Source organism: Notamacropus eugenii, chromosome 6 (assembly GCF_028372415.1).
Source record: "Notamacropus eugenii isolate mMacEug1 chromosome 6, mMacEug1.pri_v2, whole genome shotgun sequence".
In the NCBI taxonomy this organism is placed as follows: Eukaryota; Metazoa; Chordata; class Mammalia; order Diprotodontia; family Macropodidae; genus Notamacropus; species Notamacropus eugenii.
Genome location: NC_092877.1, coordinates 34,596,996 through 34,736,997, shown reverse-complemented (window position 1 = coordinate 34,736,997; position 140,002 = coordinate 34,596,996). Strand labels below are relative to the sequence as shown.

General features: G+C 40.2%; 2 protein-coding genes, 1 long non-coding RNA gene, 1 other non-coding gene and 1 pseudogene across 4 annotated transcripts; 1 reads left to right on the top strand and 4 right to left on the bottom strand.

Moving 5' to 3' along the window:
- Positions 1 to 24,486: 24,486 nt before the first annotated feature.
- On the bottom strand, positions 24,487 to 30,882 carry LOC140510672 (uncharacterized). The gene is made up of 3 exons (XR_011969331.1): positions 30,803 to 30,882; positions 26,214 to 26,328; positions 24,487 to 24,608 (listed from the first exon to the last, which is right to left on the bottom strand). It is a non-coding gene; the product is annotated as an uncharacterized lncRNA (long non-coding RNA).
- A 2,158-nt stretch (positions 30,883 to 33,040) lies between these two features.
- On the top strand, positions 33,041 to 59,918 carry CTR9 (CTR9 homolog, Paf1/RNA polymerase II complex component). Its single transcript, XM_072619438.1, has 24 exons — positions 33,041 to 33,247; positions 34,764 to 34,862; positions 36,071 to 36,310; positions 37,613 to 37,730; positions 38,305 to 38,394; positions 40,278 to 40,426; positions 41,074 to 41,181; positions 42,043 to 42,387; positions 43,307 to 43,396; positions 43,503 to 43,631; positions 43,736 to 43,919; positions 44,426 to 44,514; positions 45,272 to 45,457; positions 45,547 to 45,634; positions 45,851 to 45,999; positions 48,986 to 49,102; positions 49,288 to 49,433; positions 50,450 to 50,521; positions 51,551 to 51,686; positions 51,891 to 52,046; positions 52,577 to 52,731; positions 54,988 to 55,087; positions 56,203 to 56,315; positions 58,841 to 59,918. The coding sequence occupies exons 1-24, from the start codon at positions 33,203 to 33,205 to the stop codon at positions 59,247 to 59,249; spliced, it is 3,513 nt and encodes a 1,170-aa protein (XP_072475539.1). The 5' UTR covers positions 33,041 to 33,202; the 3' UTR covers positions 59,250 to 59,918.
- An 18,868-nt stretch (positions 59,919 to 78,786) lies between these two features.
- Positions 78,787 to 80,131, bottom strand: LOC140512759 (ADP/ATP translocase 3-like; annotated as a pseudogene).
- A 15,182-nt stretch (positions 80,132 to 95,313) lies between these two features.
- Positions 95,314 to 106,961, bottom strand: EIF4G2 (eukaryotic translation initiation factor 4 gamma 2). The gene is made up of 22 exons (XM_072619437.1): positions 106,864 to 106,961; positions 105,497 to 105,561; positions 104,932 to 104,997; positions 104,140 to 104,280; positions 103,462 to 103,564; positions 102,641 to 102,778; positions 102,471 to 102,537; positions 102,213 to 102,364; positions 101,835 to 101,945; positions 101,547 to 101,630; positions 101,358 to 101,456; positions 100,929 to 101,070; positions 100,685 to 100,845; positions 100,187 to 100,300; positions 99,548 to 99,673; positions 99,220 to 99,324; positions 98,909 to 99,124; positions 98,546 to 98,804; positions 97,775 to 97,979; positions 97,421 to 97,632; positions 97,187 to 97,308; positions 95,314 to 96,149 (listed from the first exon to the last, which is right to left on the bottom strand). Exons 8-22 carry the CDS (start codon positions 102,294 to 102,296, stop codon positions 96,084 to 96,086), a joined length of 2,106 nt encoding a protein of 701 aa, XP_072475538.1. The 5' UTR covers positions 102,297 to 102,364; positions 102,471 to 102,537; positions 102,641 to 102,778; positions 103,462 to 103,564; positions 104,140 to 104,280; positions 104,932 to 104,997; positions 105,497 to 105,561; positions 106,864 to 106,961; the 3' UTR covers positions 95,314 to 96,083.
- LOC140512970 (small nucleolar RNA SNORD97) lies at positions 99,993 to 100,137 on the bottom strand. The gene has a single exon (XR_011970017.1). It is a non-coding gene; the product is annotated as a small nucleolar RNA SNORD97 (small nucleolar RNA).
- Positions 106,962 to 140,002: the final 33,041 nt, after the last annotated feature.

Genomic DNA, 140,002 nt, shown 5'->3' with positions numbered 1-140,002 from the left:
TTACAAAAACTTGTAAGTTCCTTGAGGGTAAGAACTGTTCTGTGACCCCACCAGTGGCTTCAAGGGGGACTCCTTTTGGTGTCTTTGTTTTCACTGTACATTCCAGTTCAGCAGTGGTTTCTTAATTCTTTTTTTCTTTTTTTTTCTCTCTTTTCTTTTTTTTAATTAATTTATTTAACTTTTAACATTCATTTTCACAAAATTTTGGGTTCCACATTTTCTCCCCTTTTGTCCCCTCCCCCCACCCCAAAACACCGAGCATTCTAATTGCCCCTGTCTGCCAATCTGCCCTCCCTCCCTCCCCACCCCTTCCCTTTGGAAGGCAAGCAATTCAATATAGGCCAGATTTGTGTAGTTTTGCAAATGACTTCTATAATAGTAGTGTTGTATAAGAACTAATTATATTTCCCTCCATCCTATCCTGTCCCCCATTACTTCTGTTCTCTCTTTTGATCCTGACCCTCCCCATGAGTGTTGACCTCAAATTGCTCCCTCCTCCCCGTGCCCTCCCTTCCATCATCCCCCCCCACCCTGCTTATCCCCTTATCCCCCACTTTCCTGTATTGTAAGATAGGTTTTCATACCAAAATGATTGTGCATTTTATTCCTTCCTTTAGTGGAATGTGATGAGAGTAAACTTCATGTTTTTCTCTCACCTCCCCTCTTTTTCCCTTCACTAAAAAGTCTTTTGCTTGCCTCTTTTATGAGAGATAATTTGCCCCATTCCATTTCTCCCTTTCTCCTCCCAATATACTTCTCTCTCACTGCTTGATTTCATTTTTTTTTTTAAGATATGATCCCCTCATCTTCAGTTCACTCTGTGCACTCTGTCTCTATGTGTGTGTGCGTGTGCGTGTGTATGTGTGTGTGTGTTATCCCACCCTGTACCCAGATGCTGAATAGTTTCAAGAGTTACAAATATTGTCTTTCCATGTAGGAATGTAAACAGTTCAACTCTTGTAAAGTCCCTTATGACTTCTCTTTGCTATTTACTTTTTCATGCTTCTCTTCATTCTTGTGTTTGAAAGTCAAATTTTCTTTTCAGCTCTGGTCTTTTCATCAAGAATGCTTGAAAGTCCTCTATTTCATTGAAAGACCAATTTTTCCCCTGAAGTATTATATTCAGTTTTGCTGGGTAGGTGATTCTTGGTTTTAGTCCTAGTTCCTTTGACTTCTGGAATATCCTATTCCACACCCTTCGATCCCTTAATGTGGAAGCTGTTAGATCTTGTGTTATCCTGATTGTATTTCCACAATACTTGAATTGTTTCTTTCTAGCTGCTTGCAATATTTTCTCCTTGATCTGGGAACTCTGGAATTTGGCCACAATGTTCCTAGGAGTTTCTCTTTTTGGATCTCTTTCAGGTGGTGATTGGTGGATTCCTTGAATATTTATTTTGCCCTCTGGTTCTAGAATCTCAGGGCAGTTTTCCTTGATAATTTTATGAAAGATGATGTCTAGGCTCTTTTTTTGATCATGGCTTTCAGGTAGGCCCATAATTTTTAAATTGTCTCTCCTGGATCTATTCTCCAGGTCAGTTGTTTTTCCAATGAGATATTTCACATTCTCTTCCATTTTTTCATTCTTTTGGTTTTGTTTTGTGATTTCTTGGTTTCTCATAAAGTCATTAGCCTCCATCTGTTCCATTCTAATTTTGAAAGAATTATTTTCTTCAGTGAGTTTTGAATCTCCTTTTCCATCTGGCTAATTCTGCTTTTGAAAGCATTCTTCTCCTCATTGGCTTCTTGAACCTCTTTTGCCAATTGAGTTAGCCTATTTTTCAAGGTGTTATTTTCTTCAGCATTTTTTTGGGTCTCCTTTAGCAGGGAGCTGATCTGCTGTTCATGCTTTGACTGCATGTCTCTCATTTCTCTTCCCAGCTTTTCTCCCACCTCTCTAACTTGATTTTCTATGAGCCCTTCTATGGCCTGAGCCCATTGAGTGGGCTGGGATATAGAGGCCTTGACTTCTGTGTCTTTGCCTGATGGTAAGCATTGTTCTTCCTCATCTGAAAGGAAGGGAGGAAATGCCTGTTCCCCAAGAAAGTAACCTTCTATAGTCTTATTTCTTTTCCCTTTTCTGGGCATTTTCCCAGCCAGTGATTTGACTTCTGAATATTCTCTTCACACCCACTTCGCCTCCGGATCCTCCCAGCCAGCACGTGGGGTTTGAGATTCAAATGCTGCTTGCCAGCCTCAGGGCTTTTGGCGGGGGCAGGGCTGCTATTCAGTGTGTGACTAAGTTCAGGTGCTCAGGTCAGGGCAGGGCCGCCTCACGGGCTCAGTTCCCTCAGGGGGTTTATGCAGAGACCTTCAACAATGGATCCGGGCTCCTGCCTGCTTGGGGAGCCCTGGTCTGCTCCCGTCTCCGCTGTTGCCTCCCGAGGGGGCCTGAGTTATGGGGGCACCCCACTCCCCTCTCAACCCGCCAAAGAGACCCTCTCACCGACCCCTGTCACCTGTGGGTGGAGGGACCCGCGTGGCCGCTGGAGATTCCGTCCCTGAAGCCAGCTCGGATCTTTTCCTCTTGGTGCCGCGGCCGCGGCAGGGCTGTACTCAGCTCCCAGTCCTGGCGCCCATTCCGCGGCATGAAGAACCTTTTGCAAGAGGTTTGCAGGTCTCTCTGGAACAGAAATCTCCCTCGCTCCAATGTTCTGTGGCCTCTGGGTGCAGAATTCGCTGTGAGTTACTTTTTTGTAGATGTTCTATGGATTGTGGGTTCGGAGCTATGTGTATGTGCGTCTTTCTACTCCGCCATCTTCTAATTCTTTTTTTCTTAAACAAAGCTTATTAAAGATTCACCATATTAGGTTGTTTCTTAAGGAGCCTAAGCATTTCTGATGCTTGTATTGATAAGCAGGACAGATAGAATCTTAGCCAGACAGAGTCAGAGCTGGATTGAATCTGAGTGGTTTCTTGATTCTTGATAGGAGCCAAGACATGGGCCAGGTGCTAAGAGGGAGACAAAAAAGTATGGAATCCAATTTGATTCAACAATCATTGATTAAGTACCTACTGCCAGGCCCTATAGTATATGCCAGAATAAACAGAACAAAATGAAATAGTTCCTACCCTAAGAAGCTTGCATTCTTCTCTGGGGTGGGGGGAATGAGGAAAGGGACCATTTCCACTAGATCTGGAAGGAAGGAAGGAAAGAACTGTCTAACATCAAAGCTTCTAATGGGAAACCATTGTCTTCATTAGGAAGGCTGTCAGTTCAGGGGAATGGTTTCTGTTTGGGGAATAATTGATTAAATTCAAAAAGCCCTAGGGAAGGTGATTTTCCACCCTATAAGAATATTGCACAGGAGACTTAAGAGTAGTTTTATCTGGGGCACAGATCAGGAGCTCCCCCTTGTTTCCTCTGCTTGCTCCTCTCCTTCAGTGTTCTGGTCACAGTGATCTCTGCCCCTCTTTTATAAAGACTCCCTCCTCCAGCTCAGGCTCATTGTTTCTCACCCAGTGATCTGTCTCATGCAAGTGCTCGTGACTATCTAGGTCAAGTCCATGAGCTTCAGATGGGGTCTACCCACCACCAGCCTTTCCAGACCTTGTGGTTCTCACCCAGAGAGAAACGAATTTTGTTCCTAATCAGTCGACATTAACATCACTCTCCTCCTGTGATTCTTTTCCAGGCTGAGATTGTTCTGGCTGACTTTGAGAGGAGCCTGTTTCCCATTCAAAGACAATTTCCAAGGAGAACTCAGAGCTCTGTTACCCCTCTCCCACTGAGCTGCCCATCCTGCGGGGCTTTTTAATTGTAGCAATGGTTAAGTAACTCCTTCCAAGCAGATCCTTTCTTAGTCATTCCCTACCTGTGCAAAGGATGGGCACACACACACACACAGAGCATTGCCACACCTTGCACTCTTTCCACAACAGAAAAAGGACAAAATGTAGTTAGTATTAAAAAAAAGCATGCACATTCATGGGGGTTCCTATAAAGTGAGGAAAAGAGACATTTGGAAAAAGAACAGCTATTTGGAAGGCAGCAGCTTTCTCATTGTAGTGGACAGAGAACAAGACAGAGTTTGGAAGAGGTGAATTTATATCTAGCCTCTGTCAGAGCCTGGCTGGGTGACCCTGGGCAAATCACTTAACCTCTTGGTACCTTTTAAGACCTAAGTTTCGGAGAAGGTATGTATCTGTGTTAGTCTATTTGTGTTAGTAAAGGGAGTTTCATCATAGTTCCCTATAGAAATAAAACTATGAGAAGGAAGGAAAAAAGGAAAGAAGGAAGGAAGGAAGGAACACATTGTTTCAGCAGAATTGTACACAGTTGTATTCTCAGGGTTCTCTCCTTTTTCTCAGCCTGTCACAAGTCAGCACATGGTCCACAAACCTCTCACCATGGGAGAACACTCTCCTCCTTGCTCTGCTAGCACGCATGCAGCCACAGCCATGGGTCCATGGTACTAAGAGACTCACTGGAAACAGGCACTCAGGAGTTACTCTTTGGCTATGTAGACTCATTGGATGTGATGGGATTCTGGCCAAGGTCTTAGCTTAGCAACCGTCTTTTTGCCAATTAAAGTGATTAGCAAACTAAAATACCAGCTCCCAGTTTGATAGAAATTTAAGAGCCACAGACCACATTTCTTCCTAATGGTCACAGACAGCATGTTATTATCCCCATTTTCTAGATGAGGAAACAGATAACCAAAGAAGGGGAAATGAACAATTCAAGGCCCCAGATTCAGGGAGTGTTAGATTCAGGATTTTAACTAAGCAATGCCAACTCTGAGCCCAGAACTTTCTGTTCTGCCACATAAAGCAGGAAAGCTTATTATGTAGAGGTTACAGTTTTTATTTCTATAAAAGAAGGGGTTAGTCTAGAGGATGTCAAGTTCCTTTCAGAACTAATTCTGGATTCAATTGTTAGGTCACCTACTGATTCATTTTTGTCTTTGAGCCTCCAGTGCCTGGCACACAGTAGGAATTTAATACATGTTCACTGAATTGGGCAGTGCATCTCTCTGATCCTCTGTGCCTACTCTCCTAACTCATCCATCTCCTTCACAGATAACACCCCTGAGGAGCAGTTGTGTTCTTCAAATGCTTTTGGCTTGAGCCCCCATCGGTTGCATCCTCCCAATCCTAGTCACCAGTGATTACTACTCCAATATCTTTTGCCAGTGCTGGTTAATATCTCTCCAGTATCATTGACAATCACTTAATATCAATTAACTTTTACAAAGGGATACTTACTGAAAAGATATAGCAAGAACCACATTCTAACAGAGGAGGGGGTGGGGAACAATATGAAAATAATTATGTACATACAAGATATATACAGAGAATCCCAAAAGTCTTAGGGAAATTTTAAGATACTAAAGCTTAAATAGTGTGCCATGTAGAATAGCAAGGGGACCAGTGTCACTGGATTACAGTATATGGAGGCGAGTAAGGTATAAAAAAACTAGAAAAGTAGGAAGATGCCAGGTTATGAAGGTTTTAAAGCAGACTTTACATTTTATTCTGGAGATAAAAGGGAATCCCCAAGAGTTTATTGAGTAGGTGGGTGGCAGGGTGAGACCTCCACTTCAAGAAGATTGTTTCAGCAGCTTACTGAGTGATGCCTTATAGTAGAGAGAGACCTGAGGCAGGCTATTGTCATAGTACAAGTGAGAGGTGATGAGAGCCTGAACTACAGTTGTGCTGTGTAACTGGAGAGAATCGGATGTATACAAAAGATATCAGGAAGGTGGAAAGGATAAGACTGGCAACAAAATGGATTTATGTGGTGAGAGTGAGTTGAGGATGACACTGAGGTTGTAAACAGGATTAACTGGGAGAATGGGGGTGTCCTCAACAGTAATAGGGAAGTTGGGAAGAAGGGAGGGTTTGGGAGGAAAGTGATGAGTTCAGTTTTGTACATATTGAATTTGCAATGCTTGTGGGACACTCAGTGTGAGATGTCCAAAAGGCAGTTGGTGATGTGGGACTAAAGCTTAGGAAAAAACCTAAAGCCAAACATATAGACTTGGAAATCATCTTACATAAAAATGATCGTTGAACCCATGGGAGCTGATGAGATTACAAGTAAAATATCTTAGAGGGAAGAAGGGAAGGTGAGATTTAGGATGATGGTTAGCATGGACAGGAGAATCAAGGGAGGGACTCTTTTGTAAGAATGGAGGAGACATGGATATATTCATAGGCAACAAGTAAAGGAACCAGTAGTTATTACTGGGGATAATATAATGTGGAAATGATAGAGGGGGCAATCTGCCAGAGAGGAGAAGAAGGGATGAGATCAAGGTGCATATAGAGGGGTTGACCTTAGCAGGGGAAAGGGCCACCTCTTCATCTGATTAATGTCTGGAGAAGATGAAAGAGTGATGTGAGATGAAGAGAAGAGGGATTTCTGGGAAATGCCCTAAATTTTTTGTGAAGAGAGATGAAATTTGAGGTGAGGTCCTTAGCTGAGAGGATAGGGAGAGAGGATGCTTTGGAAGGTCTGAGAAGAGACATAATCTGCAGTGGACTCTGTCAGCACCGTTCCATGATTTCCTCCAGCTCCCTTCAAAAGCAAATGAATATGAGGGAAGGAGACAGATGGCAGGAGTAACTCATGGTTGGGCCTTGATGAGATGTGATCTGCAATAGAGGTAGGCGATACGGGATCCAAGGTCAGACGATGGCGTAAAGTTGAATAGGTTCACCAAAGGGTTGGGATAGAAGATGGTAGAGAACAGTTGAGAGGTGATGGTCTGGGAAAGACCTGAGGAATTGAAGGAAGGGAGGTCATAGTGAAGACAAAAAGCAGAGTTAGGGGTCATAGGGCATAAGGAGAGATGGAATGATAAAAGATTATGAACAGATAAAGTGAATTTTGGAGTTAATGAACATGGAATTGGAATAGTTTTGGATGATGGCAAGATTTGAGTATAACCTTCCCCATACATGCCTGAGGTGGAGTAGAGGAGTAGGTCATAGGTAGTGAATAGACTGGAGAAGTGAGAAGTAAGAGCATTTGAAGGAACATTAATATGTATGTTGAAGTCTCTTAGTATGAAGGAAGGAGTTGGAGATGGGGAGGTAAAGAGAAAGATTGTAGGGCAGGCATTTAACTCATTGAGGAAGGAAGGAGAATGTCCTAGGGGTTGACAGATAACCACAACTCTGATTTAGATTGAATGATAAATTTGGATAGTATGAACCTCAAAAGAAAAGTGGATGCTGAAGGATGCTTTTAGAGGTAGAATATGAATGTGGCACAAGGAGCCAAGGAGTATTCTAACTCCTCTACAACATGGGAGGCAGTATAATATGGTGGGGAAAGTATTGAACTTGAATTAAGAGAGCCTGGATTCAAATCCTGGTTCTATCACTTAGAGCTGACCTTGGGCAAGACACTTAACTTCTGTATGTCTCAGTTTCCCCATCTGTAAAATGAGGAGGTTGGACTAGAAGATTACCTCTCAGATACCTTCCATCTATAAATACACGAGTAATAAAAATAACAGCCTTATATGATGCAGCTGATACACATTAAGTGTTTTACAATAAAAAAGTACTGTGTAATTGAAACTATTATTTTTGTCTGGACCTGTGCTTTTATCAATGTAGTAAAACTCCCTCCACCAGCACAGATCTGTCCCAGCCTCTCCCCAATCTATTCTGCAAATTATAATCTTAGAGGGAAGCCCAGGGACACCAAAAGATTCAGGCTGTGGCCAGGGGTCACCCAAGCAGTAACTCGGATCCTGTCTTCTTGGTTCTGAGATCAGTTTGATCCCCAAGCGACCCCTGGAGTTGGGCTGTACACATACTGTTGTACCCATTTTACAGCTAGGTAAACTGAGACTCAGAGACATGATTTGCTCAAGGCCAGTGTCAGAACTGGGATTCAAACCCAGGTCTTCTAGCTCCAAGTCCAGCACTCTCTTGGTTATGCCAAGTCTCCTTTTATGGGCATGTAGTCACCAGAAAAACCTACGTGGTCCCTACTATTCACACTGGTTTCTGTCTGTTTCCCAGAGTTCTTGGGTCAGGCTGCCCCAACTTGTCAAAATTTTGCTTTTGGTCATCCAGATAGGCTGTTATCTACCCTACTTGACTCCAATTTTCTGTGAAAATTCAGACACAGAGGATCCAATATGTAGAATGAGGGCAGCTTGCTTCATTTGACTCCAGCAAAACAAAGATAATGATAAAAATAGCTCACATTTAGAAAGATTTCCAAAGTGATTTCCTCCAAACAGCCTGGTTGGGAAGGGGTGGAGAAGGGGCAATTAATGTTCTCCATTTGGAAATAGTCTCAAAGAAGGGAAATGACCTGCCTGGGGTCCCACAGCCCAGAAGGGTAGGTGATGTCTTCCTCGAAGGGGTCCACCCCTTGCTTTCTCTTGATACCTAGAGGGTCCCAGTGAAGAACTCTGGCTGTCTGCCTGTAAATCCTTGCCCTCTCCAGGTAAACAGCCCATATTTTTTTCCTATAGTTCATTTTCTTGACAATAACATTTTATACTCCTGTTCTTTTTCAAAATTCCTCCTTGTTTATATTTTGAAGCCAATTCACATCCACCATAATAGCTAATAGCTGGCATTCATGTAGTGCTTTAAGGTTTGTGAAGCATTTTACAAATACTTCATTTTATCATCCCAACAGCCCTGTGAGGTAGATGCTACTATTATTTCCATTTTACAGATGAGGTAGGCAGAGATTAAATGACTTATCCGTAGCCATACAGTTAGCAAAGTGTCTGAGCCTGGATTTGAAGTCAAGTCTTCCTAACTCCAGGTCCAGCGCTCTATGCAGTACACCACCTAGCAACTTCCTACCACTTGCCTGTCCATCCACACAAGAAAAATCAAATGGATAAAGAATGTCTTGTACTCAAATTATGTATTGTCTATACATCTGGATAGATAATTTATAGAGTTTGTCTATCGGTAGGAATATGTGGGGACAATTTGGGCCCTAGAATTGAACTTCAGGAGGAGAGCAGGCTAGATTGCTTTGGGAAATTGTGAAACCCTATCATGGACTCCAAGATTCCTATGAAAGCCAACATTGTCTCTTCAAATGCTGACATTCCAATTGTGCTGCTAGATAACAACAAGACGTTTCTGAAGAAATCTAAAAATGGATATTATATGCTACTCTGGCTCTTTCTCTGCAATAATTTGGGGCTTATAAAATAATAACCCTAGGAGGTAGGTAAAAACCTCTGATAATAAATAAAGTAAATTACACTGGTCTATTTGAATTTATTTGCTGAGTATTTAATTTAATGGATGGCATAGCTATTAATAGCACAACTCTTCTTTCCCCTTTATCCCTTATAAATTGGAAAGACAATTTTTTTTTCAGCACTAGTAGTATATTGGTAGCTCTCAGGACAGCATTTTTAAACCTTTATTTTAGGCAAGTTGAGTAATAGACAATTATGTCAGAAGATCCTAGTACATGGTACAATGGAAAGAATTTTACCAGGAAAAAACATTGGCCCTGGAGTCAGAGGATATGGGTTTGAATCCAACCTGGGATAATTCTTGTCAGTATGACATTGGGCAAGTCATGTCTGTGGATCTTAGCTTTCTCATTGATAAAATAAGACCAGTAGATTTTTCAGGCCTTTGAGATCCCTTCTACTGATACTGGCTATCTGGTAAAGCCTATGGACCGCCTACTCAGAATGATGTTTTTAAATGCATTAGATAAAATTCATAGGACTACAAAGGAAAGCAAGAACAGTGTACCAGGGAACCAGGTGGCACAATGGATAGAGCAGCTGAGTCTGGATTCAGAAAGTTCTGAGTTCAAATTTGACTTCAGACACTTACTACCTGTGTGACCTTGGGCAAGTCACTTAACTTCTGTCTGCCTCAGATTCCTTAACTGTAAAATGGAGATCATAATAGCACCTACTTCTTGGGAAGATTGTGAGGATTAAATGAGATAATTGTAAAGCCTTTAGCACAGGGTTTGGCACTTAGTAGGTACTATAGAAATGTTAGCTATTACTATTAATTATAATTATCAAAATATTGGGAAAAAACAAGCCCTAGACTAAGAGCCTCTGAACTATGATGTGATAGATTGATTGTGGGGATTGTTGCAATAGTGTGGGGAGGCAGGGTGGGTAATAGAAAGAGCATCAGGCTATGCCTGGCATCCAGCCCTCGTTCTTCCTCTGCTAACCCTGGCCAAGTCATCTCCTTTCTGGACCTAAATTTCCTCTTCTCAACAATGAAGGGGGTGAGATCTCCAAGATTCCTCTTAGCACTGAAAGTCCTTCTTAAATACTAAGGTTCATTGGCCATGTCCACAAGGCAAGGGTGGAAAACATCACTCAACAGCAGGTCTCCTCTTTGTCCTGAGTCAAGAGCACAAGCCAAAAAGTAGACAAAGGCCTTTGTCATGCTACCCATGAGCTTGAACCCAAAAGTTCTATATAGGATGCCTGCCCCATCTGTTTCCCCCAAATTGCAAAATCCAGAAGCAGCCTGAGGTTCTGGATACAAATGTGAATCGACATCACTCAAAGAAAACCAAGTCTCCCTCTTTTTATAATGAAAGATGCTTGGTTGGAGACTCCATTCAGAAGAGGAGGGTCAATTGCCACTGTGTAGACTCTCAGATCTGAAAGAGTAGATAGGACATCTGATGTCACCTAGTTCAATCTTCTCATTTTGCAGATGAGGAAACTGAGGCCTAGAGAGGTTCAGTAACTCCTTCAAGGTCACACAGGTAGTAAGTTCAAACCCAGGGTTACTGAGTCCATTGCCAACATTCTTTCTTTGATAGGAAGTTGCCTTCCAACCACCTCTCTTTTATAGAGCCCAGGGAAGGGAAGAGACTTTGTCTAAGGTCACTGATTAATGATGAAGCAAGGTCTAGAACCAAGATGGAGCCTGGAGCTCCTTCTACTCTTTCATAGTCAAGCTGGTATGCTGGGAAAAGAACTATATTTTGAGCATCCCAGCTCTTTCATTTAACGCTGAGTTCTTTGTCCTTAAGCAAGTACCCTTCCATTTCTGAGCCTTAGTTTCCTCATCAATAAAATGGTGATCATCCCCATCCTATGTTTCCCATCAAGTTGGACCAAATGAGATGGTGGTTGTAATCAATAATCAATCAATCAACATTTGTTAAGTGCCTAATATATGTCTGGTATTGTGTTAAATGATGGGGATACCAAAAAGAGTATAAGACTTGCCTCTAGGAGTTTACAATCTAATGGCAAGAACTTCGGAAAGCACTATATTTTAAAGAAAAGAACTACTTCTGGAGTTAGATGAAATGGGTTCAAATGCCCCCACTAATCTACCTACCTTTGTGACCTAAGGCTAATCCCTTAACCTTCATGGCATCACTCTCCTCAATGGGCCTCTGAGGACCCTTTCAAGTTTTGAGACAAGGAACCATGTAAACAGGTTCATGAAGTCACAAGCAGAGCTCTAACCCAGGTAGGTCAACTGGGATTTGACTCAATCTCGCAAAATTTAGAGGGTGGCAACAGCTGTCACAATCCTCAGTAGAGCAGAAACAATAAAACTCAATGTCAAATTAGTAAGACTAATTAAGGTAAAATCAGAATTGGGATGAGCTTCTCTTCTAACTGGTCTTCTTCACTACCCACCTTCCTCCTCAGCAGTAACTGAGTACCCTGAGATATCCATTTCTCTTCCACCCACTCCAACTTTACCCTCCTTCCCTATTCCATCCTCAGGGCTTACCATCCCCTGCCAATAATCCCCATTTGGTTCATGGCATTTGTTCCCATTTCTCATACTTGCTCCAGGGTCAAAAATTCCTCATTACTTCTTATGACAATCACCAGTAGCCTAGTGCGGTTACCAGCCCTCCATGGTAAGAGTGCTCCTACTTGTGTGCTGTTCTCGATGTCTTCTCAACGTCTTTTCTAAAAAGAAAATCATGAAGACAGCTGGAGATCACAAACACACTTTCTTGGCCTCTGAATGGACAACATTGGTTCATGGCTTTCATTTCCAACTCAACGCTGCCCTCTATAGGCCTTGAGGATCTGCCTGATGAACAGTTAATTCAGCCTCATCTCAATCTATCAGCAAGCATGCTAACTATGTGGGCACTGTGTTAGGCGCCAGGGGTACAAAGACAAAGATGAAAGTCCTCAAGGAGCTTAAATTCTACTTCTCTGTTTCAGAGGAGATGAGTAGAAGTTATAGAGAGGTAGATTCAGGCTCAGTGGAGAGAAAAGCTTCCCTGGACCTAGATGAACAAACACAAAATGTGCATGTAAAGTAAATACAAAGTCATCTGGCTAGAGGCACTAGCATCTGGGGGGCTCAGGTTTGAGCTGAGTTTGAAGGAAGTAAGAGATTCTGAGGGGCAGAAATGAGGAAGAAGAGCAGTCCAGGTAGAGAGCACAGCCTGAGCAAAGGCATGGAGAAGGGAGATAGAACATCATGTAAGAGGAACAGCAAGTAAGTCCATTTGTCTGGAGTGTAGAGTACATGTACAAAAGTGTGCAATAAGCCAGGAGTTTCTTGTGAGCCATCTGTACTTTATTTAGAGGTAGTAGGGAGCCAAGGGAGCTTCTGGAAGAAGAGAGTGACAAGGTCTTCTTCTGCTCACACTTGCTATGACTGGGTTTCAGAGCTGCAAGAGTGGTAAGGCAGGGGTACACTACTGAATGCCCCTTCCCTCCCCCCACCAGCACAATAGTCATGGAAAGAGAGGTAAATACTCCTTGATCCCCACTGTCATTCCCAGACTTCCCCTACTTCTTTCACTCAACAGCCTTTCTTCTAAATTATGGTAACCTTTATATTCTGGCCCCCAAACTCCCTTAAGCCCCATGACCTGCTTCTTCGTTCCCCTTTAGCCACAGGGATGGTACCACACATGGGATCCTGCCATTACCAGTAAATGTTCTGTTTCCCTAATTAGAAACTGAAAATCCCCTGAGATTAACCTCCTATTACTGTACCTTATCCCAGGCTTCAACTCTCATAAACCTGTCTTTACTCACACTGAGGCATCCATTCTCTCTCCCCCTGCAGTATTTTTCCAGGCCATTAATCTTACTCTGACTTCACTTATCTCACTTTCCGACATCAACCCAGTTGTTGGCCATTTCAACTCTACACTGTCTTCTGCTCTTGAATCTCCTGCCCCATTTCCCTACTGGAGTTCTTCTCTTGCCAAACCTTGATCCCAGATTACTCCCATCATCTCTATTCAATAACTCCTGAATGGAGCTGGAGGAAATCTCATAATTGTGCTAACTAGGTACATTACAAATGCATCTTAGGGTCCCTGCACTGGGCCCTCACCACAGCAATGCAGTCCTTTTATTCCTCCCTAACTGATTCCACGACTCCCCACAGAAGCTATTCTTTACCTCTTATCTCCTCAACTCCCTACATCTCTGCTTCCTCCTCTCTCATCTTCCCTAGAAAATGGAGACCATTCCACTTGGGCTCCCTCTCCTCCCATTCTCTTCATCTCAAAACCCTTTGACGTCACCACTCTTTCCCCCTAGTCTTTGAGAGAGATCCGGCCCTTCTCCTTGTCAAGATCAATCGATCTACATGTGCATTTGACCCCATTAAACAAAACAATAACTGCTCTTTCCAAAGTTACTGGTTCTCTGTCCCTGTCGCTGTTGTGTGTGTGTGTGTGTGTGTGTGTGTGTGTGTGTGTGTAGTGAGTGAGGGGAGTGTTAAAATTTATAGCAAATGGAGAGAGGCCTGGTATATTAGAGGGAAGGGGATAAGGGAATAAGCATTTATATAGCACTTACTATGCACTAGGAACTAACCCTACCAGGAAATAGTCTTTATTTGATTCTCGCAACAACCCCGGGAGCTAGGTGCTGTTATTTTTTCTTTTTTACAGTTGAAGAAGCTAAGGCAAACAGAGGTTAAGTGACTTGCTCAGAATCCCACAGCTAGTATGTGTCTGAGGAAGGATTTGAACTCAGGTCTTCCTGACTCCAGGCCCAGCACTCTATCCACTGTAGCACCCAGTTACTGAGACCTGGTGTACACACAATCCACATAGTTGAAGAAGATGGAGCTTGAATCAGACCTTGGGGAGAGGGGAGTAAATATCTCAATCACATGAGAAGGGGGAAGGGTGTTGCCAATTCCCAGCTCGGAGGTCACGTTAGAGGCTTACTTTTTGAGTTGGATGATGTCCATGAATTCAGACTTAAGGGAAGCTTCCCCATCAGCCTGGGCAACTACATCCTTACCTCTGGCCCTTGACACAGTGCCCCCGTAAATGATCCTGATAGAAGGGGCTGTAGGATCTCAGATGCAGGTGGGCCTGGTGCTCATACAATAGCCCAGACAGGTTCATAGGCCAGGAGGACTGTGCTCCAGTCCTTCACATTATTTGCAATGGTCTTAGTCTGTTCAAAAGTAATCTTCTCAGTGATTCCAGCTTCCCTCTCATCCAGCTTTTCACCCATACAGGCAATCACCTCCACCTTCTGATTCCCCAAAGATATGTTTTCTCTCAGAGTCTCCCAGAATCTCCCAGCTGTCCCCACAGTCCTAATCATGGCAGGGTTGATCTCCCCAGTAAATGTTCTCATGGCCAGTTTGTAAAAACACTAAACAGCTCTACCCCAGTGTTTCTACTCTCTCTTCCAAAGTATCTGGCATTTAATTACTCTGTATTTTCCATTTGTTCTCTTTATGTTCACTCTGTATATGCTTATATATGTGTACAATACATACATGTATGTATGTGTATATAATGTATATGTGTGTACTTCTTGCCTCCCCCATCAGAATGTAAGCACTTTGTAAGTGAGTATCATTTCATTCTTTGTGCTTATATCCCCAGTATCCAGCATAATGACTGGCATATATTAGGGGCTTAGTAAAGGCTTGTTGATTGACAGCAAACTTAAGAAAATCACATAACCTCTCGATTTCTCACTCTTCTTTGCCTCAGTTTCTGAGATAAAGCCTCAGTTTCCTCTTCTGAAAAGTAAAACTAGTGCTCCTGCCCCATTTTTTCATATGGCAGTTAGGAGGTCAGTTTTATGAACTGTAAAAAGCCTTTGTAAACCACTCAAAGATGTGCCAAATCATTGTTATCCTGAAGACTGAAAGTTGTTTAGTGACCTCTTTGCCCATAGTAGACCTTGCAGGGAAAGAGTCCCCTATCCTGGAGTGCTCCTTGCTGATTTCGATTCTCTTTCAACATCTAGCTCTTACACCCAGAGCCTCAGACTACAATTTACTCAGTCAGTGGGTACATATTAAGGGCCTACTATGTATAATCCTAGAAGCATCATAGGAAATGGAATGCAGGTCTGTCCTTGAACTCAAGAAGACTTGAGTTCAAGCACTGAATCTGACAGGCATATACTGACTAGTTAACTTCTCAGTGTCCCAGGAAGTTCCAAGGAGACACTTATTCTTTCCATACTGCAGGGGTTAGGAGCCTGAGGCCTCCATGATCTGGAAAATCTGAGTAAAAATTTGTGGCCCTTCCTTTGTCTCAGGGAAGAAGTTTGGATTTTTTTCTTTTTCTTTTATGGGGGTATTTATGGTATTTACATAAAATGTGGGTTAAGTGTTTCATCACAGGCTTTGTATTATCTGCTGGCTTTCACATGTCATTTGTGACTTTGGCAAAAATCCTAAAAATCTCCCATTTAATTTTTTATGCCAACCTGCAATATACTGGGGAAAGTCATGATGTAGAAGGGATAACTATATAAAGTGCATAGCAGGCATTTCCTCACCTGGTTCTTCCTTCCATTGATGAAATAGCAGAACCAACCCAACAACCCCAATTGGGGTAATGCTCTGCACTGGTTACTGTGGGATACAAATAAAAATTAATGCGCTGTGTTGGAAAGGTAGGTGCTGATTATGTGTTAGGCACTGCACTGGGCAAAAATGCAATGCAAAAGTCCTTGCCCTGGAGGAGGTAGCATCCTATAAAAGGAAACAGCATGAACATATTTAAGCATATACACAATTAACACAAGATGATATTTTTTTGGTGGGGAGAAACTAGCCAAGGGGAAGATGGGGAAAGGCTTCAGGTAGAAAGTAGAATTTGAACTAAGCTTTGAAGGACATTCAGGAATGGAAAAGTTCAAGGTAAAAAAAGAGGACACTCTAGGTAGGTGTGGGAGACAGCCTGTGCAAAGGGAAGATGATGGGAGATAGCCTATCATGTGAGAAGAACAGCCAAGTCAGTTTACCTAGATAAATGAGATTGTAGGAAGTTTAAGAAGGGAACTAGGAGCCAGGTGGCAAAGAGCTTTGCACCCCAAACAGACTGACATGCCCAATTTCCATTGGGTCTCTCTTTCTAGAGCCTCTCTGCTCTAGGTTTCACCCTTATTCTGCCACTGAGAACACTGACCCCTCACCCTATTAATGAGAATGCCAATTTTCTTCATCAATAAGCTGACCCATAACCAGAAACTATTAACAATGTGGCCACAGTCCCAAATCTGTAAAGGCCAGTATTCTTTTCCTCTACAGATCTGTGCTAATGGTGGCCCTTCAAATGCTTGGTGGACTAAACCCTACTAAATTAATGCATACTCGGGAGAGATTTAATAGGAATTATCTAGCACATGGATTATCAGGGACATTTCAAGTCCAGGACAAACATCCAAGTTCATCAAAATTGAATTCTTCATGAAGAAAATAGAATTCTTAGCAATAATTCTTTAAAAATGACACCATAAGTTTTGGCGTGCTCATTTTTGTTTCTTTTCACATGGCAGTCACTTCCCTTCACCTCAACAATAGAATCTTCCCTTCTAACAAAGAAATATAGCTAAGCAAAACAAACCAGCATGTTGGCCAGATACGTCTGACAGGAAATGCATCTTTCCACACTGACAGTCCCCTACCTCTCTGCTGAGAGGTACACAGCAAGTTCCATCATCAGTCCTTTGAAGATATGATGGACCATAGTTTTTGATCGCAGTTTTCATGGCTTTCACGTTATTGTGGTTGTTGTGTAAATTGGTTTTCCTGGTTTTGCTAACTTAATTCTGAATCTAGTGATTGTGTGCCCAAAGGTGAGTGTCAGATGCAGGTACATGGGGACTTTTAAAAAAGAATAGAGGAGAGAGGAGATACTGGTGACCCGTTTGCCTTTGGGGTGCCTTTGTCTCTCTCATTGTTTTGGCAGGTGACCAAACAGTTTGCAACCCGTGGGGAAATGCCCTAGGACTGACTATAATACAGAGACAATAGTACAAATTAAAATGTACACATCAGAATGAGCTAGTGTAGATTCTCAGTCTCTTGGAAGTGAGGCCAATACCCATCTATTTATGCAGCCACTTGTGCCATCTGGCAGAAACAGTGGCATATCACATTTCTGTATCCCATTGACAGTCTGGACACTGATCTCCTGTGGAGGTTTGCCATGAGTGAAAATACCCTATGCAAATACTTCTAGCTGGCTCCCTATTGACAGCAACTGGGTAGATCTGAACTTCCAGCCTTTAGGACCCACTTGTATCTGGAGGGTTGATATGGGGATTGAAGGAGAACTGGAAGAGACAGGGAATGTGTACTCACTGGGCGCCATGTTATTAACTTGCTGATTTACTTTTATTCTGATTAAAGATTGGATACAAGGATGTGATGGGTATATATAAAAACCTTGACAGACACACAGTAGGGATTGGACAAAAGGGAAAAGAATTTCCCTAAATGGAATGGGGGGCTATATGTATTGATCTGGTTGGGTAATTGTCCCTCACCAGCTCATAAAAATGAGAACAATGGCATCACCTATTAAAAAAGGTGGATCCAAGGGGTAGGTAACAGCTCTCAGAGAGACAAAAATCAGTGCCAAGAATTTAGTATTCACTCCAGAATGCTCTCCGGTGATGTGTGGTACATAAGACTGGTTGGGCTGAGCATTTTGACCACACTACTCTGGCTATGACTTCAGAAGAGTACTAAGCACTGTTTAGAGTGAATGCATAATGCATTTATTATGTGTTTACCAGGCACAAGGTATCTTGATAAGCACTGAGGATACAAATAGGGAAGTAAGCTAGTCCCTTCTCTCAAGGAGCTCACCTTCTAATGCAGTGTCCTAGCCATCCTCAAATGAATAACCTCTTTAGAACTGGCTGTTGAACATTTCAGACATCTTCCAAACTCAAGCACATTTGGTGAAAGGGAAATTTGTGCACAACAAGAGATTATTCTGGAAACAAATGTTTTTAGATGGTTTTCTAGTTTTCTTATTCACTGAGCAATTGTTATTCATATTCTCATGGAATAAATGAATAGCTTTAATAGCAAGGTTGAAAAGCAAGTATAATATCCTTCTAGGGGGCAGATTCTACATTTCCCACAAGGATTCTAGCATTTATAGTTTCCGATTATGAGAGATGGGAGCCCTCTGAGGTTCAAGTCAAAACTACAAATCCCAGAATTATCATAGGGAAAGTGGTTTGTCCCTAAGAATGTAGTTATACAGAATGATGTGGTTGATATAAAATTAATTCCTTGAACCATAGCTCCTTGTAGCCCCCTTAAATCATACCTCCCTAGCTCTAATCCACGGAACCCCCTAACTGCACACATACCTTGTCAACAGAGGTACCTCTTGAACCAATTTCTAATTAGAATTTAGTCTAATGAGGGCTAGTTTAGTCCTGAAGATTCTCCATATTTGTTATTCTCTGTGACTTGTGAATTTGGTCTTGCCCATCCTTGTCATTCATTATTATGTCTCAATGAGACAATCCAACCTCCACATTTGTACCTATCCAGCTCAGCCCCACCTGTTCTGAGCTTTTCTGCTCCTCTTCCCTCTCCTTCCATCATGCCCTCTGGAACCCTTGCTAATCATTTCTTTAATAAAACACTCTACAATTCTGCCAGGAACCCAACCCAAGCTTGGATTATCATCCCTCTCTTATTAACCTTTTTTTGAAAATCAAGGTTTGCCCTTGTTGAGTGATAGCTGTCACATCACCTCCCAATGTCTAAAAGTTCCCATGTCACTGAGGGTAGATCAGCAATTACATATGCCAGTTGTTTCTCCACCCCAGGATGTAACTTGTCTGGTCCTGATGACTTGAATTAGCCATATTTGTTCTACCCTTTTTAAGCCAACAACCCTTAGAAGAAAAATCAAAAGTGAAATGAATCAAGCAGCTACGACTTCCCTTTATCACCATTATCATAATTTCCTCCATCTTGAGAATAAGACAAACTCTCAGAATAAAAAAGGTTTTAGGTTTTTGTTTTTTGTTGTTTTCTGTTTGGAATATAGCAGGGATGATTGAGGGAATCCCTTGTTAATTTGGTAGGACTTCTACCCAATGAGATTAAAGGATGTAGACCTTTGATAGACTAGAATCCCTTCCATGAGGCCAGACAAGTGCACTTGACACCACTTTCTGAGGGACCTACATCTTAAAGAGAGTTAAAGGGGGCTTTTCTGAATGATTCCAGGTGGCTGTAGCTGTCTTCTGATGATTTGTTGAATGAGGCCCAGGAGGATGAATTATTGGGGGAACCTTTCCCTCTGCAACCTAGAAGAGGTTCAAGGAGAAATGACTCCATTGTATCTTTTGAGTGCCTCTCCAGTTCTTTCTGTCCCTTGTGCTTCCAGAGAGAGGATGCTGAGGAAAAGAGAAAGGGATTTTTCCTCTCCAGCCTGGCAGAAAGTGATGACAGATCCATCCAATCATTCCAGGAGATGAGCACAAAACTCCTAGACTTCCCAATCATTGACTCCTTCTTCTGTCTTTCTGATCCCTTCTCTTAGTTTAGATTAGTGTCTATAATACTTGAGAAATGGATGTTTCTGGCCTTGGAGGATACCTCATGAACTATATTGTGTTCAGAATATCCTGAGGTCCAGAGTTAAATACCCATCACCTAGAAGGTCAGTGAGAAGAGGATCCTGCAGCTGAAAGCCCACAGAAAGCCATGTGTGGTGAAAGGGCAGGAGACTTGTACCTAATCAATCCTGTAGGATACTTCTTGTAAGTTGCTCATACAGTAGAGCTCCAAGGTAAATGTAAAAAGGGGAAAGAAAAGCTTATTTCTTTCCTTCTTCAACACAGTCTTCTGAGTCTTGGGCCCAGCATCACAGACTGAAGAAAGGGAGTCAAATTCATGTTGGCCTTGGCCTCTGGAACAGTAAACTGTGGGACAGTGGATAGAGTAGATAGAGTGGCAGGCCTGAATTCAGGAGGACTGACCTCAGACACTTAATAGTTTTATGACACCAGGGAGTCATTTTGCCATTTGCCTCAGTTTCCTTATCTGTAAAGTGAGCTGAAGAAGGAAATGGCAAACCACTCTAGTATCTTTGCCAAGAAAATCCTAAATGGGGTCACGGAGAGTCAGACCCGCCTGAACAACAACAACAGAATGCTTTTTATGGATCCACTTGACTTCATTCTCAAATGCCAGAAAGCGCATGCCAGCCCTCTGCAGGGTCTGGAATACACACATATTTTTCCTCTACAGAAGCATTCTTCTTAGAATGACTTCTCCTGCAAGTCATTTGGTAAATATTGTAAGTTTCCCCCAAGGCAGCTTTGGGCTGTGAAGTACAGGATGTTAATCCCATCCACATTGACTTTAATAGACAACACTCCCATAAGTGGAAGTTGTGGAGCCTGCCTCATATCAGCATGGTTTATAAATCTCCTGCAGAGGAGACAAAGCAGTCTGTGGGCACTCACTAGCTACCTAACTTCCTGACTGAGTCACTGAGAGGAAGAAGCCTGTCACAGGGCCTTGCACACAGTAGGTGCATAATAAATGCTTGTCGACTTGCATGAGAAACCATACTTTATCAATACTGTTAAATGCTTCTGTGGTCCCTGCCCTCTAATAATAATGATGAGGATGCTTTAAGGTTTGCAAAGTATTTTATAAATATTATTTCATTTTATGCTCAAAACAGTTCAGGGAGGCAGGTGCTATTGTCAGCTCAACTTCGTTCTTCTCTTCAGTTGTTTCTATCTTGTCGTGCCCCCATTCAGGGTTTTCTTGGCAAAGATATTGGACTGATTTGCCATTTCCTTCTCCAGCTCATTTTTTATAGATGAGGAAACTGAGGCAAACAGAGTTAGGGGACTTGCCTTAGGGTTACACAGCTAGTAAGGGTCTGAGGCCAGATTTGACTTCAGGAAGACGAATCTTCCTGATTCCAAGCCCTGTGCTCTGTCTACTGCACCACCTAGCTGTCCCATCCCTGTTTTACAAATGAGGAAACTGAGGTATATAGATGAAGTGACTTGCCCATCATCACACAGCTAGGAAGTATCTCAAGCTGGATTTGAACTTAGATCTTCTTGACCTAGCACTCTATGTATTGCTCTAGGAGAACAGAATCTAACAACAGAAAAGGCAAACAGTCTGAGCTTATAAGTTCAGAAAGCTCTGACTCATTGGCTTTAATTATCAACCTGGGCTATCCCTGCCTTCCTGCTGACTCAGAAAGGTTTGGAGCATGAAGAAGGACCTGTAGGGCTTCTGTAGATCCGTCTTTAAAGCAAAGCAAAGCCTAAGGCATGTACTTCCACAAGATCGTATTTGTTCAAACCTTTAAATCTTATTCCTGGACTTTTCCACTTGGTTTTGGTGCCCTTGCCCCATTGCTGGCTTTTAGATTGAAATGGGAACACAACCAGTCTCAAAATTTAGGGACATATGGACATTTCATTAAGACAGAGCCAACCCCCTAGGACCTCTATTTTCCCAAATAAGAGAGAGGCTGCATTGTTTTAGCACCATCAAACAGAAGGAGGGCTGCTGATTCAAACAGTAACTGAAATGATACAATATGATAAAGTATAAGCCTGGAGAGTTTGAGGACCTGGGTTCTTTTCCTATAACACCAATCAGGTCTATCTTGGGAGGGATGGGGGGGGCGGGGAAGCATAGATCCATCTCAGGGGTGTCCTTGACCTCAAGGGTAACAGTTTTTTTCCAGCAAGAAATTTTGCTACAAAATTATCTATGGTTCCATATTTGACCAAGCACAGTAGATGCTTTTAGCACAAGTAGGCAAGGGGTACATTTAAAAGCATCACTAAAAATGCAATAAAGTATTCAACAGATGGTTTGTGAATACTTAGAAAAGAATGTGATGATCATTAGCAGTTTGCTTCTGGGTTCACTGCAAAATGTCAGACCAAACTGCTTCTTTTTCTGATTTATCCTATTGACATACTGAATTCTGATTTCAATAAGGCATCTGACAGACTTTTATAATATGAGGACTGGAGAGTTATTGTGAGTTGAACCTTTGTCACACATATTTCTTACACATGTGCCTCACTACTGCTATGGTCTAAGTTTAAGCTTACTCCTCCCATGGATGCTGTGTATATTTGTGGGAAGGAGTGAACCAGGTTTTAGAACATTTTGTATTAACTGTCTTTACCATGTTATCTGAGCATAGTGGTAGTTCCTCTCTGGGGACCCAAACTGCTAATTGAACAGAAGTTGGGAAATGCTGCTCTTTCTTCCTCCTTCCTTCCTTCCTTCCTTCTTCCTTCTTTCCTTCCTTCCTTCCTTCCTTTTCTCTCTCTCTCTCTGTCTCTCTTCCCCCTTCTTCTTCTCCTCCTCCTCCCCTCCTCCCCTTCCTTCTTCTTCCATCACCAAATGTAGTCATCCTCCTTACATGTGGCTACTCCGTTCATAAGAGTATAATTTTTGGTTGCTTATATTTTGTATAACACTTTAGGGTTTGGGGCCTAGATTTTTAAAAAGATGATTTCTATTTTTGTTTCTTTTTCAGAAAGCCAGGAAATTTTACTTTTTATCCTGTGCATTTTTCATGATTTTGGAATTTTTTTCAAATTTTTTTCAAATTTTTGAAATTTTCATGATTTCTTGAAATATAGCTCTAGAAAAACAGTCTTTAAAGAAGCAAACCCAAATCACTCAGGCTCTTACTGAATGGCTAATAATAGACCCCAACTCAAGTAGGCCTCTGTAGCTCATTGTTTATATTTTGATGGCTTAAAATGACTGTAAATAGCAATTGTTTTCTGTTCTGGCCAGAAACTCTAAGGGTCCTCTCCTCCCAGACTGATAGTTTTGTGACAATAAATTGGGTCATCTTTTGTCTCAATTCTTACGTAGCTCTAAGGCACTGAATGAGCATTACCTCAGACAAGCTGAGATCTGGGAAAGACCTAATTTAGAAGGTCACCCACTGCATCCTGGGTCATTGCCATTATCTTGACTTATGTTTCCACAGAGAGAGAGTAATAGGCCTGAAAGTCAGGGTAGACCTGAGTTCAAATCCAACCTCGATATTTACCAACTGTGTGACTCTGGGAAAACTATTTAACCTATGCCTGCCTTAACTTCCTCAAATATAAAACAGGGATTATACCTCCTAGGGCTATTGTGAGGATCAAATGAGATAATAACTGTAATGTGCCAGATTCATAGCAGATATTATATAAATGTTAGCTATTATTATCATTATCTCTGCTTCTTAGAATCTCTGGTTTCATTCAAGCTCCCCTTAGGTTTTTCCCTGATTTTTCAAGTTGTTAATATCTCTCCTCCTCTTAAAAAATTATATTTACTTTACATATACATTTGCTTTCTGTTAATTATTTCCTATTTGTTCTGCATACAGCTTGCTTGTTTGCATATTGTCTCCTCCATCGGGCAGGGACTGTCTTTTGACTCTTTTTGTAGCTCTACTGCTTAGCACAGTGCCTATTTATTGATTGGCAAATTGATTGTGTAAATTGTCCCCCTCTTCCTCCTAATCACCATAGAATGTGAGCTCCTTAAGGTTTTTCACCTTTAAATTGATCCTCAGTACCTATCAGAGCGCTTGAAATATATATCTAGATGATTAATGTGAATTCAAATAATGTAAATTTAATTTAGTGCAAAATTTAAAACAATACCAGGTAACGTCTAATGTGAGCCAAAATCTGATAAATGCCATTTTGTGAACTAGTAAGGGGTTTTAACATGCTGCTACTGATGATATCAGTCCTCACTTGCACATTGTCCAGTGTGGATGTGACAGATGTGTTGCTACATGCCCAATTACTAACAGTTGTGTTACCATTTTTTTTAAGAGCCTGAACAAAATGGACGAAAGGAAGAGTACTTCAGATGGACATACTACCTTTGGGGGCCGGGGGGGGAGAAGGAGAGAGAGAGAGAGAGAGAGAGAGAGAGAGAGAGAGAGAGAGAGAGAGAGAGAGAGAGAGAGAGAGAGGAGATCATTAACAGATTAGGACAAAAATTTCCGCCGGCGTGTCTATGATGTGGAATATTACAAAACATGCAGACAAAATAAAAGAAAGAAAAGACAAAGTTGCATCAGCTTTTTGTGATTTGCAAACCACCACAAAGAAACAAAGTATTACAGTAACAGAAAGAGGTGCCTTTCAATGGTAAGGACTGAAGATTGCAGTAAAAAATGCATTCCTCTTGGCAGAACATCCATTTGGACTATGTCAAATTTATTTAAGACAGGGAAAGAAAACGGAAATGAAGTAGATAGCGAAGAAACTTTGACTACAAGCATTAGTTCAAAATGAAGTTTAATTTGGTAATGTTAAAATTGCAGAAGAGGTCCATGCAGAGGGTGTAGCAGCTAGATATCCTGATGTTTTCAAGAAAATCAAAGACATTGGATGGTGGATACCCTGATCAGAAAATTTTAATGTGAAAAAGGATATATTTTTAGAACATAAATTTCTAAGAAATAAAAAACTCAACCTGGATTTAAAGAATCCAAGGATCACCTACCACTTTCATTGAAAGGTAATGCTGAACAGAATATTAAATTAATATTAAATTAAACAGAATATTAAAATTAAATTGATCTGAAAGGTGACAACCATGTATTGCTTCCAGTTCTTTCATGGTCAAATAAGAAATCTGAGGTTACTAAAGCTATTTTCAAATACTGATCTTCAAGTTATTTTAGCTCAGCTATCAGAACATATTGCAAGGACAACAATACGCTGTTAAAAATTTTACTCATTTTAAATAATGTCCTAAGTTATCCAGCCAAACTTGGTTCACTGCGTGAGAATGTAAGCATACAAATTTGCAAAGATGTAGATAAAGATCTCTGTACCTACCAGAGTATGTGTAAAGATTTAAAGAGAAGACAGCTCAGTTTATGTTCTTAAAAATATTTTAAATAACAATAATAACATTTTTGTTATGTTGCAGGCTTATCTTTAGGTATAATATTTAGTAATTTTTTAATATTTAAAATTTTGCTTTTGGTAATTGTTACTTTGTAATAAATTTGAATTAGAAATAGACTTTTCTTATACTTGGCTGTTACTTTAATAAAAGATAAAAAACTGATTTAAAAAATTTTTTCATTGCAGATTTCTATTGGGAAACTACTGTAATTTACATATAATTATAATCAACTACTGTATTTTACATGTAATTATAACTTCAAATAGTTCAAATTCAAGTAATGGGACTGACCACTTAACAAGATTCATTATTTGCACTAATGGGAATCTAGCTGTGGTTGCTATTTAATAAATGCTTATTGAATGAATAAATGAATGATGCAATCAGGAGACTTCATAGCCACTTAAACAACCATATGTTTACTGCTGATTGATTGATGTGAACCTAGAAGACAATTTCTAGTTTCACGTTTCAGGGCTCTGTCCTTGACCTATCCCACACAGTATTTTTAGCAATAACTTGGTTGAAGAGGAGGGAGTGGGGGAGCATACCTACAAAACTCACAAATGACACAAAGATAGAAGTTATTAAGCGATAGGAATCTAAAATAATTTAGCAGATCAGAATGTGGAGTTGGATTTGTAAGATGAAATTTAATATAATAAATATAGTCATATCTCTTGGTTCAAAAAATCAGCTTCAAGAGCAAAAAATGGGGAGAGTCATGGCTAAATCACAGAGACTCAGAGATGAAATGAACCCAGCAGATCTGTGTGTGAACAAGAATTCCCTTCTACAACATTCCACAATATCCTGCCAAATGGTCATGCTGCCTTCTGACCCCCAATGAGGAATCTCATTACCTCCATTACACTTTTAAGTAGTTCTAAATGTTAGGAATTTTCCTCTTCCATTACACCAAAATTTGTCTCTTTGCAACTTCTTGCAATAGTCTCAGCCCCCTAGTCAACATCTGAAAAATCTTTTTTTTATAAGTAAAAGATGAAGGTGTCAGTTATGGTGGCGAAGAATTAGAGGGGAGAGTGAGCACCTGGAAGAACACAGAAGGCATCTTCAGTAGAGGTACTTACAGGATGTTAGTCTGATGAAAGGGAATGATATCAGTCTTTCCTCTGGCAACAGGGGAAGAACAAGTCCCGGCACAGATATGGCTGGAGAGAGGAGTTGCCAGGTCCAGATTTGCCTCTGTAATGAAAAAAGAGATAGTTCAAAAAACAAACAAATAAATAAATAATTCATCTGGAACAACAAAAGGGCAAGAGTATCAAGGGAATCAATGAAAAAAGTGTCAAGGAAGGTGGCCCAACAGTACCAGATGTCAAACTGTGCTACAACTCAGCAATCATCAAAACAGTCTGGTACTGGCTAAGAAGTAGAGTGGTGGATCAATGGACTAGATTAGAAACACAATACACAGTAGTAAATGATCATAGTAATCTAGCCCAAAGATCCAATCTTTTTGGGGTGAGAACTCATCATTTGACAAAGATTGTTGGGAAAACTAGAAAGCAACTTTGGCAGAAACATATCACATCATATATCAACATAAAGTCAAAATAGATAAATGATTTAGACATAATGGGGAGCATAAGATATAAATTAGGGGAGCATGAAAAAATGTCAGATCTATGGATAAGGGAAGAGTTTATAACCAAACAAGAGATAGAGAGGATTACAAGAAGTAAAATAGATCATTTTGATTACATGAAATTAAAAAGCTTTTTACATGAAAATTAAAAACAATTAAAAATATTTCATTTTACATGAAATTAAAAATGAAAAGTCAAAATTAAAAGGATAACAGGACACCGAGGGAAAAAAGTTTACCACAATTTTCTCTGATAAAGGCTTCATCTCACTGAGCCAAATTTATAAAAATAAGAGCCTTGGAGCAACTAAGTGGTACAGTGGATAAAGCACTGGCCTTGGAGTCAGGAGGACCTGAGTTCAAATTCAACCTCGGACATCTGCTAGCTATGTAACCCTGGGCAAGTCACTTATTCCTGATTGCCCCCCCCCCAAGAAAATTAGAGCCATTCCCCAGCTAATAAATGATCAAAGGATATGTGTAGACAGTTTTCATAAGAAGGAATGAAAGCTATCAATAGTCAAATGAAAAAATACTCTAAAAATCATTAATGATTAGAGAAATGCAAATTAAAATAACTCTACCTCAAACCTATCAAATTGGCCAACATTACACAAAAGGAAAATGGCATATGCTGACAGGGATGTGGAAAATTGGGACACTGATATACTAATATGTTGATGGAGTTTGTGAACTGCTCCAGCCATTCTGGAGAAAAATTTGGAGCTAAGCCCAAAGGGCTATAAATTGTCCTTATCCTTTGACTCAGCAATACCGCTACTAGGTCTGTATCCCAAAGAGATTAAAGAATAAAGGACTTATTTGTACAAAAATATTTATATCAGTTCTTTTTGTGATGGCAAGGATTGGAAGTCAAGGGCATGCCCATCAATTGGGGAATGACTGAACAAGTTGTAGTATATAGCTGGGATGGAATACTATTGTGTTATAAGAAATGATAAGCAGGATGGCTTTAGGAAAACCTGGAAAGACTTATATAACCTCATGCAAAGTGAAGTGAGCAGAACTAGGAGACCATTGTACATGATAATAATAATGTAAAGATAATCAACTGTGAAAGATTTAGCTACTCTGATCAAGACGATAACCCAAGACAATTCCAAAGGGCCCATGATTAAAGAGGCAATCCACTTCTAGAGAGAGAAGTGATAAACTCTGCAGGCAAAGTGAAACACTTTTTTCACTTTATTTTTATTGTTTTATTTTTTTTGCAACATGGCTAATATGGAAATATGTTTTGCATGACCTCATATGTATAATTGAAATCAAATTTTTTTTTCCTTTTCAAAGGAGGGAGGATGGGTAGAAGGAAGGGAGAGAATTTGGAACTCAAAATTTTTTAAAATGAGTGGTAAAATTTTTTAATATCTAATTGGGAAGGATTTAATGAAATGAATAGAAATAACTTTTTAAAAAAGAGAAAAGCTAGCTCAGCAGAGACGGTCATACGTGTACATGCAACTCAGGAACAAGGGCCACAAATTCCATTATACTAAATAATAGAACAAGGAATTCAGGGGTAGGAAGCTAGTATTTAATCAGAGCAGCAGGTCAGTGGGCTCACTGAGAATCAGCTTTTTCCAATTCTTTCCTGGTGCCAGGAAATGAAGGCAAATCTCCTGAAGATAGACAGCATCAGAGACCCTAGTGTTTCTGGTGATGTTTTAGATCAACCATCTTGGTTCTAGGAAAGGAGATATATTATTAACCCAGCAGAGTAAGACAGGGTGGTGAAACCAAGGGAACTCCTCCACGGAGGAGTTTGTGGATTTCCTGGAGTTTGTCCACAGGGCTGTAACACTGGGGAGGGGGGGAGGTTGGGGGGGGGGGAGAGAAACTGTCTTCTGAGATCCAGGGAAGCAAAATTCTCCGGTGGGAACTCTGTTTAAATTGTTGGTCTGTGAGTAGTCAAAATAAGCCAGGGACACTACCCAGGTTTGTGATGTGACTGATACGTTTAACTTGGGCTAAATGACCTAGTGGAGATCTGTCCTGAGAGTAAGGAAGACCTGGGTTTGAATTCTGTCTCTGATCTATCCTGGCTGTGTGAGTTTAGCCAAGCCACTTAACTCAGTTCCTTCCCCCCAATCTTTCCCTACTCTCACATTCCCTAGCCACGCCGTTCCCCCGCCCCAAGAATATAAGTGCTTCTGACTTTCTGGACTTCAATAATATGTGCCCCAACCCTTTCAGCAACTCTTTGTGTATTGTCTTCCCTCTTTAGAACGTAAGCCGTTTGAGGACAGTTCATTTCATTCTTTACCCTCTGTGCCTAGCCCCAGACCTTTTGCAGGGCAGACCTTGAATGCAAGCTTCTTGACTCAGACTGATCAGCAGGTAAGGAAGGTTATGAGCAAAGGTGGCCACCTCTGATAGGCTGAGTTGTGATCATTTGTAAGGAAAAGAATTAAGATGAGTCAATAGAGTAATGTGCTAACCAGAAAGACTGGCATCACCTTAGGCTGTGTAAATAGAAGGATGGCATACAGATTGGGGGAAGCAACAGGTCTGACCTAATCTGGGCTAATCAAACTGCATCTGAAGAGCTGTGCTGGACTCCAGGCATCACGTTTTAGGAGGAACACTGACAAGCTGAAAGTCTGTATGAAGGAGGGTGACTAGGAGGGTGAGAATGAAATGACATCATAGAAGGAAACCATATCAGTTGAGGGGAATGGTGGTGGTGGTGGTGGTGGTGGTGGCATGTGTAGTCTATAGAGAAGATTTAAGGGAGGCAGGATAGCTGTCTTCAAATATTTCAAGAGTAGTCAGTCAATAAACATTGACTAAGCGCTGGGGAGTCATGTCAAAAAGGAATTCAGAATTATCCTATATTGCTCCAGAGAACAGAACCTGGATCAATGGGTATAAGGTTGCAGGTTTTGAATCAATTTTCTAAAAAAGCAGGATAAATTAGAACTTTCCAGCTACCTCACAAGGCAGTGAAATCTGTCACTGAATGTGTTCAGGCAGAGGCTGAATGACCTCCTCTCTAATATTCCTGGAAGAGTACACTAGCATGATGGGAGGCTGACTAGATGACCTCCGCTTTCCCTGCCAAGCAATTACCAAGCATTTATTAAGCACTGATTACATGCCATGCACTGTGCTATACTAGGGATGCAAAGACAAAGAATGAAACAATCCCTGATCTCAAAGGGTTAACGTTCTAACTTTAAGATTCCATTCTTTAGCTCCTTTGTGGAAGTGCTTTGTCACTAAAACAGAGCAAAGAGAATGCTTTCTCCAAAACTTCAAAAGTTCTCCCTTTACTCTACTGCAAAATGAAGTAAATTATTTTATAAGTAGGTTATTTGGATACCGGTAAATAATTTTTCCAAAAAAGGAGATGAATTAAAAGTCAACAACATTAGTGTCCTGAACCCAATGTCTTTTATTTACTATTAACCTTTGTAAACATCCAAAGCTGGCCAGATGACTACTCTTTGGTGTACTTGTGTCAATACGAGGGATACTTAGCATCCCATTCAGAGATGGTCCTAAAACTGGATGTTAGTAAATCAGTGGGAAATTAAGTAAATTATATTCTAGAGTATGAACCACTAAATTGTTCACAAGGAAACTAAAGAGCCAACTTGGTTACCTATGCTAATGAACAGACAGGTTCTTAGGATAATATGAAAAAAGTTTACATAGCAATTATTATGCAATTGTTAAAATATAAAAAGATCCCTCCAAATGACTTATAAAAAATCCATTATGCATCCCATGCACATTCTCCTCTGCCCCAGCAGTTTTTAAACCACAATGGTGTGTGTGTGTGTGTGTGTGTGTGTGTGTGTGTGTGTGTGTGTGTGTGTGTGTGTAATATAGACAGAGATGGAGTAAGAATTAAACAAAAAGATTTTCAAAACATTTTAAGATCCACTTCATAAACAAAAATCTCTTAGTATACAAACCTAAGAAGTCCAACTAAAACAAACTTTTTTTAGCTTCAAATCTTGGTAGCTCAGAAGTTTTTTTTTTCTTAACATTTAGAAAAACTTCTTATCCTACTTTATGGGATGAATGTATCAAACAGTAACCAACCATCTGAAGTTTTTAATGTCTGTCTTGTCATATCTTCTAAATATCTTCATAAACACTGAACTAGAAACTTCTTACCTGTATAAAATAAAAACAATGCAAAATATATTTTCCAATTTATATGGGGAAGGAACAGATTCTAGTGACTTGTTCAAACTCTGCTATCACTACTAAGAGAAGTGGCTGCCTGTTGTGAGATATTTTACACTTTTACAACTTTTTTACTTTTGCATCATGGAATCCAGAATCATAGAATTACAGAATTGGAAAGGACATCATTGACCATTTAGTTCAACTCCTATTTGAAACAGAATTCCCTCTGATTCTTTCTTTTGTTTAGACGAAGAAGTAGCCCCCTTCTGGTCAAGACCTACTCCTCTACTTTAATCCATCATCCTCTTATCTGTCACATCTGGGAACTTGTCCCTTTCAATTGTCCTCCCTCACTCATCTTTAATTTTTCCTTATCTTTTTTTCCCCTACTACACACACTTTTTAATTGTCTCTAATCTTTCTTTCTTGTTACCCACAAATTAGAAACAGATTCCCCCATTTTCAAAAAAGTACCAGACCCTGCCATTCCCTCAAGCCTCGCCTCTTCTTTCAAAGCCTAATATATATATCATCTTTTCTCCTCCACTCTTCAATCCCTTATATTCTGGTTTCAGAGTTTATCACTTAACTAAAACCATTCTCTCTTAAGACACTAAATCCAATGCTCTTTTCCTCAGTCCTCTTCCTTCTTGAGTTCTGTATGGTGTTTGGCACTGCTGACTGCCTCCTCTTCCAGGATACTCTCTCCTTGGTTCCTCTACTTGTCTGAGCATTCCTCAGTTTCCTTTCTTTGACTATCATCCAAATCCCACAAGTCACTAAACCATGAGTATCCCTGAAGATTTGGTCTTGGGCTTTCTTTTCTCTTTATGCTCTTTCTCTTAGGGATTCGATTGACTTTCACAGGTTCAATAATCATCTTTATGCAAATAATTCCCAGATCCACAAATCCAATCCTGATCTCTCTCTTGAGCTCTAATCTATCATCATCATCCATTTATCTGCATTTGAACAGGCTCTCCCCCATGCCTGGAATTCATACCTTCCTTACCTCTACCTCTCAGAATCCCAAGCTTCCTTCAAGACTCATTTCAGGTGTTATTTCCTACTAGAAGCCTTTCCAGATGCCTGAGCTTTCTCCCTCTTATGTGATAAATTGTAACCACTCCGTAGATATGGAAGCAATATGGTGGGATGGAGAGAGAAAGAGAGGGAGAAAGAGAGAGACACAGACAGAGAGCAAGAGAGAGAGACACAGAGAGAGAGAGAGAGAGAGAGAGAGAGAGAGAGAGAGAGAGAGAGAGAGACCTATTAATTGAAGAAAACGTCATTGAATTTTAATAAAAGACAGCCTTGTTAACACCACTAATGAAGACCTTCCTTCAAGCTCCGCTTCTGACGGTAGTAACCGTGGCAATTCTCTGAGATGATAAATGATGGGGAATTTCCACACTGGGAGATCCCCACACCAACGAAATTAACCAAGGTCCTAGGGACAGCGAGTGGCAGAGCAGAGCCTTGAACCCGGGTCCTGTGACTCCAAATCCAGGATTCTTCCCAAGACCTTCCTTTCACTCAGGTTGACACAGGGGAAGTTTCGCAGAGTGACGTAACTCCTGTGCCACTTTTCTCACACGGCTTATGACGCAGTTCCTTTTCACAGTGACGTAACACCTGTGCCACTTTTCTCACACGGTTTATGACGCAAGTTCCTTTTCACAGTGACGTAACTCCTGTGCCACTTTTCTCACACGGCTTATGACGCAAGTTCCTTTTCACAGTGACGTAACACCTGTGCCACTTTCCTCACATCAATTATGACGTAAGTTCCTTCACACAATTTTTTTCGTGCGCCATGTAGAACACACTCCCTTGGAAGGATGCCCCCGAAGCTGTTAGACTGTGCGTACCCCCGTACCCGCCTCGAGGAACTCAGGCCCAGTCTTGCCGGGGTGTCATTAGTTAGTGTCATGAGTGGATCAGGCGCCGAACTTGAACTCCAAGCCTGACAGGCGCTCTTTGGCGCCGGTGACCTTGGGAGATCCCTCCCCCTCCCCTCCCCGGCCTCAGTGTCCTCGTCTGTAAAGGCGGGGGGCGGGGACGAGGTAAGGTGCAGGCCTCCTCCAGCTGCTCCCGCCCCGCCCCCTCGCGCGCGCGAGTTCTTCCGGTTCACAAGGGTCGGGAGCCGGAAGTGCTTGGCCCCGGCGGCGGCGGCGGTGGCGGTGGCGGCGGCGGCTCGTCGTGTTCGCGGCCGGAGGGGAGTGGAAGGGAAGCGCTTGACGCCGCCGGAGCTGGGCGCCGGGGAGGAGCAGGAGCCGGCCCCTCCAGCGTCGGGTTCCCGGCCTCACCATGTCGCGAGGCTCCATTGAGATTCCCCTCCGGGACACTGACGAGGTGAGCGGAGCCGGGGCCAGGAGGTGCCCCCGCCCAGCAGGGGGTGGGGCGGGGCGGGGCAGCGGGGACCCCCCCCCCCCCAGCCTCTTCGCACTCCCCCTACCCCAGTCCCACGCCCCGAGCCCCGACTCCCACGTCCGGGGCTGACCCGCCCCCGGGCCCGGGTTCGAGCCGATCCGGGGTCGCCTGGAGTTGGGGGGGGTTCGAGGATACACAGAGCTGACACCCCCTCCCTCTCCCCTTCGGTCTGCAGCCCCTCTGCCCCGGCCCGGCCCGGGGAGCCCTCCTGCTAACTTCGTTGGGACCCTTCCCTGTCACCCCCCCCCCCATGGACCCCATCGGGCGCCCGCTCCTTCCCGGGCTCCCGGCCCTAGAGCCGGAGGGGATCTTGACAGGGGGGAAACTGAGGCAGGCGGAGCTGAGCGAAGGAGCCCCGTGTGGGACAGCGGCCGGGGTGGCCGGCGTCCGGTCCGGAGCCGCGGCTTGGGAAGGACCCCCGGGGTCCTCCTCCGGCCTCAGCGGAGGGACGTCCCAGGGCGCGAGAAGCCGGGCTCCCGCGGCTTCCACAGGCCGAGTTTCTCTCCTCTTTGTGAGGCGAGGGTTCTGGGGAGGTCCCGCCGCTGCCTTCACCCGAGTTTAGGGTTCCGCGCCCGTGCCGCTTCTCCATCTCCAGTCGCCCGAAGGGGACTTAGAGCCGCTTGGGGTTGGTTGTGCCCGCGTCCGGGTGCTCCCCGGCTCCGGGCGGCACCGCTTGGGCCCGCCTGCCAAGCCGGCCACTCTGCAGAAGATGTGGTTGGCTCGGTGCTTGCTCTAGATCAGTTCTCCGCCGAAGTCCTGCTCCCGGGCTGGTGTGGAGGGGTTCTGGGCTCTCGAAGGCTGTAGCAGCTCGGTGCCACCTGGGGGTGGGGGCGCCTGTGTCTTGGGGCTAGCCTAGCTAGCAAAGGTCTCCTCACGAGCAGATCAGCCACGGTGATGGGATGGTGGTTTTGGCCGCAGGAAGTCCGAAGGCTTGCTGCCGAAGTCGCACAAGAGGCTTGCCATCTGGGTCTGCCCAGTGAAGTCACAGGTTGTGGAAGTGTTAAAGTCCATCCAGCTTGGGGCCATGTGCCTTAGCACTCAGTCAGGCGGCCTCCTTGGTCTCTGAGTACTGAGGCGAAGCAGCATCTGTTGTATAGAGTGTGTGGAGACCTCGGTGGCGTTTTGTAACTAAAGTGGTCCTGCCTTATCCAGCAGTGCCAACTTTTTTTGTGCTGATACTTGTGAATATATTTCTTGTGCATGCCAAAAGCATTTCTCTCACATTGAATGGTATTAGTATTTTTGAGCTGGGCATTTGTCTCAGTAGAAAATGAACGTGATTTTTTTCTTTTTTGTTACATAAATATGCGTATATACACGTATATATGTGTGTGTATACATATGTATGTATACACACACTGATAAATAAAATTGTGCTTTGGGAAAAATAACTGCACAAGGATGAGAATAATGAGTAACTAGTGTTTTTGTATTTTAGGTCATTGAACTTGACTTCGATCAGTTACCGGAGGGGGATGAAGTTATCAGTATTCTGAAACAGGAACATACTCAGCTGCACATATGGATCGCCTTAGCAGTTAGTATTTATTTAAGTAAATGTTTTTCATTTGCTGACTAGGAAAATAAATTCATAGTTTGTATCTTTTTAAGATGCTACGTGTATCTAATTTCTACTCAGGCAAACTCTAATTCCTTTGTAGAGTCATATTGTGTCCGAAGAAGTTCACTCTCTTGTCATCTGTAGAACAATTCTGACATATTAAATGTATAAGATTTCATCATTTTTAAAGAAAAGTTATTTAAAATAATCCATATAAGTTCTAAGCATGAGGTTTTTTTATTTTATTAAAGTGAAAACTGGTATCAGCTAAAGACTGTCCCTCCCAAGTTTCTAGGAAATATAGACAATTGAAGCAATTGCCTGTACAAATGCAGTAAATGTTTCTTAAATGCCTGTTATGTGCCAGGCTTTTTGCTAGGAGGTTAGGATGTAAAGGCAAACCCAAGATCATTTCTCCTTGTCCTGCTTATATTCTCTTGAATGGTGCCACATAGAAAGAGTTATTTTAGAGAGGGAGAGAGTTTCAACCATCATCTCTATGCACAGGATTCCTGTTTTATAATACAACATTAATCTCTATCTTGAACTCCAATCCCATGGCACCATCTGCCTTCAATCTCCTGTTAGTATCTCAAATACATATTCAAAATAGAGCTAACCTTCCACAATAAACTGGCCCCATTTCCAAATGTTCCCGTTTCTCTTTCCAGTCTTCCAGGTATAATCTTTGACTTTTCCCTCAATCCCATGTCCAGTCACTTGCCAAATGTATTATGTTTCACCTCCATAAAACTAAGAAGTTTTGCCACTCTTTTTTTCCATTCATATAATTGCTACTTTTATCAGGGTTTTATCCTCTCTTGCCTAGACCATTGAGATAGATTCCTAATTGATCTCCTAGCTTCTAATATCTCTCTTTTCCAATCTGTCTTCTATATACTTGCTAAATTAATATTCATGAAAAAGATCAACCCACATCACTACAGTGTTCAAAATCTGGCTTCAGCCTACTTCTCCAGATATATTTCATGCTACTACTCCCCTCCACACACTCTTGAGGTGCAGTCCAATGAAGTTACTAGCTGTGTCCCAAATTTGACATTCCATCTCCTTGGCACATTTGCACAGACTGTGCTGACATGTTTGTATCTCTAATCCCTAGTTTCCTTAAGGGGTCAGCTCACTTGCCATATTCTATCTGATTTTTCTTTTTTACTTTCTAGCTGGAATATTACAAACAAGGAAAAACAGAAGATTTTGTGAAGTTGTTGGAAGCAGCTCGAATTGATGGTAACCTGGATTATAGAGACCATGAAAAAGACCAGATGACTTGCTTAGATACATTGGCAGCTTACTATGTTCAGCAGGCCAGGAAGGAAAAAAATAAGGACAACAAGAAGGAGCTCATCACCCAGGCAACCTTGTTGTATACAATGGCTGACAAAATCATCATGTATGATCAGGTAAAAAAAGAAAGCTTTCCATGGCTGTGGCTTCAACAGATAACTGCTGGGTTTGATTTACATCAAGGCTGCATGTTGTTGTTTAATGACATAAACTCATTTTTCTTAAGGAAATGAGTGTTGATTTAACAAAAGTAAGAGAGGTTTCTGATGAAAAGCATCTTTGTTGTTTTGTAAAATCTTTGGTAAAGTGACTATAGTGAATCTGGACTCTCTTTGAATGGTTGGTGCCCCCCTTCCCTGGTACAGATCACACAGCACCTTCTCACCATGTGCAGTTCTCATTCCTGTTTTTCCCCAAATCCTCCAGTAGAGTTGTCCAGCACACTGCATACCTCCTACAGGCCTCTTAATATTCTGGAGGCACTCTGCAGGCCTCCATCTGCCTGTCTCTTATTCCTTACTGTCTCTGTGACCAGCCTACCTTGCTTTCTGGAAGGCATGTCCTCGACATTTTCCAGATTCCAGTCACTATTGGTAATACAGGTTCATAGGGTCATAAATGTAGAACCAAAAGGAAACTCAAAGGTTATCTGGTCCAACTCCTTCAGTTAAAAGATGAGGAAATTGAGCCCCTGAGAAATGGAGTGATTTGGCCAAAGTCAGTAATTTGCAAGATTGGATTTGTACTTGGGTGCTGTGAATCCCACCTTGAGTACTTTTCACCCTATACCTTGCTCCACCCTGCACCTTGCTCTACCCTGCACCTTGCTCTATGCGGCCTTTTGCATCCATCATTCAACTTTCCATTGCTTTTTGGATTGATTTCAGGTTGATTCTCCTGCAGTGGAAATGATGTAGTGTCCATCATCTGGAGAATATTGGTGTTAAAAAGATGGCATTTATAGTAGGGGGTGGCTTGGGTTAGTTTAAAGTGCCACTTATACTTTTAATTACAATTCAGTCCATTGTCATCCTCCTGTTCACTTCTGATTCATTTTTATGAAGAAGTTAGTTGCATGAATATAACAGGTAAAAATTCTCCTGTATAACACACATTTTGAATGGGCAGTTCAAGCATCATCATATTTCTTTCAGTGGGGGATCATAGGTTCCAGATAGAAATTGGAAACTTGGAGTGTTTTTTTGTCATCAGAATTTTGGTGAAAAAGAGACATTTTAGTACAGTTTTTTTAGATTATAGTTAAGAACTGTCCATCAGCTACTTAGATGTTACAGTTAAGGGGATTTACCTCCATTTATCACATTTTACCTGCCTTTTTCATTTTCACAAGTCCTTTGGAAATAAATACTGGCCATCTGCCACAGGAGAAATCTAATTTAGTGCTTCTTTTTATCCAGAACCATTTATTGGGAAGAGCCTGCTTCTGTCTGTTGGAAGGTGACAAAATGGACCAGGCTGATGCACAGTTTCATTTTGTACTCAATCAGTCTCCAAATAATATACCAGCCCTTCTTGGTAAGCTATCTTTTGTAGACATCTTAGGAGTCTTATTTCTTCCCCTGTGTCAGGATACAGCTCTCATTAATTGAAAGTCAAACCCCGACCCTTCAGCAAAGGGGAGAGAATTTTGTTTTAGTAAAGACGAAGTTTATTCCCCGAAGAGTGCCTTAGCAAGTACAATTGGAGAAAATCTCTGATGAAGAGAAAACATATCCTTCAGGTTAGAGATTTAGGAGATTCAGTTATTTTGACAAGAATTTTTTCATTGCTGAAATTAATAGAAATTAATCACTTTATGAATTAAGAACAATACATTCCTGAGCACTGAATGTTTAATGAACAGTGATCCCTCTTCATGTGGACAATATATCAAACTGGTTCAGAGAATCATTTTAAAGAGAATGATAGTGCTGTTCTGTTTATAGGCGTAAATTATTCCTGCTGCTGTAATAATTGGGGTTAATTGCTGATCCTAAAAGTACATTGCTTTTTGTGTGTATTTTTTTGGTACTGAAATCTTGTACTTACCTTATGTTCTTTAAACTAGCAATACCTACTGACTTCACTTTTTCTTTTTAAATCATGACAGGTAAAGCTTGTATTTCATTCAACAAGAAAGATTACAGAGGGGCTCTTGCATACTATAAAAAAGCACTGCGCACCAACCCAGGATGTCCGGGTAAGGGAAGAGTGAGACTCAGTAGTCAAGACAGACTGAAAGTGTGAGCCAGCTTAAAATATTGATGGTTGTGGAATGCTTTTTAACTCTGAGGTTAGAAGAGAAGAATGTATGTCAGATAGAATGGAGATGACAGTGAGAATTTAAAAAAAACTTCAATTGATTGCCCCTTTAAGTCATAGAATCATTAGAATTGAAAATGAGTCCCTTCCACAACATTCCCAACAGTTTAAGAACTCCATTGATGAGACTACTTTCCAAGGTAGCCTGTTCACTTTCAGATATCTCTAATTACTGGTAAATGTTGCCTTATATTGAATTAAATTATGCCTCTCTCTGGCTTCTACCTTGGTTCTTCCCTCCTGAGCCAAGCAGAGCAAGTCTAATAACTTCTTCCTGGTGTGAACCTTTGGGATATCTGAGGATAGTCATCATGTCCCTCCTAACCTATGTTGTGTTTCATACCAATACGCTGAGGTTCTGCAGATCCCATGTGGCATGATTTCAGCCCAGGTGGCTTCCTTGGGGCATGTTTTTTCTTGGTAATGTCCTCCCTTAAATGTCATTCCCAGAACTGAACCCAGTGATCTGAGTATGGTCTGACCAGGGTGGAGGACAGTGGGACTTTGTTGATATCCCTTTCCTATTCCCCACCCCCAAAAAATAACCCAGAACCCAACTAGATTGTATATTTTGTATTTACTAAATGTATTCATGTTCCTCCTGATAAAATGTCAGCTTGAATACAAGGACTGTTTGGTTTTCATCTTTGTGTCCCCAGAGCCTAGCACAGTGCCTGACACTTAGATATTTAATAAGTGTTTTAATAATTAAATAAAATATTTAATAAGTTGATTGATTCAGTGAGATACTTTGCTGAAATCCAGGTATACTCTATCTACCTCTTTTGCCTGTTCTCTCAGCCTCATAAACCTACCAAAAAAGAAGTAGGACTAATTATGACAATGTCCCTCTAAATTCTTAGTGTTAGGCTGCATTTAGGGAAGTAAATATCATCATCAGTTGCTAAATCAAAAATATTTGTTAAGTATTTACTGTGTGCTAGGTACTATGATTGTACCCTCTAGCCAGAGATAGATTTCATTGCTTGAGTGTTTCACTGCACTGCTTTTTAGCCACTTTCTTATATATCAGCAAGAAAACTGTCAGAAAGCATTGTGTCTCAAGAGTGTCTGTCATTCTTGCTGCCATCTATTTAAAGAGAGAGGTTTTGGCCACAGGTGTCTGGTGCTCTTTCTAATGACACCATTGTATCACCTAAAGGCTTTTCTCCTGTACTCTGGAAGAGTCTGCCAACAAGCCTAGCTGTGGCTTACTTGTAGCTCTGACTCTTCACTGCCTACACTGAACCTTTTCTTTAAATGAGTGCCCTTTCATTCTTTCAGACAAGCAAGTAGTGATCAGTATGTATGTGATAGCAAACCATCTTTGGCTAGGCTGTTGTGTTATAGAAGATGCAGATCTGTGAAAGGAATAAAAATGTGTGGACAGGACTTTCTTGTTGATCACAGGGCTTTTCAGTTTCAAGGGAACCTCTTGCTCTTTCTGTCTGAAAATTGTCACTCAGAAGGACAGTCCAACAGTGATGTTGGGAGATGTATAACACACCAGTGTTAGGTATTTTGCATTTTTGTGGGAAGGTTTATATCATTTAATACATGGGAAAAGAACTCTCAGGGAGGATGTGATTTGACATATTGAATAAACAAATGTAACAGGAGTAGCAGGACTCTTGATAATGGAGTTTTACTGTAGTTAAAGTATGGAAGGGTTGGACTTTGATTTTCGTTTGACAGAAGTAATGGAACGTTAAAAATGCCTTCATGTAATGGGTTGAATGACTTGATTTTTTTTTTTTTTAGCTGAAGTCCGCCTAGGAATGGGACATTGCTTCGTGAAACTGAACAAATTGGAGAAAGCTCGTCTGGCATTCAGCAGGGCCCTGGAGCTCAACTCCAAGTGTGTGGGAGCATTAGTTGGATTGGCTGTTCTAGAGCTCAATAATAAAGAGGTATGTGAATAAGAAGACAATCCGAGTATTAATTGACTTGCTTATCAATAGAGAAATCCTCGAAGAATCAGTTTAGGTAAAAAGAAGAGTCCAAAATATAGATTGGAAAAAGGAACCATATTTTCCTGCATAAAAAGGTTCTTTTTTCTCTGCAGAATATAATGATGATATCGTCTTACAAATCATCTAGAAAATGGTTTGTGAAATGGACTTGCTTAAGGAAGAGGAGCAGTTCAGCCCTTCAATTCAGATGTGACAAACTGTGGTGAAAAGAGCCTTTATGGCTAAAAATAGAAGTCAAAACAGAATGTATTGGAGTATTTTCTGTTGCTTGCCATATTGAGTTAGTGCTAATTTTAAATTTTTTGTGTTAAATGATATTCATATACCCAAAATTAGAATATGGGGGAATATTCCTAAAATGCAAATGACAGTAAAGTTGTGCTTGCATCTGATTAATTATTGAGAGACATAGGTACCTTAAGTTAAATATTCGGACAAGTAAAAGTAAGAGCTAAACTGTTTAACTGAGTTTGGCTTTGTGTAATGTTCATAGCTTTAAAAGTTTGAAAAAATATATTTTAGAAAAAATGCTCTCTGAATATTATTCATTCATACTCTCAAGCTAAACCCTGTCTTTTATTTAGGCGGATTCTATCAAAAATGGCGTCCAGCTTCTTTCCCGAGCTTATACAATTGATCCTAGCAATCCTATGGTACTGAACCACTTGGCAAATCACTTTTTCTTCAAAAAGGTTTGAGAAATCTTTTATCTTTAATTCTTGATTTTGCTTCAAAACGTGATGTTTCACCTTCTTTTACACTAATGGAAAGTTAATCTGAGGCCAGTAGGTATAGGTTGGGACCTGAGTTTTGCTATTGAGCCCTCACTTGATTGACATGGTCTGGGCTATCTTTGTGTTTGACGTGCTGTCTCCATGGAATTGGAATAGCAGTGGAGCCAGAGTAAACAGAGAGGTGGCCTCAAACCCTGGATCAGACACTTTCTAGCTGTGTGCCCCAAGACAAGCCTCTCAGACTCTCTGACCTTCAGCTCCTTATCTGGAAATGGGAGACCACAGAATTTGTGTTCCTCACCTCTGAGGGGTGTTGTGAAAAGAAAATCTTGCAGACCTTAAAGCAGCATATAAGTTGAGCTATTATTATAGGAAGTGTGATGCATGTGCCTCTTTATAGTGACAAATATGTGGAAGGCATTCTGTACTTGTATAAATGGTGGCAGCTTTGATGCAGTCCCTGTACAGTAAAATTTGAGCCTTTTAATGTGTAGGAAGTGGTTTCTTATTTCTGTGAGTATAAAATTCTAACTGGTAGCTTTTAATAGATAAAATCAGGAATTAAGAATGTATTTCTTTTTCCAGCACCCCTCAATAGTAAAGGATTACTAAGTGCATGACATCTTTTTCATGGCATAGTTTTATTGAACAAGGATAATGGGGAAAACTCAATCAAAACTCTGAGATGGCTTAGTACTAGTGATAATTCTGTTTTAGTTACCTAATTGTTGTATTACTGTGGAAAAGTTTTCTCTAACATCATCTTTTATGGTGGAAGTGTTTTGATGTTTTATCCTTCTTGTGCTCTTCTGTTTTCAGGATTACAGCAAAGTCCAGCACTTGGCCCTCCATGCCTTCCATAACACAGAGGTGGAAGCTATGCAGGCGGAGAGCTGTTATCAGCTGGCTAGGTCCTTCCACGTTCAGGAAGACTACGACCAAGCTTTCCAGTACTACTATCAGGCCACCCAGTTTGCCTCATCCTCCTTCGTATTACCCTTTTTTGGTTTGGGCCAGATGTACATTTACCGAGGGGACAAGGAGAATGCGTCTCAGTGCTTTGAGAAAGTCTTGAAAGCCTATCCCAACAATTATGAAACGATGAAAATTCTTGGCTCTCTCTATGCTGCCTCGGAAGATCAAGACAAACGAGACATTGCCAAGGTACATCTAGAAATGATCTCCAAATGGATGTCTTTTGGTCAGTAAACATGAAATATGAGAAGAGGCAAAGGATAATCCCTGTCCTCAAGGAGTGCACAGGCTAATGGAAGAGACAGCAAGCAAACAGATGTGTACAATAAGCTGTCGATAGGATAAATAGGAAATAATTAAAAGAGGGAAGGCACTACAATTGAGGGGTTGCAAAATTCTACTGTAGAAGGTGGGATTTCATTGAAGTATTCCATGGGAAGTCATCTCTGACATCGTATGTTACCACTAGAAAAAAGCTAACAGAGTTTAGTATTTCAGAAAAGTGGTTATTTTATTTCTACACTACCCTCTCTACTGACAAGATCACACATACCCTCTTCATCTGAAAAAATGGTGTTCATGACTTGCTGTAACCAAAATAAATTCATCCCCTGGTGGCCACCTTCTGGGGAAGTGCTTCATTTCACTTTTGAGGGGCAGTAGATCCCTGGAACTAATCTTCTGACTTGGCTTAGGATCCCCAAAGTTTGTGCTCCAGTGGTCTTAGTCCTTTACAAACTCAGGCCTACTTTCATGCCTCAAGAATAAGACTTCAGGGGAGAATCATCTTAATATAATAATAATATACTGTTTTGTGGTTGACCAGGGGCTTTATGGCTCAGATAACTAGTTTTCACATTTGCTTGGGCTCAAATGTTGAGTGACATGTGCAGGACCAGACAGTGAAGCCATAGCAGAGCTGGTATCCAGCCCACTTCCTGACTGCTAGTCTATGGTCTTTCTCTTCTTTGGTTTCTTCTAAACATTAATGATTTAATTTTTATCACTTTGATAAGCACCCTTTTGGATGCTTTAATGCTGCATTCGTAGTGACTTCTCTTGGTGACTTGTGGATGTTACACTGATCCCAGCATCTCCTCTCTCTCAGGGCCACTTGAAGAAAGTCACAGAGCAGTATCCAGATGATGTTGAGGCCTGGATTGAACTGGCACAAATCCTAGAACAGACCGACATACAGGTACGTGGTGTAGAATTCCCTTTTAGCTGCCCACTCTGATGTAAACTCCGTAAGGCGTTGCTCATCTTCATGAATTAGGCCTGTCTTTGTCTTTGTGGGCTTACAGGGTGCCCTGTCCGCGTATGGAACAGCAACACGTATCCTACAAGAAAAGGTACAGGCCGATGTCCCACCAGAGATTCTGAATAATGTGGGTGCCCTCCATTTTAGGCTCGGAAATTTAGGGGAAGCAAAGGTGAGAAAATAGGATGTCTGTATCCTTGTGGGGTGTATAGTTTTTTTTTAAAATCAGTTCTGACCTAACGTTTTTTTTGAAAGTTGTGTTTCTATTTTTAACAGAAATATTTTTTGGCATCTTTGGATCGTGCCAAGGCAGAAGCTGAGCATGATGAACATTACTATAATGCCATCTCAGTTACAACGTCGTACAATCTGGCCAGGCTTTATGAGGCAATGTGTGAATTCCATGAAGCAGAAAAGCTGTACAAAAATATATTACGAGAACATCCTAATTATGTTGACTGTAAGAATTTTAAGTTACTTTAAAAAAAAAATCCTGCAAGTCATTCAGTTATTCATTCAACATACATTTATTTCACAAACATGCAAAAATGAGAAGAAATGTTGAAACTTGTTAAATCAACAGATATTTATTAGATGCCCACTACGTACTTAGTACAACATTAGCTATAGAATATAGAAAAGACACGATCTCTGTCTTTACAAAACTAAACTCTTTGTTGGGTAGATTTGAACATGGCCTTGGGAATGAGTAGGGTTGAAGAAGAAGAAGGAGATGTTCTCGATGAGGGGGAATGGCCAGAAGAGAAGTATGGCTGAAGGAAGGTGGGGAGGGGTGTGGGTGGATAGGCATGATGCCTGTGGGAAGAAGGCAGAACTTTCTTGAAATGGGGTGAATATTGGGAGAAATTTGGGTGGTAGGCAAGATTTGGGCCTTGAACAGTGGAACTTCAGATTGATTAAGATGTGGTTTTGCAGAGCTGGTCTTTTAGCATACGTTTCTTTCAGGCTATTTGCGCTTGGGAGCAATGGCTAGAGATAAAGGAAACTTTTATGAGGCTTCAGATTGGTTTAAAGAAGCTCTTCAGATCAATCAGGTTGGTAATCCTTTTTTGAGAAATGAAAACTTTTACTTAATTGTCTAATGAATGTACTTCCTTTTAAAGACTGATCTATCGATCCCAGGTCTATTGTTTCTTAGTTTTTATTTCTTTTAAACGGACAATGGTGCTAAAGAAATGTAGCTTGCATTATTGTATACTAGTTTTATGGACTTTTGGGGAACATAGACTCGTAAAATGTCAAGAGTTGGAGGGGACCAAAAAGGTCATTTAGTCCAACCTCCTGTTTTATGCATTAATTCCCCTTTATTGCACACCTAGCAAGTGGTGATCTATTAATCAGTGTTTGAGACCCAGTATTATGTATGTACAGCTATATTCCATCTGCTCTTATCCTCGGTCTTCTCTCTCAACTACTACCTGTCCGTAAAAGTAAGGTAACCCACACTCAACCTTTTCATATGACTTGAGATGAAATTCATCACTGTCTGTAGGGTGCATTCATTTACATACTTTGTTTTTGTAATGCCTCATCCTTCAAATTCTTGAAGTTTTATTCCCAGTCCATTGGACTTTCTATTATACCACAATTGGAGAGTTAGCATGGTACAATGGAAGTCCTGAATCTTGTCCTAGCTCTTCCACTGGCCTACCTTAAGGAAATGCCTTTCCCTGTTGTTGTCTCTTCTGTAAAATGAGGTAGGTGGGGTTAAACCAGGTGATAGCTAGAGTCCTTTCTATTTCTTAACTCTCTGGGACCTGAATATTTATAGTCTTTTAACATGTGTTTCAGGATCATCCAGATGCTTGGTCTCTGATTGGCAATCTTCATTTGGCCAAGCAAGAGTGGGGTCCAGGTCAGAAGAAATTTGAAAGAATATTAAAGCAACCATCCACTCAAAATGACACCTATTCTATGCTGGCTCTTGGCAATGTTTGGCTACAAACTTTGCATCAACCCACCAGAGACCGAGAGAAGGTAATGTCTTTTATTTACTGAAGGTAGTATTTGGCTGTCTCTGAGTCTGCCTAGTGTCTCTAACTAACGGAGTTATTTCTCTTCATCAGGAAAAGCGACATCAGGATCGTGCGCTAGCCATCTACAAGCAAGTCCTCAGAAACGATCCTAAGAACCTCTATGCTGCCAATGGCATAGGTAGTGTAAGGCTTGTATATTTGCACTAGTTTGAAATTTAGGATTCGGAGACGAGTGATGGTGAATCTTAGTGCAACACTGAGGTTATTACCCTGAATTTCTCTATAAATACAATTATTCTGAAATATGATTTGCTATTTTTGTTTGTCCTAATTTCCTAATGGGCGCTGTCAGCTTAAATAAAAAAATGTCTTTGTATGTTTCACTTCTCTGTAGGTGCTGTGCTGGCCCACAAAGGATATTTCCGTGAGGCTCGTGATGTATTTGCCCAAGTAAGAGAGGCAACCGCAGATATCAGTGATGTGTGGCTAAACTTAGCACACATCTATGTGGAGCAGAAGCAGTATATCAGTGCTGTTCAGATGGTAATGTACAGATCTTTTCCTTGCATCATCTAAAAGTAATAGAAAATTGGGAATAAAAATACTGTTCTAAGACAAGTTTTACTGATGGACGGAAACTCTTACTTTCTTAACCACTTCTGCCCTCTAGTGGAGCTAAAAACCATTCTTTCTAATGGTGTCCATTCAAAAATTTAAGTCAGAGCCTATTATGAACAAATGTAATGGGGACATCTAGGACTGTAGTTCAAAGTTGTTATAATTATGTTTGTAGTATGCATTAGCTCGAGGCAAGATAATGAAATACCTGAACTCCTGTAAGTTAGGAAATGCTCTAAATCTGATAGAGGAACATATACACCTTAAAATTGTAAAATTCTAAGGTGAAAGGCTAGAGAGTATTTAGTCCAGTGTAGCAGACAGATGGTCACTTAACCCTTTTCTTTAATTCCTCCAGTGAAGGAAAACTCATGAGTCAACTTATTCCACTTTTGGATTTTTTTAAAGTTTTTAAAATAATTTTTATTATTATCATTTGTTTCTATATCACCTATATTTTAGAAGAATAAAGAATGTGTTCAGCAAAACTAACCAACATATTGAGAAAACCTGCCATTGTGTGCAGTATCCTCACATGTTCCATGCTGGGAGGCAGCGCCCTCTCATGTCTCTTCTTTAGGCCAGTTAGACTCTGTAGCCTCTTGTCATGATTATTTTGTTTTCCTTTCCCTTAACATCATTTCAGTGTTTTCTTTGTTCTGCTTCCTTCACTTTGCATCAGTTCATCCGTCAGGAGTGGGGACCTGTGGCCTTGGGATTTGTTCTGTCAAGTTTGGATTCGGTCAGAGAGCCACCTATGAGGACCTAGAGGGCCACCTGTGGCCTTGAGACTGCAGATTCCCCACCCCTGGGGAGTCCCCACCCTTGGGACTCTAAGTCTTTCCATACTTCTCTGTAATCATCACATTCCTGCAGAGCGCTACAGTTGGTTTAGCTGTTTCCCGGTTGATGGGCATCTACTTTTTCGGTTCTATGCTAGTACAAAAAAATGATGTTATAGATATTTGGGGTCACATGGGGCCTTTTTTCTTGTCATCAACCTCTTTTGGATATATACCTAAGCAGTGGAATTTCTAGGTATGGACAGTTTAGAGTCTATCATGATATCTGTCAAATTTAGTCTATCACAATCCCTCAAAGATAGATTGGTCATGTCCCTTTGCACATAGTAGAAGTTAGTATTTGCTGAATTGAACTGAATGTTCTCATAGTTTCCACTCAGACAGTTCTTTGTGGGGTAAGCATCAGATCCAGAATACACATTCCTCTTTTTTCACTCTTCCACTTTTTCAAGATGAAATTATCATTAAAGCAAGTTCTAAAATCGGTCTGCTCTTAGCAGAGAGAATGTGCCACCATACATGCAGGTGTTTGAAGTCACCCATCACTGCTAAAGCATGTTCCTGTTTAAGGTTTATGATCTCTTTAGTAAATTCTTCATCTTTCTCCTCTTTTAGTCTCGCTAGTCTACAAGATACTGCAGATACAGTGTCCTTGATCTTTACGTCAGTGCTTTCCTGCCTTAGTTCCCAAATTTTCTCATATGAGTATATCTTCTTAATATAGAACACTGTCTGTACAATACATGAGGAAGAGCCTAGTCGTGGGGCTCATCCCACCAAGTCTTAGTGATCTTTATGGGGTCAAAATTTCCTCCATCAGTTAACATCTCTTTCTCTCCTTGCTTATTTCTTATTCTTGGTACATTTGTGTTTAAACATCTCAGGCTGGGGGTTTTAAGTAACTGTCTTGCTTCCTTGGATTTTGTTACCTCAGAATTTCTGAGTAGCTCTTTTTCCAGTCTCCTTACACTGTAGCTCTTCTTTATAGTATCCAGTTTTGTGGATATATGTAGTGGTTTTCTCCATCCCTCTTCTATTCAGTTTAAGCTCTTTTGATTCCATTTGCAAGTTCCCAGGCAAATACATTCTAATATTGGCCCTTAGATGTATTACCTCCCTGACCAAGATCCTGTTGGTCTCTTATTAAATACCTACTGTGTGCTGGGCACTTTTGATAGAGTTTTACCTTGTGGTCTAGAAATCCAAATGCCATTCTCAGAGCTCATCTTTTTAACTGCCTGGCCTCTTCCCTCTCTGTGCATGGTTTACTTGTTTATAAAATGGAGCTGGTAATAACATTTTTATTTAGCACATATAGTTGTCGTTGAGACTCAGATGAGTTAATGACTGTAATGTGTTTTATGAACCATTAAACACTATGTAAATGTTAGCTGCTGCCATTTTATGCAGTGAGACTTAGGTAAACAGGGACCAGAAAAGGCATTTATTGTACATTTGTTGTAGAGATTGAGTTTAACTCCAGTTGCCATCTGCCAGGTCGTGAAAATAGGCTTATTGTACAGAGCCTTACTGCAGTAGTAAGATTTGGTGTTTTTGGCATTCTCCTATAAAAAAATCCCAAGAAAGTTCTTACGTGAGATACTGTAGTTGTCTTGATTTCTCTTGGTCATCTTTGGTTGCAAGTGGGCCCCTTCTTTCTTGCTGTTTGGTCAGGCCCCCAGCCATCGCTAGTAGGGCTGAGCCAGGGCAGGGTTGAAAATAGAGACTGTGTGTTTGGGGCTGGGAAGAAAAATATGGGAGGGCATGTTGTTGTTCAGATTGTATGTTGTTGTCACCTAGCCCTCCAAAGTCATAACTTTTTGCCTGCCGTTGCTACAGACAGTTCAGAGTTGCTTGTGGCCCAAATTATAGGGCAACCCGGCTTTCTCAAATACATTTTTGAATGGTACAGCTTTGTGTTACCAAAGTGCATCCTGAGGAAAGTTAAAACAAAAACGCAACTGAGATAAATTGCAGAAACTGTAGAACCTTTTGAAAAGGCCTTGTCCTTTTGGTGAACAGAGCTTTAATTGCATGGACTCATGTTGTCAAACAGGAATGGTCTTGTAATTTCTGTTGTATTTCAAGTACTTTCTCTTTCTTTATAGTATGAAAACTGCCTCCGAAAGTTCTACAAACACCAGAACACAGAGGTGGTGCTGTATTTGGCCCGTGCCCTTTTCAAGTGTGGCAAACTGCAGGAATGCAAGCAGACTTTGCTCAAGGTAAAAAGTATGTCTAATCCCAGACAGATTGGATGCTTGGGGTAGCCTGAGATTGCTCCATCAAACCTTTTTGTTCATGTTTGTGTATCTCTGAGAACTACCTGGATACAGACGATAGACCAAGATTCATCTCTCAGCTGGCTCAGCTCATGGAGCCTGTTTCCTTTTGTTTTGTGTGAATGCAGGCTAGACATGTGGCACCCAGTGACACCGTCCTCATGTTCAACGTGGCTCTGGTACTTCAGAGGCTAGCTACGTCTGTCCTTAAGGATGAGAAGAGTAATCTTAAGGAGGTGCTTAATGCGGTTAAGGAACTGGAACTTGCCCACAGGTGAAGAAGGAGCTTTTAGAAATGTCATTTAGAATACTGTATTTCTTTATTCATTCAATAAATATTTTTTAAGTGTACAAGGAACTGAGAAGAGGCATCAAGAGAGACACCTGTAAAGATGAAGGAAATAGGTTTCCTACCCTTAGGCTGCTTCAGATATAATTGTAGTCGTCTACACACCTGGAGTTCGCCAAGTTTGCTTAAGTTAATTTCTTGACTACAGAATAAGGAAACAATATTGCTAGGAATACCTTATGTAATGGACATGATGTAATTCCACCAGTGTTTGACCTAGGCAGACTATTTTTACATGAACCCTTGTTTGACTTGTCGAAGTATTTATTCTTCTTCAGTACTTAAAAAAAAAATCCACAATCCCATTTGTGTGGTTACCTCCTTCATGGACACAGAGGACTTCTTGTTAGAGGAATTTAAAGCAAGTAGAGAAACCTTTTACCTCCAACATATCTTGTGTTTATATTTTGATTTTTTAAAAACTCCTTGAGGGCAGAAAACCTTTTTTAAAATAATTTTTTCTGTTTTCCACATGTGCCTAGAAGACAGTAAATACCCACTGAGTGGTTCTTAGGACGCCCTGGCTTAATTTGAGGTTAATTTTTCATTTAACCAACGACAACATTAAATATAAATTTCCTTATTTTGATGAACTTTGCTATGTTAAAATATTCTTGATTATTACTGATAACTTTACTCATTGATTATAATTATAAAGTGTATTTTGTGTGCTTTTTAAAATGTTTTTGATCTCATTTTACTTTTGATATGATAGCATGTTTTTGTAGAGGTAGGGTCATGGTCAGAGTCATGCACAAAAGCTAACACATAGGTCTTTGAAAGGTTTTTAAATTGTAAAGCAAATTTAAAATTCTAAAATGATTTGTTTCTTTAGACATTGAATAATTTTTTAAATAACATATAAGATTAAATAACATATAAGATAAGTAAGTTCTTTCAACTTACTATTAAATATCCTTTTCCCTCCATCTTCAAACTAGGTATTTTAGTTATTTGAGTAAAGTAGGAGACAAAATGAGATTTGACTTGGCCCTCGCTGCTACAGAAGCCAGGTAAGAAGTCTTCATGTTGCTAAAATATGACGTTGTTGGTGCCAGTAATCTTTGTCAGGTGTGTCCATTGTTTTATCCCATTAGTGATTGCCTGGAAAATGTAACAAAAGAATCAAAGGTTAATTCTTCTAGACTAGCCCAAGATGGGCCTAAAGTGATGGCTATAGTATTGTGGGAAGAGTCTTGGATGGGCTGGGCCTTGGGACAACTGGGTTCTGTCCCTACTTGTTCTGTAGCTCACTGCCTGTGTGTGTGATGGAGGAGTCCTTGACTCTCTCTCTGGGCACTAATTTCTTCATCTGTAAAAGCAGGCAGGTGCTCGGCTTTGTATGTGCTCATGTTTGTGCGTGGGATGTTTTGCCAAATAGAATATAAGTTTCTCCAAGGCAGAGACTGCTTTTCTTCTTTTCCTTGTCTCTACATCATGGCCAGTATTCTGCCTGTGTCATCACAGGTGCTTAATAAATGTTTGTGGCTGGGTTGATTCTGAGGTTCTTTTCCAATATGTCACTCTACGCCTCTGCGATGTTCTGCCTTCTGAAAGTCTCAGCTGTCCAGACCAGGGAGGCTCTCTTGAAGTCTGGTGTTCTCTTGAGGAAGTTACAAAACTGATTGTGGACAAATGCTGTTCATGGAAAGATGGCCTTAGGCCAGTCATAGAGCAGCCTTTCTGGGTGTCCATGAGGTGAGGAAGTTGGGCAATAGATGATCTTCAAGGTTCCTTCTACCTCTAAACTCCATGAACTCTGAATTTCAGTAAAGGATTTAGTGTGTGGTGTTTGCTGTGTCCCCAGAATCAAATGCATATCCCAAGTCCAAGTCACAGTGTATGAGTCTGAGTTTGACATCTTTTCCTCTTCTCAGATGGAAAATATTTCTTCGTATTGCCTTAAACTAGAATATGTTTTTGATTAAATAACTTTTTATTTATGTGAATTAAGGCTTGACATAAATATGAAATTATGCTTCTTTGGGCTTATTTGCATTATGAAGATCAGCCCCACCACCTGTGTTCTCTAAATGTTCCAGGCAGTGCTCTGATTTACTGAGCCAGGCTCAGTACCACGTGGCCCGGGCACGTAAACAGGATGAAGAGGAAAGGGAGCTACGGGCGAAGCAGGAGCAGGAGAAAGAATTGTTACGGCAGAAACTGCTCAAGGAACAGGTTCTGTTGGCTTGTTTGCTGTGGGATGTGGCGGCATGGTGTGGTGGAGGGGGGTTCTGGGGACACCGAGAACAACTGTCCTGCCCAAGGTGGTGGTGCTTTGGGGAAACCCTACAGATTTAGCATCTGTACAACCAGGGCCCTTGGGCATATATACATGGGGCATATTGACCAACTTTCTCCCTTGTTCTTTGTATTTCTCAGGAAGAGAAGCGTCTTCGAGAGAAAGAAGAGCAGAAGAAGCTCCTGGAGCAGCGAGCCCAGTATGTTGAGAAGACCAAGAACATCCTCATGTTCACAGGAGAAGCTGAGGGAACAAAAGAAAAAAAGAGAGGTGGTGGCGGCGGAGGTGGGGGCAGGGTGCGTACTCCTCTGCGTGATGATGGAAACAGTCTGATAAGCCCAACTCACAATTAAAAAGATCTGATGATATTCTTTCACTACAGAATTTTTAAAAATTGGACCTGGTTCAGACACCTTTCCCTGGGTACTTATTAAATGGTATTTAATGGATAAATGGAGTGGAAGGATGAAATAAGCTTATATTAAGTGCCTACTGTGTGCCAGGCACTAAGAGCTTTATAAATATGATCTCATTTGATTCTCACAAAACCCATGGGAAGTAATATGATTTATTAATCCTGTTTTACAATTTAGGAAATTGGGGTAAACAGGTTAAGTGATTTGCCCAGGATCAACGCAGTTAGTGTCGGAGGCTAGCGTTGAACTAAGGTCTTCCTGAAGCAAGCCTGGAGTTCTGTCCATTTTTCCATATTGCTCAATAGAGCAGTAAAAATAGCTCTGATAGGGTAAATATTTATAGATCCCTTTTACTCAAGCGTGGTCCACTTACCCAGGAGTAATTGGTTTTGGTTTCCTTTGGGTTTCAGCGTTCTAAGAAGGGAGGTGAGTTTGATGAATTTGTCAATGATGACACTGATGAAGACATGCCTGTGTCCAAGAAGAAGAAGAAAAGGAAAGGCAGTGGCAGCGAACAAGAAGGGGAAGAGGAGGAGGGCGAGAGGAAGAAGAAAAAGCGGAGGAGGTAATTAGTCTTGAAGGAGCCCTCAACTGGTTTTCTTAGGAGCCTCAAAACAGTGTTTGGAACAATTTAGTTCTTCTCGCTTCTGACACATAGTTTGTACTTGAATAGTTGGAAGGGCTGTGGTGACGCCCCTGGTGTGGTTTGTCCTTCTCCTAATGCACATCAGCCTGTCCACCTCTGCTTCAGCTAAGCTCTCTTCTGAGCCTTACAATACATACAGTAGATCAAAGAGCAAACTCCATTTGAAAGTAGGCACAATCTCGTTAAACTTTGTAAATTAGGTGCTATTATTACCCTCATTGAACAGATGAGGAAACTGATGCTGAGAGAAGTTAAGTGACTTGCCCAGAGTCACAGAGCTGAGGAGTGTCTGAGGCAGGATTTCAACTCATGTCTTCCTGATTCCAAGTCTGGCACTTTACATATCCCTGCCTCCTACTTACTCTGAATTGTCGTGGACTGCAGGATTTATCCTCTTGTGTCCGTTTTTCTGGTGGTCTCACTTCATCCTTAACTAGACTAGTACTCAAATAATGAATGAATTCATGAATGTATGAAAAAGCCTCTATTAAGCACTAATGCTGTGCCAAGCACTGTGCTAAACTCTGGGGATACAAACAGAAAATCAGGATAGTTTGATTGGAGGAAACACATATAAGACAATGGAGCTGCCAGGTAAGTGGAAAGAAGTACTCAGGATATAGCAGAGGGACAGATGGCAAGGCCAAGGGTCCTTGTCCGTAGGTCAAATGACAGTGCTAGGGTCTGAAGGTCTGATGGTAAGACCTGGTGCTCCTCCATCTTCATAGAAGGATTAGAGTCTTGTCTTGTGAGGAATCAAGCTCCCAGATGGATTCTGAAGGAGGGTGGAGGTGGGGGAGAAGCAGGGTTCTTCTCTTCTTACTTCTCTCTCCTCAGTTCCCCCCTACTCCTATACTTATGCCACCCCAACCTCCATCTTCCTTTTGCATAGCCATAATAAAGATTATAAATTGTGGCTTTCAGAGTATGGCTAGCTCTGATAGATGGAGGAACATTTGCTTTTCTCTGATTGTTAGTGAGCGTAAACAATTCCTATGGTTCTTGATAGTATTTGTATTTGATTGTATTTTTTCTTCATTATAGAAAAACATAGAAATTACATGAAGAAAATGAGATAGGAAAATAACCAAGGTAGCCATGGAATATAGCTCTAAGTCAAGGAAAAAAACTGGTAGTAGACAGTGTGGGATAGAGCTAACCAGAACAGTGCCTTAAGTTTAATTCCATACCTACAAATGTGGAGTCTTCTTACAGAAATCTATGAACTTCCCTAGTGCCATCAGCCCTTCCTTCCGTAGAACCCAGAAGCACCTGTCCCAGCTCATGTTCTGTTGGCATCACAGCCTTTAGGAACTCATGGTGCTCTCCATATCACAGGGAGGGCTTAGAGCAGGATTTCGGTACAGCTTATAGTGCTGATGTCTAGAATATTGGGAAATCCTAGTCACTATTTGATCTTCTGAGACATTTCAGTTCTTTTTTTTTTTAACTTCTCTTTCTTTAAGACAAATATTCTTAACCTGGGGGCTATGAACTTGTTTTATAAAATTTGAATAGCTGTATTTCAACATAATTGGTTACTTTTGTAATTCTATATACTTAAAAACATTTTTCTGAGAAAGTAATTCATAGGCTTCACAAGAGACCATGACAAAAACTGTTAAGGATCCCTGCTCAAACTATGGCTTTGTTTATAGCAAAGATACTGTGATATTGAAATACCTCAAACTGTAACAGAACTTATAACATCTCTGTGTTTTATCCGTCCATTCATGTTTGTTGTGCCTAAGGTTGCAACATGGACCTTTTATTTGTAATCATTAAAAGTATTTGGAAAATGAGTAACAATGAGCTACTCTTTCCAGCTTTGAGGAAGTTATTTTTGAGTGAAGAGCCTTGATAATGGTCCTCCAATTGCCCCCCCTTAGGTGGCTGCCTATCACAGACTTGTGTACATTAGATTAGCAGGAGAGGATTGATGTGAACACATCTTTCTTGAGTGCATAATCTTTGCTGTCTTGTGCCGTGTATGTAGAGGAAGGCTCTATGAGGAGTAGAAAGCCTGGTCTCTGTCCTTGAGGACTTTACAGTTTAGGTAGGGACACAAACTGTATGTGTTCATGTAAAAGTATATAACAGTATCTGTGGCTAGGGTAGTATTCCAACAGGCATGAGTGTTCCTGAAGTATGTTCTTTGTCTCTGTCTTTATTAAGACCACCCAAGGGAGATGATGGATCTGATGAGGAAGAAGCCGAAAATGGCCCCAGGCCGAAAAAGCAGCGTCGCGTACCTAGAGCAGAGAAGAAGAAGGCTGTGAGTGCATTCTGTGGGGTTTCCACACCTTGCTTATCTGTATTCTTCACTTCTGGGGGGAGGATGATTGAGGCGGGGCGGGTGCTTTCATTTGGTCTGTGGCGCTCCCAGATGAGGCGCTGTCTGCGCAGTGCAGACCCACAAGCTCTGGTGGATGTCTCAGGTTAGACAGCTGTCATCTTCTGGATCCTGAAGCCAGCTCCTGCTCTCCACCGTGACACTTGTTTTATTCAGTATCATATAAATAAGATAGATAAGGCAGGTGCCCTCAAGATCCCTACAGTTTGGTGGGAAATAAGATGTTCACAAATCAAGTAAAAGACTGGACTGTGAGCGTAAGAAAGGAGAATACAGAACGCAGTGAACTTGAGAGAGGCGAGAGAGGGGACTCTAGGAGGGCTCTAGGAGGAGGGGCATTTGGGTTGTGCCTTGCAGAGGGTAGTTAGGATGGCAGTAGTTAGAGGGGGACAGTGCTCCAGTGCTGAAACTAAGAAGCTCTTACTACGTACTGGGCACCGGGCTGTGCACTTTATCATTATTACCTCATTTGATGCGTATAACAATCCTGGGAGGTGGATGCTAATATTACCCCATTTTATAGATGAGGAAATCGAGGTGAACAGAGGTTAAATGACTTGCCCAGGGTCACAGCCAGTAAGCATCTGGGGTCAGGTGTTGAACTCAGGTGTTGAAGCCCCCGACTTCAGGCCCTGCTCCCTGTCCACTGCTCCCTCTAGCTGTCTAAAAGTGGGTTCAAAGGTGTGGTGTTGGGTAGAGCAGTAAATTACAGAAGATAGTGAGGTCAAGACTTGCCTTGTTTGATTGGTTCATGGAAGACATAATGAGCGCGGTAGTAAGAGATAAGGTTGACAGATGTTTGGAGGTCCTAGGTGTCATGAGTTTGGGTTGTACTCGGTAGACAGTGTAGGCTTCAGGAATTGTGGGAGGCAGAGGACGAGTATCATGTTGTTTACCCTGAGAAAAACTCACTCAAGTAATAAGACTGTGGGGCACAAATGGTGGTGTTTTATTTAAATTTATTCCATTACTCTCTGATTCTGTATTAAAATTACTTAGGATTAAATTTTTCACTAGTTGTGTGATTTTTTTTTTAGCCTAAGCCGGAACGGTTGCCTCCTTCAATGAAGGGAAAAATAAAATCAAAAGCCATAATCTCATCAAGTGATGATTCTTCAGATGAAGATAAACTTAAAATTGCCGATGAGGGGTAGGTATTTTTTATCTTTTGCAAATTATTCTGCAATGTGTATGGGTGAAAATAATGGTTAACTAAGCCAGTTTGCTTGAAAAAGCTTTGTGTTCTTGTACTGGGAGGAAATGGAGTTTAGAGAACATAGGATGAGGTCTGAGTGCCTTCACTAATACAGAGTGTCCCCTGTGTTTTTCCTCCTCCCTCCCTGCCTCTATTTTCCAGCCGCAGGAGGAGAATAGTGGGCTCTGGGTGTTCGTGGGATGGAGAATTGTGAATAGGGAAGGGGAGTTTTGTACTAGGGGATTTCTCCCTTTAGAATACTAGACTAAGATGAACAGAATACTTGGAAGACTTGAGCCTCAGACTACCAGATTATAACAGCATAAAAGTTGTCCCCCTCATTCAGACCAGTGGACTCAGCCCAGTCGACAGGCATCAAAGGATGTGTTGCCGAAGGAGATAGTTATCTTCTCTGATTTCAGCCTTGAGGATGTGGGGATGCCCTGAAACATCCCAGTTCTCTTTGTTCCCCATAACTGAATTCCTCTATGCTTTTTTTGCATCTCCGTATTTTCAGTATTTGAGTGCTCTGAGTATAATGACTCACATGTGAAATACTGTGAAATCTTTTCTTGGACTTTAATTTTTTTCATACAGACTTTCTCATTCAAACGTGGTGAACAAGTCTCCGTTCACTTTCTCTACTATTTGTGTGACTTCAGCAGTAGACCCCAGGTTGCATTCTTTCCCATCCAGAATCTTTTCCATTTTTTAGAGGTCACCATCACTCTTCTTGATAATTAAGTGTTCATTACAACCTTCCCTCCAAAAGGTTATCAAGCCTCTACTTGAGCATTTCTTTTGACAAGAAGCACAAGACTGCGCCAGGCAACTCATTCCATTCTGGGACACGATTGGATGTTAGAAAGTCCTTCCTGATATGGAGTTGCCGCAGGACCATGTTCTCACCTTTAAGAAAACAATCCCTTTGCCTCTTCTTTCTGACAGTCCTTTAAATATTTGAAGACTGCAGTCGTGGCTTTTCCTCTTCCTCCCTCCCCTGTAGAAAACATTGTTTTTCCAGGCAAATCCCATGTATCTACTTCAACCATTTCTTATTTGAGGTGCTCACTGTCCTTGTTAGCCTCATCTAGGCATAAACCAGTTTGTAAATGTCCTTTCCAAAGTGTAACACTTTGAACTGAACAGTGTGGCCCCTTTCTAATTCTGGACAGTGTGCAGGCCCATTGATGCAACCTAAGATCACTGCAGTTTTTGGCAGCCATGACACGTGGTTGATTCATATTGAACTCAAATCACTTGAGTCTTAAAAACAGGAGCTGCTCTCAAATCATGTCTTTTCCCTTCCTGTTTTTTGTGCAGTTGATTTTTTTGAACCAAAGCATAAGATGTCACATCTGTCCCAGGTCAGTTTCATTTTGTTAGATTCTGCCCATGGTTCTAACCTTTCCAGAACTATAGTGTTCTTCATTGCAATATCTTATCCATGGTTTTCATAAGTATATATATGATCTGTGCTTTCATCCAAAGTGTTTTTTGCATGTCTTGTCTTGTTAGGATTTCTAATCTTCCTCTCCCTCTATTATATCACTATTCCAATAATTCTTAATTTTATCCAATTGTTGACTGTTTTTACCAGTGGTGGCATGGTCTTCAGGAAATTTGCTATGAGTTCAAGGTCCTTTTCTTAAGTATATGACTCACCCTGTACTCTCTGCTCTGCCACTTACTTACTGGTTCAAAGAGCCTGATGTACTCAAAATAAACAGAAGGTGCAGTTCATAGTTTGGGTGAAACATCAGGGAAGGTGAAGCAAGGGTGTAGCTGAATGCTGGAGCTGTATTTCCTGGGGCTTCTTGGAGATCTGCAGCTTTTCCTGGTAGCTGCGATAGGAGGACTGTGGAGTTAAGAGGGATTCTGTCTGTAGTGCTGACCTTTGCTCTCTGCCCAGTATTCACTAGCTAGCAGGTGTCCATTGCGCTCCTTCCTGTTCTGTGGGTTGGTTGGCTCACCCTTATTATGTGCCTCTTCTCACATTTCATCTTTCAATGGGATAGGATTCTCCCTGATCTCTTGTGCACATGAAGAGGCCCTGATTCCCAGGGTAGGAGTTCTCCATCTCCCACTGGAACATATTTGGCAGAGCAACAAGCCCTCTAGAAAACTTTCTTCTTGGAAGAATTTTCCAAATCTTTGAAAACCAGAACCAGATAACGTTGCTATAGTTTAGGTATTTAACATTCTCCAGGCTACTTGGATGCCAAGTGAGTTGTGGGGTTTTGCCTTAACTTCTGTAAAATTTCCTAAGAACGCCATTTTACATTTTTTTTCTCCACTTCATAACTTTGTTTGGTATTAGGAAGTTCTAGATTTTGATGAAAAGCCCCAGGTTCCCCAGTGAAAGAGAGAATCCCCTTTGGGTTTGTTTGCTTTTCATTTCTTTAAACTCCTCCCAGTACTGTGCTTGCTGATTCCCCAGAGCCAGAGCCCTCAGCATAACTGGTGCTTTTGTTTGTCAGACATGCCAGGAACAGCAATAGTGATTCAGATGATGGTGATCTACACAAGAAACGTGTGATGTCTGAGAGTGATTCTGATGAGAACCCAAATCAGTCTGGGAGTGAAGCGGGCAGCCCCCGGAGATCCAGCATACAGCAGTCGGAGGAGGATTCTGACAGTGACCGATCAGCTCCAAAGAGGCGACGCTCAGTGTCTGAACAGTCTGACAATGAGTCCGTTCAGTCAGGAAGGAGCCACTCCGCAGGTTCTGACAATGAGTCCCGGCCAGCTTCACCAAGTGCTGATTCAGACCGGGAGTCGGAGAGAGCCTCTGATAATGAGGCTTCCGCAAGGGGGTCTGGAAATGACTCGGAACCAGAGGCTTCCAACAATGAGGCCTCAGAACGGGGTTCTGATGATAGCGATTAGATTTTAGTTTGTAAATAAGCTAAATTTCTGGAAGGAAACCTTTTTTTTAATATATGAAAGCTGTGAAATGCTTGAAATGTTTAGTAAAACTTGTGAAATTTTTCTGAAGGCAACTTTTTTCTATCAAATTATATATTACTAAGCCCTGAGAGACATTTTGTTGTGCCAGAGACCAATATTTGAGTTTCTTGTGCAAATGAAGTCTACTCTCCAATGTGGAACAGAGCCACCTGTCATATGTGAAAATTACACTTAAAAATAAAACCAGACAGTCCTTTTTGGAGTAGTTTGGCTACAATTTTGGTCTATGTCCCAGGTCCTCTATGTGTTTAACTGCATTAAATAAATGATTTTTTAATAAAAGATGCAAGGAAATATCTATTTCCTTTATTACCTTTCCATTAATATCTTGGTCTTGGGAAGTAGGTCATGACTTTACTTTCCAGTTAAACACATAATTTGTAATTACACCAAAATGCAAGCAATAGAAGCAGGTATCCCCCTCCCCCCCCCCAAAAAAAAAAACCAAACCAAAACATTCTGCAGAGAAGTAAATTACAGGCATGGCATTTAATTCCTCAGGAGAAAGAAATGTGTGAAAAGACCCCTTGTTAGTCAAATATAAAGCTCTGCCTAAGCAAACCATTTAATAAAATTCTGTTGGTACAAGCTTTTGTGGATAACCTCATTTGCTTTGTTAAGGAAGTGGGAATCAGAATACCCTGCCTGCGGGGTTGATTGATCAACTGAGCAGGGAAGGTGTGACTAGACAATAGTTTATGGGAAAAATAACTGGGGCTTTAAGGAGGCTGCAGGTTCACTGTGAGTCAGAAGTTATAGCCGCCAAAAGCTGACACCATATTTAGCTGCATTAAGAGTGAGGAGGGAGGTAGCCATCCTCCTACACTCTGCCCTGACCAGACCACATCTGGGGTTTTGTGTTTGGTTCTGGGAAGGTCATTGATAAGCTAGAGGTCAGTCAGAATTGGTGAAAGACTCGGAGGTCATGCTTAGCCTGGAGAAGAGAAGAGTTGGGGGAGACATAAAAGACCTTCAAGTATTTATCATGTGGAAGATGGACTGAAATTGTGCCATTTAGAGGACAGAGCCAGAAGTAACTGGCAGAAGTTGTAGAGAGGCAAATTTGGGCTCAGGTTAGGAAAAGCTGGACAGTCAGAGCCATCTGTAAGTGGAACAGGTTTTCCTAGGAATAGTAACGGTTTTCCTAGGAATAGTAACGCTTTCCCTTCCCCCCCACCTTGAAGTTTTCAGTCAAATTTAGTCTGGCGAGGATGACCACTCAGAATTCTTAGAGGGCTTTCTTGGCCAGGTATGGGTTAGACATGAGGGTTTCTGGGAATCCTTCCTGTTCTTGAGCTTTATCTTCTGTAAAAGGAAGAGATTAAGCTTGACCTCCAACATCCTTTCCAGCTCTAAATCTATGTGTAGTCACTAGAGGACCAGTCTTGGAGTTAAGAAGACCTCTTAATTCAGGTTCTGCCTCCAACACAAGCTGTGTGACTATGGACTTGTTATTCACTTTCCCAACTCAAGACCAAGGGTTGCATGAATTTCGTATACTCAAAGAGGGAGAATTTCTGTACTGATGAAATCCCAGGCCTGGGCCAATATAGATAGGTAGATAGATAGACAGACAGACAGATAGATATGGACATACAGAGATATATAGGTATGATATATAGATATATATATAGCACAAATGTTCAGGGACTACATAACATGTTCCTATATACATAACATGTTTCTACAATGTAGATACATTTCTGTATTTGTATGTGTGAGCTGATGCTAAATCTTCTCAGATTCAGTTCCAGTCTTCCCCAGGACTGCAGTCCTGTATTTCCAAATGCCTGTTGGGCAACTCCACTGGGGATGTCCTTGGAACTCAACATGAACCCAAATGACTAAATCATTTTCCCTCTCAAACCTCCCTTCTCATGTCTAGAAAACTTCCCTGTTTCACTTGGTGGCAGTACCATAGTCCCATGTTACCCAGCCTAAAAACCAATAATTTTCTCTAACCCTACCCTACCCCCCATGTCCCTCAAGTCCTAACACCCTTTACATTCAATCATCCTCTGGAATCTTAGCATTGATGAGAATTCTAAAAACCTGAACATTATTTTTCTTGATAATGTTGCATTGAATAAAATTGTTCTAGTTCTGCTGACTTTAACCTGCATTAATTCATAGATATAGTCCCAGTTTCTTCTGAAATTGTTTGTCTTCTCTTATAGTGCAGTAATATGACATTACCATCAAATACCCTAATTTGTCCATCCATTTCCCAATCGGTGAGCACCCCTTTAGTTTCCATTTTTTTTGCTACTACAAAAGAATTGCTAATAAATATTTTTGCATATATGGGGTTTTGCACATCAGGTTTTTTCATCTCTTTCATAGCTGGATCAAATTCTATGCAAACTTTAATAACTTTGGGAGCTTAATTCCAAATTGCTTTTCAGAATATATGCACCAATTCACAACTCCACTAACAGTGCATTAGTGTGCCCATTTTCTCTCAGCCTCTCCATTTATAATTTTCCCCTTGTCCTCTTTGCCAGTCTGATGGATGTGAAATGAAAACTCATAGATGATGTAATAGGCATTTCTCTAATTAGTAATGATTTGGAACATTTTTATGTGATTATTAAAAACTTGGATTTCTGCTTTTGAAAATGGACTGTTCATATCCTTTGATAATTTATATATTGGGGCATGATCCTCAATTTGAAGTTTGAATAAGTTTCTTTTATATTTTGGAACTGAAGTTCTCTGGGTCTCAATTTCCTCATCTATAAAAGTGAGGGGGTAGATTAGATGAATTCCAAGTTCTCTTCTAACTCTAGAAAGTGTTCTTATGATTCTCAAAGTTTCCTTCCAATCCTAATTCTCTATGAATTTGATGAAATCCTACAAGGAAAACATAATTGTGGAGATAGGGGGTGGGGGGAGAGTGGGGGAAGGGAGAAGAATCTTTGCAGCAAGTATCTCTGATAAAAGTAATTTCCAAAATATATAAGAAACTTATTCAAATTTCAAATTGAGGGCAACCCTGGGTTGTAAGAACTGTCAGGAGCCCTTTGCTTTGCTCTATGGAAGTTTATTATGTCTCTACCTAGGAGAGAAGCTATAGGGGTATATTTATGGTGGATTTATTTATTTCTTATCTAAAACCACCTACTAGGTTGGGCATATTCCAAGCCCTTTCTTTTCTCTCTCAGTGATCTATTTGTTGCTTCATGTAGGGATGCTGATGGTGGGGGTATGTGAGTGTGGGGATGGGGATGTGTGTAATTCTTGCCCGAAGGGTTTCCACTCTTTTTTGCCCTTGAACTGTGACCTAGAAGTAGATATAGGCAATGGAGTTACCAAACAGTGTCTGGTCCAAAGTCCAGTGCTAGCACAGGGGATACTCTGTAGTCTCTTTCAAACGAGTTGCCAGGTTCCCTTACTCTCCCTGGCTTAGAAACTCCCTAAGCTGCTGCTACTTCTGTCTCCACCACCCAGTCTCATCACTGATGTTTCATTCATGAGGGCTCTAGGCTGAGACCCCACGTCATAGGTCTCTCTTTCTAATCTCCTTTGTTGTTTTGGGCTGGAAGAATGTTTCACTTTGGTCTTTTGTTGGCTCTGCCACACCAGAATTCAATTTGAGGCATTATTTTAAAGTTGTATGGAGGGGAATATTGGGAGAACTTGGTAGAGTGCTTCTCTACTCCATTTTGACTCTATCCCCAGAAGAAAACCCTAAGAGACACCCCTAAGATACCCCAAGAAACAATCCTAACCTCATCCTGTGACTAGTAATCCAGTGCTAGGCACCACACAGGACTGCCTTGTGAGCAATATCTAGGGAAGGATTAAATTGGTTATTTAATTGGTTCAAATTGGAAATTTTGGCTGCAAAAGGAAATACACACACACATACACACACACACACATACATACACACATATTTAATTGGTAATAGAAATCTATCTTACCCAGTAGGAAAATAGAAAGGGAAGAGGATAAGAGAAAGGGGAAGTGATAAAAGGGAGAACAGATTAAGGGAGGCAGTGATCAGAAGCAAAAAAGACTTTAGAGGAGGGATAGGATAAAAAGAGAGAGAAGGATAAACAGAAGAAAATAGAATGAAGAGAAATACACACTTAGTTATCATAACTGTGTATGTGAATGGAATGAATTCACCCATAAAAGGAAGTGACTAGCAGGATGGAATAGAAACCAAAATCCAACAATATATTGGTTTTTTTAAAACAAGAAACACACTTGAAACAAGATGCACACACACACACACAGTTAAAGTAGGGAGTTGTAGCAGAATCTATTATGTTTCATCCGTAGTAAAAAAAAAAAAAAAAAAAAAAAAAGCAGGGTTAGCAATCATGATCTCAGATAAAGCAAAAGCAAAAGCAGACCTAATTTAAAAGGCTGAACAGAAAAATTACATTTTGCTAAAAGGAACCACAGACAATGAAGTAATACCAATACCAAATAGGTATGTATTAAATGATACAGCATCTAAATTCTTAAAGGAAAAGTTAAATTTCAGGAGGAAATAAACAGTAAAACTATATTAGGAGGGGACTTCCACCTTCCCCTCTCAGAGCTAGATAAATTTAACCTTAAAATAAATAAGAAAAAAGTTAAGGAGTTAAATAGAAAACTTAGAAAAATTAGATATAATAGACCTCTGGGGAAAAAAAAACTGAATGGGAATAGAAAGGAATCTACCTTTTCTCAACTGTAACTGGCACCTTCACAAAAACTGATCATATATTAAGGCATTAAAAACTCAACAACCAAATACAGAAAAGCAGAAATATTAAATGCACCTTCTTCAAACACATAATGTAATAAAAAATACATCTAATAAAGGACTGTGGAAGCATAGATTAAAAGTTAGTTGGAAAGTAAAGAATAAGTGGGTCAGAGAACAAATCATAGAAACAATAATTTCATTAAAGAGAATAACAATGAGACAACATTCCAAAATTTGTAGGATGCAATCAAAGCAGTACTTAGGTTAAAAATGTATATTTCTAAGTGTGTACATCAGTAGGAGAGAGAAAAAGCGCATCAATAAATTAGGCATGCATCTAAAAAAAAACTAAAAAAAGAATAAATTTAAAATCCCTGATTAAACACCAAAATGGAAATCCTGAAAATCAAAGGAGAGATTAATAGAAATGAAAGCTTTAAAAAATTGAACTAGTTGAAACAACAACAACCTAGAAGCTGATTTTAGGAAGAAACCAACAAAATAGATAAACCTTTGGTTAATTTAATTTAAAAAAGAAAAACAAAAACCAAATTATTAGCATAAAAAAGAGTACATGCATCAACAATGAAGATGAAATTAAAGCAATTATCAGGAGTTATATGCCAGTAAAACTGACAACCTAAGTAAAATGGATAAATATTTACAAAAATATAAACTGCCCAGATTAACAGAAGAGGAAATAGGCTCCTTAAATAAGCCTATCTTAGAAAAAGAAATTGAACAAGCCATGGATGAGGTTCCTGAGGAAAAAGTCCTCAGAATCAGATGGATTCACATTGAACTCTACTAAACACTTAATGAACAATTAATTCCAGCACTGTATAAACTCTTTGAACAAATAGGTAAAGAGTTCCTACAAAATTCCTTTTATGCCACAAATATAGTTTTGATACCTTAACTAGGAAGAGCAAAAGTAGATAAAAAAAACTATAGACCAAGTACCTTAATGAATACTGATGCAAAAATTTTAAATTAAATATTAGCAAAGAGATTAAAACAATGTATCACAAAAATCATAGACTATGACCAGGTGGGATTTATACGAGGAATACAGGGCTGGGTTCAATATTAGGTTCAATATTAGAAAATTTATCAGCATAATTGACCATATCAAAAACAACAACAAAAATTGTGAGATTATATCAGTAGATGCAGAAAAAAGCCTTTGACAAAATATAACACCCATTCCTATTAAAAACACTAGAAAAGATAGGAATTAGTGGAACCTTGCTTAAAATGATAAACGTATCTATCTAAAACCAAAAGCAAGCATTATCTGTAACGGGGATAAACTTGAAGCCTTTCCAACAAGATTAGGAGTAAAGCAAAGATATCCATCATCACCACTACTATTCAATATTGAACTAGAAATGCTAGCTATAGTAATAAGACAAGAAAAAATAGAAAGAATAAAAATAGGTAATGAGAAAACAAAATTATCACTCTTTGTTGATGATATGATGGTATACTTAGAACCAAAAAGCCTAGTTGAAACATTTAACTGCTTCAGCAAATTTGCCAGACATAAAATAAACTCACATAAATCACCAGCATTTCTATATATTACTAACAAAGTCCAGCAAGAAAACCTAGAGAGAAATGCCATTAAAAATAACTACAGGCAATTTAAAATACTTGGGAGTCTTCCTGCCAAGACAAACCCAGGGATTATATGAACGTAATTACAAAACACTTCACACAAATAAAGACAGAGAAATATTAATTGCTAAATCAATATAATTAAAATGACAATAAATTTAAAATGTTCTTATTTATTCAGTACCATACCAATCAAACTAACAAAAATTATTTTATAGAGCTAGAAAAAGTAATAACAAAATTCATCTGGAAGAACAAAAGGTCAAGAATACAAAGGGAATCAATGAAAAAAATGTTAAGGAAGGTGGCCTAACAATTCCAGATTTCAAACTATATTGCAAAGTGGTAAACATCAAAACAATCTGGTATTGGCTAAAAAATACAGTGATGTATCAGGAGAATAGATTAGATAGACAATATATGAGCAAAGAACTGTGGTAATCTATTGTTTGATAAACTTTGGGGGTAAGAACTCAATATTTGACAAAAATTTCTGGGAAAACTGGAAAGCTGTTTGGAAGATAGTAGGTATAAACTACTATTTTACCTCATATACCAAGATAAGCTCAAAATGGATACATGATTTAGACACAAAGGGTGATATCATAAGTAAATTAGGAGAGTTTACCTGTTAGATCTATGGATAAGAGAAGCATTTATGACCAAACAAAGGATAGAGGAAATTGTGGCAAGCAAAGTAGATAATTTAGATTATGTGATGTTAAGAAGCTTTTGCACAAACAAAACTAATGCAGCCAAAATTAGAAGGAAAACAGGAAACCAGGAAAAAATTTTGTAATTAGTTTCTCTGATAAAGTTCTCATTTTGCAAATATATGGAAGTGAGCCAAATTTATAAAAACAATAGCTATTTCCCAGTTGACTAATGGTCAAAGGATGTGAACAAGCAGTTTTCAGAAGAAGAAATCAACGTTATCAAGAGTCACATGAAAAAACTGCTCTAGATCACTGCTGATTAGAAAAATGAAAACTAAAACAACTCTGAGGTACCACCTCACACCTATCAGATTGACTAGCATGACACAAAAGGAAACTGACAAAAGCTGGAGGGAATGTGAAAAATTTTGGACACTAATATACTGTGGGTGAAGTTGTGAACCAACCATTCTGCAGAACAATTTGAAGCTATGCCCAAAGGGCTATAAAACTGACCCTTAACCTTTGACCCAGCAATACCACTGTGACATCTGTATCCCAAAGAGATAAAAAAGAAAAAGGGAAAAGGACCTAGTTGTGCAAAAATATTTATAGCAGCTCTTTTTGTGGTGGCAAACAACTGGAAATCAAGGACCATCAGCTTGAGAATGGCTGAACAAGTTATAGTATATGATTGTGGTAGATACTATTATGCTATAAGAAATGATGAGTAGGCTGGTTTCAGAACAACCTGGGAAGACTTATATGAAATGATGCAAAGTCAAATGAGCAGTATCAGGAGAAAATTGTATAGAATAAGAGCAATATTGTAAAGATGATTTACTGTGAAAGACTTATCTAAACAGTGATCCCTGACAATTCGAAAAGACCCATTTAATGGTGGTATTAAAGATGCCACCCAACTCCAGAGAGAGAACTGAGGAATTCTGGATGTAGAATAAAGTTTACTTGAAAAAAAGTTTTAAAAATATTTTTGTTATTTAATTTTCTTTGTGTTTTCTTTTGCAACATGGCTAATATGGAAATGTTTTGCATGACCACATGTATAATCAAAATCAAAGTGATTGTCTCCTCAAAAAGTGGGGAGAGAATTTGGAACTCAAAAGTTTAAAAAAAATTGTTAATTTTTTTTACATTTAACTAAAAAATATCTAATTAAATAAATAAAAATTAATTTTCAGAAATGTATTGTTCCCCAAATAATAATTTGCCTGTATTACTATATTACTGGACAATTAGCAGTTCTGGAGACAAAAAGTATTTTGTATGTTTTGATGGACCTTAAATCAATTTGATTCAATGAGGAAATCAGTAAATACAGGATATGTACAAAATAAATATTGAGTGGGGATCATGGGGTATTAACAGTTGGGACAATCAGAAAGGACTCTTGTAGGAGAAGGCATGAGAAGAGACTTGAAGAAAAATAGAGACAGAAGTAAAGAGAGCAGATTCTAAGGGAGAATAATATGTAATCAATCTGTTTTACAAAAGGGCAGCAAGATTATGGACTTTAAATGACAAGGAGAAGGGCATGCATTTTATTTTAGAGGCAATAGGGAGCTACAACAAGCTTCTTGAGGAGGGAAATGCCATGGTCATACCTGGGCATTAGCCATATCAGTTTGGCAGCTTTGTAGAAGAACTGGAGGTGAATGAGATTGGGTGTGAGGAAACCAGTTAAGGCACAGATGTAATAGAAGATTGCAGAAGTGATGGGTGCCCCAATTTAGGAGGCTATGGTATAAGTGGAAAGAACAAATATGAAAGATGTTGAAGAGGTAGAATCTACGAGACTTGGCAGTGCATTGAGTATGGGAGTAGGGGAAAGAGAAAGCATGTATGAGAATGAAAAGTTAAGGATAACTCCTAGGCTATGAAGGATGGTGACAGTCTCAACAATAATATGGAGGTTAAGAGATGGATTGGCCTTAGGAGGAATGGAAGTGGGTTCTGTTTTTGACATGTTGAATGGGAGATGCCTTGGAGACATCCAAGTGAAGGTGTCCTGTAGGCATTTGGAGATGTGCCATTGGAACTTAGGAGAAAGAAAAGAATATACATGTAAGTAAATGTAGGAGTTATGTGTCTAGTGATGAAAGTTGATCCCACGAGAGCTGAAGAGATCACCAAGAGAAAAAGAGGGTGTAGGACAGAGGTCTGGTTGGAGAGGAGAGAAGGAAAGGCAGAAAAGAAGATAATCCTACAAAAGAGACTAAAAAAATCTGTCTGACAGGTGAGAGGAGAACTAGGAAAGGCAAATATCATGAAAACCCAGGGAAGAAAAAAAATCCATACAGGGAGAGTAGACAATGTTAATAATTTATATAACATTTTACATATGTTATCTCACTAGATCCTCATAATGATCCAGTAAAGTAGGTGAGTGGGCTTGCCCCATTATAGATGAAGTGATTTGTGGGTAGGGGGAAGAGCACACAGCCAGTCAGTGTCTAAAGTAGGGTTTGTAGTCAGGTCTTCCTGAACCCAGCTCTCTATCCAATCTCTGCCAACCTAGCTGCAATCCTTCCACACACTAGATCAGGAAGGATTGAGTACTAAGAAAAAAACCACTGGATTTTTCAGTAAAGAGATCATTGTAGAGAATATAGAAAGGGGTACAACATATGATTGGAAAAGTGGGAAGAAAATAGATTGTAAACAGGCTTAAATTGCCAAATCGAGCATTGTATATGCAGAGACATCAACCAGACCAAACAGAAGGCTATTAGAATAGCTTAGGAGCAAGTTGTTGATCGTCTAAATCAGGGTTTAATCTAAACTGTGAGAGTGGAGAGAAGGGGACATAAAGGAGAAATGTTATGAATTGCAGTGCTTCTTAAACTACAGCCCACAGTTTAAGAAGCACTGAAGGGGTCATGAGTGGAAAAAGTTTAAGAAGCACTGGACAACTCTTGGATATGTGGGGTGAGGGTGAATGAGGAGTGGAGTAGAGGATGAAATCGAGGTTCCTGGGAGTGTCCTTGACAGCAATATAGATACACAGTAGAACCTCGGTTTATGAATTTGATTTGTTCTGAGATTCTGTTCATCATACGATTTATTCGTATTGCAAAGCAAATTTTCCCATAGGAAATAATGTAAAGTTGTATGATCGGCACCACATCCCCAAGAATATTCATATAAAAATAATTATTTATAATTTTAAGTAAGCTTTTGGTCCCTAATGCACCTGAAATACAATAGCAATTAGTACACAATATAAACTGAAAATAAAATAAATTAACCTATACTTTACCTTTGAGAAGAATTGTGACTGGCGTGAGGGAGATGAGAGGGAGGAGGAGGAGAAGGAAGAAGGGTTATCGCTTGAAAGGAGAATCTCCTTCTTTGAGAACATCGAGGATTTCAACGTCAGGAATGTTCTCTCTTATGCTCCTTTTACTAAAAGTAAGACTAACACTGCTGCCTTCACTTATTTTTCGTTTCTTAGAATCGCTTTCATGTTTTGACTCACTGATTTTTTTTCTTTAACATTTACTTCTGACTAGGAATCTAACACACACTTGTTTTTGATGATTTTTACGATGGCATGGAAATGTGATGTTGAATTATTGTTCAAAAATATTTGTGGCTCTCATTGCTACAGCCTTATTTGGGTGAAGTTTTTCAAAAAAATTTTAACGTTCATACTGCAAATTTTTGTTTATCCTGCAAGACAAATTTTGTGAAAAATATTTCCTCATCCAGCAAAGCATACATAAACCAGGTTACTCGTAAACTGAGGTTCTACTATACACACATACATACATGTGTGTATGTGTGCATATATAATATATTTAATATATAATATGATATAGTATATGTACCCATGCAGTTTCATGGCACTTAACAGTGCCTATATGCAGTAGGTACTATGTAAATGCTTATTCTCTTCCTTCCCTTTCCCTACTCAGCAACCACCCTCAGATTTAGAGTAAGAGATGCTGGGTAAGAGATCTGCTTCTGCCACCTACTAGATGTGTGACATTAAGTCAATCACTTAACCTTTCTGGACCTCGGTTGCCTCACCTGTAAATGGAGGGGGTTGGACTCCATGATCTCTATGGCACCTTCTCCCTCTAAATCTATGTTCCTAACTAGAGATGCCCAAAATGTGGCTTTGTTTTCCTTGCAAAGTGGAAATTGTTCCCTCTCTGTCTTAGATACCTAATGGTACCCAGTTGTCATGGTTACTATAGTTTAGAGATTGAAAACAGGCTTGCTTAAAACCCAGGATTCTTGCTATTTGTTCCCCAAGGGGTCCTTCATCAATTGCATTCAATTCAGCAACAGTCAATCAGTGGGAATGCTGGGATAAGAACCTAGGAGTCCTGAGATCAGATCCAGAATCAGATCAGATTCCATTCTTCCAAAGCTACTGCTCCTTCTTTATTAATGTAATGGAGTTGAGCCATCTCCAGTTGTCCTGATCTGTATCTGGCCACTGCACCCAGATGGCTCTGGAGGAGAAAGTGAGGTTGGTGATTTTGCACAGCCCTGCCTCACTTAAATCCAATTCATTTGCAAGTCATAGTATCATCTTCCTGATGTCTTGGTCCTCTTCGAGAACGAAGGACAAACCACACACAAATGCAGGGAAAGATTGGGGACAAGTCAGGGGAAGAGGATCCCTACTAAGAAAACATATGATGTCATTTCTGTGGCTTGATAAGTTTGATTACTCACCATAGCCAAAGGTGATGATTCATAAGTCCACTTGTGTTTCTAGCCCCAGGCATGTATGGAGGCTGTGTTTACTCTGAGCTCAGAATCCCCTTGCATCATTTCATTCACAGAGGGACATCCGAGGAGACTCTCCTCCCCATCCCTGCCTCATCCCACCTCATCCAAGCCCCATCCAACAACTGTCATTTTCAGTGTTCATGAGCCTTGCAAAGACAAAAACAAGAAGACCAAGCTGAGGGTCTGAGGGGAGAAGCTTCAGTGGTCAGACTGAGCTGAAAGAGGAAGCCACTCAGCCCCTGGCATCCATGCCCAGATCTGGAGCCCATGGGAGCCATCATAGGCTCAAGCTCAAAGATGGCTTCACCAGTCATGGGTGCCTGCAGCACTTACAACTTGATGTAAATCCTTCATCTATAGCAGCTGGGCATGACCTTTAAAAAATATTTTGATAGTTGTATTTCAATATAATCTGTTTCCTTTGAAATCTTTAGTATTTTATTTTATACATTTCAAAACAGGATTATAAGAAGGGGTCCATACACTCTAAAGGTCTATGACCTCCCAAAAGATTAAGATTTCCCATATAGGCTCTGGACTTCGTCAAGACCCAAATCCCAGGGAGAGGAGCTTGTTTGGGGTAGGAGTCAGTAGGTAAACTGTTCAAGACCAAACCAAAGCAAGGCTTATACCAAAGAAATCAGTTTTGACCAATCCTGCCCCCTTCTCCTTTCCCCCTATAGGTCATGTGACTAGAGTGTCTGTTGAGTAATCCTTATTCGTTGGGTGGACCTGGTAAAGTTTCTTCCTTTCCTTGGGTCTGTTTCCTCCTCTGTAATCTGGAGTTGGATTCGATGACCTCCAAGTCTCTTCTGGTTTTGATGATTTATATCTCAGGGTTACTGTTCTGGACCTACAGTCCTGGACTGGATCATAGATTAGCGTGGGAGCTCCTTGAGGGCAAGGACTGTCCTACTCTTCTATTTGTGTCCCCAGTACTTAGCAAAGTGCTTTGTACATAGTAAACACCTAATAAATGCTTCATTAATCCATAGACTTAGTTATAAGTGACCTTAGAGATCATTCAGTAATCCCCTCAGCCTAAAAATGAGGAAAGAAGGAAGGGAGGAAGGAAGATAGAAAGGAAGGAAGGAAGGAAGGAAGGAAGGAAGGAAGGAAGGAAGGAAGGAAGGAAGGAAGGAAGGAAGGAAGGAAGGAAAGAAGGAGGGAAAGAAAAAAGGAGGGAAGAAAAGGAAGGAGGGAAGGAATCATTTATTAAGCCTTTACTGTGTTAAGTGCTGTGCTTAAGGCATTGTGCTACGTGCTGAGGATACAAATACAAGCAGAAGGACAGACAACCTGACCCTCAAGGACCTCACCTTCTGATGTAGGAAGACAACACACAAAAAAGGCTGAAATGTTGGAGTTGGAGGGATGAAGGTACCTGGTATAGGGGTATAATTTTGAAATTCCAGTGCTCTGGAACAGGCCCAGAAAGGAAATGAAGATGGACTGCCCTGGGTATCTCCACAAAATGGGGACTCCTGGAGGAAGTTACCAATAGGAGAAGAGGGGCAGACCTTGCAGAGGATAGTCTAGGGTGAGAAAGCTATCTTACCAAAAAGATAATAGGATGGTCCAGGGTTAGGAGGCCCTAGATGCTAAGGGATATTCCAGGATGAGCCAGCAGTAGAGGAGGTAGAGTTTTTAAGTCTAGAACATCAGAAAGAGATCTTAAAAGACCATCGAGTCAAATCCCCTCAAGAAACTGAGGCCCAGTGTTAGGTTAAGTGATCCAAAGTCACATAACTAACAAGTAGCCAAGGTGAGGTTTGAACCCTTTGACACCAAAACCATTGCCTTCTCTACTGTACAATAATAATAATGTAGGTAAAATTCACAGAGTATTTTAGCTGTGAGGTAAGTGGTATGGTAATCCCCATTTTATAGAAGAGGAAACTGAGGCAGAAAGACATTAGGTGATTTTCCTAGTCACACAGTTGCTCAGCATTCTACATATTATTATTTTTCTCTTTTCTTTTTTTTAAATTTTCTTTATTTATTTTTCTTGATGTTCTACAATCACTACCATAAAACTTAGATTTTTAACCCCCACACCTACCCCCCCCACCCTCCTCCCTCCCCAAGATGGCATATAGGATCTACATTACTTTCCTATTGAATACGTTTTCACTATAGTCATGCTATGTAGATGAACTAAAATAAATGGAAGAAATCATATAACAAATCAAAACACACACACACACAAACATGATCTGCTACATTCTGCGAATGAATTCCATAGTTCTTTCTCTGAGTGTGGAAGGCATTTTACCTTAGAAAACCATTGGGAATTTTTTTTTTTAAGTTCTTGTGTTATTATGAAGTTCCAAGTCTACCAGAAAAAAACTCTCACACACTGTGGTCGTTGCTGTGCACAAAGTTCTCCTGGTTCTGCTCCTTTCACTCAGCATCAGATCACATAAGTCCTTCCAGGCCTCTCTGAAGTCTTCCTGTTCATCATTTCTTATGGCACAATAGTACTCCATTACATTCATATACCATAATGTATTCGGCCATTCCCCAATTGATGGGCATCCCCTTGATTTCCAGTTTTTGGCAACTACAAAGAGAGCTGCTATAAATATTTTTGTACATGTGGGACCCTTCCCCGTTTTTATGATCTCTTTGGGATTCTACAAATTATCTTTTACAGCATAATATTACACCACCTTCACATACTACAATCTGCTTAGCCATTCCTTACTGATGGCCCCTACTTCGTTTCCATTTTTGTTTTGTTTGGTGCTTTTGCTACAACAAAGAGTGTTGCTATGAATGTTCTGGTGTCTATGAGATCCTTCTTTCTGTATCCAACCTCCTTCGAGTGGTGTGATTGCCTGTCACAGCCGACACTGACATAAATATTTCTTGAGCTGAATGGAGTCTATAAATCATGGCTAATCAGGTTTGTACTCTCTGCCCATCTCCCAGGGCTGCTGTGAGGAAAGCTCATTGGAAACTTTCAATCACTAGGGAAATGGTGGCTTTGTTCCTGTAAGGAGGCTAAGGGGCCCCAGTGCCTAGGGGCCTGCCATAGTTGGGACCCCAGTGAAGATGAAACTTTGGGGTTCTTAGACATACACACACAGAATAAGATGGGCTTTTTCCTTCCTGTGTTGGCAGCCCCTGGGCCATGGCCCAGAATCAAAGCCAGCCTAAGGACACATTCATCTTCAAATCGTCCAGCCCTCCCGTTGCCAACATAAACAGAGGATAAATATAGCAGCCCAGAGAGGGGCTTTGTTTCCCTTACAAGGTGGAAAATATTCCTGGTCCATCTGAGCTACCCAGTGGTACTTAGTTGTCATGGTTACTCCTGACAGAGATGAAAAGAAGCACTTTTCTGGGAGCCCAGGGATCCTGCTGTTTGCAACTGAATTGGAGCGTTTATTAAGCACCTGCTGTGTGTTAGTAATGGAGTATTAGAAACAACCTGGAAATGGGAAATGTTTCACCTGAACCGGGACCTAGAAGGGGACTCTGTCCTCCTCCAGGAATTCTTTTGTCTCTCAGAAACTATAGTGGAGATTTTTCACTCCCCATTCCCAAAGCTCTTTCATTTACAGTTTCTCCTTTGACCTGTCAGAAAGGTAGGACAAGGGATAGGATAACAAATTCTAAGTGGGAAGGAGCCTCAGACAACATTTAGTCCAATCACCTCCTTTGACAGAGGAAGAAACTGAAGCCCAGAGGGAAATGACTTGCCCAGAGTCATACAAGTAACTAGCTGCAGAGACTACCAGCGGTGGAAGTGAAAACTTCAAATCTGTTGCCTTTTCCTCTGGACCACATTATTTTACCACCACTCCCCCCTTAAAAAAAAATAAGGAAACCAGAGAGGATAAATTAATTTACCCACAGTCACACAGCTAGTAAGCACAAGAGCTGGGAATCAAACCCAGGTCTTGTGATTCCTCCATCAGCTCTTTTTCTGCTACAGCCCCAGCCTCTCCTATTACCAGTAACTAAGAGGAAGAATTATTAGTCAACATCTGGGAATTCCTCATGCCCTCAATCTATCAATGTTCCTGGCAATGTCCTGCCAACCCACAATGCTGAGCAATCTGGAGCCTCCAGTTTCTCCAGCCCTGAGTCTAGGCTGCTGAGCTTGGATGGAAAATGTCACAAAATGCTGCTGACTGTTCACTGGAATTGCATGGCACACAACCTCAGCAGGAGCCCTCGCTGACTCTTTGCAATCCTATTCCACTCTTGGTTGTCGTCATTCCGTCGTTTCGGTCATGTTTGACTCTTCATGACCCCATTTGGGGTTTTCTTGGCAAAGATACTGACTGGAGTGGTTTGCCATTTCATTCTCCAGCTTATTTTATAAATGGGGAAACGGAGGCAAAGTGACTTGCCAGGGTCACACAGCTAGTAAGTGTCTGAAATTGGATTTGAACTCAAGTCTTCCTGACTCCAGACTCAGTGCTCTATCCATGGCACCATCTAGCTGCTCCCCCCAAATATATAACTGTTGTTCAGGCATGTCCCATTCTATGTGACCCCATGGACTTTTATTCATGGGGTTTTCTTGGTGAAGATACTGGAATAATTTGTCATTTCCCTCTCCATCGTGCTCCCATTTTTTAGATGAGGAGCTGAGGCAAAGATGGACCACCTAGATGCCCCATACCCTTGGCTGACTCCCACCTTATTGTCCACAAAATCCACTTCAAGTTTTCTCCTCTCTCTTCCCCCCTCAGTGTCCCTACCCTCCACCGACAATAAATAACTGAATCATAATAGCATTCATTTAGCTCTCTGAGGTTTGCAAAGTGCCTTACCTGTATTGTCTTATTGGACCCTCACCACAGCCCTAGGCGGCAGGTGCTTTTATTATCACCACCCTCCACCCCCATTTTACAGATTAGGTAACTGAGGCTGAGAGAGTTTCATTGGTTTGTTCAAAGTCACGCAGCTGGTAGGTGCCTGGGGTAGTGTTTGAATCTGATTTTGACCAGCTTCCTACCCACTGCACCACTTGGCTGCCAGCTTCTTTGCTTACAAGATAGAGGCCATTTAATATGAATTGACTCAGCAGCTCTCCTAGACCCTTCAAAATTTTTCAGCCTCTTCATCCATTTGTTCCATTTTTTCACTAAGAAAACCTATTCCCTTGATCTCCATCCTTCCTCCTGTCTCTTCCCACCTCAGTCGTCTTATCTGCCAACAAACATTGAGAACCAAGGAGATCTCTAAGGGAAAGAGTGTAGGGAAAGAAGAGAAGAAGCCTTGTGGGAAACCCCCAGTAGAGGGTTATGAAATGGATTATGTTCCTTCATTTTTTCAAAATTTTACTTTTAGTTCCAAATTCTCTCTCTCCTGAACTCATTGAGAAGGCAAGAAAAATAAAATCCCATTACAAATATAAATGTGTCATGCAAGACCCATTTCCACATTACCAATGTTCCAGGAAGGAAGGAAGCAAGAAAAAATAAAAAAGAAGAAAACTTGCTTCAATCCACACCAGCTCTCTGTCTGGAGGTGGATAGCATCTTCACAAGTCCTTTGGAACTGTGATGGGTCATCGTGTTGATTAGTTACTGTCTTTCACAGTTGATTATCCTTACAGTGTTGCTATTACTGTGTCAACTGTCCTTTTAATTTTGCTCCTTTCCATTTATATCAGTTCATACTGGTCTTCACGGTTTTTCTGGAACTATCTCCATCATTTCTGATAGCACAATAAGCATTCTATCACATCCCTATACTTGTTTGGCCATTCCCCAACTGGTAGGCATGCCCTCAGTTTCCAATTCTTTGCCACCACAAAAAGCACTGTCATATAATATTTTTTGTGCATTTGGGTCCTTTTCCTCTTTCTTTAATCTCTTTTGGGTATAGACCTAGTAGTGGCATTGCATTTTGGGTATAGTTCCAAATTGCTTTCCAGAATGGTTGGACTAGTTCACAACTCTACCAACAATGCATTAATAGACTTCATTTCCTACATCCCCTTCAGCATTTATAATTTTCCTTTTCTGTTATCTTAGCTAATCTGATGGGGGAGAATGGCTTTAATTTGTATTTCTCTAATTATTAGTGGTTTAGAGAATTTTTTCATATGGCTATTGATAGCTTGGATCTCTCCTTTGAAAAGTGCCTATCCATATCCTTTGATCATTTATCCACTGGGGAATAACTCCTATAAATATGATTCAGTTCTCTCTATATTTTAGAAATGAGATCTTTAGCAGGGAAACTTGCAAAGATATTTTCGCAGTTTCCTAATTTTCTTTTAATTTTAGTTGCATTGATCTTGTTTGTATAAAACCTTTTTAATTTTATGTAATCAAAATTATCTATTTTATCTCATGTGAACCTCTTTATTGCTTGTTTGGTTATGAACTCTTTTCTTATCCAAGGATCTGACAGGTAATTTCTTCTGTGCTCCACTAATTTATGCTACCTTTGCATATAATTCATGTGCCCATTTTGAACTTATTATGTTGTGTGAGAAGTTGGTCTATGCCTCATTTCTGCCATTAGATTATAAATTCCTTGAGGGCAGGGGCTGTCTCTTGCCTCTTTTTCTCTCCTTAGCTCTTAGTACAATGCCTGGCACAGAGTAGACACTAAATAAATATTGAATGATTGGTTGGTTAGTTGCCAGATTACTTTCCAGTTCTCCCAACCATTTTAGTCAAATCTTGAGTTCTTTCCCAATAACTGAGATTTTTGGATTTATCAAACGCTAGGTTACTATGTTTATTTGCTTCTGTCCATTGGATACCTAATCCATTCCACTGATCAGCCTCTCTACTTCTTACCCCGTACCAAATTGTTTTGATGATTACAGCTTTGTAGCATAGTTTGAGATCTGTTACTTATGATATGAATTATAAGTCAGCAAAATAAACTGAGAAGGAATGTCAGACATACAGGAGGAGAACCAAGAAAAGTGTCATGGAGGCCAAGGAAGGCAATATAGACTTACAAGGAAGGAGAAGGATGTACTCTGTGAGGATCTAAAGAGAAGTCAAGGAAGATGAGGACTGAGAAAAAAACATGAGATTTAGCAATTAAAGTATCATTGGTAACTTGGAAAGAGCAGTGTTAGTCAAATGGGGGTGAAAGCCAGATTATCAAGGATTAAGAAGTGAGTGAATGATGAAGCACTGGAGGTTACCATGTTTAGTAGCCAGGGAAGAAGAACTGGGAAGACAGATGGTGGGGCTGACCCAGTGTTGAATATTGACAGAGTATAAACAGCAGAACAAGTGAGTCAGAGATTCAAGGGTGGAGCCAGTGCATAGCTGATCTGTCTAATTATAGGATCAAGACTGAGGGGATGAAACTGAGGTCAGAACCATGGTGTGCCCTGTAAAGGGACTGAGGGATTGGCATTCATGGTGACATGTACACTTGATAAGAAAATACAAGTATTGATAAATAAGTGTGAGCAAATGAGTAAAGGACAAGAATGTTGTACACAAGTTTGAGGAAGGTGAGAACAGTATAATTGGAGAAAACTAGGCAGAGGAGGCACTTCAGTTAAACTCTGAAGGGAAGTAAAGATGCTCAGAGGTAGAGATGAACGTGTGGGAATGGGCTTGTGCTGATTGAATGGCTGATCATCAGACCACTCTTCAGTTTTTCCAACAGTTTTTGTCACATAATGGGTTTTTTCCCCCAATAGCTGGGAATCTTTGGGTTTATCAACAGCTGAGTTACTGTTCTCCTTTGCTTTTATTTTTCTTAGAGTCTTCTGTGCATTTATTGTTTAACAGCAGAATGCCCAACACAGATCATCATAACTGCCAAATAGTCAGCTGTGCAAAATAGTATATATAGTGCTTAAGTACAAATGGGAGACATGATTTTTTAAAATAAATACTTAAACACAAATTTATGGTCCTACAAAAGAGCATTTAAACTAGATGGTCTAAGTTGATCTGCCTCCTTGGACTCACAGAAACTGTTATTTTCCCAAAACCAATAATCAATATACTGAATCATCATCAGTTCCACTGTGTGCATAATGGATCACAATAAATGAGTCCCTTTTTCTAAGAGCTTTTTCTGGCTCCCCTACAAACATGACCTGGCCTGGATAAAAAGACAACAGGAATTTCTTGAAAGTCAATAGTCCAAAATGCTAAGTATGATTAAGTATTCTACATAATCTATATCCACTGGTTCCTTAGTTAGGAAGTATTTAGATTACTTTCTTCAATTCATCATACAGGACAAGCACGAAAGCTCCACCCATGCCCCTAAGAGCATTGGACCAGGCACCCTTGAAGACAGCTTTGCCACCCTCTTCTTTAGCAATCTTCTTCCAGCAGTCAATTGTCCCAGTGTACATGATATCAGCTCCTTTGCACCCAGACTGCATCACCATTTGCCACCTTACTCTATCAAAGGGATAAGAGACCACACCTACTACAGCAGTCACTGTTTGCGAAATCATCCAGCTAGCTTATCACAATATGAGCGTTCTTGGGATCTGGGAGCATACCTTTTGCTGTATCATAGATGCCAAAGTAAGCTGCTATATAGATAATGATACCCTGCACTGAGACATTGAAACCTTGATACAAGCCACGGATTCCATCAGACTTGGTGATTTTCACAAGGAAGTCTCCCAGGCCTTTGAATTCCCTCTCAGTGCCAAATTTCCCACATCAGCTGCCAAACGGGTTCTCGCAAAATCCAAGGGGTAGACAAAGCAGATATAAGTGGCTTCAGCTGCACCAGCAGAGGCCAGATTGCCAGCAAAATACCTCCAAAACTGTGTGTGCTTGTTCACTCCTCCCCAAAACACCTGCTTATACTTATCCTCAAAGGCAAAGTTAAGGGCCTGAGTGGGGAAATATCTGATGACATTTGCTAAGTTACCCCACCAGAAGGAAAGCACCCCTTGTTCCTTAGGAATTTGGACTATACAATCCACAATGCCTTTGTACTGCTTATCTGCTGCACCTGCAGTAGTAGCTTTACTCTCTCCATGGGGGCCACCGTGGTCTTGGAAATAGCAGCCGCCATGCCACCAGCCAGGAAGTCCTTGGTGAAGGGGATGGCCTGTTCCATCGTGGTTACCAAGGGGGAAGGTGTTGGAGTTGGAGAAAGAAAGCTGGGTGAGAGAGGGCCGAAAGCTGGGGAAGTCGCTGCCACCTGCACACAGCCCCTTGCTACAGCTCGGACCAAAAGGCTCTCATTTGCTTTTGTGTGTGGTTGTTGTTCAGTGGTTTCAGTCATTTCTGACTCTTCATGACCTGATTTGAGGTTTTATTGGCAAAGATACTGTAGTATTTACCAGTTCATTTTACAGATAAAGAAACTGAGGCAAATAGGGTTGAGTGACTTGCCCAAGGTCATACAGCTAGTTGGTGTCTATGTTCAGATTTGAACTCAGGAAGATGAGGTTTCCTGACTCTGGGCCAGGCACTCTATCCACTGAACCTCTGCACTGCCCATCTTGCTACTGTTTTTTGTATACCTAATGTCCTTCTCTGCTCTCCATCTCTATTTCTTACCCAGTACCTAATTATTTTGACGATTACAGATTTGTGGCTATCATCTGATACTTGAAATCTGTTACTTGTGATATGGAGTATGAACCAGCAAAAGACACTGAGAAGACTGAGAAGGAAAAGCTTGTGCTGATGTATGGAGGATAAGGAGTAGATGTAGAAGCATAGTTTCTTGATTGGTGAATCCATTCTTAGGACAACCATTTTAGGAAAGATCCCAGTCATACTTCACCTCACAGATGTTTAGTTTGTCCCTCCTGACTCTTTCTCCTTCTTATCTGCTGTATTGCCACTCTGGAGAACCCTCTACTCTGAGGCTCTCCTCTCCTGATGGGTGACTCCATTCCTGGACCACCATTTTGGAAAGACTCAGTACTGAGTAGTGCCTGGAATATATTAAGAGCTTAATAAATGCTGTATCTGTTTGAGAGGAATGAAGTAGAGGAAAAGATAGAAGGACAGGAACTGGTGAGCAGAGAAGGAGATTTCAGAATTCAAGACCACAGAATTAGAATGGTTTTAGAGCATGGTTTGAGGTTTAAGGTGGAACCGCTCCTGTGGGTGGAGGAGGTTCAGTGGAAATGTAGGTTATGGGACTTGACGAGGATGATTAACTGGGAGGCCAAGGAATTTTAAGAGGTATCATTATGAATATTGAAATTCCAAAGAATGAGGGCAACTATGAGCCAGGTACTGAACCCACAGAGTAAGGAGAGGGTATCCTGGGGGATGACAAGTGGCGTTGGCAAAAATCCAGACAGATCACTGTACCCTGGGTATTTTGAGGTATCCTAAATGAGGTTATCCCCCATTTTCCTGTCTCTTGGCTTTTGTTCACCCCATTCCTTATACTTGGACTACTTTCTGTTTCTGTCTCCATCTTTTGAAATCCTTTTCACTCATCAGGATTCAGTTCAAATGCTACCCCTCTTCCTTGAGACAGTGTTGGGTTGTGGAAAACTCCAACTTGGCAGTCAAAAGACCTGGGTTCCTATCTCATTTCTTGTACTGTGTGACCTCAAGCAAGTCATTTTAGTTGGTGAACCTCCATTTCTTCATCTGTAAAATGGAAGTGTTGGACCAGATAGCCTTAAAAAATTCTTCAAGCTCTGGATCTACGACTCCATGCTTTGGTTAGAAGCTTAGCACTGTGATAAAATCTTTCCCAATGCATTTGTTATTCTGGGTTGTCTTCTCTGCCCTAGTAGAGTATGAGTGTTTTTCTCCCCAGGTCTTCCAGGACTTAGCAGTAGCTGCTGCTTTTAAAAAAATGCTTATTTAATTGAACCAATGTCAGCCTAGTTGGGCACGATCCCTTCACTACTGATAGGAGCAAAAGCTTCAAGTTGACTGTAAACACTGGTATTTCAGGGACACAGTAGATCCAAATCCCCAATTCTTTAACTCTGCTAGCACATGGGGAGCTCCCAATGGTATATAGATACATTTCCTGTCCTAGGAACCCAAAGCATTGACTCCAAAGAGAATTTATTTGAGATCACTGGTTGACTGCTCCTTGCTAGATGGGGGCCTTGGTTTCCTCATCTGTAAAATGATGAGATTGTAGTAGATGACTTCAGAGGCAGTTAGTTGTCCCAGTGTCTAGAGAGCTGGACTTAAGAGTCAGGAAGACCTGAGTTTAAATCCAGCCTCAGACACTTACTAGCCATGTCTCCCTGGGAAAGTCACTCAACTTCTGCCTGCCCCTTTCCTCAATATTCAGATAGTAATAACACTAGTGCCCACTTCCCAGGCTTTTTGTAAGGATCAGAAGAGACAATACTTGTAAAACACTTAGCATAGTGCCCAATACATAGTAGGCATTTAACACATTTCCTCCTTCTTCGCTCATATGGTAGAAACTCAAGGCTCTTCATCATCCCGGTAGCTCTCCATTCTTTGCATGCTTCAATATCTTTTCTCATCTGTAGTATCCAGAACTGATCACAAACCCTACATATGGTTTGGTAGAGACAGAGAGAGCTATAGGGTTATTACTGTTCAAGTACTGAACATCACACTTGTCATACTGCAGCCCAGAATTCAAAAGGGCCGCGGATGTAGTAGGCATTGTCTGACTGGAGAGGCTCCTCACCAGTAGACTGCCACTAGGAGATGATTTCTTTGGCAGTAGAAATGCTTGATACAAAGAAAAACACAAGATGTCCCTTGGTTCCGTGCAGCCCATTTTTGCTTCTATACTGACAGAGGCAGAGTGCTGAAAAAAGGGATTTGGGTGCAAAGAATCTGTTTTTGATGTTCTACATCTTGGTACACTACATGTGAAATTTTAGTCCAATGACTAACGAGTGAAATCTACTGTTAGGGGGATGATCATATCAGTCTTCTCATTTTCACTTTAAGCAAGACCTAAAGATGAAAGGGAATTAGAGCCAATAGGATGGTTCATAGAGTCTCTTTGCAGAGGAGTAAAAAGGATTTGGCAGAGTTGGTTTTTTATCACATAGCCAAAGGTAATGAGAAACATTCCTTCATGGAATATTTGGTCACCATGTCACAAACATCAGGCTCATGGGAAATATTTTCAAAAAGGCCACCATGAAAATAGTGATGTGGAAAAGGAAGCAGAAAAAATCCTAAGCAGAATTAGATGTTACACTAAAATTAAATCAGCTTATACTGTGATACGCAGGGACTTAATTGCAAAGGTAGGAATAAGTTGGGATAATAAAAGTCTTGGAAAAAATTGAGCAAAATTAAGGAATGAGACTAAGGACTTATAGATTATATTGAAACTTCATACCAAAGAATTGGAAGGGGACAGACATTGTGAGCACCAAATAATAACTTTCATTTTCTGTGACCTTAACAGACAGGAAATAAATTGTTACCATGTGGGTCATTCCTGAATCAGCTGTGAGTGTACAGTTGAATCATCAACTTGTGAAAGGGCAGAACTCATATACAATGTTAGGAAACATAAGAACCATGATGTCAGAATTAGACAACTCCAACCTCACCAATTAATGAATTAATGCTGGAAAATAGGATATGGGTGGAATAAAGGACAATGTCAACGGACTGCGAGTTCCCTTGAGGACAGGGTCTGTCTTTTCCGTTTTTGTATCCCTAGCTCTTAGCACAGTGCCTGGAATGTAGTAGGTGCTTAATAAATACTTATTGAATGATTAATCACAATTTTATTTGAAATTTAATCATGAAAATTAATTGCCTTAACAAGGAGACCAAAAGGGGCTAAAAACCAGGTTAGTCAGTCAGCAATTGACTTTCCTACCAAAGAGAGAAATCTGAAAATTAAGGGCAACACTGGGTTAGACAATAAATTTGCTTGTGAAATCTTATGGAGAAGAATGAAGGAAGATTTTGAGTGTCATTGCCTCACAAAAGAGAGAGAAGACCTGGAGTGGGGGAGTGATGGTGGAGGATAAAGTTAACTTTAATAAAAGCTTGACTAAAGCTTCAATTAATCAGGGTCATGCTAGATTTACTTAATTTAAAAACAAACAGATTTTAATGATGACTGTTTTTATATTGCAGTAATTTCTTTTAAATTTCTTTTAAAAAAATTAACAATGTACAAACTAAACAAATTCCTCCCTTTTCCATGTTAAAAAAAATGTACTGCTGTGTATCTTTACACAGATAACTGACGAAGGACTAAGCACTTGGTGAGAGTGGAATTGGTGAAGTGGGAGGCTGTCTTTCTGGTCTCTTGGGCAACAGTTAGCTATATGCTATTTAGTCCCAAAGGGACTGAGAGTCCAGGTAACTTTTCTGTCTTATTTTAAATTTGTCCCTGTTACTACTGCTACTACCCCCCCAAATCTGTCCACCTCCCCCAAAAATCTGGAAAAATTAAACCCTCCCTCAACATGCATACATGTGTGCACATGTGTATTGCATACATATCTATATGTATGAAGCCACAAATACATGCATGTGTATGTAGTTGGGTGAAACAAATCCACATTAGCCTTGTCAGAAAATGTTGTGTCTTTCTGCCTTTTAAGCTCATTATCTCTCCATTAGGAGATGAGTGGCATGTTTTATCTTCATTCTTTTGAACTGAAGGTTTTTCATTGTACTGATCAGAATTCTAATTCTTTCAAAGTAGTTTTTCTCTGCTATTATTGTTGTGTACACCATTCTAGTACTATTTTCTCTGTTCTGTCAGTTCACTGAGTTCTGCCCAGTTTCCTTTAAAATTGTCCATTTCTTTTTTTAAAAAATTTTTGTTTTGAGTTCCAAATTCTCTCCTTCTGTGGAACCTCTTCTGTGCCCACTGAGAAAGCGAGAAATACGATACCCACTATACATGTGAAGTAATATAAAATATCCATATTACCCATACTGCAAGAAGGAAAGAAAGAATAAACAATAAAAATGGAGGAAAATGCTTCAATCTGCACTCAGTTCAGTTCTCTCTCTATAGGAGGATAATGTTTTTCATCATGAGTCCTTTGGAATTATCGTGGATCATTGTATTAATCAGAGTAGGTAAGTCTTTCACAATTGATTGCCATTACATATTGCTGATACACGTACAATGCTCTTCTGGTTCTGTTCACTCCACTTTTGATCAGCTCATATAAATCTTCCTAGGTTTTTCTGAAACCATCCGCCTTGTCATTTCTTATATCACAATATATTCCATCACAATCATAGGCCACAACTTGTTCAGCCATTCCCCAAGTGATGAATATGCCCTCAGTTTCCAATATTTTGTCACTACAAAAGAACTGCTATGAATATATATAATACATACATATATATATACATACATATATACTTACGTACATATGTGTATGTATATTACAGATAGGTCCTTTTTCTTTTCCTTTGATCTTTTTTGGGATACAGACCTAGTACTGGTATTGCTGTGTCAAAAGGTAGGCACAGTTTTGTAGCCCTTTGGGTGTTCTCCAGAATGGTTGTACTAGTCCACAACTCCACCAACTATTTTTCTGCATCCCATCCAGTAGTTGTCATTTTCCTTTTATGTCATGTTACCTAATCTGGTAAGTATGAGATGGTATTTCAGAGTTGTTTTAATTTGCATTTCTCAGATAATTAGGTGATTAGGAGCATTTTATATGACTATTAATATCTTTGATTTCTTCTGAAAACTGCCTGTTCATATTTTTGACTATCTATTGGGGAATATATCTTTTTTTTTTTTTAAATTTGACTCAGTTTCCTATACATTTGAAAAATAAGATTTTTTTATTAGAGAAACTTACTGTAAACAACTCCCCTGCCCTGCCCAGTTTCCTACTTTCCTTCTAATTTTTGCTGCATTTTGTTTATGCAAAACCTTTTAAATTGAATACATTCGAAATTACCTATTTTATCTCCTGTGATCTTTCTATCCCTTGTTTAGTCACAAGCACTTCCCTTATCCATATATCTGACATGTAGTTTTTTCCATGCTCCCCTAATTTCCATACTATATCACCCTTTATGTCTAAATCATGTACCCATTTTGACCTTATCTTAGCATAGTGTGAGATGTTGATCTATGCCTAGTTTCTGCCAGACTGCTTTCCACTTTCCCAAGCAGCTTCTGTCAAATAGTGAATTCTTAACCCAATTGCTTGGTTCTTTAGATATATTAAACAATAAGTTATTATGGTCATTTACTTCTGTCTATTGATTATCTAATCAATTCCATTGATCATCTAATCAGTTTCATTGATCAGACATTGTATTTCTTATTCAGCACTAGATTGTTTAGATGTTAACTGCTTTGTAGTATGGTTTGTGACCCAGTACTGGTAGATTGTCTTCTTGTACTTTTTCATTGATTCCCTTGATATTCTTGACCTTTTGTTCCTCTAGTTGAATTTTGTTATTTTTTTCTAGTTCTAGAAAAAAAATTATTTGGTAGTTAAATGTGATGCTGAATAAGTAAATTAATTTAGAGAGTATTAACTTTTTTTATTATATTGGCTTAGTCTACACATGAACAATTAATATTTCTCCTGTTGTTTAGATTTGTTTTTATTTATGTAAAAAGTATTTCATAATGATGTTAAAATAGTTCTAGGGTTTTGTCTTGGCAGGTAGATTACCAAGTATTATATATTGTCTGCAGTTGCTTTATTTTTTATTTTTTAATTTTAATTAGTTAATTAATTTTTAGTTTTCAACAGACACTTCCATAAGATTTTGAATTCCAAATTTTCTCCCCATCTCTCCCCACCCCCAACCCAGTGTGGATTCTGAGTACCACTTCTCCCAATCTCTCCTCCCTTCTCTTATCCCCATCCTCTCTATTTTCTTGTAGGGCAAGATAGATTTCTATACCCCATTGCCTGTATATCTTATTTCCCAATTGCATGCAAAAACAATTCTTTCCTAAAACTTTGAGTTCCAACTTCTCTCCCTTCCTCCCTCCCCACCCATCCCCCCTGAGAAGGCAAGCAATTCAATACAGGTTATACATATGTAGTTATGCAAAACACTTCCATAGCAGTCATATTATGAAAGTTTAACTATATTTCCCTCTATCCTGTCCTGTCCCCCATTTATTCTATTCTCTCTTTTGACCTTATCCCTCCTCAAGTGTTTACTTCTAATTACTGCCTCTTCCCATTTGCCCTCCCTTCTATTATACCCCCACCCCCTGCTCATCTCCTTTCCCCCTACTTTCCTGTAGGGTAAGATAGATTTTCATACCAAATTGAGTGTGCATATTATTCCTCCCCTAAGCCAAATGTGATGAGAGTAAAGTTCACTCTTTCCCTCTCACCTCCCTCCTCTTCCCTCCATTGAAAAAGCTTTTTCTTGCCTCTTTTCTGTGAGATAATTTGCCCCATTCTATTTTTCCCTTTCTCCTCTCAATATATTCCTCTTTCATCCCTTAATTTTATTTTTTTTAGAGATATCATCCCTACCTATTCAACTCACCCTGTGCCTTCTGTCTATATGTATATAGTCTCTCCAACTACCCTAATACTGAGAAAAGTCTCAAGAGTTACAAATATCTTTCTATGTAGGAATGTAAATAGTTCAACTTTGGCAAGTCCCTTATGATTTCTCTTTCCTGTTTACTTTTTCATGCTTCTCTTGATTTTTGTGTTTGAGAGTCAAATTTTCTATTCAGCTCTGGTCTTTTCATCAAGAATTCCAGAAAGTCCTCAATTTCATTCAATGACCATTCTTTCCCCTGAAGTATTATACTCAGTTTTGCTAGGTAGGTGATTCTTGGTTTTAATCTTAGCTTCTTTGACCTCTGGAATATCATATTCCAAGCCTTGCAATCCCTTAATGTAGAAGCCTGCTAGGTCTTGTGTTTTCCTGATTGTATTTCCACAGTATTCAAATTGTTTCTTTCTGGCTGCTTGCAATATTCTCTCCTTGACCTGGGAACTCTGGAATTTGGCTACAATATTAAAACTACTATAAAACTATAATATTAAAACTAGGAGTTTTCTGTTTAGGGTCTCTTTCAGGAGGTGGTCAGTGAATTCTTTCCATTTCTATTTTACCCTCTGGTTCTACAATATCTTCTTGAAAGATGATGTCGAGGCTCTTTTTTTGATTATGGCTTTCAGGTAGTCCAATAATTTTAAAATTATCTCTCTTGGATCTATTCCAGGTCCGTTGTTTTTTCAATGAGATTTTTCATATTGTCTGCTACTTTTTCTTTCCTTTGGCTTTGTTTTATAATTTCTTGATTTCTCATAAATCATTAGCTTCTCTTTGCTCCATTCTAATCTTTAAGGAATTATTTTCTTCAGGGAGCTTTTAGACCTCCTTTTCCATCTGGCCAATTCTGCTTTTTAGGGCATTCCCCTCTTCATTGGCTTTTAGATCTCTTTTGCCATTTGAGTTAGTCTGTTTTTTAGTGTTATTTTTTTCAGTTTTTTGGGTCTCCTTTAGCAAAAGTTGACTTGTTTTTCATGACTCTCGTGCATCATTCTCATTTCTCTTCCCAATTTTTGCTCCACTTCTCTTACTTGGTTTTCAAAATCCTTTTTGAGAGCTTCCATGACCTGAGACCAATTCATATTTTCTTGGAGGCTTTGGATGGAGGAACTTTGACTTTATTGTCTTCCATTTGTATACTTTAGTCTTCCTTTTCACAAAAGTAAGATTCTATAGTCTGATTATTTTTTCAGTTTTTGCTCATTTCCCCAGCTATTTACTTTATTTTTGAGCTGTTTGTCAAAGTAGTTCCCTGCTTCCAGTGGAGGTGGCGGTTGTACTGTCAGCTACTTGATGCCTCCATAATCCGTGAACCTAGAGCTCTAGAAACATCCTCTGCCTCTCCCTCTGGCCCTGCTGTGGCTTCTATGGGCTCCTCTGCTGTGGGCTCCTCTTCCATGGGCTTCCTCCCCTCACCCCCTCCACTGCCCTCAGGCTTGGGCCTGACCACTCTACTCTCTCACACAGTTCCCATAGGTTTTTTCCAATGACCTTTTAATTTGTTCTTGGCATTTTGGTGTCATGAAGTCTGGAAACTGCCACAGGTGCCCAAGATTTAGTTCCCCAGGGTGTCTTGGGCGGGAGATTCGCTTCATTCTGTGGGTTCTGCAGCTCCAGAATTTGTTCAAAATCATTTTTTACAGATATTTGGCTGGGCTTGGGGAAAGAGTGCTAGCAAGTCTGTGCTGGGCTCCACCCCCTGCAGTTATTTTAAATGGAATTTTTCTTTCTATGGCTCCCTGTTGGGTTTTGTTGTTAATATATAGAAATATTGGTGATTTGTGTAGATTTTTTGTATCCTACAACTTTGACAAAGTTGTTAATTGTTTTGACTAGTTTACTTAGTTAATTCTATTCAGTTCTCTAAGTATACCATCATATTTTCTGCAAAGAGTGATAATTTTGTTTCTTGTTCTTTGTTTTCTATTCTCATTCCTTTGTTTTTCTTGTCATTATCAAAGAGATGATCTTTGTGATGTATTGTTATCTCCTTTCTATTTACTTAAAATTTTTCCATCAATATTCATTAAAGAATTTAGCCTATGTTTTTTTCTCTCTGTTTTTACTCTCCCTAGTTTAGGTATCAAAATCATATTTGTGTCATAGAAGGAATTTGGTAAGATTCTTTATTTTTTTCCAATAGTTTATATAGTATTGGAATTAATCATTTTTTAAATGCTTGGTTGAATTCACTTGTAAATCTGTCAGGTCCTGGAGTTTTTCTTAGGGAGCCCATTTGTGGTTTCTTCTATTTCTTTTTCTAAAATAGGAATATTTAAGTATTCTGTTTCCTCTTCTGTTAGCCTGGCAATTTATGTTTTTGTAAACATACATTTATTTAATTTATATTGTTAGTCTTATTAGCATGTAATTGGGCACAATATCTCCTAATAATTACTCTAACTTCATCTTCATGGTTGTACTTTTATCCTTTTCATTCTTAATATTGGTAATTTGGTTTTCTTCTTTCTTTTTTAAAAATCAAATTAACCAGTGGTTTATCTATCTTATATTTTCATAAAGCCACTGCCTAGCTTTGTTTATTAGTTCAAAGGATTTTTCCACTTTCAATTTTATCAGTCTCTCCTTTGGTTTTTCAGAATTTCTATTTTGATGTTTAATTAGAGATTTTAAATTTGTTATCCTACTTTTTTTTTAGTTGAATGCCTGATTTATTGATCTGCTCTTTCCCTCTTTTATTGATGTGAAAGTTTAGAGATAAAATTTTCCCCCAAGTACTGCTTTGGCTGAATCCCACAAGTTTTTGTATGTTGTCTCATTGTTGGCATTATCTTTAATGAAATCAGCATTTCTAAAGTTTGTTATTTGACCCATTCATTCCTTAGGATTAAATTATTTAGTTTCTGATTAATTTTTTATATATTCTTCCAAGGCCTTTTATTGTGTTATGGTCTGAAAAAGGTACATTTGTTATTCTCGCTTTTTTGTATTTGTTTGTGAGGTTTTTATATTTAATAGATAATCAGTTTTTGTGAAGATGCCATGTATAGTTGAAAAAAAAATGTATGCTTCTTTCTTTTCCATTCAGCTTTCTCCAGAGGCTATCATATCTAACTTTTTAAAAATTCCATTAATCTCCTTAACTTCTTTGTTATTTTGTGGTTAGACTTATCTAGTTCTGAGGGGAGTAAATTGAGGTTCTCCAATGTTATAGTTTTCTATCTATTTCCTCTTGTAATTCATTTAACTTTTCTTTTAAGAATTTGGATGTTATCCTATTTGGTGCACATTTATTTAACATTGATGTTACTTCCTTTAAGCAAAATAGTTTTCCTGATTATTTCTTTTAATTAGGTCTATTCCTGCTTTGCTTTGTTTGAGATCATGACTAGTGGTTTTTGTTCATCCTTCATTTTTGAAGAGGACCAGTGAAACTATGGGATAACATCTTGATTTGTGTGTGAATTGGAGTTAAGTGATGCATTGTACAGTGATAACTGAGAATTGTACAATGATCAACCTCCTTCTCTCTTCCAGAGTCATCAAAGCCCAATGGCAAGACAAAAGTCAACATGACTGGCAATGGCTCAGAATACAGTGGATGACTTTGGTGTCTTTGACATCTGACCAAACTCTGAGCCCTTTCTTTCATCATCATTGGAAAAAAATTATTCTTATCTACCCATTCCTCCCAGGGGAAGTTCTCACATGCCAGGGATAGACATCCCCTAACTCACTGATAGATTTGAGGCCTTTTGGTTATCCTCAACCTGGTATAGCCAATCTCCTAAGAGTTTACTGGGGTGTGGCCATTGTGCATGCTACAATGGAGCCACAGGTTAGAGTTGGGTGAGAAGTGGACACCAAAGGTGAATAAACAGCTCTTACAATGGCTCAGCAAATTCCCAAACTAGAGGTGCTAGTCCTCCTAGATATCCCGTACACTCCGGTAGTGGTATAACCGATACATAAGTGGCATATCTGGGTTAAAGGGTCTATGTACTTTTTAGTAACTTTTGGACCATAGTTCCAAATTGCCCTTTAGAATGGCTGAACTCATTCATAGCTCCATCAGTAGTGCAAGAATCTACTTGCCCTCTCCAATATCTGTCATTTTCCTCTTTTGTCATCTTTGTCAATCTGAGGGGCATGAAGCAGAACCTTAAAATTGCTTTAATTTATATTTTTCTGAACTGTTACTGATTAGGAGTATTTTTTCATATGGCAATTGATAGTTTAGCTTTCTTCCTTTGAAAACTTTCTCTTCATATATTTTAACTATCTAGTGGGGAATGGCTCTTAATCTCATTAATTTGAATCACTTCTTTACATAGCCTGAAAATAAGACCCTTATCAGAAAAATATAAGACAAAGATTTTTTCCCCCAATCATCTGTTTCTCTCATTTCTAAAACACATTAGATTTCCTTGCACAAACCATTTTTAATTTTTATATAATCAACATTGTTCATTTTTACTTTCTGTGATCTTCTCTTACTTATGAACTCCTCTCTCTCTGGAGTGCTTCCTCCCTGCTCTGTGGCTATTTCAGTGCTGGGCTCCTGCTATAAGCTTTAGGGACTGAGGTGGATTTTTTTGCCTAGGGCATTTCTCTTACAGCTGGGCTTGGGGACTTACCCTCTAGAATCCTGACTAAAAATCTCAGAGGCTTCTTCTTGAGCTGGACTCTTATAGCCATGGGCTTTGTGCATGCCTCAGGCTCTGCTGGATTCACATCGCTCATGCTCAGTAGATCTATCCAGAGCCTCCCAGGGTTACCTGTGACCCCACTGACCCCAGTTTGTCTGTCTCAGGGTTTCTGGATTTAGGGTCCCTCTAAGGATTCTTGAGCTAAGTGAGAAAGACTGGTAGTACATTTCTAAACCTTGCTAATGTGTTTGTTGGTGATCTAGGTTTCTGGTACTTGATTTTCTCACTACTAGGTTCATTTAGTGTTATTCAAAAGAAATAGCACTGGGTGGGTAGGAAGGGAAGGAGTATGTAGTTTCCCAGCCATAGGTTTTATTATTACTGGTTCCTTCCTTGAATTTTGTCTTGTGAACTTGAGGACTACTCTTTGTACTTTACTCTACTTGCTAGAGTAGTGTACAAATTATGTGGGCCAAGCAACAATGTTGATATGACTTCATTTTATGACAGCAATGACTCTAGGCTGACAATGTCTGATCACGACTAGATGAAACCAAAGTGAACCAATTTTCCCACTTTTCATAAGTTGTCAGTTGAGTGGCAGATTTCATGCCATATATGCATGTATATTTCACTGTGCTTTTGTTTTTAAACATCAGATACTACTCCAAGGAAAAGCAAAAAGCTTGTAGCTCTGACTGTAAGAGATACTGCAGTGGTTATTGGTGTGGCCAAATTAAGATGGTTCTGGTCTACAATGAAAAAGGCTCAGTTGTAAATGTGGTGAAAATGAAAGACACCAAGTGACGCATTATTGCGAAACATCTCAATTCTTCAAAACCTTCAGAGGGAGTAGGTAGCTAGAGGGGGTGTTATTGGTCTACAGGGTTCTTGAAGTTAGAAGAACAGTGACACATTACTGTTAAATCCACCCCCCAAAAGTGTTTGGAGGATTTTTTATTTTAAAACTAACCATTTGCTTTGGTAGGGAAAAAAAGACTGTCATCTTTGGTCTGTTTCCTGTTCCTTTTACAAGGTGTTATCTCATGCATATATCAAAAAAACACCTCATCTAGTGGGCCTAGAAGTCTTTTCTCCATTGAGAGTATGAGCTCTTGATTTCACACTGATAGTTTAAGAAGCAAAATTGCTCCAGAATTATATAAATTCTTAAGTAGAAATGAAATACTAAAGCATGACCTCACATCATGCAGATTCAAGAGATGGAAATAAACATGCATTGGCAGCCCGGAAAATCATTTTAGACCCCATTGAAAATCTGTAGGTTATTAACAAGTTCATCAAGTACATGTTATAGTCAAAGTGTTGTAGTGTAATAACGAATTGAACAATTCATCTTAGAAAGTCAAAGCCAAATTTTATGCAATGATTGCAGTTTAAGGACCTAGATTTAAGGTTTGTCTCAAGTAATTCATTACTGTAGCTTGGAGGGCCATTCATTGATAATTTCCCTCCTCTTAAGATTCGGAGCCAATAATTTACCACCCTTTCCAATCCTAGCTGGTCCTTTAAGCTGTAGGCCTGAGATCCAAATGTCACTCATGAACTTAACTAAATTTGCCTCTTCTGAATCTCTTGCCTTTGAAAGCAACGATAAAAGCTTAGTGACCCCCCCTCCTCCTTTTTTAATCTTTGTCTCTTAACAAATTACTGTCAAAACTGTCTGGATCAGGACTCTTAATCTGGGGGTGCTTATAATTTGAGAACTTTTCCAACAATTTTCTTGTAATCCTGTATTTTATGCATTTTTGAGAGGGACTTTAAGAATTCCTGATCTAAATGGTCTCCTGGGGGGAGTTAGGGTTAGTTTATGTTAAAACATGGCATATTTTATGTATTCCCAATCTTTCTCTTTCCCCCATACCCTCTGTAAAAACATAAAACTCCCTTTCTAACACAATTTATATCCTTCTCTCCCCAACCTCTCTAGCTGCCCCAGTGATTTTTGATCTCACTATTGTCAACTCAACAGCTGGCTCAGCAGTTCCGTTTTTCACTGACTTTCACTGTCCATCTCATCCGAGGTGGAGAGATATTATTCATTTCTTAGTTTTAAGTGCTTGATGGTCACTTCTCTCATTTCTTATCAGGCGCCTCTCGTCTTTTTACCTTCTTAAAAAAAGCCAAGTGGCAGGGTGAGAAAACCAAGAATAAGCAGCAAAGGGTCAAACTTGTTTATTTTCCAAGAGCCTGTATATTGGATACAGGTTGTATTTCCACAATGGCCAAGTAACATCACCCCTATGCAGAGATTCAACAAACTTTTTGGGGATTCTCATTATTGTTGGGGCCTCAGGTAAACTGTGGGTCTATGCAGTTTCATTTGTTTCCAACCTCACTGGCCACAACTTTTAATGTCTTATCAAGCTTCCTCAATTATCCTTCCATAGATAACATTTATTGAAATCAGAAAAACAGATTTTCCAGAATCATTGCTACAAAAGTATTCGGGATTATTTATGTCCACAATTAGAAGTCTTGCCAAAATTTTCCTCTCTAAATCCAAAGCTCTCCTAGTCACTCTCACAATTTCTTCATCTCAAGTCCTTCCATTCTTCCCATTATCTCAGGCCAAAAATAGAGATTTGCATTTGCAGCTTTCTAACTCCTACTCCAAGGATGAGTCAGAATTAAATGGTGATCACTTTGGCCAACACCTATGTGCAACTGATAAGACCAGAGACAAGTCTGAACCTCATTCAGTATCCAAATTACTTTATAAGTTCACCACCAGTGTGTTAGCCCCTGCAAACATCTGGAAGACACACTACTGTACTGCCACACTACCCATCAAACCTTTGATCCTATGATACACTCCACTCCATTCTCTGCCTGATGAACTAAATAACTTCATTTAAGAGTAATTCAGTCTTTAAAGTACAACAGTAACCTGTTATTGCTGGACAAAGCCAAAACTGGAGGTCAACGTACTACTACCTTGAATGCACAGAAAACTTTTAAAACAATTTCAAGAAGATTTCCTAGAGATATCAATATATCTGCTTGTCAACAAAATGATGGAGGCAGAAGAGTGGCCATCTGGAATGGAATGAAGTGGAAAGACCACTTACTAGGACTAGGACCCAGGATCTTAAGATTCAAGAGGTCATTCTCTAAAATATTTGAAGATCGTCCTCAGATTGAGGCATATTACAATTCTCCAGAGTAATTTAAGAGAAATTCAAAATATACACATACACATCCCCCTCAAGTATCACAATGTTTATTGATAGATACAAGTATATAAAATCAGGGCATGAACATGACTTGATAAATTAAGTAGACTTAATTTCAATACTATAATAAGAGGGACCAATTCAAATTCTCACCATTTTTTTTGTTTCACACCCACAAAAAACCACTTCTCTTCAAGGGCATTAACGATCTCTCAAAACTGATCAGTTTTGTGCAAGTAAACCATGTTTCTTTTAAAAAGACTTATGCACTTGCCCAGGCTCAAGGATATTAAAATCTAGCACATAAAGCCCATTACTAGAGGTAGAAATACAGGCAATATACTATTACGGCAACAACCATCGATTACAGTTAAGAATCCTCTGTAACAACCAAATGGATAATCAAATATTGCAACGACTCAAGTATTACACTGAGCAAAGTGCATCTCTACAGTATTCAGTGTTGCTATTCAGTTTTCTAACTTAAAACAGCCTATGATAACTGGCAGCCAAGAAGGTCCTTGCAACAGACTGCCTCTGCTTGAGAACTCAGGATGTAATTATTGCATGCTGCTAATACACTATCTAAACATTAAGGATACTCTAAGATATTTGATGGTAGACTATGATTAAGACGTTACACTACAAAAAACCTTAGGCAGAAGAACATCCTATTGACATGCTTCTGCTTTAGATATTGTGAAAACATGACAGCGGAATGAATTTTCGCAGTGGTTAGGTCAAACGCAGTTACATCCTAGCAACAGTATGTTTGCACAATTTTAAGGCTTTGGCTGGTCTTTAGTCAGCTTCTTCCTCTGATTCTTCTTCTTCAGCAGTTTCCAGCCAGGTGAGCCATTGGTTGACCTGTAAAATTAGATGAACAGTCTTTAATATTCTGAACCAAGTAATCTTGCTTTTCTGGAATAGATCTCCATCAATACAAAACCCTATTTCACTTTTACTGTTGGGTGGGATGAATTTTATTTTCCCAGAACCACATCCATGAGTATCAGACTCCAAGGAAACCTTGGATGACCTATGCCAAAGACCCACAATTAGGCCCAGATGGAATTGTTACCTTAGGTAAGAACACCTGGGATTAGAAACCAGGTTTCGTCTAAACCCTAGACCATTTTATAAATTAAGTCATCTCAAATGTAATTATTAAAGAGACCTGTTGCTCAGCTGGCAAGAAGTTACTGTGATGCTCTAATCAGTCTGAGGAAAAAAAGACATTTTCTTTGGATCTGCTTATGACTATATTAAACTCTAAGGTTAGTTTCTATGGCGTATGGGAAAGAACATTAAGCCTGGTCTTTTAAAAACTAGGTTGAATCCCTAAAGCAGGCTGAATTCCTTTAGACAAGTCACTTACACTTCAACTTTAATTCTTCATTTATATGCAAGGGAATATTAATGAACAATATTTAGTTCCCAAGTTCTAATGATTCTGTTTCCTATTATGTCACTTGCGAGTAAATCAATGAACAAATATGTGCTAAAACCCAAGTTGAGCTGTGTAGGGAGAATTTCCCAACCTGCAGGTGGCTTCACCTGAAAGCCTATTTCTAATGCAAATTAGTGGTAGGCTAGGTGGACAAATCTGCTAAGTAATTCTTTTCATACTATGGGTGGCAAATTTCCAAACCCTATTCTTCTCTGTGAGCCACTTTTTATTTTAAAGAATGGTGCCAAGGTCTTATTCTCAATGAGTTTACTTTGCTGTATTCCCCTAACCCCTAATTATCTTAAAAGACACTGATGAATCTAGCACCAGTGATGCTGAACAGATGTAGATAAACAGTATGACGTACAAGAACCATTTAATACAATACTTAGTTTTTAAAAGCTCATGTATAAATTTAGGTCAGATAATATTATCAGTTTAAGTGCAAATTTACCTGGAATAAAGCCTTGCCCTTCCCTGGAAACTCTTGTGTTATATCCTCTTTCCATGCCAGGAAAGCTTCCTCTTCAATTATTTCCATATCATAGAAATGAACAAAGAAGCGCAGTAACATGCCTACAAGGAAAATCAAAACCCACCATTATCAAGTACTGTTTAAGAACTAAGCCACCAAGATTTATGGTATTAAAACACACATGGGCCTCTACTAAGTGAAATACTGTCTTACCTTTTGGAAAGTTGTTATTGTAGCAGTGCACCTGAAGAGCGTACAGGGCACTAACTTGTAGGTCGACATGATCATGAAGGAACTTCTGCATTACTGGCTTGAAAGAGAGAAGCAGCTGTTTTTCCTGCTCCAACTGCTCTTTGGAAGGAGCAGATGAAGAATCTGTTTCCTCATTGGGTGGGCTTACTTCACTAGAGATATACTGCAAGAAGCTAGACAAAAAAACAAAACAAAACAAATCAGACCTGAAAGCTACTGGTTTTCAGTTAACTTTCAAGAGGTTAGAAACATTCCTATGATCACATGCCTTCAATTTTCTCAGCTTGAGTTTAAAGTTAATTTAGAACACCTTACCTAGTCATTAAAATGTTCACAAATCCCTTGTCTACATGAAGTTTGGGAGAAATGTTGTCTTTAATCCATTTATATATGGTTTGAGGGGATGGATCCAACTTTATTTGCTTCAACAGTTCCTTCTCCAATTTGAGAAGTGGGAACAAGAAACTAAGTCCCTTTCCCTCCAATATCTCCAACATTCGATCCTTATTCTGATCGATTTCTGCAAGTAAAAAAAAGGTCAAGTCCCACTGAGTATAAAGTTTACTAATTTCAAACATTAAGTAAGGTTTAACTACAGAAACACAAACATTGCACCCCAAGAGCAGTAACTTCACAGCAAATAGACTAGTATTTATTTCTTGACCTTTTTGCGAACTGCAATTTATGGAAGGAAAAAAAAGGTAATTAACTGACAACATACTTGGACCATTTTTATTTATAACAAGTACAATGTATCATAGGTAATAGGCACTTCAATGGTTTGTTCAATAGAGCTAGGGACCAGAGAAGGTGATTTCCCTGATATATGGCAACTCCCAGCTAAGGAAACTTCCTTTTACCAGTAAAGCCCAAGCTCCTTCTCTGCAAATGTCTTAGAAAATTTCCTAGAGCATGAAGAGGCTAAGTGACTGCTCAGGGTCAACAGAGAGGTTGAGGCCAGCTCTCTACCTATTTAGCAACTGTGCTACAATTGCCTCTTGAGGACCTGAAGATAAAATGTAACTGCTTTCCAATCCCTACATAAAAAGAACTGACTCAATAAAAGCAAAACCAATGCCTTCTTACCTGGAAGCATTTTCTGCATATTGACTTTGCTTTGCTGGAAAAGCTCTGTTAACCATTCACGATCTTGTAACTTAGCCAATTGTTGAAGGCAAAGTAAGAAGAGAGGGAAGTGGGTGCCGCTTTCCAGTGGTTGAGCTAGCTCTGAAATGCTCACCAACTCTGAAATGATAGCCCGGGCTGCAAACTGCGCTAAATAGGATTTCACCAAAGGGATGTCTACCTCGAGTTTTGGGCACTGATCCAATACGTTCTGGAAAGCCTGGTGGAAAAAAAAACCCGAAAAACTCCCATGAGCTTCAGTTCAATAGTTTAAGATGATCAGGCAGTTAGGTTATTTCAACAGAAGAAGCAACGTTCTCATACCTGCATAAAGTTGTCACTAGTGGCTATTCCTTCCTGTTTCAGTAAACTGATCAAAGCACTTGCTTTTTCTTTGTCTTCATCAGTCCTGTCTAGTGATTGGATGATTACTTTGCTTAACATCTCTGGGAGAAAGTGTTTGGGGGCCCTCATTTCCCGTACCCCATTGACAGCATCATTTGCATTCCCACTATTCAGATACTCTGTCACCACAGCTTCCTGTAAGGGAGAAAAGAGCCAGTACTTGAGTGCCTTTCCTAGATGTGTGCCATAACATAAGGAAGATTTCCAGAACTAATTTAAGGATAACTCACAGTTAGTTTGAGTAGTTCTTCTTTTGATGGTGGAGGCTTTTTACTGATCTTGGCAGGCTTTTCTTGAATAAGTGGTGGATTAGTTTTGAGGCCAAGCTGAGGAGTCTAAAAATAGCAATGAAATAATCTTTAAAACAACATCATGTTCTATACAGTGATCTTTTGTTTAGTCCTATGTTCTTGTTGAGAAGTTAGTCCTCATGACTCTATCACTAAAAGAACGGGCATTTGCTCTCTAAAGTAACACAATAGGGAAGTATGGCAGAAGAGGAGCAGACAGGAGGTCCCAAAGTAATCACAGACAGGAACTCCTAAGTCAGTTCCTTACCTGTCCCAGAGGTGGTGTTTGAGTGCGTGGTGGTTGTGCACTGGGAGGAATCATAGTTATCTGGGGCTGAAGCTTTGGCACTTGATTTTTATTCATTAGGAAAGATTGAGCAGGCCTCAGACTAATCTGTAATGAAATACGAATTATCCTTACAACATCATTAGACTTTAAGAAAAATCACCTAGAAATCTTTTCAGTTACTTCTGTTCCCCACATCAGGTATAGCAGAATCTAGTGTTTTAAGTTTACTAGCATGCAAACTTAAAAGGTGGGACTGACATTTATAAATAAATCTATTATGTATTCTTTTCTAAGGGTCACAACTATAATACATTATCTCCTCAGTTCAGCTAGGCCTAGGTTAAAAGACAGCTTACCTACAAGAACAATATATACCATATCTAATATTTCCCTTCCACTAATAGTTAAGGAAATAAAGGTAGAGTTGCCCTCATATCTCATAATCTTGTTCATAGGACGCTGGACATCCAAAGAAAGAAGAGGAGAAAAGAAAAGTATAGAAAAAAAGAGGTAAAGAACTCCAGCATTAAGTCCTCATAATAACGCGTCTTTCTATAATCATTGGGCAATATATTTTGAATCCACAAACTATGGTTATGAGTAACACAGGTAAAGTACCTCATCTGCATTAAGCTGTCCTTTCTTAGAAAACCGAGGTGGCATATCCTTCGACTGTCCTTGCAGCTGGGATAAGAGTCCCTGACTCTGGTTATGGTAGAGCTGGCTTAGCCCCTATTTCAGAAGGAAAGAAATAAAGTCTAGATAAAGGAGTCCACAAATTATGGTAATAAAGAATCAGAGAACAGTCAAGTCATGAAGAAAGCCTAGCTGGATATGCCCAAAGAAAGTGAATGATGGAGAATAAAAAAAAAAAAGTACCATCTAGCCTAACTGGTACTTAAAAATGAAACCAGCTGTTCCCAGATCTACTAATTGGCACAATCTAAGTGAAAAGGTAACAGTTTCACTAGTTTTAAGAGGTTTGGGCATTTTCCCAATTTTTATTAGAAATTTAAGTTTTTTCAGATGTTTCTCATACAGTAGATGCAGTACGGTTTGTTTTAAAGGAAATTTGTATTCTAACTTCATGTGAAATACTTTAAAATGCTTTCTTACCTGGCTTTTCATAAACTTGCCTCCCATCTCTCCAAACTGGGATTGTGTAGGAGGCATGATATGACCCCCATGGCCATTGAAGAGTTGATTTGATCGATGACGTCCCATGGTGGGTGAAAATCTATCCTGAATAACTCCTGGACCAGTACCAATTCCGCTACCTTAAAAAACATTAACAATAAGGATTATACATTTCTAAAAACTTTTCTACTGTTAAATTAACTTTTTCACTTGTTTCAGTTACCTGGCATTTGTCCAAACATATCAGCAAGTCCTCCAAGTGGGTCCCTGTCGAGTTTCATCCTGGGTGGCATAAACGGTCCCTCCAGGAAAAAGTCACTTCTCATCCCTTGAGCCATAGGAGCAGGAATAAAAACTCCTAGATCCTTCAAAACAACAAAAAAGGTTTTGATTGGACTATAATGACCATTTGTGCAATTACAGAAGCCAAAAACAGTTAAAGCCAGTATGACCACGAATTTCTTTAAGTCTGAGTTAATATCTGTCATTATTCTCTGCTCTGTTCATCCTTAATATAAGAAATGAGAAAATACAAAATGACGTTCAATGCACTAAACTCATTACCAAACACTAAATCATGAAATGCTCTATATTTATAGAGTTGTTAAGTCCCCACTATGTCTCAAACATTACAAAAAAAATCATCCCTTACTTTTACTGCATCTTGACGGATTTGATTGATCGTCTTTGGTCCATTGTCAAGAAAAGCTTTGCGAGGAACCCAATTGTGTTCTCGCAACTCCACAGTATCCTTAAAAAAATAAAAAAGTTATTTTACAACATTTTTATTTGGCAAGAATAAAAATCAGAGTAACGGAGTTATTTATAGACACACTCTTACCTGCAGCAGGAAACGAATCCTTGCTGGCAATTCCTTACTTAGCATTAAGGAACACATTCGGGCAAAATACTGATCCATTAAGGACTGCACAAAAGAGACAAAAATATAATAAGTAGGATACAATTTAAGATAAAACAGCACGTGATATAGACACATACAAATTCATACTAAAAATTATAACCAAAGTCATTGTTTAAATATACTGGAATGGCCTATGTCATCATAACCAATGATCTGTTTTATACAAAGGATAAAAGAGAAGAATGCTGTAAGACTGAATGATAATACCTTGGCTCTTTCATGGTCTAACCTAGGCCCCACGGTCCTCATTATCTGACAGAGGCACTCCAAATCCTCTCCCATATCTTTGAGTTGTACTCTCTTCTTCTTTTCCAAAAGCTGTAATGTACCAAAAACAAGAGAATGGGTTAAATTTCTTTTAGCCATCATTAACACAATACCAGCTCCATATACTGCGAAAAATACAATGAGGGCATTTCCAGCTTCCAAAAACAGCCACACTGGTATAGTGGTTAGCTAAAAATATTTTAGTAGCTTATCTCACACCAAGTGGTACAGGGTACTAAAATGGTTCCCTCTCCTCTATTTAAGGTTACATCATTAATTTAAGCTTTCAAAGGAGAAAAACCCCCACTAAATACTTACTGTTTTGATGCACTTATGAAGGATAGATTCATGAATAAGATCAAGCTTGCCAAGTTCTCCAATGAATTTGATGTTCCCCAACATCTTGATCTTAGCAATGGCTCTCTGTTCCTCCTCCTCAGGAAGGAGGGGGTTGTCACGTTTGTCATAGACTAGAAAGTACCAAAACCATGCTTCAGTGCTCAAGTTTATTAACAAAAGCTACTAGGGGATATAAAGGGATACAGGCCAGGGAAGAGAAAAAATAATAAATCTTACTATCAACATTTCTGGTTCGGTTTTCAAATTCATCTTGTAGTTTGGAAATTAGGAGGCGTCTGAATGTCTATTGAAAAGAGACACTAATGAAATATTCCAAAAGCAAACGAGTAGCAAATATAAATGTGCAAACTATTTGGCAAGCAGAAAAGAAAGAAAAATGAACAAACCCTTACTGTGCTTTGCTTCTGTCCTGGTTGACCCTCAGCTGCTGGGCCATCAAAGTTTGGTGCATCTTCTGCCAGTCGCAGACATAGTTGAGCATACAGTGAGCTATACTTTGGCTCTTCAAGGGCTTTGTCCACAATCTACAAGTAGAAGTTTATTCCTTTAATAAAGGTTATTTGTTTGATATTGTACTTTATTATACAGCTCAACAAAAAAATGGGGATTAAAAAAGAAAAGATCCTCAAGAATTCTCCTAATCACCGTAGACTGTATCTTCCATTTGTATAACTACACCAAGTGTTTTTGAAAGAAATTACTACCTATTTGACTGGAAAAGACACCACCTGCCTTGGCTGCTATGGATACCTGTCTCTTCACACAACTAGTAGCGGGGAAAAGATGTAGGTACTTGTTAAAACTTCAGGGACCCAAAGCTCAGGAGTCACCTCCTTCATGAAATTTTCCTTCCTGCATTCCAATAGTACCTGTTTACTCCCTCTTCAAATGTTCCAGAATATGCCCTCTGCTGTACCCTTTAGCCTCTGAACCCTGTACTCATTGATGGAAGAGTCTCTCTTGCTGCTTCCCTGCCCCTTCTCTACAAATTCAAGTTATTGAAGGTTTGGAGCATTTTGCAAGTCACACAATTTTAAGTATTTAATCTAGTTATTTTCAAGACTACTCCTATCATTACAAATTAAAAACATTATTGACCTAAATTCAGGTGTTTTAAGAATAAAATAAAAAATTCATTAAAATTTAAGATATTAGATAATTTAAGAGAGGAAGGAAAAAAGTTTTTACACCCATAGTTTTAACTTACCAGCAGTATGACCCCTTTTAAGATGAGTTTAGACTCTACACCCACATTGAGGAGCTCAAGGCATAGCTTGTCAAACTTTTCAGGAGTAAGCTTATTTAGTATGCTGGGGAAAAACAAACAAACATTAAATGTTTCTTCTTGGCATTAGTCCAAATACCAGAATATTTTCTGTATGTTTTCCTTAGTTTATGTTATGAGCCTGTAAGAAGTAGCTATATTTTCTTATCTAGCAAAAATTTTTCATGCACAACTCAAAACTACCAAGATTGTTGGGTCTTTATTGTAAATTTTAGATCAAACAGTGACATTTTATAACTAAGCTTTACGTATACATGTACAGAATCCTTACTGCCTGAAAAGTCTTAGAGGTGGGAGTATAGAGGCTTATGAACAAAAAAAAAGACAGACCCACTGGGAATTCAGGAAGTTAACATATTTCTAAATCTAGTGAATCTAATCTACATTCAGGGGGTATTTACCACATCCCTTATTACCAAGTATTTATGTACTGGCTCATCAGCATAAACGCACTCAACATTTTAAAAGCTAACGGGACCACTATTACTCTTTTTTCTCCTTTTGCTATATATTACTAACTGCCACTCCAGCAACACAATGTATATGGTCTACAAGCCATTTTTGTTGACAGACAAAAAAAAAAAAAAGTCCTTTCCTTACCCTCTTACTTTCCTGAAGATTGCGTCATGTCGTTCTTTTTCGTTTGCGGAGTTGTTTGCTGCGGAGTTGTCATCTCGTCTAGTGCTTCGTGCAGGGATCCATTTCTGAGCGTTTTGCCCTGGGGTTTTCCCCAGGAACTCGCTGATTAAAAGTGGAAAGGAGAAGAGTAAAAGCCAGGATTATGAATAGCTTCCACAAAGAGAATACCTAAACACACTAAATTCAGTAGCTCAAAATCTTCTGGGGAGAGAAAAGGGGACCCATTCAGCCCTCCCCAACTCTCTGCATATAGAGTGTGTATACGTCTGTGGACATACACATGCTTCCTCACACACAGATGAATGTATATTTGTAAACACCACTCTAGGAGAATTCCTAAGTGGGTTCCTCAAACCAAATCTCTCTGGGTCTCAGTCTAAATCACCACTCTTTCTTAGGTCTAAGACTTTATGACTCTAAGGAAGAGAACAAAATGAATAGTAAAAACTAGCAAATACTATAGGAATTTTGAAGACTAATCCTTTCCCAAGAAATACAAAAGGTAGGAAAAGAAACAAGGAGTCAAAGTAATGCACACTAGTGAAGGATTTATGGCCTTTAAGCAAATTTTGCCCTATAAACATTAGTACAGCATTATTTGTTTTGAATTCCTAATAACTAAGATTATATCATCAATTATGACCATTGTGAGGAAGGAAAAGAAAAAAGTAAATACTGCAACAGAAGACACAAAGATCTTTTAAGATGGAAGGCCAGTATTTCACAATTTCAGAGATATGTAAATCAAGATACCTGTTGCCGGCAGTCTTGGGATAGTGCTGAGGTGCACCCCTACTTCCTCCTCCGCCCGAAGAAGCACTATTTTCAAACAGACAAAACACCTTTTTACATGATATGACCCCTCAGATTTTTAAGTATGAATAGGCTACCTTTAGGAAAGCACTTTAAGGGCCAGTGATACTCTTATCAGTCTAGAAAATTTACTTGTAATTTATACACTTACAAATCTACACATTTATAAGTAAAATGTATTTAGAGAAATTCCTCCTAAGTTCTTTGATTACTTTGTATCCCTACTTAGCCAGTTTAAAGTAAAAGACAGCACACAGCCTGCTTTTGAAGCTGGTTCACCAGTAGTTTCTCTAATTATACAGCAACTAGTTAACCATTGAGCAAGGTGAAGAAAAGAGTATTTAAAGAGGGGCCAATGAAGACCTTTGAAGGAGTCTTTCCAGTAAGTCGAATTCTGGCATTAACTCGCTGAGTTCACCCCAATATTAGCCGGACCTTAAGCGCTATGACTGGATACTGCGCCCCAGTTTTACTTTGTCAGTTAACACCACGCAGGATCACTTACCTGAAACGAGAAGCACCCCCTTCTGCAATCGCACTCTCCACTTTGGCGGCTTGACAACGAAGAGTCTTCAAAAGAATAATATTAATGGATGGGGGTGGGGAGGGGTGGGGGGAGGGGGGGAGAAGTGAAAACCTAAGGAAAAATTTAAAGGGAGAGAAGACGATCAGGACTGGAGCCGCTGTCAGCAGCGCACAGCACTCCCCCCATCTCCAGAACGCTTCCCGGTCCAACTAGGACTCCTCCAGATGCCAGGGCGGCGGCTGCTCGGGGCTCACTGCAATGCAGATCTCCTCGGACGGAAAACAAGTGTGTCCAAACCACCCGGGGGAGGGGGAACACCCCCACCCGGCCCATCTCGGGGTGGCCAGCGCAGCCGTCCAGATACCTTGGTTCTCAAAGAGGCTGGGGAGTGACCAGCTGACCAGCGTCCTTACACCAGGGTTAACAACCACCACCCTCGGTTCTGGTGCCCGCCCCGCTCCGGGACTCAGTCCCCCGCGGGCTGGACCGACCGGGACCGATCGATGGGCCCCCCTCCCCCCGGCAACCCAATTAATCACTAGGGGGAGGGGGAGGTGACCGAGCGGCCCCGGCCCGGCCCCTCCGAACAAAGGACCAGGGGTCCCAGGGGCCCGGCTTTTGTTTCCCTCCCTCGGCCCGGTCCAGGCCCCGGGCAGCGCCCACGGCCCGGCCGCTCTTTGTTCTCCGGACAGGAAGGTCTCGGCCTCGGCCTCGGCCCTCCCCACCCCCTCCCCAATTCCGCCGGCGGCGGGCTCGGGGGCCCGCACCTCCTCCCCGCCCGGGCCGGCACCAAGGACTCCTGTGCTGCTCGGCGGCCTCGAGCCCGGCCTCTCCCCGCCCGGCCGGCCGCGCGCACGCGCCTTTCGAACGGCCGAGCCGGTAACCGGCCCCGAGCTCGACCCCGGAGCCAGGCTGGGCCGCCGGGCCGGCGCCGCTCGCCCGCTCGCCCGCCCGCCCGTCCGCAGACCGGCCCCGCCCCGGGCCGCAGCCGCCGCCGCAATGCGAAAGGGAGACGCGAGGCCTCCGCCAGCGCTCCCGCCGCCCCGGCCGGCCTCGGGCCGCCCTCCCTTCCTCCCTCCCCGCCCTGGGCCGGCGCCTCCGGCCAGCGGCCGCCCCGCGGTCCGGCTCAGCCCCGCCGGGCCGGCCTCCTTCCCGGGGCCTTCCCGCGGGCGCTCGGCGGCAAAGAAGCCCCCGCGGCGGGAGGTCGGCCCCCGGCCCGGCCGCCGCCATGGCCGCCTCCGCCCGCCGCCGCCATTTTGTGCCGCTCGAGAAGGAGCCAGAGGACGGCGGCCATCTTAGAGCGCGCCGCTCCACGGCGGCCGCCGCGGCCCCGCTCGTCTCCTCACCTTCACCGAGGCCTCAGCAGCCGCCGCCGCAGCTGCCTCCTCAGGATCCGGTCGTCGGGGACGGGGGGGAGGGGGAGGGGAACGGAAAACAAAAAAGGGGGAGGGAAGGGGGAAGGAGCCGGGACGGGGTGAAGGTCTCAGCTCAGGGGCGTCGCTGCTGCAGCCACCACCCGGTACCCACCGCCACCTCCATAGAGCTCCAACTCGCTGCTGGCGCGGCGGCTGGTCTGCAGCCGAACTTATCACTCCGGGGCAGCCGAACCCACCGGAGCCGCCCCGAACGGCCCGCCCGCCGCCCAATCAGCGGCCGATGTGCCCCGCACCGCCAATGGGCGGCGGGCCCCGGGGCGGGGCCAAGGCACCAAGCTGGGTTGAGGCGCAGCACAGCCGCAGTGCGCCAAGCCCTATTCTCCAAGCCTTGTAGGCCGAGCGAGTGGCGTAAGGGAGCTGGTGAGCCCGGCCCGGGCGGAGGCGGCGGGGCGGGGGCGGGGAGGTTTGCGTACATTCGGAGAAGCCGATGGAGGCGGCCTGCCCCTGCTCCTCCTCCGCCGCCTCATTGTTCCCGGGGCCCAGCCGGATTACACAACCGCTCGCTTTTCCGTGGGGCCGGAGCGGGGACGAGGACGACGGCGAAGGCTCCCTCCCTGGGGGGGCCCGAGGACGGGTCGCCCCCTCCTCCCCGCTCCTGGCCGCGGGTCTGGAGGCGCAGGGCCCCGGGAGCGCCGAGCGCGGCCCGGCTTCTGCAGCCCGGGGATGGGGGCCCGGTGCGGCGCGGCCGCGTGCTGGGGAACCCCCGGAGGGAGCCCCTGGCCCCTGGGTCGGCGGCGCGCGCGGGACCCCCGGGGCGGGGAGGTCCGGGGTGGTCCGGCAGCCGCGGCCCCCCTCGCGGCCAGTGACGGAGAGGGCCGAGGGCCCGGGGCTCCCCCGGCACGAGGGGCCAGAAGCGGGACCCGCGCCCCCCTCCTGTCCCCGGTGACCTCTCCAGAAATGGAAGGAGTGAAAGGCCTGCAGCTCCGCGGTGTCGAAAGCAGCCCAGCCCGGCCTGGAGAGGGGGCTGTTCTGGGGCCCTGGAGGCCGATAATAGACCACGGAATCCAGGGCAGGGGTCCCAGCCCGAGAGGCGCTGAGGCCACTTTGAGCATCCTTAGATCTTTTGTGTGGATCCCCCGTGTCCACCCTCCGGACTGTTCCTGTGGAATGGAGCTCGTTTGAACCGTATTAACCTTGACCACTGCAGCCAAAGCAATTCCCGGACTTGTGGTTTCTAATGGGGAGAGCCCCACTTGTGTTGAGGAAAAGGGAGAATTTGGAGTAAAATGCAAAGCATTTCTCTTGTAAATTGTTTTCCCACCTTGGGTTTACTGATACAATTCTGAACCTTGAATTGGGAAAATCTAGGTCCATAACCCCAATGAAGTAGTTTCAGATGCATGAATTTAAGGTGACATCTCTATATTGGAATTCTTGACCAAGGAACATGGGCTTAGTCTAGATGGAAAAAAACCCGGAATGCCAGTTTAAAAAGATCGGAAAAACTCAGGAATTATTACAGTAAAACGCGGTTGCAAAAATGATTATGCAAATTTCCAAGTCGTTTGTGTGCTAAAAATTCTAAAATGTGTCCATTGATGGATTGATTGATTCACTTAACAAGCATTTTCTCAAGAACTTGCTCTTGTTGGAGGCAACTCATTCAGATAAGAGAACAAAAAGAAACACTTCCCGCTCTCTAGAAGTTTACGCTCTTCTGGGAGCACACAACATTGAAATAGATAAATACCATTAATGAGGAAGGAAAGAACACTGACATCCAGGGGATCAAGAAATACTTCCTTAGGAGCTGGGTTGACTTGGGTCAACCAAAAAGTATCACCTACTAAATATCAGGCACTCTGCTGCATGCTGAGGATACAGTATAGAGAACGAAACTAGGAGTTTATATTTTAATGAGGAAAACAGGAAGGAAATAGGTATTAAGTCCCTGTGAGGTAAATGCTATCATCCCCAGTAGAGGACACAGAGGCAAACTTGTTAAGTGACTTGCCCTGGGTCAACCAGCTACCTTCTGAGGCGGGATTTGAATTCTTCTTCCTCAATGCTTCAGAATAAATATGAGAATAAAGGCAAAATACTTAAACCCAAGGGTAGTTTGGGAGGGAGGACACCAGGAGCTGGGAAGATCAGGAAAACGTGTAGAAGGTAGTGCTTGAGTAGGGTATTGAAGGAAAAGTAGGAATCTATAAAGTAGAGGGAATGCATTCTAGCCATGGGAAAGTAAGGAAGCCTAGAGCAGAGATAAGGAAACCGGAAATGGAGTATTATGTGGGTACAAGGGCCCAAAGGTCAATTTGACTGGAAAGAAAAGTGAGAGAACTCATAAAGGAAGTCATCTGAGAGGCAGATGTGGAGAGAGAGTGCCTTTATTGGCTTGGGGAACAGCTGGAGCAAAAGCATAGACTTGTCATGCAGAGTTTTAGAACAGCAAGTGAATCAGTCTTGGGAACTTTGTATAATTAACTTTGATAGTCAAGTCCAGCTCACTGAAAATCGAATTTCAGTTTTTACCCAAAACTGCAACATATTGGAACCTTCATTCTGTATTAAATCTCTTTAGAACTGAAAAACACTTAGACAGCTGAACTTATTAAACTAATAAATTTTGCTTAAACTTTGTTTTAGTTTCATCTATAAAAATGGAGATGGTGTACCCCTCAGTACTGTTAATATTAAGTTGTAGATAATGTTGGAGTTTTGCGTTCTGAAAGCTTAAAATAGTGTCAGTGGGCTTAGAGTCTGCGTTTCCACCCCTGACCTCCTAGATGAAACCCAGTATTTTTCTACTTGCATTCAGTACATACAACCTGTCCTCCCTCTAAAAAAAAAAAAATAGCTTTTATTCCATTTGTTTTCCATGTATCTCAGTGTCCCTCTTCAAGAATGAAGGACAAACACAACAACAGTCTCAGCAGTACCCCTATTTTTCTAAACTCCTAGATGTAAAATCTTTCAGCATAGACTTCTCCTTAAACCACCAGTTCACTTCCTTTCTAATCTCGGCAGATGAATTAGCCATTCTCCCCCTCCCCCAATACTTTGCAGAGAAAATGTAGATCATCTGGTATAAATTCTAATATATACTTCCATCTTAATCCCTAGAACCATCCTTTTGGCTTCCCTTTTTCCTCTTATTTTGTATCCTGTAAATTGTGCCCTGAATAATATCCCTTTCTAATGTTTCTCAGACTTCACTCCCCTTCCTCTCATCTTCAATGTCTTCTCTCCATGGTAGATTTCCATTTTGTCTCTACCAATACACATTTGATACATTTAGCACTTTAAGATTCATAATATACATTAGATACAGCTCATTTTATCTTAACTACCCTGGGAGAAAGGTGCTATCATCTGCATTTTACAAATCAACTGAGGTGGATGGCAGTAAAGTGATTGTTATTGCTCACACAGCTAGGAAATATCAGAGAAACTCCAACTTAAGGTATTTCTGATCCCAAGTGATTCTGCCCAGTAGTAGATCATCTAGTTGCCATGCTTTCAACATTAAAAACATTTTCCCCAACAACCCTTGTGTTTTGTCTTTCTTTGTATCTATCCCTAATGCTTAGCGCTAAAACATGCTTAGTATTAGCTGACTGACCTGACTTGCCACCCCTCTTAGCTGCCCATCTCCTTCCTTTGCTGCCAAACCTCCTTGTACATTTAGAGCAATAATTGGAGGTAGACTTACTTAGCTCTTTGTGGCTTATGTAGTACTAATCTCTGAAAGCTGACCACTTTTTTTCTGCTGTGCTGTTGCCAAGTGTGTGTTGGCTCAACTTTCCCTCCAAATCAGCAACAAACTGTTCACCCTCAGAGAAGAGCTCTAATTTGTTGACATTAATTCTTCTGGTAGTCATTTTGCCTTGGGGGCGGCATTTTTGATGAATTTGAATATTTAGCTTGGAAAGGATAAGTCTATGATCAGTCCAGCACTCTGCACCACACGTTGCCTTTGTCACTCTCACATCATGTCTGTCTCTTCTCCTTACAATCACATAGTCTGTTAGATGCCAATGTTTGCTGCGAGGGTGCATCCTTGAAGTTTTATTGCATTTAGGTAAACGGAAGATGGTATTGGTGATGAGAAGGGGCAGATGATCACATGGTAGCCAGAAGAAGTGATACAAGGACACTCTCAAGGTCTCTCTCAAGAACTTTAGATTTGACTGTGTAACATGGGAGACACTGGCACAGGACTGCTCAGCATGGCATGCCCACAGCAGAAAGGCTGCTATGCTCTTTGAGCAAAGCAGAATTGAGACAGCACAAAGTATACACAGGATGTGCAAATTTGGAATATTCACCCCAAATATTCACATGGACTCTCTGTGCCCAACCTGTGGTAGAGCATTGTGAGCTCATATTGGTCTAATCAGCCACATTTGGACACACTGAAATTTCACTTTATCACAGTGATGTCATTTTGGTCATCTTCAAAGACGAAGGATAACAACCAACCTGTACTTTTCTTACAGAAGCTAGATGAAGTCAGAAGCAGTAGTACACACATTCTCCACCTCTACTTCTTGACCCTTTATCCGGGTAGAGTGGTGGGGATCATACCTGTGATTTCATAGGATGTTTCTCTGATACATATTTACACCCAACCTCTGCCAACTTAGAGTTGCCTGGAACATAGAGAGGTTAAGTAACTTGCTCATAGTAGCAAGTCTTGAGTGCATCAGAGGCAGCACTGGAACTCAGGTTTTCCTGACCGCAAGTCTAGCAACCTCTCTATCCATATTTCGTTTCTGTCGCTTTTGAGACTCCTGACATTTGGTTTCCACACAACTAAGAATATTCTCTTATATTGCCAGTGCCCTTACTTTTTATCAAATCTATTGTCTTTTTTCCTGTCTTTATCCTTCTTGACTTCTTGCTGATTGGCATTTTGGGCTGTTTCCTCCAACTTGAAATTCTCTTGTCTCTTGGCTTCTGACTCTACATTTTCCTGGTTCTCTCTTTGACTGCTCCCTCTCCTTTCTCTAGTTTTCTGTGGATCTGCTCTTGGCCTTCTACTGTTCTCTGTATTCACCACACTGGTAAACATCCACTTGTGGCTTCAATATTTGTTTATGAACTGATGGTGTTTTGACTTCTTTCTCTTCTATCTTCTAGTCCTCCAAACTCATCATTCCAATTGCCTGTGGGATATCTACAGGATGTCCTTCCATGGTCTTAGATGCAACATATCTTGAACAATTAATTTTTCTCCCCTCTCCCCCAAACAAGACCCTTAGTCTTAATAGTGATCCTCTAATTCTCCTAGACTTAAAAACTAGAGTCAAATGACTTTTCCCTCTTACACCATTGTGTCACCAAGTACTGATTTTTTTTGTCTCTTTATAATTCCCCTCATATTTGGCCCTTTTATATTCCAATGCTTTTTGATTTGATGTCATGTTACTATCAGGGACTTTGGACTACTTCTTGACATTGCTTATTGGTCTTGGAGCAGGGTGAATTGACTTAAAGACAGAACCTAGCAAGAAGAGCCTTTCATCATTCCATCATTCCATCCTGGTATCTCTGAATCTGAGATCATCAGTTCCTCTTTCTGGTGGCTCAGAAAGATATGATGTCTTCAATGTCCCCTCTCTCTCCTGACCTTTTGGGTTTTATAGGTGGGGACCACCTGAGGCACAAAGTCTCCAGGGAGGCAGGAATTTTTAGCTTCATTCCCTAGCTTCCCTTTATACTTTTGTTGAGCTGAAATTACTTCCTTATTACTGTTTCTAGCACCAGGGGCCTGGATGTGACAACTTTGTTTCCCAGCCCTATATCCCAATTATAATTCTACCCTTTGGAGCCAAACAAATGTCTTATCCCTTTTGTCCATGATAGCCCCATGAAATATTGGAAGATGATTATACATCTTCCTTAAATCTTTTCTGCTTTAGACTGAACATCCAGTTCCTTCCATTAATCCTTATATAGCATACATGTAAGTCTCCTTTCTGGCCTGATTGCCTCTCCCCACTTATCAGAGTGCTTATAAGACCCAAACGAAATACCAGATATGGTCTGACCAGCAGAGACAACAGCAATACTGCCACCTTCCTTATTCTGGATGCTACGTTTGTATTACTCCAACCCAAGCTCACGTGAACTTTCATAGCTACTTCATTATATTCTTGTGCTCCTCTTGAGCTGATAGTCTCTTAAAATCACTAGCTGAGTTCTTGTAATTATTTTCATATGAGCTGCTGCTTAGCTGTTTCTCCCTCCTTAAACCCCTTACTCCTCCCACATTTTTGGGACTTAAGTGTGTAGCATTCCATATGCTTCTATTACATTTCTTCATGAACTATATTTTGATATCCTGAAGAAGTGGTAGATGGAATTATTCAGTCACTATCAATGATCTCTGAAAGAATGGAGAGGTATCACAAGATAGGAGAAGGGGAAATATTGTGGATATTAAAAACAACACAAAACAGCAGAATGGAGCCTGCAAACTAGTGAGCTCACTGCAAGATAGTGAGCTTAATGTTGATCTTGGAAAAAATCTAGAACTTATTATGAAAAGAATGGTTACCACACACTTAGGTGGGGTGCCACACACCAGGAGTCCCTGCTGCTGGGGAGGTAGATGGATTGAATTCAGGAGTTCTGAGATAGAGAGGTTCTGCTTATGGGCTATCCAAACTAAGTCTAACCCCAATATAGTTAGCCCCCTGAGAGTATAGGGTCACCAAGCTGCCTAAGAAGGAGTGAACTTGACGAAGTCAGAAAAATGGATGTGAAAGCTTCTGAGTCAATCAATCAGAACTGGGATCAGGCCTCTGATGGCTGCTAGACTTCTAGCTTGAATGAGACAGGGATACTTAGTCTTGAAAACAAACTGGTACCAAAAAAATTAATAAATAATGACCCAGCATGTTGTCATCAAAAAGGAGGCCATGCCAGACTAACCCCATTTTTGTTTTTTAATAGGTTAAGACACTAGTATATCAAGAAGAATTCCATAGACAGAGTTTACCTAGATTTTACAAAGGATTTAAGGATGATGGCAGATATGGGGTAGGCATCTAGCCTAGTGTATTTAGATGCATTTGGGATTGTTTGAATGTCTAGACTAAATGTGTAACTATTAATGTTTTGATTCATCTTGCAGGACTACTCTAATATCTCAGGGATATGTGTTTAACATTGCGCCAAAGTTTCCTAACAACTCAAGCTGTCCCAAATTGGAATGGACTGCCTTAGGAGGAAATGGGTCTCCCTGTCATTGCAGTCTTCATGCTAAATGACAGACTAGCTGGGTATATTGGAAATGGAATTCTTTTTAAAGTATGGCTAGATCTAATGGCCACTGAGGTCCCTTTAAGCTCTGGAGCTGTGTAATTCTGCAATCTTGTTGGAGTGCATCCATTGTTCCAGCCTGTTCATAACTTCTTGAATCCCCTGTCTGTCATCTAACCTATTAACTGTCAGCTAACTTGTTAGCTGTCACTCCCAGCTTCATGTCATTCATGAATTTGTCACCTATGTCATCATTCCAGTCATTGATAAAAATAAGAAGTAATCCAGAGTGGAGGACAGAGCCTGGTAGCAGATCACTGGTGATACTCCTCCAGAATGGCCTCATTCTGTAAATCAATAATCTATGAATCGCTTGTTTACCAGCTGCCCAGTTATGAATTCACCTAACTGTACTTGGCTTATATTTCCATTTTGTCCATAAGGGTTTCAGGAGAGACTTTTGTCAAATGCTTTGTTGAAATTCAAATATCCTAGTGTTTCCCTGCTCTACCTGCATAGTAACTGTCAAAGAATGAAATGGGATTAGCCTGGCATGACTTTAAGCTTGTTAAAGCAAGTATTTCATCATATCACTCAAGCGCCAAACCTTCTCCATTTCATGTAAGTTCAAGAGAGGTAGTGTCTTAAAATGGATTTGTAGTCAGAGGTACTGGATTCGATTTTTGGCTCTGCCACTTATATATCACATGAGTATCCTGGTCAAGCCTGTTAACCTCTTTGGGCCCTTTTATCCTCGTCTGTAAAGCAAGTTTGTAAGAGAAGAACTCTGGGGTTCCTTATAACTCCAAAACTATGATCCCAAGTCCAAACTCGTTTACTTTTTTGCTTAATCTTGAAGGCCCTACATAATTTGTCTACACCTGAACTATTCACATGGTAGTACCACTCTCTAGCATATAAATCACCTGCTCAAGGTAAGTCAGTGTCGCCACATGTGAGGTGTTCATCCTTTCCCTCTTTTGGTCATGTTGCTGGTAACTAACCAAATTCTACCTTTTCATTAAATTGCAGCTAAAGATCTCTTCAAAGCATCTCAGTCAACAATTATTTCTTCCTTCTCTACATTCCTATTGCACCTAAAAATGTAAGAGTGGGACTAATTTTTAATAATTTAGTTAATAAGCATTCATTAAAGAGACTTATAGTGCTGGGCATTAAATAAGCACTGGAGATCCAAAAGAAAGGCAGAAGATGGAACCTGCTCTCAGGGATCTTGCAGACTAATGGTGATGACAATTAACACAAGCTATATGAAGGGGTGGGTAGAAAAGGTTTAGAGCACGGAGGGGGAACCTGCCGCCTCAGAGCCACATGTGGCCTTGAGTGAATCTAAACTTCACAGAATAAACCCCTGTAATGAAAAGATTTGTTCTGTAAAACTTGGACTCAGCCGAAAGACTGCACCCGAGGACCTAGAAGTCACATGTGGCCTCGAGGCCTCAGGTTCCCCACCCTTGGTTTAGAGGCAGTGAGCCTTGAAGGAAACTAACATGAAAGAAAGGCAGAGATGAGGAAGGAGCGCATTATGGGTGTAACATATACACCTCTCCCCCCAGACGATACCCTGTACCTTATCCCCCTATACCCAGGCAAGCCCTTTAATGTTCCACAGGCATGGGATGTAGTTTGCTCCAATGCAGATGTGGAAGATGGCAGGCTAAGTTCAGGGGATAAACTAGTAGCTCACTTTGTAATAGAGTTTGGTGAAGATTAATGTGAAACAATGCTGGAAAGGTAGGTTGGAGGCGAACTCTGCAGTGCCATAAATACCAGGCTGGGGATTTCGTATATTGTCCTAGATCAGTCTATTAAAAATTATTGGTTATTATGAATTATTAAACATTTGTGAAGCCCTTGCAATGTGCCAGGCACTAGGACTACAAGGACAAAAATGCAAATAGCCCCTACCCTCAAGGAGATGATTTGTCCTGGGAAACAACATGTACACATCTAAGCAGATGCATGATGCCTACAAAATACAAAATCATTTTAGGAGTAGGAGAGGCACTCCTGAGGTGGGAGTGGGGATCAGGCTATAGCTAGTCATTGGAAGTTTCCAAGCCAGGGAATGACATGATCAGACCTATGCTTTAGGATGATTATTTGGCAGCTATGCTGAGGGTTTACTGGAGAAGGAAGCAGGGAGACCAATTAGGAGACCTGACAATAGTCCAAGGGAATGGTGATTAGAGCATGAAGCTAGGGTTGGAGCCTCTGGAGAGGACAGGGCAGACCAAAAAATGTCGCAGAGGTGAAATCAAATGGAATTGGCAAATAATTTGAACTTGGAAGGGCAGAGATAAGGAAGAGTCCATTTGGCACGAATCTGAGGTAATGAGTCTGGGTGATGGAGAGGATGCAGTATTCTCAGAAGAAATGAAAAAAAAATAGAGCAGGAAAAGTTTGATGGTAAAGACAGTGAGTTCTGTTTTAGATGTTGATTTTGAGATTCTGTTTGGAATATCTAAGTGGAGATATTCAGCAGGCAAATTGGAGACGCAGGGTTGAAGTGAAGGAGAGAAATTGGCCCTGGATAGATGACAGTCCTCTGTGTAGAAATGATAATTGAGCCCTTGGGAGCAGATGAAATCAGCAAGGAGAGAGTATAGAGAGAAAAGAGAAGAGAAGAGGGCCAAGGACAAATCCTTGTGGGATACTCACAGTTAGGTGCATGATATGAATTATGAACCAGCAAAAGAGACTAAGAAGGAGTAGTTGGACATTTAGGAGGAGAATTGGGAGCCAGGAGATTGTGTCTAGGAGGTGGGGCTGGTCATCTGTGTGAGAAGGTTCAGAGAAATCAAGGAGGATGAGGCCTTAAGAAGAGACCATGGGATTTAAACATTTATGAGATCATTGGTAACTTGGGGAGAGCAGTTCCAGTCCAGTGGTGTGGTTGGACACTAGGACTGTGTTGGTAAATGTTTAACAAATAGCTCCTGATAAATTTTAAGTTTAATTTTCATTATGAACATTTTCTCCATCACTTTCTTAAGTCTAGACAATAAACAGAACAGTAAATTAAGCCCTAATTTGTAAGATTTGCTGAATTCTGAGGTAAATGCTTGCACTGAAAATTTAACAATGAGGTCTTCCAATCTGTAGGAACTGATTCCAAGATTCTCCAGTAAATGGAAACCATAAGATATTGAGTAGTGAGTGGATGGTGAGCCAGTGGAGGAAGAAGACAGGTAATTCTCTGGGGCAGTTTGACAGGGAAAAGGAGAAAAAATGGAAGATAATACTTCAGGAGGAAAACAGGGCCAAATGAAAGTGGTTTATTTTTAAAAGAATGTTGGGGAAACTGACCATGTTTACAGGCAGCACAGAGGATAGAGACTGAAGATTAGAGAATTAGGGACTGATTGGTTGGGACAAGCTCCTTGAAGAAATAGGAAGGGTGTCATCAAGGATATAGTCTTAGCAAGAAGAAGGGACCAAGAAAAAGAAAGAAGGAAGAGAGAATGGGAGATGATGTAGAAGAGTTTTGTATGAAGTAGGGAAAAGATGGTCTCCATCTTCTCAGCCAGATAGATAGTGGAATGGGGAAAGTGGTTTTGAAGAGGGAGAGAAGGTTTGAGACAACTGCTTCAGGAATCTGCCAGTTAGGACAGAATAAAAGGATTGCCTTTGAGCAGGGAAGGCCCAGCTCACTAATCTCTATTAGATAACATACATTTTAACAGGCTCAGGAAGAGACAGTTTTGTGACTTCCTCCAGCTGATCTGAAGTTGATATAATCCGCAGTCGAGGATTAAGAAGTTGAGAACCATCGTGGAAGAACAACGAGGCAAGAGATTTGAGGGCCGTTAATCTTGGACTAGTTAGTTATAAGGTCAAGGCTATGAAGAGAGGAAAGTGAAGCCAGAGTGAGAGTGATAGACTCAGAGAGCAGGGAGGGATGGGGACATAGAAGTCAAGATGAGGATCAATCAATCAATCAATGAACATCTTTTTCTCTTTTTATTTAGTATTTTATTTTCCCCCAGTTAACCTGTAAAAACAATTTTTAACATTTGTTTTTAAAACTTTGAGTGCCAAATTCTCTCCCTTCCTCCCCCCCCCCCCACATTGAGAAGGCAAGCAATTTGATATAGGTTATACATGTGTAGTCATGCAAAGCATATCCATAATAGTCATGTTGTGAAAGAAAACACGGACAAAAAACCCTCAAGAAAAATAAAGGAATAAAAGTATGCTTCAATCTGTATTCAGACACTATCAGTTCTTTCTCTGGGGATGGATAGCATTTTTCATCATAAGTCCTTCAGAGTTGTCTTGGATCTTAATGAACATTTCTTGAAGTACCTAACATGTACCAAGGCCCTGGGCATACAACTAGAAGGAATGAAATAATCCCAGTTCTCAAGGAGTTTAGACTGAGGAAAAGAGGGAAGGACAGGAGATTATGAGTACACAGAATTTCAGAATGGTGATACAGATTGGGGTGATGAGGTCTAAGGGGTAAGTATCCTTGTAGGTAACTGAAGTAGAGTGGAAATATTGATCTTGGGAGGCAAGAGTTTAGAAATGAGATCAAAGGATCAGGTGAAATGAGTTCAAAGGATCAACTGAGATAAGAGATATGTCAAGTTCTTTCCAAATGTGAAAGTGCTATGTAAATGTTAGGTATTATTATTAAAAGAATTGACAATAGCAAAGGTCTATATTGAGATGGTGAGACCCTTTAAGGAGGAATTGTGACAAGACTACCCTCCCAGATAAAGGATGGTTACTCCTCTCTTGCCTTCTGACATATGAATAGCAAAAATTCTGCTGATTCCTCCTGATTCAGAATGTTAGGGGGCAGGAGAAAAGGAGCAACTATCTCTGGAGAGTGTGGCCAAGGATGAGATGTCTTCCAAAGTATTTCAAATTTGCAGGAGTGCCAGAAGATGAAAATGAAGGGGAATTTGTTAATAATTAGAGGTTGGGTCAAGATCAGAAGGAAAGAAGAAAACAAGGGGGAAAATTTTATAAACAGTTCCTCAGATAAAAGTCTCATATCTCAAATATATAAAGAACTTTGTCAAATCTATAAGAATGTGAGCCATTTCCCAATTGATAAATGGTGAAAGGATATGAATGGGCAGTTTTCCGATGAAATCAAAGCAATTTATATTCATATGAAAAAATACTCTAAATCATTATTTATTAGAGAAACGCAAACTAAAACAGCATTGAGATATCATTTTACACTTATCAGATTGGCTAAAATGATAGAAGAGGAAAGTGACAAATGTTGGAGATGGGATGTGGAAAAACTGAGACCGTAATTCATTATTGGTGGATCTGTGAGCTGATTTTGGAGAGAGATTTGAAGTTAACCCCAAAGAGTTATTAAACTGTCTATACCCTTTGACTCAGCCACTATTAGGTTTGTTTCCCAAGATGATCAGGGAAAATGGAAAAGCACCTACATGTTCTAAAATATTTATAGCAGTTCTCTTTGTGGTAGCAAAGAATTGGAAATTATGGGATACCTGTCATTTGGGAAATGATTAAACAAATTGTGGTATGGGTTCATGATGGAATATTACTCTCTTATAAGAAACAATGAGCTCGATTTTAGAAAAGCATGGAGAGACCTTTGTGAAATAATGAAAAGCAAAATAAGCAGAACCAAGAGAACACTGTATACAGTAACAGCAGTATTGTTTTAGGAACAGCTTTGAGCAATTGAGTCATTCTGACTATTATAAATACCCAAATTAACTTCAAAGATCCCATGAAGGAAAATGCTGATTGAATCCAGAAAGGAATATTGCTGTGGTGTAAGAAATGATGAGTTGGTTGATTTAGAAAAACATAAAAAGGCAAGCTTGGACTTATAAAGGAAAATGGTATCTATCTTTCCATGGATGATGGAAATAAACACAGTATAGTCTTACATATATGTGTATGAATGTATATATGTATATATATGTTATATATTCATGTATATCTACACTTAATTGTAGCCTTTTCTTAGAGTGGGTGGGGGAAGGGAGGGAAAAAATAAAATAAAAAGTACACAGCAGAAAACAAAAGAAAACCAAGGAAGCAAAGAAAAATCAGGTAGTTTTGAAAATAATGTGTACTATTTATTATATAGGTTTTCTTAAAATGGAAATTTATTGTTTTACATTAAATCCTCTCTTATGGTCTGCTGTGTGTGTACTTAACTATGTACACACACAGGAGATCATAGTATAAAATTAAAAAAAAATCACCCAGAATGTAATTGGGAAGTAGCAAAATAAAAATACCATAAAACAGAAAAAAAATAATTATAGGGGTGATGGGCTCAAGCTATCCTATGTGAAGTAGCATTCAGAACTCCAGACCTCAGGAACACCATCAAGAAGGGCCCCAGTAGACTGGAGAGTTAGGCATGTGAACAGACTCAAGTACATTGTTGTAGGATGGTCCTCCCCAGAGTGACTGGAGTCATCAAATCATTTCAGGTGAAACCTCAAAGCCAGGAAAACCTGGGCTCAAGTTCCTCTTCTGATATGCCCTTGCTGTGTGACTCTGGGATGCCACTTAAACCTTTCAGTGCCCTAGGTCACTCTCTAAGACTATAAGCTACTGAGAAGGTACCTATGCACATTGGTAGAGATAGTTTTCTCATCTAGGAATTCTCTATACCAATGAAATCACAGGTTCAACTCCTATACTCTATCCCTTGTTAATAATAAGACAGGAATTCTAGAGGGCACAGTAGAGGGTGGAAGAGGATAGAACCTGGAAAGGGCTACAATTGTGCTGGATGGGCTTGAGAATATGGTGGGAGGAAGCCAACAAAGGGGATTTTGCTTTGGCGCAGACAACACCTGTATCTGGGGAAAAGGAGGAGGGAGTTTGCTATCCATAACATGGAGGAAATCCCAGCTGATTGTGTATTCCATCAGTCAGAGGTAAGGGTCAGACAACTGTGGTCAGAAGGTTGTTGGATTAAGGAGGTCTAAGGGGCTTTCTGTGTCAGAGTAGTGATTAATGAAATTATTAAAATCACTACATGAGATTTTAATCTGTCCTCTTAGAATATTAGCTTTTTCGAGCTGTAGCTAAGTACCTAAAGCCCCTTGCACAAAATGGAGAAACCATAAATGGCTATTACTATAATGAGATATACCTTTATTATTATTTTTAGGCTGGGTGTAAGATTCTCTTCTATTCATAAGCCAAAGATAGAACTTTGACTCTAAAAGTCCAATTTCTTTTCAGATGATAATTACAATTTATAGATAATAGGTGATATTCTTAGCATCACAACCAAGAAGCATATATTTTAGGTGCTAAAAATTATAACATAATAACTGCATTCTAAAGTGTTTTGAGGTAGTATGGCATTATGGATAAAGCACTGAATTCAGAATACAAGTGACTTGCCCCTTTGTGCCTCAGGTAACTCCCTAGAATTTATCTGCTAAGTCAGGGCTGGATCACATAGGCCTTTAGTAGTTGCAATTCCCATTCTGGAAGTTCTCAATGCTGGAATCACACATTCTTCACATATATGGGTATTACATAGGGCTTTATGGTCCAAATGGGCTTGACAGAGATTGTTTCCAAGGTGGGCAGATCAAGTATGAGTATCCTCATCTTCCAGAGGAGGCAAGTAAGTCTCTGAGAGGTGAGATAATTTGCCTAAGGTCACACAGCTAGTAAGTGAACCCAGCTCTTTTGATTCCAAGGTTAGTGTTCTGACAAAAAGACCATTCCCTTCCCTTTAATATCTTGTTCTTAAAAAATAAAACAAAAACCCCAAATGATGGCACTAAGAAAAAAACCCAAGCTACTGTCTTATTTCTTATCCATTTTCAAAATAACCTCTAAAGTGTATTGCTCTTTTGGGATGCACATAGTAAAGCAATATTCCTTCTAAGTTCTACACTGTGGATAATGCTGATTTTTGTCAGAATGGCATGCTTGAATTGTACATAAGCCTGTCTAATGGCCTCCTTTGGGAATGGTAGACAGTAAGATTTTAATAGAGCGTGCTTGGGGACAAGGCTGCTTGTTATCTCTCAGGTTTTCTGCTATTTTTTATTTTGTTTGTTGTAAAACTTGTTGCAGTTAACTCAATTTGTCCTCAACAGGAAAAAAAATATGTCTGCCCTTGAACATAATGTTTATGTTGGGCACTGAGTATCTGTTTCCAAGACTGGTTGTTGTTGTTTTTTAACTGTCATTTCCATTTGCCAGGGTAATCCCATTATTTTAAAGAATGTTTTGCTTTTCTTTCTTTTCCATCATTGTCTGTATGTGCTCAGTGAATGGGTCTTAACTATGACAGGTTCCTGTTGATAACCCATAAGAATCTTTTGTGTACAAAATGGGGCCAGTAGGGCATTAGGCATTTTCCAAGCTGGAAAGTACTAGAAGTACTGATGGGATAAGGAGAAAAGCCCACCTCGTGTTATCAGCAGCTCATGAGAGACAATATTCTCTAAATAAATGAGTTGGGGGTGTCAGTAGACTACAAGTTTGAGTGTACAGTGTGACCTAGGAACCAAAAAGGTTAACGTGATCAGAGGCCTCCTTAATGATGATTCAGAATGCAGGATGAAGGAATTGATCACCCCAGTGTTTTCTTTCTAATCTAGAGTAGTATGCTCAGATCTGGGTGCCATATTTTAGTAAGTGGACTGGATCTGAGGAGGATGTTGAATGCTAAAGGGAATAGAGACCATTCAGTACAAGGATTGGATGAAGAAACTGGGAGCGTTCTACCTGGAAAAGAGAAGAGCCAGGGGGCAGAGGATGAACATTATACTCATCTCGAAGTAATGGAGAATTGTTGCTTAGAAGAATGACTTGATTTTTGTTTTTCTTTTAATGTCTTGCTCCACAGAGGATAGAAGTAGGAGCAAGGGGTGGAAGTTATATAGGCAGATTTAGGTTCAAAATAAGGAACATTTTCTAACAAGTAGAACCACCCCAAGATGGGACAGGCTACTGTGGGAGACGGTCATCCTCATGTCTCTAGAAGTCTATGGGTGAAGATGGGCTAACTCCTTGTGTGGAAGTGATTCTGGTTCAGACATGAGAGGATGGCACTAAATGATTTCACAAATCCCAACTTAAAGAGGTTTTGATTTTTTTGGGGGGGAGGGGTCCTATGCATTCTATCTCTTGATTGTGTTTTTTTGCACAAGCTGATCTCCCTCTTCATCTCTACTACTCGGAATCTTTAGCTCTTTTTTGAGACTCAAGTCAAGCTCTAATTCCTTCTTACATGAGGCCTTTTCTAATTCCCGCAATTACTGGTGATTTTTCTTGCCCACCCAAAATTACATAGTATATATTTTATACTTATTTATCCTTATACATATTGTTTCTCCTTAACAGAATGGAAACTCCTTGAATAGGATCTATTTTCTTTTTTAAAAATTAATTGATTTTTAGTTTTCAACATTCACTTCCATAAATTTTAAATTTTCTCCACCTCCATTCTTCCTCCCCTTCCCAAGATGGCGTGCAATCAGATATACGCTCTACATATACATTCTTGTTAAATGTGTTTTCACATTAGTCATGTTGCATGAGAATTAGAAGAATTAGAATGAATGGGAGGAACCATGAGAAAGAGAAACAAAACAAACCAAAACAAAAAAAGAGAGAAAATAGTATGCTTTGATCTGCCTCATCCTGGGTCATCTCCAGTCATCCTGATGAGTATCTGGTCACTGGATCCAGATGACTCTGGAGGAGAAGTGAGGCTTGTGACCTGCACAGCCCTCTCACTCAAAACAAAGTCAAGTGCAAGTCATGGCATCATTTCTTTGATGGCATGGTCTTCTTCTTTGCAAGACTTCATAGTTCTTTCTCTGGAAGTGGATAACATTTTCTGTCATGAGGCTTTTGGAGTTGTCTTAGATCATTGTATTGCTGAGAAGAGCTAAGTCTAGTGTAGTTAATCTTCACACAATGTTGTTACTGCATACAGTGTTCTCCTGGTTCTGCTTACTTCACTCAGCATCAGTTCATTTAAGTCTTTCCAGGTTTTTCTGAAGTTTTCTTGCTCATTTTTTCTTATAGCATAATAGTATTCCATTCCATTCATATACTACAACTTGTTCAGCCATCCCCATTGGATGGCCATCTCCTCAATTTCCAATTCTTTGATATCACAAAAAAAGTTGCTATAAATATTTTTGTACATGTGGGTTCTTTTCCATTTTTTTTAATGATCTTTTTGGGATGCAGCCATAGTAGTGGTATTGCTGGATCAAAGAGTATGCACAATTTTATATCCTTTTGGGCATAGTTCCAAATGGGCCTGGGTTATTTTATTAAAATTTTTAATATGTGATACTTGAATATTCCAGATCTGCTCATTTCTCTCGAGAGCTTTCTTCCTTAAGCCTGCAGGAAGGCAGTGAGTCACGCAATTTCTGAGTTATGTACCAGTTAATCATCTACTCAAGTCATCAGCCCAGTGGTTTTTGCTAGTTTCTTTATGGCTTAATGTGTGGGCTAGCTTTCCTATAAGGCTGCAACATTCCCACTGGCCACCAGGGGGTACTCAACCTGCAAACACTTAGATGCCCCACCCACTGCCAAGTCTTTACCTTCAGCTGTGATGCTAAGCAATTTGCTTCAACTCCTGATATCTGGGTCTGGAATTAATCTACAGGATGATATAGACTACTTCTCAAATATTAAAATGTAAAATGTGTGATTTATACACAGCTCATGAATCCCCACGCTATCTGGACATCATGATGTCATGATTTCACATTCATGAATTCAAGGAAATAACATACTGTGCTCACATTATTTATTGTGTATTATGTGAAGTGAATGGAAAAGGATCAAGAACTCCTATATGGTGACATTATCTCCAGCCATCTCCTGGACCTCCTCCTGCCTGTCCTCTCATATCTTCAGTTATAGCAGGAGGATTCTTGAAACACATATCCCATCAGTTTATGGAAAGAGACAACAGAAGGAGAGTATGTCAGCATCTTGTCTCAGGATCCAAGACAAAGGAAAAAGTTGATAACTGATTCACTGTCATTTTTCCAAGATTATAATAAAAGGAAAGTAGGGAGGATGGTGATGGAACTTGCTCTCTCTCTACTAGATCACTAGCTCAACAGGATTCCCCATAGCTGGCAGCCTTTATGACCCAGGATCTTTCTTTCTCAGGATCCACCTCCATACCTTCTCCAGTATTAAGTTCCCTACATCAGTATTGGTCTCTAGCTGTCTCTTTTATCAGATACTCAAGCTTGTGGACATAGCAGCAGTATTGGTAGTGACTGCTAAATCATGGAAGCCTGAAATTCAAATTGTGGTTAGCAGAAGGAAAAGAAGAAATCAATTTTGGATGCTAAACCATACAGATTGTACCCTCCTCTATCCTATCATGAGGTTTCTTCATCATCATCATCATCATCATCATCATTATCATCATCATCATCATCATCATCCTCCTCCTCCTCAACAGCAGCAGTAGTAGCAGCAACAGCATTTATTGACTACAGTGTTCCAGACACTATGCCAAGCACTTAGGGATACAAAAGGAGACAAAAGATGGGCTCCTCAAGGAGCTCACAATCTAATTTATGGTGAAAAAAAAAGCAAATCAGTCCCTCTATTAAAGGGGCTTAGATTTCCTATAAAAAAAGAATTTTTAAGAAGAAAAGATAGAAAAAGATAAGCAAGAGGAAAAAATTAACAAGACTGATCAAGGTATTAAAAAAACAAAGAAACACTGAAAATATATGCAATGTTCCACACCCATGGACCTCCCACCTCTACAAAGGTGTGGAACTGGAGTCTTTGCATCTCTCCTTTCGGGTCATGCTTGTTCTTTGTGATTTCATAACATTCTTTTTAAAGAAATTGTTTTGTGACTGCTACTCAGCATTGTTGTATCGTTGTGTGTACTTTTTCTTGGCCCTACTTATTTCACTTTTTATCAGTTTATTGTAAGTCTTTCCATGTGTCTTTTTATTGTTTCTTGTCACACAGTATTATTGAGCTACCATATGGTAAGAATGAAGGATAATCTATGGAAAGTTATGCCTGGCAAATAGTGGGTTCTTAATTTATGCATGTTGATTGATTTACAGCCTATCATTCCGTATTCCTCACAGTGTCAAGAGGTAACAAGAAACACCTCTGGCACATTTGGGTAAGGGAACTGGAGAAAGAACCAGTCAGCAGTTAGTTCTATCATTAAATAACTTTCACTCAGCCATTTTCTTATCTCTGTCTCTCTCTTTTCTGTTTTGGTCTGGTGTTAAAGAGCTTTTGGATCCTCATTGCAATTCCATGGGGGAGAGACTGTAGCAGTGAGCTGTGGATATAGCTTTACGTTTAATTCCCTGGACTTATACCTGAAACTCCTAAGGAAGGGAAACCCCAAGTGTAAATATCATTTTCCAATCCCTTGCCAATCATCTCCTGATCCTACCCTTGCTCTGTTAAATACACATGCAGCTCAAAGATTCCCTTATCTTTGTCCCTTTTTGGTGCTTTCTGGTGGAACTAGAGTTAGTAAATGAAGAGAGGGCTCTGTTAGCATAGGCATATTCCAATGACTTTTGCTGTTGGCTGGTGAATAACTCTGAGTGAATCCTTTTTTCATTGGTGAACAGAAAGCAAAGGAAAACAATTAATGGCAATGGATGTATACAGGAGCTAGAACCTGGAGAGTGATACTCTCAAATTCCCCTTTGTTTCCTTCCCCATTTTAGAGCAAAAATATCAGGGGAAAAGGTAGGTGACTATATTATGAGGTTTAGTAGCCATTGGCTATTTTTGCACTTCACGTGGGACTGTGCCAGCTGAGGTTTACACCAGCTTTCCTAATTCTCTTTCAGCCACTGGTATTAGCATATGGCATCCTGGGATTCAGAGCTACAAGGTATCATGTAGCTCAGTGGTTCCCAATGCTTTTTGTTCTGTGAACACCTTTCAACAACAACCAAACAACATTTTTTGAAAATGAGCACAAAGTAACTGAATATACTACTCATAATATTCTTTTAGTTTTATTCATTAAGTGCTTATAATGATTATGATAACTTTTGTCCCCACAAAGCTCCAAATTAAAATTTATGTAACATATTTACAAATATAAAATATAATTATGTATCATATAAATAATAAATTATACTTAAATATGTTTATAAATATAAAAATGTATTCTACAAGGAATTTTTATGTATAATCATATATATATAAATTGACAATTTTAAATAAAAAGAATGAGATAATATTTTAAAACACTTAGCTTAGTGCCCAGCGCATAGTAGGTGCATAATAAATAAGTATTTGTTCTCTTCCCTTTTCCTTCCCCTCTAATAATCACAAGTTTCTTATGTGGGACATTCTGTAAGAGTTAAAAAAGTAATCCAGCAAGACTTTATATGGTCATTATATTATATCATATCAAGTTTTTCTTTGCAAATTTTGTGGAATATAAATATTTTAGTGAAATAAGTTACAACTTGGAATATATTTTATTTGGACAAACGTTTGCAATATTTGGTTCAACATTAGACAAACATTTTCAAGTCTGGTTCTGCATTGAGTTTGTTTTGGTATTTTGATTTAAAATGAGAATAAAGTAAAAATGCTATGTGGTGAAAAATGATAGGAGAATTCTATAATCTCTCTTGTTGAGAGATAGAAATCCATTTTCATTTATTTTAGCCACCTAAACATTTGACAAAAATGAATAGGTATTTAATAATTTAAAATATTTATATTTCTGTTGGCTAATGAAAATCATGATTTTATTAAATGATAAATGGATTTATATTTCAATAGCATATATTGCTTCATTTTTCTTTAAAACAAAGTTTATATGTAAAATAACCTTTGTAAGTAAAGAATCTCTTCAGATACGACTTTCTTCTCTTCTACCACTGGCACAAAGAAACTCTCCTTATGGACTAACCAGTATGGCCAGTCAGTTCATTTTAAAATCTGCCAAACAGAAGAAAAAGAATTAAGTACAGGATAAATTTAAATGGGAAAAAAAACAACCTTAATGCTTCAATGAGAGGTAACAAAATTCTTTCCTGCAGCTTGTTTGTGATGATCCATGATGTTTTGAAGAAGACTTTTCATGAGGATTCTCAGGGATCATGGATTGTAAATGGGCCAGGATTTATGCTACACGAACATTTATGAGGCATGATTACAGACTAACAGAGGGGAGAAAGAGCTCCTCTAGCACAGTGTACAGAACCCAAATGAGGCTATGGGCTTGCGCTGCCCATTTTTTGGGAATCAGTTTATGCTGGAACGTCAGACCCTTATGATGATTTGGAAATAGTTTGACCATTTGTTGAGAAACCCCAAGAATATGTTCCACTTAGAAAGTCAGACCTGGAAGGAAATGATTGTTACATGGACATGAAGATTGTTATGTGTGTGCTCATGATGGCTTTCAATTGCTGTAGAAGTAAACCTATGATCTTCAAACATGCATGTGTGTGTTGTCACAGAAGAAAAATTCATTTTTGATATAATTAGGCAATTGTTTATTGCTTAAGGTGATAAAATTTTTTTTAGCATGAACCCCTTGGATCTTTGTCTTGAATCTTCAAAGAGTTTGTAAATTGCTAAATGAGAAGCAAGGTGCAACTAGATGGTGCAGTGGATAGAGTGGCAAACCTGGAATCAGGGAGATTCAGCTTCCTGAGTTCAAATCAGGCCTCAGACACTTATAAACTGTGTGATCCTGGGCAAGTCACTTAATTCTGTTTGCTTCAGCTTCCTTTACTGCAAAATAAACTGGAGAAAGAAGTGGCAAACCACTCTACCATCTTTGCCAAGAAAACCCCAAATGGGTCAGAAAGAGTCCGACCTGATTGAAACGACTGAATAACAACAAGAAAAAATGGAAACCACTGATCCAGTGCAACTTGTTCATTTTATAGAAGAGCAAGATTGATGGTTTTTTCTAAGGTTGATAGTAGTTAATTAGTACTTAGTAGCAGAGCGAGGGCAGAAAGACAGATTTTCTTACTGTAGGTCCTTCTACCGTGCCATATTTTCCATAACACTAAGGTGTTTGCATGTGAGGCCCAAAATTTCCTCTGGATTTCCACTGCCTAATGGGAGAGAAGACAAAGAATAAGAAATACACAAAGGAGGAGGGATGCAAATTTTCTTCTTCGGTCTCCAGTTGAGCCCTCATAGAAAGCTGTAATCTAATCACAATGTGTTAATGAGGTGTCAAGGGACCTACGATTTCATTAATATAGGGTACAAGTTCTCAAACTTTTTGGTCTCAGGGCCCCTTTACACGCTTTAAAAATTATTGAGGATACCAAAAAGCTTTTGTTTATGTAGGTGATATTTATCCTATTAGAAAGTAAAAGTGAAAAAATTGTAAAGCATTTATTCATTTAAAATAAACTCATAGTATGTTAACACAAATCACATTTAAATGAAAAATAACTATGTTTTCCAAAACAAAATAAAATAATGAAAGGAAGTGCATTGTTTTATATATTTTTGCAAATCTATTTAATGTCTGGCTTAATAAAAGAAAGCTGAATTCTCACATCCGTCACAATCATGTACCACAACTTGTTAGACCATTTGCCAATTGATGGGCATCCCCTCAAGTGCCAGTTTTTTTGCCACCACATAAAGAGCTGTTATAAATATTTTTGTACATGTTGGTCCTTTTCCCTTTTCTTTGATCTCTTTAGGATTCAGTTCTATTAGTAGTATTTCTGAGTCAAAGGGTATGCTCAATTTTATAGTCCTTTGGGCATAGTTCTAAATTTCTCTCCAGAAACATTAGATCAGTTCACAATTCCACTAACAGTTACTTGAATATTTTTTGATAGTTATATATTTTCCTTTAAAGTTTCCCCCTTCCCTGGTAATGATATTACAACCTGAAGCAGAATATATCCATAGGAACATATGGGGGAAATATTTTTTATTGCTTATTTTTTTATGTTGTTTAGTTAAAAAGCTTTTATTTTTAACTAATGATTCCTCTTTTTTTAAAAAAATAAAATTTATTTATTTTTCAGTTCTCAACATTCACTTCCACAAGAATTTGAATTCAAAATTTTCTCCCCATCTCTCCCCACCTCCCACCCCAGGACACAGCAAACTCCCTATCCACCCCTTCCTCCCCTCTATTACTTCCCCCCTTCTTCTATCCCCCTCCCTTAAATTTTCCTGTAGGGCAAAATAGATTTCTATACCCCATTACTTGTATATCTTGTTTTCCAGTTGCATGCTAAAACAGTTTTTAACATTCATTATTAAAGCTTTAAGTTCCATATTCTCTCCCTTCCTCTCTCCCCACCCACCCTCATTGAGAAAACAAGCAATTCAATATAATTCATACATGTATAACAATGCAAAACACTTCCATAATAGTTATGTTGCAAAAGAGTAACCACATTTCCCTCTGATCCATCTTTTCCTCCACTTATTCCATTCTCTCCCTTGACCTGTCCTTCCACAATAGCGTTTGCTTCTGATTATCCCTTTCCCCAGTTTGTTAACCCTTCTATTATCTTTCCTCTTCCGTCCCCTTCCCCTTCCTCTTCCTGCAGGGTAAAATAGATTTCCATATCCAATTGAGTGTGTGTTATTCCCTCCTTAAGCCAATCCCAGGAGAGTTAGGCTCACTTATTTCCTTTCATCTCCACCCTCTTCCCCTCCATTGTAAAAGCTCTTTCTTGCCTCTTTTATGTGAGATGATTTGCTACATTCTATCCCTTTTTCTTACTCCTAGTACATTCCTCTCAACAGTAAATTTTATTTTTTAGTTATTCTCCCTTCATATTCAGTTCACCCTGTGCCCTCTATGTGTATGTGTGTGTGTATATGTACACCCATGTACATATACATACCTACACATGTATAATATATACAAACATACCCATACACACCTACATATATGTATATATGTGTGTATATGCATATGTATATATGTGTGTGTATATATATGTATGTATGTATGTATGTATTCCCTCTAACTACCCTAATACTAAAAAAGGTCTCATGAATTACAAATAACATCTTTCCATATAGGAATGTAAACTATTCAGCTTTAATGAGTTCCTTAAGTCTTCTCTTTCCTGTTTACCTTTTCATGTTTCTCTTGATTCTTAAGTTTGAAAATCAATTTTTCTATTTGGCTTTGGTCTTTTCAACAAGAATGCTTGGAAGTCCTCTATTTCATTGAAATTCCATTTTTTCCCCCTGAAGTGCTATATTCAATTTTGCTGGATAGGTAATTCTTGGTTTTAATCCTATCTCCTTTGACCTCTGGAATATCGTATTCTAAGCCTCTTGATCCTTTAGTGTAGAAGCTACTAAATCTTATGCTATCCTAATTGTATTTTCACAATACTTGAATTGTTTCTTTCTGATTGCTTATAATATTTTCTCCTTGACCTGGGAACTCTGGAATTTGGCTACAATATTCCTAGGAGTTTTCCTTTTGGGATCTCTTTTAGGGGGTGATCAATGAATTCTTTCCATTTCTATTTTGCCCTCTGATTCTAGAATATCAGGGCAATTTTCTTTGATAATTTCTTAGAAGATGATGTCTAGGCTCTTTTTTTGACCATGGTTTTCAGGTAGACCAATAACTTTTAAATTGTCTCTCCTGGATCTATTTTCCAGGTCAGTTGTTTTCCCAATGAGATATTGGATACAGCATTGTCTTCTATTTTTTCATTCTCTTAGTTTTGTTTTATAATTTCTTGGTTTCTCATAAAGTCATTAGCTTCCATCTGCTCCTTTCTAATTTTTAAAGAACTATTTTCTTCAGTGAACTTTTGAACCTCCTTTTCCATTTGGTCAATTCTGCTTTTTAAAGCTTTCTTTTCCTCATTGGCTTTTTGGACCTCTTTTGCCATTCGGGTTAGTCTATTTTTAAAGGTGTTGTTTTCTTCAGCATTTTTTTGGGTCTCCTTTAGTAAGTTGTTGACTCGCTTTTCATGATTTACTTGTATTGTTCTCATTTCTCTTCCCAATTTTCCTCTACCTCTTTTACTTGATTTTCAAAATCCTTTTTGAACTCTTCCATGGCCTGAGGCCATTGCATACTTTTTTTTGGAGGCTTTTGATGCAGAAGCCTTGACCTTGCTGTCTTCCTCTGACGGTATGCTTTGTTCTTCCTCATCCAAAAGGATGGAAGAAAATATCTTGTCACCAAGAAAGTAACCTTCTATAGTCTTATTTTTTCCCCTTTTTGGGCATTTTCTCAGCTAGTTACTTGACTTTTGAGTCCTTTGTCAAGTGGAGGGTATACTAGTGTAGGCATCAGAGGTTTTGTGCAGCTGTTCTCTGAGATATCTCTAGGGACCTATACATTCCCAGTTCCTCCAAGGTGACATAATCAAGGGAAAGGAGTTTACTTCTCTCCTGGCCTGCATTGTGGTCTGTGAGCAACCACAGTCACTCTTTTCTGCCCTGGAACTACGAGTAGGATTCCTTCTCCACGGCTGCCACCAGCTTCACTACTTCAGTGCTCTTCCTTACCCCATGACCACCACTCAGAACTGACACCCAGATCAGCCGCTCAGTTTTCTCCCAGGGTCTTTAGGCAGAAGGCTCTAAAAGTAGATGAAACTGCAGCAGCTGCCTGTGATTCCTTGCCCTAAAGCCTACTTCAGTCCCGTCCATGCCATGAGGCCCACAGTGGGCTGGGCTCTGCTTTAAGCCTCATGCAATAGACCTTTCCTGTCGGCCTTCCAGGCTGTCTTGGGATAGAAATCTGCTTCATTCTGTCATTTTGGGACTTCTGCTGCTCTAGAATTTGTTTAGCTCATTTTTTGCAAGTATTTTTTTAGAGTTATGGTGGGGAGAGCTACAGTAGGTCTGTCCTCCTACTCCACCTCCTTTGCTCTGCCTCCCTAATGTTTCCTCTTCTTGACTGGTAAAAGAAATATATCAATAAGGTTCAGGAACTTTGGTTTTGAGTAGATGCTGATCAACATTTACAACATACCTTGAACATGAGGTAGTGTTTGGGGAGGGGGTCTCACATGTGAAGAGGTTCCCAGGAGCCTCTATCATCATGCCCATCCTCCATGTTTACCTGGTGCCTTTAATTTTTCAAAGAGTAACAATCATTGAGGGAAGTAATATAAATATGGCTATTTGCAGGCCTAGCACAATAAAGGGACTGGCTGAAGGCAATGTAATTAATCAGTGACTGAGCCAAAACTTAGTCCCTTAATCCACACCTTTCCACTATATTCCACTGCCTCCTAGACCTTGTGGCATATATGGACATATCTTCTGCATCACATACTTTAATTTTTCTGGACACAAATGCTCCAGCATTTACTTAGTTTTCACCCTTGCCTAAGATTATAAAATGTCAGAGCTGGAAAGAGCCTCAGTAATCTAGTTGGAGGTATTCGGACTTATCCATGATGACACAGTTAATTAGTAGCAGAGGTGAGATTTGAACCAGGGGTTTTGATTTCCAGTATGTTGCCCTTTAACAGTACCATGTATATAAAAGAGATTCCCCCAAGTTTAAGAGAATCAAGGGAAATAAATACACACACATACACACATGATATATATGGATTATATACACATATGTACATACACACATATATGCATTTATATGTATTGAGATTTTAAGTCTCTCATTTGAAGCTGTCTAGACTAAAGTATTTATTTTCTGAAGCTCTTTCTGCTTGGTTCTCAGAGACAATGGCTCTTTGCCACAGGGCTCGTACAATAAGAAGAAGATAGCTTCCTCAGTCAGAAACGGGGAGATAAAAGGTCCTTTTTACTATAAACCTTTGCTAGCACACATTGATTTCTCCTGCTTGGACCTGTCTTTCTTCTTTTCAAAAACCACATTATCAGGTTAATTGGTAGTTGTTTGCTGTGTCCTGTAAACAGAGAGGAGGGAGGACTGGTCAGAGAATCCCTTTAGATGTTCTTGTGCATGTAGGGAGAAGATATTGAATTTTTCTTGTTATTACTTTCCTAGAAAATGATATTAACTATATCAGCTTATCAGAGACATCCCCCTATTGGAGGGTTCTGAGGAATTACATGATTGGAGAGGAAGATGAGCAGCTGGCATCTGCCAGGCTAGAGCAGCTGGTGCTGTTGGGAGAGAGGCAACAAAGACATTGCCTGTCCACTCTAGGGAAAATGTGCTGGGCCACAGCCCAGGCTGTGTTCAGTCAAAGGAGAGGATCTGTGCTTTCTTGTAAAGGTCCCCTTGAGTAAAATAGGGTAAAAAGCTTTGAACTTAAAGTCAGGAGACCTGGGTTAGAGGTGAACCAATCAATAAATGAACATTGAGCACGTGCTGTATTCCAGGCACTTAACTAAATTTAAAGGATACAAAGACAAAAATGAAGTTGTCCTGCCTTGAAGGCCCTTACATTCTCTAGGAAACAAGATATACTTATATTAGTCTATACAAAATATATACAAGATGATTGTGTGTGTGTGTGTGTGTGTGTGTGTGTGTTACATTAGCAGCTAAGGAGACTTGGCCTCATGTAAGAGGTGGCATTTGAGTGGAGTGAAGGAAGCTAGAGGGAGTACATCTGGGATGTGAGTGACAGCCTGGGCAAAGGTACAAGATGGGGGAGAGGTCTTATCGGTGAGAAACAGCAAGAAAGCTGATTTGACTGGACTGAAGAAATCACAAAGTAAACACCAGTCAACAGGGTTGGAAAGACAGCTTGGAACTGGGTTGTGAAGCACTTTAAGTCAAGACATTTGTTTCTGATCCTCGAGGTAATAGGGAGCTATTGGAGTTTGTTGAGGAGGAGAGTTACACGGTCAGATCTGTGCTTTAGGAATGTCACCGGGACAACCTCATAGAGGAGGTGTTGGAGAAGGGAGAAACTTGAGGTGGGGAGATCAGTTAGGAGGAGACTGTCAGGTGAGAGGTGATCAGAAGCAGACTGAGGTGGCCTTTGTGAATGGAGTGAAGTGAAGGGAGATGAATCAGAGAGATATTTTGGAGATAGAATTAACAGATTTTGGCAGCTGAATGGATTTATAAGGTTAGGGAAAATGACTCTCTCTCTCTCTCTCTCTCTCTCTCTCTCTCTCTCTCTCTCTCTCTCTCTCTCCTTTCTCTCTCTTCCTCTTCCCTCCCTTTCTCTCTATTTCTGTCTGCCCCTGTCTCTTTATGTCTCTGTCTCTGTCTCCATCTGTTTCTCAGATCTGGAGCTGGAAAGGACCTTAGTGGCCAGCTAGTGCACTCTCCTTATTTTACAAATGAGAAAATGGAAACTCAAGGAAATTGACTCCCCCAAAGCCACAAAAGCAGAAAGTATCAGAGGTGGGATCTAGACTGAGGTCCTCTGACCCCAGAGGTGATGTTGCAGTTCCAGGTGTGCCCTGTACTGTGAATGTGGGTGACTGAAAGGATAAATAGAAGAATATTCAGAAGAAGGGCATGTTTTTAGGGAAAGCAAATGAATTCTGTTTTGGACAGGGAGAGTTTAAGATGCCTGTAGGATATCTAGTTCAAAATGTCCAGTGGGCAGTTGGGAGTCATCTGCATAGAGATAATAATTAAATTGTGTGTGTGCGTGTGTGTGTGTATGTGTGTATGTGTATGTGTATGTGTTTTAGAGAAAGACAGAGACAGAGAGAATGAGAGAGACAGAGAGACAGAGACACACACACAAAAACAGAGAGACAGAGAGAGACACACAGAGACAGAGAGAGAGAAGAGAGAGAGAGAGAGAGAGAGAGAGAGAGAGAGAGAGAGGAGAGAAAGAGACAGAGAGACAGAGAAACAGACAGTAACAGAAAGATGGAGAGAGAGAGGGAGCGAGGAAAGCGAAAGGAAAGATGGAGAGAGAAAGAGAGGGAAGAGAGAGAAATAGAGGAAAGGAGGAGAAAGAGACAGAAAGATAGATAAACAGAGACAGAAAGAGACATAGAGACAGAGAGTGAGACAGAGAGTCAGGGAGAAAGTGGGGGAGGGAGGTTCTGGTTTGAAAAAGTCACATCATCTTATTATAGAGATACAGGATCATGAGTTGAGAACTTGCAGAGATGTCTGAGGTAATCTAGTATGACCTCCTCATTTTACAGAGTAAAACATTGAGGCCCAGATTGGGGAAGGGGTTTGCCTAAGGTCATAGAGCTCCTAAGAAGCAGACCTTATCTACAGCTGGGGTTCATCTGATCTGACTCCAAATTCAAGGCTCCTCCTACTATGCCATGATCTTGGAGTCCAGATTTTATCATCTGTGCAATAATAATACATATTTACATGGCACTTTGCATATCCTATCTCATGCAAATGTCACAACAGCTATGTGAGGTTAGAGATTATTGGCCCCATTTTGGGAAAGGGGAAGCTCAGGCCCTGAGAGATGAGGTGACTTGCCCATTGTCGTACAACTAGTAAATATCAACAGTAGCTGTTGAACTGTTATCTTCCTGATTCTAGATGCAGGGCTTTGTCCCCTCTGCAGCACTGTCTCCTAGTGAAATAAGCGTAGGAGTGCTTGTCCTCCCTGTCTTAGCAAGTTATAGTAGAAAAGGCCCTAAATTGGAACTCACAGGACTTGGCTTCAATTTACCTTCAGTATGAATTCACATAAATCACTTAGTCTCTCTAAGTTTCACTTTCCCCATCTGTAACATGGAGATACTAGAGCCTCTCCCACACACTGTTTAATCCTCAGTTTCCTCAGCTGTAAAATAAGGGGTTCGCAGTTGATATTCTCCAAGGCTGCTTTCAACTCTAATTCTATGTAATCCTATGATCCCAAGATAATGACTGTGAGAGGGCTACATAAATGTCAGCTATTAATAACAGTAGGCTGCCATGATTACTAATGTGTATAAATAGGCTACAGCCTTTCACCAGTGATGACTTGCATCTAACAAGTGACGTAGAAGAGATAATTAAGGACATGTATGGTCTGAAAAGGAGGTGGGCTGGTCAGGCAGGAAGAATGATAAACAGTACATGAACGGCTCAGATGCTACATGGAGATATTTAAAGGCCCCGAGGAAGGCTTCCGGCATGTTGGATGGCTCCTCTGTGGATGTTTAATTAAAGGACAAGTTGGAGGTTAGCATAGGATGAGAAGGCATGGAGTGGTTGGGATCTGTGCCTGTGGAGTGAAAGGCCACGTGGAGGAGATCTCAGATTCCATTTCAGTTTGCTAACTCTTTAGGTTTTCTAATACAGAAATAGCAGCAACAATTAGAATTAGCATTCATATATGACATATATCATATCATATCTATATGTATATGGCATATGAATGTATATGGCATACTTTGAAGTGCTCTGTGTATATATCATTTGATCCACAAATGAGGGAAGTGCTTCATTTTTCTCCATCTGCTTTACTTGGTTTTAACTTCACCACTACTGTGATCACCACCATCACCACTACCATCATCATCCTCATCTTCATCATCATCACCATCATGATGTTCTCTTCCCTCTCCTCTATTTCTCTCCCTCTTTTCTGCTACCTCCAGTTAATTATCAGGAAACTCATCATCATAGAGATTCCTTCAACTTCACTCCTTATCAGCATCCTCAATCATTTTCATCTCTCTGGAGAGCTGTGTGACAGCAAAACACTCCTCTCAAAGCCTCCCTTTAAAGAGGGATGAAAATCCCAACTGCCTCTTCATTTACCTCTAGCTGCTGTGCTTGGTTTTGACTCTACCAGTCCTTGTTCTCCCCTCCTTTGAGCCTCCTTTTGTGTGTTGCCTTCCTTCATTAGACTGTAAGGTCCTTGTGGGCAGGGACTACCTTTTTTATTATTGGTATCCTCAGTGCTTAGTCTAGTGTCTGGCTGCACACAGTAGGAGCTTGGCAAGTATTTTTTGTATCATAGGTGATACTAGTATTCCCATTTTATAGAAGTGGATACGGAGGTGGAGAGAAATTTAATGACTAACCTAGAGTCACACAACTAGTTAGTACCTGAGAGGATCTGAACTTAGGTCTTCCTGACTCCACATCTTTACCCTCTATGCCAATTAAGTATCTAGAAAGTAATAAAAAAGCTCACCTCTGATTTCCCAAAATTATTTGTTAAGGATCAAATGAAATAATATTTATAAAAGTAAAATCAGCACAGTACATATTAAAATGAGACCATTTATAAAATTGTAATATTAACACAGTGCCTGGAACATAGTAGGCACATAGGAGCAGGAAAAATATACGTGTAGCAATGCCCTGCACTGACTTCTTCAGAGTGAGGCTGGTTACCTCGCCCCCTCCTCATCTGCACTCCTGGCTTCCTTCAAGTCCCAGCTAAGATCTCTTCTTCTATAAGAGGCTTTCCCAGCCCCATCGTAATCCTAGGACCTTCCCTTGTTTGGTTATTTCCAATTTATTCTGTATATATCTTACTAGTCCATGGTTATTTGCATGTCATCTCCTTGAGAGCAGTTTTTGTTTTTCTTTGCATCTTCTGCACTCAGCACAGTATCTTGCATACAGGCATGTAATACATGCTTGCTGATTGACTTACAACCTTGTGAAATAGAAACTACAGATTCCGTACCCATTTTGCACATTAGGAAATAGAATGGTTAGGTAACTTTCTGCAGGTCACACCATTATACATTCATTAAATTAGCTCCCAAAGGATCTCTGCTAGGAGTATTTTATAATAATTTAGTGAGAGTTACTCTATGCTCTTGAAAGTAATCAAACTGCACTTCCCCTTTAATCTTTGATGTAGACTTTCTACAGATTCAGACAGACATTTCCCATCACCAGAATGAGGGAGTGCATGTGGGCAGTTCACCAAGGAGTTGCACTGTTCACCTCCATGACTTTGGCTGTGTTGACTGCAGAGGTCATAATACGGGCAGGGGTGTCCCACAAGTCAGATGCATCATATGCATGAGGTATTGGATTGGCTTGGCACCAAATAAAGACTCTTGACTTAATCCAAACATATCTTCATTGATTTTGGCACCAGGCATGAAGTCTGTAACTCACTCTGGTTCAGTAGAAGATTCCATGCTTACTGGCAGGAAGCTGGACTCTTTGTTCTTAATGGTCTTATTTTTAAGAGTAGCTAAATTGAACAGAAATATAATGGGCCCAGGCTGATGGTTGTGGATATATACTGAGTTCTCTTTTATGCTTCACTTGACTAACCTTGATGGATTTGTAGACTCATGGACATGGGAGCATCATACTGCGCCATTGTGGATCTTGCTGGTGTCCTCTCATTCATTAGCCCTCCACCGAGGACCTATGCAGGGTGCTGGGGTCTAGCTAATGTGCTTCCTTTTGATATCATATGAGTATACCCTCCATCTATATCTATCTATACTGTATCTATGTCTATACTCATGTCTACACCTATCTCTATATCTATATCTATATACCCATGTCAATGTTCTTACATCTACATCTATATCATCTATATTTATGTCTATACCAGTATATCTATATTGGTATATATCTATAGCTATAGCTATAGATCATGTCATTATAGCATCTGGACTTTCTAAAAGTTATCCTTCTCTCTAGCTTAGAGCTAAAACAAAAAAAATTTAAAAAGATTTGATTGTTATCTTTTTTTTTGTCACCTAGATGTTCCTCTCTATTCCTTCCTCTCTACTCTTTCAGAGAGCCATCTCTTCTAATAAAATAATCTTTTTTAAAGAAGAAAAGAGGAAGAGAAAGAAGTGGAAAAAATCAGCAAAACTGATCAATACATTGAAAATATTTGATGATATATGCAGTGTCCCACACCTGTGGACCCTCCACCTCTGCAGAGTGGACATGTAATACAGGGAGGAGTCTTCTCAGTTTTTCTTTGCGGCCAGTCTTATTCCTTATAATTTCACAGTATTCGTTTTCAATTATTTCATGACT

What these genes read in the sequence shown, in the direction of transcription:
- CTR9 (XM_072619438.1), top strand. Translation starts at nt 33,203, where the DNA reads ATGTCGCGAGGCTCCATTGAGATTCCCCTCCGGGACACTGACGAG. An exon ending in ACAAACGAGACATTGCCAAG is followed by an intron (nt 42,388 to 43,306) that starts GTACATCTAGAA and finishes CCTCTCTCTCAG; the next exon opens with GGCCACTTGAAGAAAGTCAC. An exon ending in CTATGCTGCCAATGGCATAG is followed by an intron (nt 45,635 to 45,850) that starts GTAGTGTAAGGC and finishes ACTTCTCTGTAG; the next exon opens with GTGCTGTGCTGGCCCACAAA.
- EIF4G2 (XM_072619437.1), bottom strand. Translation starts at nt 102,296, where the DNA reads ATGTTGGGGAACATCAAATTCATTGGAGAACTTGGCAAGCTTGATCTT. An exon ending in TCCGTCAAGATGCAGTAAAA is followed by an intron (nt 101,071 to 101,357) that starts GTAAGGGATGAT and finishes GTTGTTTTGAAG; the next exon opens with GATCTAGGAGTTTTTATTCC. An exon ending in AGGGCAAGGCTTTATTCCAG is followed by an intron (nt 96,150 to 97,186) that starts GTAAATTTGCAC and finishes CTAATTTTACAG; the next exon opens with GTCAACCAATGGCTCACCTG.